General features: G+C 38.9%; 1 protein-coding gene across 2 annotated transcripts; it reads left to right on the plus strand.

Annotated features, from left to right (window-relative positions):
• Positions 1-46,852: 46,852 nt before the first annotated feature.
• Vom2r37 (vomeronasal 2 receptor, 37) lies at positions 46,853-106,334 on the plus strand. Of its 2 annotated transcripts, XM_087591988.1 has the most exons (6): positions 46,853-46,965; positions 56,056-56,347; positions 56,677-57,483; positions 59,168-59,395; positions 60,745-60,868; positions 105,050-106,334. In XM_087591988.1, exons 1-6 carry the CDS (start codon positions 46,868-46,870, stop codon positions 105,985-105,987), a joined length of 2,487 nt encoding a protein of 828 aa, XP_087448114.1. In that variant the 5' UTR covers positions 46,853-46,867; the 3' UTR covers positions 105,988-106,334.
• Positions 106,335-121,896: the final 15,562 nt, after the last annotated feature.

A 121,896-nucleotide genomic window follows, 5' to 3' on the forward strand; every position in this document is an offset into this window, starting at 1 on the left:
GAATTTCCTCTGATCTGTAGTTATGTCTCCCTTTTTCATTTCTGATTTTGTTAATTTGGACACACTCTCTGTGTCCTCTCGTTTGTCTGGCTAAGGGTTTATCTATCTTGTTGATTTTCTCAAAGAACCAACTTTTGGTTCTGTTGATTCTTTCTATGGTCCTTTTTGTTTTTACTTGGTTGATTTCATCTCTGAATTTGATTATTTTCTGCCTTTACTCCTCCTGGGTGTATTAGCTTCTTTTTTTTCTAGAGCTTTTAGGTGTGCTGTCAAGCTGCTGACATATGCTCTTTCCTGTTTCTTTCTGCAGGCACTCAGAGCTATGAGTTTTCCTCTTAGCACAGCTTTCATTGTGTCCCATAAGTTTGGGTATGTTGTACCTTCATTTTCATTAAATTCTAAAAAGTCTTTAATTTCTTTCTTTATTTCTTCCTTGACCAGGTTATCCTTAAGTAAAGCATTGTTCAACTTCCATGTATATATGTGCGTTCTTCCCTTATTGTTATTGAAGACCAGTTTTAGGCCGTGGTGGTCCGATAGCACGCATGGGATTATTTCTATCTTTCTGTACCTGTTGAGTCCTATTTTTTGACCAATTATATGGTCAATTTTGGAGAAAGTACCATGAGGAGCTGAGAAGAAGGTATATCCTTTTGCTTTAGGATCGAATGTTCTATAAATATCTGTTAAGTCCATTTGGTTCATGACTTCTCTTAGTCTGTCTACGTCTTTGTTTAATTTCTGTTTCCATGATCTGTCCATTGATGAGAGTGGGGTGTTGAAATCTCCCACTATTATTGTGTGAGATGCAATGTGTGTTTTGACCTTTAGTAAGGTTTCTTTTACGTATGTAGGTGCCCTTGTATTTGGGGCATAGATATTTAGGATTGAGAGTTCATCTTGGTGGATTTTTCCTTTGATGAATATGAAGTGTCCTTCCTTATCTTTTTTGCTGACTTTTAGTTGACAGTTGATTTTATTTGATATTAGAATGACTACTCCAGCTTGCTTCTTCTGTCCATTTGCTTGAAAAGTTGTTTTCCAGCCTTTCACTCTGAGGTAGTGTCTTTCTTTGTTTCTGAGGTATGTTTCCTGTAGGCAGCAGAACGCAGGGTCCTCGTTGCATATCCAGTTTGTTAATCTATATCTTTTCATTGGGGAGTTGAGGCCATTGATATTGAGAGATATTAAGGAATAGTGATTATTGCTTCCTGTTATATTAATATTAGGATATGAGGTTATGTTTGTGTGCTTTTCTTCTCTTTGTTTTGTTGCCAAGACGATTAGTTTCTTGCTTCTTCTAGGTTATAGCTTTCTGCTTATGTTGGGCTTTACCATTTATTATCCTTTGTAGTGCTGGATTTGTAGAAAGACATTGTGTAAATTTGGTTTTGTCATGGAATATCTTGGTTTCTCCATCTATGTTAATTGAGAGTTTTGCAGGATACAGTAATCTGGGCTGGCATTTGTGTTCTCTTAGACATCTGTCCAGGATCTTCTGGCTTTCATAGTCTCTGGCGAAATGTCTGGTGTGATTCTTATAGGTCTGCCTTTATATGTTACTTGACCTTTTTCCCTTACTGCTCTTAATATTCTTTCTTTATTTTGTGCATTTGGTGTTTTGACTATTATGTGATGGGAGAAGTTTCTTTTCTGGTCTAATGTATTTGGAGTTCTGTATGCTTCTTGTATGCTTATGGGTATCTCTTTATTTAGGTTAGGGAAGTTTTCTTCTATGATTTTGTTGAAGATATTTATGGGTCCTTTGAGCTGGGAGTCTTCACTCTCTTCTATACCTATTATCCTTAGGTTTGATCTTCTCATTGAGTCCTGGATTTCCTGTATGTTTTGGACCAGTAGCTTTTTCCATTTTATATTATCTTTGACAGTTGAGTCAATGATTTCTATGGAATCTTCTGCTCCTGAGATTCTCTCTTCTATTTCTTGTATTCTGTTGGTGAAGCTTGTATCTACAGCTCCTTGTCTCTTCTTTTGGTTTTCTATATCCAGGGTTGTTTCCATGTGTTCTTTCTTGATTGCTTCTATTTCCATTTTTAATTCCTTCCACTGTTTGATTGTGTTTTCCTGGAATTCTTTCAGGGATTTTTGTGATTCCTCTCTGTAGGCTTCTACTTGTTTATTTATGTTTTCCTGTGTTTCTCTAAGGGAGTTCTTCACGTCTTTCTTTAAGTCCTCCAGCATCATGATCAAATATGATTTTGAACCTAGATCTTGCTTTTGTGGTGTGTTTGGATATTCCGTGTTTTCTTTGGTGGGAGAATTGGGCTCCAATGATGCCATGTAGTCTTTGTTTCTTTGCTTGGGTTCCTGTGCTTGCCTCTCACCATCAGATTATCTCTAGTGTTACTTTGTTCTGCTATTTCTGACAGTGGCTAGACTGTCCTATAAGCCTGTGTGTCAGGAGTGCTGTAGACCTGTTTTCCTGTTTTCTTTCAGCCAGTTATGGGAACAGAGTGTTCTGCTTTCGGGCGTGTAGTTTTTCCTCTCTACAGGTCTTCAGCTGTTCCTGTGGGCCTGTGTCTTGAGTTCACCAGGCAGGTGGCTTGGAGCTGGAAGGTTTGTCTTACCTGTGGTCCCAAGGCTCACGTTTGCTTGTGGGGTGTTGCTTATGAGCTCTCCGCTGGGGCAGCAACCAGGAAGATCTGCCATCCTTGTGCCTCTTATGATTGTTTTATTCCCCCATCTGGTGAGATTAAAGCTTCCCTGTTTTGGCCTTCCTTCTTGTTTAGCTTTTTTGGTTCTGTAGAGTGTACCTGTATTTTGTGGCTAATATCTACTTATAAGTGAGTGGATACCATGCATGTCCTTTTGGGACTTGGTTATTTCACTCAGGACAATATTCTCAAGTTCCATCCATTTGCCTCTAAAATTCAAGATGTCTTGCTTTTTAATACTTGAATAGTATCCTATTGCAAAGATATACCTCGTTTTCTTTATCCATTCTTCAGCTGAGGGACATTTAGGTTGTTTCCAGCTTTTGGCTATTAGGAATAAAGTTGCTATGAACATAGTTGTGCAAATGTTCTTGTGGAATGTTGGAGCATCCTTTTGGTATATGCCCAGGAGTGGTATAACTGGGTCTAGAGGTAGGACTCTTCCCAGTTTTCTGAGAAATGGTCAAATTGATTTCCAAAGTAGTTGTACAACTTTGCACTCCCACCACCAATGAAGAATGTTCATTCTCCTTATCCCACACCCTCTCCAGAATGTGCTATCTCTTGAATTTTTGATCTGAGCTGTTCTGATGGATGTAAGATGGAATCTCAAAGTTATTTTGATTTCTATTTCCCTGATGACTAAGGCTTTTTAATATTTCTTTAAGTGCTTCTCTTCTATTTGAGATTCCTCTGTTGAGAATTCTCTGTTTAGCTCTGCACCCATATTTTTTATATTTATATTTAATCTTATTATTTTTTGCAGTCCAGTCATTATCCATCTCCTGGTCTGCCCTATTCCTCATCCTATTCTTCTTTCTCCATGTCTCCAGGAGATGGTACCCACCACCCCACCACACCTCTCAAGGCCTCTGCACTCTCGGGGATCAAGTGTGTTGGGAGTTAGGCATTCTTCTCTCGCTGAGGCCAGACCATGCAGCCCTCTGCTGTATATGTGTTGGGGACCTCAGACCAGCTGGTTGGAAGCTCGGTGTCTGATAGTTCTCAGGGGTCCAGGCTAGTTGAGACTTCTGGTCTTCCTATGGGGGCATCCTCCTCAACTTCTTCCAGCCTTTCCCTAATTCAATCACAGGGGTGCCCGACTTGAGTCCATAGGTTGGGTGTAAGTATCTGCTTCTGTCTTAGTTATCTGCTTTGTAGTATCTCAGAGGTCAGGTATGCTAGGCTCCTGTCTGTAAGCATACCATAGCATCAAGAACAGTGTCAGGTCTTAGAGCCCCTCTTTGAGATGGATGCCAAGTTGGGCTGGTCACTGGTCCTCCTTTCCCTCAGTCTCTTCTTTATTTTTGTGCGTGTAGTTCTTTTAGATAGGAACAATTCTCAGTCAGAGGTTTTGTTTGTTTGGTTGGTTGGTTGTTTGGTTGTTTTTTTGTTTTTGTTTTTGTTTTTGTTTTTATGTGAGATGGCAACGCCATTCTTCCACTTGATACCCTGTCTGGAGGTGACCATTTTTACTACAATAATCTTGCCAATCCATGAGCATGGGAGGTCTTTCCATCTTCAGAGATCTTTGATTTCTTCAGAGACTTGAGGTTCTTGTTGTACAGATCATTCACTTGCTTGGGTAGTCTCAGACCAATATATTTTATATTACTTGTGACTATTGTGAACAGTATCATTTCCCTAATTTCTTTTGCATCCTGTTTATCCTTTGAGTAGAGGAAGGATACTGATTTGTTTGAGTTAATTTTATATTCAGCCACTTTGCTGAAAGTGATTATCAGCTGAAGAAGTTCTCTGATGGATTTTTTGGGGTCACTTAAGTATACTATCATATCATCTGCAAATAGTGATATTTTGACTTCTTCCTTTCCAATTTGTGTCCCTTTGACCTCGTTTTGTTGTCTAATTACTCTGACTAGAACTTCAAGTACTATATTTAATAGGGAAACAGAGAGAGAGAGAGAGAGAGAGAGAGAGAGAGAGAGAGAGAGAGAGAAGCCTTGTCTATGCCTAATTTCTATGCTTAATTTTAGTGGGATTGCTCCAAGTTTCTCTCCATTAAGTTTGATGTTGGGTACTAGTTACTGTGTTTAGGTATGGGTCTTAAATTCCTGTTCTTTCCAAGACTTTTAACATGCTTTTAATGGGTGTTGAATTTGTCAAATGCTTTTTCAGCATCTAATGAGATGATCACGTGGGTTTTTTCATCTTTATTAACTTGGGTATTTCTTTTTTTTTTTTTTTTCCTGAGCTGGGGACTGAACCCAGGGCCTTGCGCGCTCACTAGGCAAGCGCTCTACCGCTGAGCTAAATCCCCAACCCCAACTTGGGTATTTCTTATTTACATTTTTTTAATCTTTATTAACTTGAGTAGTTCTTATTCACATTTTGATTGTTATTCCCTTTCCTGGTTTCCGGGCCAACATCCACCTCCCCTCATATATGGGTGTTCCCCTCCCCATCCTTCCCCAATTACCGCCCTCCTCCAAAAAATCACTTTCACTGGGGGTTCAGTCTTGGCAGGACCAAGGGCTTCCCCTTCCATTGGTGCTCTTACTAGGCTATTCATTGCTACCTATGAGGTTGGAGCCCAGGGTCAGTCCATGTATAGTCTTTGGGTAGTGGCTTAGTCACTGGAAGCTCTGGTTGGTTGGCATTGTTGTACATATGGGGTCTCGAGCCCCTTCAAGCTCTTTCAGTCCTTTCTCTGATTCCTTCAATGGGGGTCCCATTCTCAGTTCAATGGTTTAATGATGGCATTCGCCTATGTATTTGCTGTATTCTAGCTGTGTCTCTCAGGAGAGATCTACATCCAGTTCCTGTCAGCCTGCACTTCTTTGCTTCATCCATCTTATCTAGTTTTGTGGCTGTATATGTATGGGCCACATGTGTGTCAGGCTCTGAATGGGTGTTCCTTCAGTCTCTGTTCTAAACTTTGCCTCCCTATCCCCTCCGAAGGGTATTCTTGTTCCCCTTTTAAAGAAGGAGTGAGGCATCCACACTTTGGTCATCCTTCTTGAGTTTTATGTGTTCTGTGCATCTAGGGTAATTAGAGCATTTGGGCTAATAGCCACTTATCAATGAGTGCATACCATGTGTCTTTTTCTGTAATTGGGTTACCTCACTCAGGATGATATTTTCCAGTTCCATCCATTTGCCTTTGAATTTCAAAAAGTCATTGTTTTTGATAGCTGAGTAATATTCCATTGTGTAGATGTACCACATTTTCTGTATCCATTCCTCTGTTGAAGGGCATCCGGGTTCTTTCCAGCTTCTGGATATTATAAATAAGGCTGCTATGAACATAGAGGAGCATGTGTCTTTGTTATATGTTGGGGCATCTTTTGGGTATATGCCCAAGAGAGGTATAGCTGGTTCCTCAGGTAGTTCAATGTCCATTTTTCTGAGGAACCTCCAGACTGATTTCCAGAATGGTTGTACCAGTCTGCAATCACACCAACAATGGAGGAGTGTTCCTCTTTCTCCACATCGTTGCCAGCATTTGCTGTGACCTGCGGTTTGATCTTCTCACTGGAGTGAGGTGAAATCTCAGGGTTGTTTTGATTTGCATTTCCCTTATGACTAAAGATGTCGAACATTTCTTTAGGTGTTCCTCAGCCATTCGGCATTTCTCAGCTGTGAATTCTTTGTTTAGCTCTGAACCCCATCTTTTAATAGGGTTATTTGTCTCCCTGCAGTCTAACTTCCTGAGTTCTTTGTATATTTTGGATATATGCCCTCTATCAGTTGTAGGACTGGTAAAGATCTTTTCCCAATCTGTTGGTTGCCATTTTGTCCTAACAACAGTGTCCTTTGCCTTACAGAAGCTTTGCAGTTTTATGAGATCCCATTTGTTGATTCTTGATCTTAGAGCATAAGCCATTGGTGTTTTCTTCAGGAAATTTTTTCCAGTGCCCATGTGTTCAAGATGCTTCCCTACTTTTTCTTCTATTAGTTTGAGTGTGTCTGGTTTGATGTGGAGGTCCTTGATCCACTTGGACTTAAGCTTTGTACAGAGTGGTAAGCATGGTTCGATCTGCATTCTTCTACGTGCTGACCTCCAGTTGAACCAGCACCATTTGCTGAAAATGCTATCTTTTTTCCTTTGGATGGTTTTGGCCCCTTTTTCAAAAATCAAGTGCCCATAGGTGTGTGGATTCATTTCTGGGTCTTCAATTCTTTTCCACTGGTCTATCTGTCTGTCTCTGTACCAATACCATGCAGTTTTTTTATCACTATTGCTCTGTAATACTGCTTGAGTTCAGGGATAGTGATTCCCCCAGAAGTCCTTTTATTGTTGAGGATAGTTTTAGCTTTCCTGGGCATTTTGTTATTCCAGATGAATTTTCTTTTCTTTTCTTTTCTTTTTTTTTTACATCCTAGCAAGCTTGCAGGCCTGATTTAAAGCACATTAGGGAATTCTGGGGTAAGTGACCTCTATGTTAATCTGTTGGGTCCATCTTTATGGGGTGTAGGGGCTGGAAACTTGCTGGGGATATCTGGAAACTTACTGAGGAAGTAGCTGAGGAAGTTTGGAAACTGCTGCTGATGCTTTGTCCTGCAGATGAATTTTCAAATTGTTCTGTCTAACTCTTTGAAGAACTGGATTGGTATTTTGATGGGGTTGCATTGAATCTGTAGATTGCTTTTGGTGAAGTGGCCATTTTTAATATATTAATCCTGCAAACGTGGTTTTTTTAATTTGAGTTTTTTATATAGAGTATTACATTGATGGCTATCTGTATATTGAACCATCCCTGCATCCTTGGGATGAAGCCTACTTGATCATGGTGAATGATTGTTTTGATGTGGTCTTGCATTCAATTGGGAAGAATTTTATTGAGTATTTTTGCATCAATGTTCATACGGGAAATTGGTATGAAATTCTTTTTCTTTGTTGGGTCTTTCTCTGGTTTTGGTATCAGCGTAACTGTGGTTTCACAGAATGAATTGGGTAGTGTTCCTTCTCCTTCTATTTTGTGGGCTAGTTTGAAGAGTATTGAAATTAGGTCTTTTTTGAAGGTCTTACAGAATTCTGCCCTAAAACTATCTCTCCTGTTTTTGTCTGGGAAATGTTTAATGACCACTTCTATATCTTCAGAATTAGGGTATAGACTGTTTAGATGGTCTATCTGATCCTGATTTTTTTTAAAACGACCTATTTATTTAATATGAGTACACTGTAGATGTCTTCAGACACACCAGAAGAGGGCATCATATCTCATTAAAATGGTTGTGAACCATCATGTGGTTGCTGAGATTTGAACTCAGGACCTCTGGAAGAGCAGTCAGTGCTCTTAACCCCTGAGCCATCTCTCCAATCCTATCTGATCCTGATTTAATGTTGGTACCAATATTTTTTTAGAAAGTTATCTATTTCATCCAGATCTTCCAGGTTTTTTTTTTTTTTTGAGTATAGGCTTTTGTAGTAAGATCTGATGATTTTTTTAATTTCCTCAGTTTCTGTTGTTATGTCTCTCTTTTTATTTCTGCTTTTGTTAATTTAGATACTGTCTGTACCCTTTGGTTAGTCTGGCTAAGGGTTTATCTAATTTGTTGATTTTCTCAAAGAACCAGCTCCTGTTTTTGTTGATTCTTTGTATAGTCCTTTTTGTTTATATTTTTTTTCCAGCCCTAACTTTGGTTATTTCCTGCTGTCTATTCCTCTTAGGTGTATTTGCTTCTTTTTGTTCTGGAGCTTTCAAATGTGCTGTTAAGTTGCTACTTTCTTTATGGAAGCACTCAGAGCTATGAATATTCCTCTAAGCAGTGCTTTCTTTGTGTCCTATCAGTTTGGGAATGTTGTATCTTCATTTTCATTAAATTCTAAAAAGTCCTCAGTTTCTTTTTTTTTTTAATTTTTCCCTGACTCAATTATCATTGAAAAAAAATCATTGTTCAGCTTCCATGTGTATGTGGGCTTTCTCTTGTTTTTGTTGTTGTTGAAGTGTTAGTCCATGGTGATCTCATAAGATTCATGGAATTATTTCAATCCTCTTGCATCTATTGAGGTTTTCTTTGTGACTGATTATTTGTTCAATTTAAAAGAAATTAGCATGAAATGGTGAGAAGGAGGTGTATTGCTTTGTTTTAGAATGAAATGTTCTATAGATATCTGTTAAATCCATTTGATTCATATCGCCTGTAATTTCACTGTGTCTCTGCTTAGTTTCTGTTTCCACAATATGTCCATTGCTAAGAGTGGGGGATTGAAGTCTTCCACTACTATTGCATGAGGTTCAATGTGGGCTTTGAGATTTAGCAGTTTCTTTTACAAACATGGGTGCCCTAGCATTTGGGTCTTATATGTTTAGAATTAAGAGTTTGTCTTGGTAGATTTTTTCCTTTGATGAATATGAAATTCCCTTCTTCATCTTTTAAAATAACTTTTGTTTGAAAGTCAATTTTATTTGATATGAAGATGTCTGTTCCAGCTTGTTTCTTGTGACCTATTGCTTGAAAAAATTTTCAACCTTTTATTCTGAGGTAGTGTCTCTCTTTGTTGCTGAGGTATGTTTCCTGTATGCAGCAAAATGCTGGATCCTGTTTATGTATTCAGTTCATTAGTCTATGTCTTTTCATTAGGTAATTGAGTCCATTGATTTGAAGAGATGTTAAGTGCTGGTGATTGTTGCTTCCTGTTATTTTTTTCTTAGAAGTGAAATCAAGTTTGTGTGGTTATCTTCTTTTGGTTTTGTCAAAAGAAGATTAATTTCTTGCTTGTTCTTGAGAGTAGTTATCCTCCTTGTGTTGGACTTTTTCATCAATTATCCTTTGTAGTGCTGGATTTGTGGAAAGATACCAAAAAAAAAAAAAAAAAAGAAGAGCAAAAACAATTCTTAACAATAAAAGAATGGCTGGGGGAATGTCATACCTGACTTAATCGTTACTACAGAGCAATAGTGATAAAACTGCATGGTATTGGTACAGAGACAGACAGGTTGATCAATGGAATAGAATTGAAGACCTGGAAATAAAACCACATACTTACACACACTTGATCTTTGACAAAGAAGCAAAAAAAAATATACAATGGAAAAAAGAAAGCATCTTCAATAAACAATGCTGTTCTAACTATATGCCTGCATGTAGAAAATTGAAAATAGACCCATAATTGTCACCATGCACAAAGCTCAAGTGCAAGTGGATCAAGAACCTCAACATGTAGCCAGATACACTGAATGTAATAGAAGAGAAAATGAGGAAGAGTCTTGAACTTATTGGCACACAGGAAAATTTCATAAACAGAACTTCAGTGGCTCAGGCTCTAAAATCAAGAATTGATGAATGGGAAATCATGAAACTGGAAAGTTTCTGTAAGGCAAAGGACATACTCAATAAGACAAATCGGCATCCTGCAGATTGGGAAAAAAAATCTTCACTAACCAGATAGAGGGCTAATATTCAAAATATATAAAGAACTCAAGAAGCTAACCACCAAAAAACCAAGCAACCCAATAAAAAATGAGATATAGAAGTAAACCAAGAATTCTCAGCTGAGGAATATTGAATGGCTGAGAAGCACCTAAAGAAATTTTCAAAGTCCTTAGTAATCAGAGAAATGCAAATCAAAATGATCCTGAGAATCCACCTTATACCAGTCAGAATGACTAAGACCAAAACCTCAGGTGACAACACATGTTGGCAAGGATATGGAGAAAGAGCAACACTTCTCCATTGCTGGTGGGATTGCAAACTGGTACAACCACTCTGGAAATTAATGCAGAGGTTCCTCAGAAAATTGCAAATACACCTACCTAAAGACACAGAAATACCACTCTTCGGAATACACCCAAAAGATTCCCCACCAGGCCACAGGGGCACATGTACCACTATGTTCATAGCAGCTTTATTTATAATTGCCAAAAGCTGGAACAACCCAGATGTCCCATAAGGGAGAATGGATACAGAAAATGTGGTTCATTTATACAATGGAATACTACTCATCTATTAAGAACAAGGACATCCTGAGTTTTGCAGACAAATAGATGGAATTAGAAAATACCATCCTGACTGAGGTAACTCAAACCTACAAGGACATGCACAGTTTGTACTCATCAATATGTGGAATTAGCCAAAAATAACAGAGTACAGAATGCCCAAGATACAGTCCACAGAACTCAAAAAGTTCAACGAGCTGGAGGAACCAAGTGAGGACCTCAGTCTTACTTGGGAGGGAGTAGAAAGCAACCACAATGGGAGAGGAAGGGACAGGGGCTGGAGGAGAGGGATAGGAGGAGAGGGGAACAAAATCAGGTATTGGATGGGGGAAAAGGATTGAAGTCCTGAGGGCCAGCTGAAAGAATGAAAAAAGGGACTTCGGGAGTAATGAGGTTTGGAGGCTCCTCTAGAATGTACCAGAGACCTGAGAAGTGAGAGACTCTCAGAACTCAAAGTGTGTGTGGGGGGTACAGATAAAATGCCCTACAGTGCGGAGAGGGAACTTACTGAACTCACCTCCAGCAGAAAGACAGGGCATCAAGTGAGGAATGGAGTTGCTATCCCACAGTCAAAGCTCAGACCCATAATTCTTTCTGTCTAAAAGAAATGTAGGGATGGAAATGGAGAAGAACCTGAAGAAAAGAAGATCCAGCAACAAGCCCAAAGTGGGATCCAGCTCAAGGGGAGACCAGAAAACCTGATACCATTATTGATGTTGTGGGGCATTCACACAAAGGGATCTATCATGAGTGCCCTCCAAAAGACCCAATAAGCAGCTGAAAAAGTCAGATGCTGATATGTGCACTCAACCAATGAACAGAATCTGGTGAGCCCACTGGTTGAATTAGGGAAAAGGTGGAGGAAACTGAGGAGGAGGGCAACCTTGTAGGAGGACCAGCAGTCTCAATTAACCTGGACCCCTGAGATTTCTCAGACACTGGATCACTAACTCGGCAGCAGACACCAGCTGAGATGAGGCCTCAGAGACATTAGAGGACTCCAGGGTCTGGGTTCAGTCAGAGAAGATGCACCTAACCCTCAAGAGACTGGAGCCACCAGGAAGTTCAGTGGTCTGGTAGGGTGGGTGGGTGGGTGGGTACATCCTTATGGAGATGGGGGTTTGTGTGTGCAAGAGGACATATTGGATGTGGAACAGTCAGGGGTGAACTGGGAATGGAATAAAATCTGGAGTAAATAAATAAACAAACAAATATTTTTAAAAAATTGTTTTTGTCATGGAACATTTTGGTTTCACCGTCTATGGTAATTGAGAGTTTTGCTGGATATAGAAGCCTGGGCTGACATTTGTGTTATTTTAGAGTCTGTATGATATCTTTCCAGAATCTTCTGACTTTTTCAGTCTCTTTTGAGAAGTCTGCAGTAATTCTGATAGGTCTAGCTTTATATGTTACTTGACATTTTTTCCTTACTGCTTTTAATATTCGATCTTTATTTTGGGTATCTGGTGTTTTCATTATTATGTGACAGGAGGAATTTCTTTTCTGATCCAATCTATTTGGAGCTCTGTAGGCTTCTTGTATGTTTATGGGCATCTCTTTCTTTAGTTTAGGAGAGTTTTCTTCTATAATTTTGTTGCAGATGTTTTCTGGCCCTTTGAATTGGGAATCTTTGCTCTCTTCAATGCTTGTTATCCTTAGACTTGGTCTTCTCATTGTGTCCTGGGTGTATTAGGTTACGAGCTTTTTGCATTTTGCATTTTCTTTCACTGTTGTGTCAATGTTATCTATGGTATAGTCTATGCTTGAAATTCTCTCTTCTTTTATTCTGTTGGTGATGTTTGCACCTATTACTCCTGATCTCTTTTCTAGGATTTTTACTTAAAGGGTTGTCTCCTTTTGTGCTTTTTTTTTTAATATTTCATATGTTATTCCCATTCCTGTTTTCCCGTTCATACCCCCCCCCCATTACACCACCCTTCCTTTATTCTATAAGGCTGTTTACCCTCCCAAACCACCCCTCTTTCTGGCCTCCCAACACTGACATTTCCCTACAACTGGGGGGTTCCAGCCTTGGCAGGTACAAGGGACTCTCCTATTGGTGCCTAACAAAGCCATCCACTGCTACATATGCAGCTGGAGTCATGGGTCTGTCCCATGACATGTCTTTGGGTAGTAGTTTAATCCCTGGGAACTCTGGTTGGTTGGTATTGTTGTTCTTATGGGGTTGCAAGCCCCTTTGATGCCTTCAAATCTTTCTCAAACACCTCCAAAGGGTACCCCATTCTCAGTTCAATGGTTTGCTGCCTCTGTATTTGTCTCGCTCTGGCTGAGCCTCTCAGTAGACAGTTAAATCAGACTCCTGTCACCATGCACTTCTTGACTTCATCAATATTTTCTGGTTTGGTGGTTATATATATATGGACTGAAACCCCAGGTGGGGCAGGCTCTGAATGGCCATTCCTTCAGTCTCTACTCCAAACTTTGTCTCCTTATATCTTCCTATAAATATTTTTGTTCCCCCTTTTAAGAAGGACTGAAGCATCCACAGTTTGGTCATCCTTCTTCTTGAACTTTATGTGGTTGGTCTGTAGATTATAATTTGAGTAATTCAAGCTTATGGCTAATATACACTTATCACTGAGTGCAGACCATGTGTGTTTTTCTGTAATTGGGTTACATCACTCAGGATGACATTTTCTAGTTCTATCCATTGCCTTTGAATTTCATGAAATCATTGTTCTTGAGTAGCACTCTATTTTGTAGATGTACCACATTTTCTGTATCCATTCCTCTGTTGAAGAGCATCTGGGTTCTTTCCAAGTACTACATATTATTAAAAAAGGCTGCTATGGACATAGTGGAGCATGTGTTGTAGTTGGAGCATCTTTTGGGTATATGCCCAGGAGTGGAATAGCTTAGTCCTAAGTTAGTAAAATGTCCAATTTTCTGAGGAACCTCCAGACTGATTTACAGAGTGGCTTACCAGATTGCCATTGCATAAAAAATGGAGTACTGTTCCTCTTTCTCCACATCCTCAACAGAATCTGTTTGCACCTGAGTTTTTTATCTTAGCCATTCTGATTGGTGTGAGGTGCAATCTTAGGGTTGATTTGACTTGCTTTTCCCTGCAGAATAAGGATGTTGAACATTTCTTTAGGTATTTCTCAGCAATTCAATATTCCTAGGCTGAGAATTTTTGGTTTAAATCTGTACACTATTTTTTAAATTTTTTTATCTTTATTAACTTGGGTATTTTTATTTTTTAATCTTTATTAGTTTGAGTATTTCTTATTTACATTTCAATTGTTATTCCCCTTCCGATTTTCCAGGCCAACATCCCCCTAACACCTCAACTCCTCTTCTATATGGGCTTCCCCTTCCCATACTCCTCCCAGTTCCAGCCTCCCCCCAACAATCACGATCACTGGGGGTTCAGTCTTGGCAGGGCCAAGGGCTTACCCTTCCACTGGTGCTCTTACTAGGCTATTCATTACTACCTATGAGGTTGGAGCCCAGGATGAGTCCATGTATAGTCTTTGGGTAGTGGCTTAGTCCCTGGAAGCTCTGGTTGGTTGGCATTGTTGTTCATATGAGGTCTCAAGCCCCTTCAAGCTCTTTCAGTCCTTTCTAAGATTCCTTCAATTGAGGACCAGTTCTCAGTTCAGTGGTTTGCTGCTGGCATTCACCTATGTATTTGCTGTATTCTGTCTGTGTCTCTCAGGTGAGATTTATATCCGGTTCCTGTCCGCTGGAACTCCTTTGCTTCATCCATCTTATCTAGTTTGGTGGCTGTATATGTATGGGCCACATGTGTGTCAGGCTCTGAATGGGTGTTCCTTCTGTCACTGTACTAAACATTGCCTCCCTATTCCCTCCCAAGGGTATTCTTGTTCCCCTTTTAAAGAAGGAGTGAAGCATTCACATTTTGGTCATCCCTCTTGAGTTTCATGTGTTCTGTGCATCTAGGGCAACTCAAGAATTTGGGCTTATATCCACTTATCAATGAGTGCATACCATATGTGTTTTCTGTGATTGGGTTACCTCACTCAGGATGATATTTTCCAGTTCCATCCATTTGCCTATGAATTTCATAAAGTCATTGTTTTTGATAGCTGAGTAATATTCCTTGTGTAGATGTACCACATTTTGTATCCATGCCTCTGTTGAAGGGCATCTGGGTTTTTTTCCAGCTTCTGGTTATTATAAAAAAAGGCTGCTATGAACATAGAGGAGCATGTGTGTTTGTTATATGTTAGGGCATCTTTTGGGTATATGCCCAAGAAAGGCATAGCTGGTTCCTCAGGTAGTTCAATGTCCATTTTTCTGAGGAACCTCCAGACTGATTTCCAGAATGGTTGTACCAGTCTGCAATCACACCAACAATGGAGGAGTGTTCCTCTTTCTCCACATCCTCGCCAGCATTTGCTGTCACCTGAGTTTTTGATCTTAGCCATTCTCACTGGTGTGAGGTGAAATCTCAGGTTTGTTTTGATTTGCATTTCCCTTATGACTAAAGATGTTGAACATTTCTTTAGGTGTTTCCATTCAGCATTCCTCAGCTGTGAATTCTTTGTTTAGCTCTGAACCCCATCTTTTTTTTCTTTACTCTTGACAAAACCTTTATTCAGAACACCTGAATACCTGTGCAAAGGCATTCAGTAACAAGTCATTACTCAAAGGTTATGATTTTTTTTTTTACATTTGATTTTACTTTACTTCTTTTTTTAAAATAACTTGAGTACTTCTTATTTGCATTTCGAGTGTTATTCCCTTTCCCGGTTTACGGGCCAACATCCCCCTAACCCCTCCCCCTCCCCCTTCTTTATGGGTGTTCCCCTCCCCATCCTCCCCCCATTGCCGCCCTCCCCCCAACAATCACGTTCACTGGGGTGAACCCCATCTTTTAATAGGGTTATTTGTCTCCTTGCAGTCTAACTTCCTGAGTTCTTTGTATATTTTGGATATAAGCCCTCTATCAATTGTAGGGTTGGTAAAGATCTTTTCCCAATCTGTTGATTGTCATTTTGTCCTAACGACAGTGTCCTTTGCATTACAGAAGCTTTGCAGTTTTATGAGATCCCATTTGTCAATTCTTGATCTTAGAGCATAAGCCATTGGTATTTTGTTCAGGAAATTTTCTCCAGTGCCCATGTGTTCCAGATTCTTCCCCACTTTTTCTTCTATTAGTTTGAGTGTATCTGGTTTGATGTGAAGGTCCTTAATCCACTTGGACTTAAGCTTTGTACAGAGTGATACGCATGGATCGATCTGCATTCTTCTACATGCTGATCTCCAGTTGAACCAGCACCATTTGCTGAAAATGCTATCTTTTTTCCATTGGATGGTTTTGGTTCCTTTGTCAAAAATCAAGTGACAGTAGGTGTGTGGGTTCATTTCTGGGTCTTCAATTCTATTCCACTGGGCTATCTGTCTGTCTCTGTACCAATAGCATGCAGTTTTTATCACTATTGCTCTGTAATACTGCTTGAGTTCAGGGATAGTGATTCAGCCAGAAGTCCTTTTATTGTTGAGGATAGTTTTAGCTATCCTGAGTTTTTTTTGTTATTCCAGATGAATTTTCAAATTGTTCTGTCTAACTCTCTGAAGAATTGGATTGGTATTTTGATGGGGATTGCATTGAATCTGTAGATCGCTTTTGGTAAAATGGGCATTTTTACTATATTAATCCTGCCAATCCATGAGCATGGGAAATCTTTCCATCTTTTGAGGTCGTCTTCATTTCTTTCTTCAGAGGCTTGAAGTTCTTGTCATACAGACCTTTCACTTGCTTGGTTAAAGTCACACCATGGTATTTTATATTATTTGGGTCTATTATGAAGGGTGTTTTTTCCCTAATTTCTTTCTCGGATTGTTTCTCTTTTGTGTAGAGGAAGGCTACTGATTTATTTGAGTTAATTTTATACCCAGCCACTTTGCTGAAGTTGTCTATCAGCTTTAGTAGTTCTCTGGTGGAACTTTTGGGATCACTTAAATATACTATCATATCATCTGCAAATAGTGATATTTTGACTTCTTCTTTTCCGATCTGTATCCCCTTGACCTCCTTTTGTTGTCTTTTTGCTCTGGCTAGAACTTCAAGAACTATATTGAATAATTAGGGAGAGAGTGGGCACCCTTGTCTAGTCCCTGATTTTAGTGGGATTGCATCAAGTTTCTCTCCATTTAGTTTAATGTTAGCTACTGGTTTGCTGTATGTGGCTTTTACTGTGTTTAGGTATGGGCCTTGGATTCCTATTCTTTCCAGGACTTTTATCATGAAGGGGTGTTGAATTTTGTCAAATGCTTTTTCAGCATCTAATGAGATGATCATGTGGTTTTTTGCTTTCAGTGTGTTTATGTAATGGATAATGTTGATGGTTTTCTGTATATTGAACCATTTCTGCCTGCCTGGGATGAAGCGTACTTCATGTGCTCTTGGATTTGGTTTGCCAGAATTTTATTGAGTATTTTTGCGTCAATATTCATAAGGCAAATTGGTCTGAAGTTCTCTTTCTTTGTTGGGTCTTTGTGTGGTTTAGGTATAAGAGTAATTCTGGCTTCATAGATGGAATTTGGTAGCACTCTGTCTGTTTCAATTTTGTGGATTAGTTTGGGTAGTATTGGTATGAGGTCTTCTATGAAGTCTGATAGAATTCTGCACTGAACCCATTTGCACCTGGGTTCTTTTTTGTTGAGAGACCTTTAATGACAGCTTCTATTTCTTTATGAGTTATGGGTTGTTTAATTGGTTTATCTGTTCCTGATTTAACTTAGGTACCTGGTATCTGTCTAGGAAATTGTCCATTTCCTGCAGATTTTCAAGTTTTGTTGAATATAGTAGGATCTGATGATTTTTTATAATTACCTCTGATTCTGGAATTATGTCTCCCTTTTCATTTCTGATTTTGTTAATTTGTGCACACACTCTTTGTCCTCTCATTAGTGTGACTAAGGGCTTATATATCTTGTTGATTTTCTAAAAGAACCCACTTTTGGTTCTGTTGATTCTGTGTATGGATCTTATTCTTTCTACTTGGTTGATTTCAGCTCTGAGTTTTATTATTTCCTGCCTTCTACTCCTCCTGGTTGTATTTGTTTCTTTTTGTTCTAGAGCTTTTAGGTGTGCTGTCAAGTTGCTGATATATGTTCTCTCCTGTTTCTTTCTGAAGGCACTCAGAGTTATGAGTTTTCCTCTTAGCATAGCTTTCATTGTGTCCCATAAGTTTGGGTATGTTGTATCTTCATTTTTATTAAATTCTAAGAAGTCTTTAATTTATTTTTTTATTTCTTCCTTGACCAGCTTATCATTGAGTAGAACATTGTCCAACTTCCATGAATATGTGGCTGGTCTTCCCTTATTGTTATTGAAGACCAGCTTTAGCCTGTGGTGGTCTGATAGGACACATGAGATTATTTCTATATTTCTGTATCTGTTGAGGCCTGTTTTATGACCAATTACATGGTCAATTTTGGAGAAAGTACCATGAGGTGGTGAGAAGAAGGTATATCCTTTTTTTTTTTGATAGAATGTTCTATAAATATCTGTTAAGTCCATGGGGTTCATGATTTCTCTTAGTCTGTCTATGTCTCTGTTTAATTTATGTTTCCATGATCTGTCCATTGATGAGAGAGGGGTGTTGAAATCTCCTACTATTATTGTGTGAGGTGCAATGTGTGTTTTGAGGTTTAGTAAGGTTTCTTTTATGTATGTAGATGCCCTCGTATTTGGAGCATAGATATTTAGGATTGAGAGTTCATCTTGGTGGATTTTTCCTTTGATGAATATGATTCCTCTTCCTCATCTTTTTTGATGACTTTCAGTTGTAAATGATTTTATTAGATATTAGAATGGCTACTTCAGCTTGCTTCTTCAGACCATTTGCTTTGAAAGTTATTTTCTAGCCTTTCACTCTGAGTTAGTGTCTGTCTTTGTCTCCCAGCTGTGTTTCCTGTAGGTAGCAGAATGTAGGGTCCTCAGTGCATATCCAGTTGGTTAATCTATGTCTTTTTATTGGAGAGTTGAGACCATTAATGTTGAGAGGTATTAAGGAATAGTGATTATTGCTTCCTGTTATATTATTTGGATGTGAGATTATGTTTGTGTGCTTTTCTTCCCTTTATTTTATTGCCCAGATGATTAGTTTCTTGCTTTTTCTAGGGTGTAGCTTGCCTCCTTAAGTTGGGCTTTACCATTTATTATCCTTTGTATCACTGGATTTGTAGAAGACATTGTGTAAATTTGGTTTTGTCATGGAATATCTTGGTTTCTCCATCTATGTTAATTGAGAGTTTTGCAGGATACAGTAACCTGGGCTGGCATTTGTGTTCTCTTAGGGTCTGTATGACATCTGTCCAGGATCTTCTGGCTTTCATCATCTCTGGTGAGATATCTGGTATGATTCTGATAGATCTGCCTTTCTATGTTACTTGACCTTTTCCCCTTACTGCTTTTAATATTCTTTCTTTATTTTGTGCACTTGGTGTTTTGACTAATATGTGACGGAAGGATTATCTTTTCTGGTACAATCTATTTGGAGTTCTGTAGGCTTCTTGTATGTCTATGGGCATCTCTTTCTTTAGGTTAGGGAAGTTTTCTTCTGTGATTTTGTTGGAGATATTTACTGGTCCTTTACCTGGGAGTCTTCACTCTCCTCTACACCTATTATCCTTAGGTTTTATCTTCTCATTGAGTCCTGGATTTCCTGTATGTTTTGGAACATTAGTTTTTTCCATTTTCCATTATCTTTGATAGTTGTGTCGATGATATCTATGGAATCTTCTGTTCCTGAGATTCTGTCTTCTATCTCCTTCATTCTGTTGGTGATGCTTGTATCTATGGCTCCATGTCTCTTCCTTTGTTTTTCTTTTCTTTTTTTTTTATTAACTTGAGTATTTCTTTTTTCTTCTTTTTTATTATTAACTTGAGTATTTCTTATATACATTTCGAGTGTTATTCCCTTTCCCGGTTTCCGGGCAAACATCCCCCTCCCCCCTCCCATTCCTTATGGTTGTTCCCCTCCCAACCCTCCCCCCATTGCCACCCTCCCCCCAACAGTCTAGTTCAATGGGGGTTCAGTCTTAGCAGGACCCAGGTCTTCCCCTTCCACTGGTGCTCTTACTAGGATATTCATTGCTACCTATGAGGTCAGAGTCCAGGGTCAGTCCATGTATAGTCTTTAGGTAGTGGCTTAGTCCCTGGAAGCTCTGGTTGCTTGGCATTGTTGTACATATGGGGTCTCGAGCCCCTTCAAGCTCTTATAGTTCTTTCTCTGATTCCTTCAACGGGGGTCCTATAATCAGTTCAGTGGTTTGCTGCTGGCATTTGCCCCTGTATTTGCTGTATTCTGGCTGTGTCTCTCAGGAGCGATCTACATCCGGCTCCTGTCGGTCTGCACTTCTTTGGTTCATCCATCTTGTCTAATTGGGTGGCTGTATATGTATGGGCCACATGTGGGGCAGGCTCTGAATGGGTGTTCCTTCAGTCTCTGTTTTAATCTTTGCCTCTCTCTTCCCTGTCAAGGGTATTCTTGTTCCCCTTTTAAAGAAGGAGTGAAGAATTCACAATTTGATCATCTGTCTTGAGTTCATTTGTTCTATGCATTTAGGGTAATTCAAGCATTTGGGCTAATAGCCACTTATCAATGAGTGCATACCATGTATGTCTTTCTGTGATTGGGTTAGCTCACTCAGGATGATATTTTCCAGTTCCAACCATTTGCCCACGAATTTCATAAAGTCATTGTTTTTGATAGCTGAGTAATATTCCATTGTGCTGATGTACCACATTTTCTGTATCCATTCCTCTGTTGAAGTGCATCTGGGTTCTTTCCAGCTTCTGGCTATTATAAATAAGGCTGCGATGAACATAGTGGAGCACATGTCCTTTTTATATGTTGGGGCATCTTTTGGGTATATGCCCAAGAGAGGTATAGCTGGATCCTCAGGCAGTTCAATGTCCAATTTTCTGAGGAACCTCCAGACTGATTTCCAGAATGGTTTTACCAGTCTGCAACCCCACAAACAATGGAGGAGTGTTCCTCTTTCTCCACATCCTCGCCAGCATTTGCTGTCACCTGAGTTTTTGATCTTAGCCATTCTCACTGGTGTGAGGTGAAATCTCAGGTTTGTTTTGATTTGCATTTCCCTTATGACTAAAGATGTTGAACATTTCTTTAGGTGTTTCTCAGCCATTCGGCATTCCTCAGCTGTGAATTGTTTGTTTAGCTCTGAAACCCATTTTTCAATAGGGTTATTTGTCTCCCTGCGGTCTAACTTCTTGAGTTCTTTGTATATTTTGGATATAAGGCCTCTATCTGTTGTAGGATTGGTAAAGATCTTTTCTCAATCTGTTCATTACGGTTTTGTCCTAACCACAGTGTCCTTTGCCTTACAGAAGCTTTGCAGTTTTATGAGATCCCATTTGTCGTTTCTTGATTTTAGAGCATAAGCCATTGGTGTTTTGTTCAGGAAATTTTTTCCAGTGCCCATGTGTTCCAGATGCTTCCCTAGTTTTTCTTCTATTAGTTTGAGTGTGTCTGGTTTGATGTGGAGGTCCTTGATCCACTTGGACTTAAGCTTTGTACAGGGTGATAAGCATGGATCGATCTGCATTCTTCTACATGTTGACCTCCAGTTGAACCAGCACCATTTGCTGAAAATGCTATCTTTTTCCATTGGATGGTTTTCGCTCCTTTGTCAAAAATCAAGTGCCCATAGGTGTGTGGGTTCATTTCTGGGTCTTCAATTCTGTTCCATTGGTCTATCTGTCTGTCTCTGTACCAATAGCATGCAGTTTTTATCACTATTGCTCTGTAATACTGCTTGAGTTCAGGGATAGTGATTCCCTCTGAAGTCCTTTTATTGTTAAGGAGTTTTAGCTATCCTGGGTTTTTTGTTATTCCAGATGAATTTGCAAATTGTTCTGTCTAACTCTTTGAAGAATTGGATTGGTATTTTGATGGGGATTGCATTGAATCTGTAGATGGCTTTTGGTAAAATGGGCATTTTTACTATATTAATCCTGCCAATCCATGAGCATGGGAGATCTTTCCATCTTCTGAGGACTTCTTCAATTTCTTTCTTCAGAATCTTGAAGTTCTTATTGTACGAATCTTTTACTTGCTTGGTTGAAGTCACACCGAGGTACTTTATATTATTTGGGTCTATTATGAAGGGTGTTTTTTCCCTAATTTCGTTCTCGGATTGTTTCTCTTTTGTGTAGAGGAAGGCTACTGATTTATTTGAGTTAATTTTATACCCAGCCACTTTGCTGAAGTTGTCTATCAGCTTTAGTAGTTCTCTGGTGGAACTTTTGGGATCACTTAAATATACTATCATATCATCTGCAAATAGTGATATTTTGACTTCTTCTTTTCTGATCTGTATCCCCTTGACCTCCTTTTGTTGTCTTTTTGCTCTGGCTAGAACTTCAAGAACTATATTGAATAAGTAGGGAGAGAGTGGGCAGCCTTGTCTACTCCCTGATTTTAGTGGGATTGCGTCAAGTTTCTCTCCATTTAGTTTAATGTTAGCAACTGGTTTGCTCTATATGGCTTTTACTATGTTTAGGTATGGGCCTTTAATTCCTATTCTTTCCAGGATTCTTATCATGAAGGGGTATTGAATTTTGTCAAATGCTTTCCCAGCATCTAATGAAATGATCATGTGGTTTTGTTCTTTCAGTTTGTTTATATAATGGATCACGCTGACGGTTTTCCATATATTAAACCATCCCTGCATGCCTGGGATGAAGCCTACTTGATCATGGTGGATGATTGTTTTGATGTGCTCTTGGATTCAGTTTGCCAGAATTTTATTGAGTATTTTTGCGTCGATATTCATAAGGGAAATTGGTCTGAAGTTCTCTTTCTTTGTTGGGTCTTTGTGTGGTTTAGGTATAAGAGTAATTGTGTCTTCATAGAAGGAATTCTGTAGTGCTCCATCTGTTTCAATTTTGTGGAATAGTTTGGATAATATTGGTACGAGGTCTTCTTTTTTTTTTTTATTAACTTGAGTATTTCTTATATACATTTCGAGTGTTATTCCCTTTCCTGGTTTCCGGGCAAACATCCCCCTCCCCCCTCCCCTTCCTTATGGGTGTTCCCCTCCCAACCCTCCCCCCATTGCCTCCCTCCCCCCATAGACTAGTTCACTGGGGGTTCAGTCTTAGCAGGACCCAGGGCTTCCCCTTCCACTGGTGCTCTTACTAGGATATTCATGGCTACCTATGGGGTCAGAGTCCAGGGTCAGTCCATGTATAGTCTTTAGGTAGTGGCTTAGTCCCTGGAAGCTCTGGTTGCTTGGCATTGTTGTACTTTTGGGGTCTCGAGCCCCTTCAAGCTCTTATAGTTCTTTCTCTGATTCCTTCAATAGGGGACCTATTCTCAGTTCAGTGGTTTGCTGCTGGCATTCGCCTCCGTATTTGCTGTATTCTGGCTGTGTCTCTCAGGAGCGATCTACATCCGGCTCCTGTCGGTCTGCACTTCTTTGCTTCATCCATCTTGTCTAATAGGGTGGCTGTATATGTATGGGCCAAATGTGGGGCAGGCTCTGAATGGGTGTTCCTTCAGTCTCTGTTTTAATCTTTGCCTCTCCCTTCCCTGCCAAGGGTATTCTTTTTCCTCATTTAAAGAAGGAGTGAAGCATTCACATTTTGATCATCCGTCTTGAGTTTCGTTTGTTCTAGGGATCTAGGGTAATTCAAGCATTTGGGCTAATAGCCACTTATCAATGAGTGCATACCATGTATGTCTTTCTGTGAGTGGGTTAGCTCACTCAGGATGATATTTTCCAGTTCCAACCATTTGCCTACGAATTTCATAAACTCGTTGTTTTTGATAGCTGAGTAATATTCCATTGTGTAGATGTACCACATTTTCTGTATCCATTTTTCTGTTGAAGGGCATCTGGGTTCTTTCCATTTTCTGGCTATTATAAATAAGGCTGCGATGAACATAGTGGAGCACGTGTCTCTTTTATATGTTGAGGCATCTTTTGGGTATATGCCCAAGAGAGGTATAGCTGGATCCTCAGGCAGTTCAATGTCCAATTTTCTGAGGAACCTCCAGACTGATTTCCAGAATGCTTTTACCAGTCTGCAATCCCACCAACAATGGAGGAGTGTTCCTCTTTCTCCACATCCTCGCCAGCATCTGCTGTCACCTGAGTTTTTGATCTTAGCCAATCGCACTGGTGTGAGGTACAAGGTTCTATGAAGGTCTGATAGAATTCTGCACTAAACCCACCTGGACCTCGGCTCTTTTTTGTTGGGAGACCTTTAATGACTGCTTCTATTTCCTTAGGAGTTATGCGGTTGTTTAACTGGTTTATCTGTTCCTGATTTAACTTCAGTACCTGGTATCTGTCTAGGAAATTGTCCATTTCCTGCAGATTTTCATGTTTTGTTGAATATAGGCTTTTATAGTAAGATCTGATGATTTTTTGAATTTCCTCTGAATCTGTAGTTATGTCTCCCTTTTCATTTTTGATTTTTTTAATTTGGATACACTCTCTGTGTCCTCTCGTTAGTCTGGCTAAGGGTTTATCTATCTTGTTGATTTTCTCAAAGAACCAACTTTTGGTTATGTTGATTCTTTCTATGGTCCTTTTTGTTTCTACTTGGTTGATTTCAGCTCTGAGTTTGATTATTTCCTGCCTTCTACTCCTCCTGGGTGTATTTGCTTCTTTTTGTTCTATAGCTTTTAGGTGTGCTGTCAAGCTGCGGACATATGCTCTTTCCTGTTTCTTTCTGCAGGCACTCAGCGCTATGAGTTTTCCTCTTAGCACAGCTTTCATTGTGTCCCATAAGTTTGGGTATGTTGTACCTTCATTTTCATTAAATTCTAAAAAGTCTTTAATTTCTTTCTTTATTTCTTCCTTGACCAGGTTATCATTGAGTAGAGCATTGTTCAATTTCCACGTATATGTGGGCATTCTTCCCTTATTGTTATTGAAGACCAGTTTTAGGCCGTGGTGGTCCGATAGCACGCATGGGATTATTTCTATCTTTTTGTACCTGATGAGGCCCATTTTTTGACCAATTATATGGTCAATTTTGGAGAAAGTACCATGAGGAGCTGAGAAGAAGGTATATCCTTTTGCTGTAGGGTAGAATATTCTATAAATGTCTGTTAAGTCCATTTGGTTCATGACTTCTCTTAGTCTGTCTATTTCTCTGTTTAATTTCTGTTTCCATGATCTGTCCATTGATGAGAGTGGGGTGTTGAAGTCTCCTACTATTATTGTGTGAGGTGCAATGTGTGTTTTGAGCTTTAGTAAGGTTTTATTTTATGTATGTAGGTGCTCTTGTATTTGGTGCATAGACATTTAGGATTGAGAGTTCATCTTAGTGGATTTTTCCTTTGATGAATATGAAGTGTCCTTCCTTATCTTCTTTGCTGACTTTTAGTTGAAAATTGATTTTATTTGATATTAGAATGGCTACTCCAGCTTGCTTCTTCTGACCATTTGCTTGGAAAGTTGTTTTCCAGCCTTTCACTCTGAGGTAGTGTCTGTCTTTGTCTCTGAGGTGTGTTTCCTGTAGGCAGCAGAATGCAGGGTCCTCGTTGCGAATCCAGTTTGTTAATCTATGTCTTTTTATTGGGGAGTTGAGGCCATTGATGTTGAGAGATATTAAGGAATAGTGATTATTGCTTCCTGTTATATTCATATTTGGATGTGAGGTTATGTTTGTGTGCTTTTCTTCTCTTTGTTTTGTTGCCAAGATGATTAGTTTCTTGTTTCTTCTAGGGTATAGCTTGCCTCCTTATGTTGGGTTTTACCATTTATTATCATTTGTAGTGCTGGATTTGTAGAAAGATATTGTGTAAATTTGTTTTTGTCATGGAATATCTTGGTTTCTCCATCTATGTTAATTGAGAGTTTTGCAGGATATAGTAACCCAGGCTGGCATTTGTGTTCTCTTAGGGTCTGTATGACATCTGTCCAGGATCTTCTGGCTTTCATAGTTTCTGATGAAAATCTGGTGTAATTCTGATAGGTCTGCCTTCATATGTTACTTGACCTTTTTCCCTTACTGCTTTTAATATTCTTTCTTTATTTTGTGTGTTTGGTGTTTTGACTATTATGTGACGGGAGGTGTTTCTTTTCTGGTCCAATCTATTTGGAGTTCTGTAGAATTCTTGTATGCCTATGGGTATCTCTTTTTTTAGGTTAGGGAAGTTTTCTTCTATGATTTTGTTGAAGATATTTACTGGTCCTTTGAGCTGGGAGTCTTCACTCTCTTCTGTACCTATTATCCTTAAGTTTGATCTTCTCATTGAGTCCTGGATTTCCTGTATGTTTTGGACCAGTAGCTTTTTCTGCTTTACATTATCTTTGACAGTTGAGTCAATGATTTCTATGGAATCTTCTGCTCCTGAGATTCTCTCTTCTGTCTCTTGTATTCTGTTGGTGAAGCTCGTATCTACAGCTCCTTGTCTCTTTTTTTGGTTTTCTATATCCAGGGTTGTTTCCATGTGTTCTTTCTTGATTGCTTCTATTTCCATTTTTAATTCCTTCTACTGTTTGATTGTGTTTTCCTGGAATTCTTTCAGGGATTTTTGTGACTCCTCTCTATGGGCTTCTACTTGTTTATTTATGATTTCCTGGAATTCTTTCAGGGATTTTTGCGATTCCTCTCGGTAGGCTTCTACTTGTTCTCTAAGGGAGTTCTTCACATCTTTCTTGAAGTCCTCCAGCATCATGATCAAATATGATATTGAAACTAGATCTTGCTTTTCTGGTGTGTTTGGATATTCTGTGTTTGCTTTGGTGGGAGAATTGGGGTCCGATGATGCCATGTAGTCTTTGTTTCTTTGCTTGGGTTCCTGTGCTTGCCTCTCCCCATCAGATTATCTCTAGTGTTACTTTGTTCTGCTATTTCTGACAGTGGCTAGACTGTCCTATAAGCCTGTGTGTCAGGAGTTTTGTAGACCTGTTTTCCTGTTTTCTTTCAGCCAGTTATGGGAACAGAGTGTTCTGCTTTCAGGCGTGTAGTTTTTCCTATCTACAGGTCTTCAGCTGTTCCTGTGGGCCTGTGTCTGGTGTTCACCAGGCAGGTCACTTGCAGCAGAGAAGTTGGTCTTACCTGTCGTCCCGAGGCTCAAGTTTGCTCGTGGGGTGCTGCCTACGAGCTCTCAGTGGTGGCAGCAACCAGGAATATCTGTGTCGCCGTTTCTGGGAGCCTCCGTGCACCAGGGTTCCAGATGGCGTTTGGTGTTTTCCTCTGGCGTCAGAGATGTGTGCAGAGTGCAGTCTCTTCTGGTTTCCCCTGCGTGTCTGCCTCTCTGTAGGTTTAGCTCTCCCTCCCACGGGATTTGGGTGCAGAGAACTGTTTATCTGGTCTGTCCCTTCTGGTTCCGGCGGTGTCTCAGGTGCAGGGGTCCTGTCGCTCCTGGGCCCTCCCCCATGGGAACCGAGAGGCCGTATACAGGTTCCTCTTGGGCCAGGGATGTGGGCAGGGGTGGGCAGTGTTGGTGGTCTCTTTTGCTCTGCAGCCGCAGGAGTGCCCACCTAACCAGGTGTTGAGGTCTCTCTCCCATGGTGTCTGGGAGCAGAGAGCTGCTGCGGGCCGGGATCCTTGGGTTTGGGACTCCTGGTAAACACAGGAAGTGCCCGGTCCTAGAGGAATTTTGCCTCTGTGTGTCCTGAGTTCACCAGGCAGGTCTCTTGCAGCAGAAAAGTTGGTCTTACCTGTGGTCCCGAGGCTCAAGTTTGCTCATGGGGTGCTGCCTATGAGCTCTCAGCGGTGGCAGCAACCAGGAAGATCTGTGCTGCCGTTTCCCCTTTGTTTTTCTATATCCAGGGTTGTCTCCCTTTTTGCTTTCTTTATTGCTTACATTTCCATTTTTAATCCTTCACCTGTTTGTGTTTTCCAGTAATTCTTTCAGGGATCTTTGTGATTCCTCTCTATAGGTTTCTACTTGTTTATTTATGTTTTCCTGCATTTCTCTAAGGGAGTTCTTCATGTCTTTCTTGAATTCCTCCATCATCTTGGTCAAATGTGATTTTAAATCTAGATCTTGCTTTTCTGGTGTGTTTTGATATATATTGTTTGTTTTGGTGGGAGAATTGGGCTCCGATGATGCCATGTATTCTTGGTTTCTGTTGCTTGGATTCCTGCACTTGCCTCTTGCCATCAGGTTGTCTCTGGTGTTACTTTGTTCTGCTATTTCTGACAGTGGCTAGACCGTCCTATAGGTCTGTGCGTCAGGAGTGCTGTAGACCTGTTTTCCTGATTTGTTTCAGCCAGTTATGGGATCAGAGTGTTCTACTTTTAGGCGTGTACTCTTTCCTGTCTACTGGTCTCCATCTGTTCCTGTGGGCCTGTGTCCTGAGTCCACCAGGCAGGTCGCTTGAAGCAGAAAATTTGGTCTTACCTGTCTTCCCATAGTTCAAGTTGCTCATGGGGGGCTGATTTTGAGCTCTCCGTGAGGGGGGCAACCAGGACTGCCTGCACCACCTTTTCCTGAGGCCCCCGTGCACCAGGGTCCCATATGGCGTTAGGTGTTTTCCTCTGGAGTCAGAAATGTGTCTCTTCTGGCTTCCCAGGCGTGTCTACCCCTCTGAAGGTTTAGCTGTCCCTGTCATGGTATTTGTGTGCAGAGAAATGTTTCAAATTTTTTTATTAAATCAATTTCTGTTTCTACAGTTCAAATGTTATTCCCCTTCCTGGTTTCCTGTCTAGAAGCCCCAATTCCCTCCCATCCCTCTCCCCAATACAAGTATTCCTACTATACATCCACCTTATTGCCCCCCCCCATGTATTCCCTTGCACTGGGGGTCCAATCTTTGCTGGACCAAGGGCTTCCCCTTCCACTGGTGCTGCAACAGGTCTATATTCTGCTACATATGCAGTTGGAGCCCTGGGTCAGTCCATGTATAATCTTTTTGTAGTGGTTTAGTCCCAGGAAGCTATGGTTGGTTGGCATTGTTGTTTTTATGGTGTTACAAGCTCCTTCAACTCTTTCAATTCTTCTTCTGATTCCCCCCAAGGGAGTCCTATTCTCATTTGGTGGTTTGATGCTAGAATTGACCTCTGTATTGGACATGATCTGGATGTGTCTCTCAGGAGAGATATATGTGCAGTCCCTTTCAGCATGCATTTTCTAGCTTCATCAATCTTATCTAGTTTTGTTGGCTCTCTATATATGGGCCACATGTGGGTCAGGCTCTTAACGGCCATTCCATGAGTAGCTGCTCTAAACTTTGCTTCCATATCCTCTCCTGTGGATATTATTCCCCCATTTAAGAAGGAATTTGAGCATCCGCATTTTGGTCATCCTTCTTCTTGAGCTTCCTGTGATCTATGGATTGCATCTTGGGTAATTCGAACTTTTTGTCTAATATCCACCTATCAATGAGTGCTTACCAAGTGTGTTTTTCTGTGGTTGTATAACCTCACTCAGGATGATATTTTCTAGTTTATTCCATTTGCCTTTGAATTTCATGAAGTCATTGTTTCTGATAGCTGAGTAGCACTCCATTGTGTAGATGTACCACATTTTTTTTAATCCATTCCTCTGTTGTAGGGAATCTGGGTTCCTTCCAGCTTCAGGCTGTTATATAAATAAGGCTGCTATGAATATAGTTGAGCATGTGTCTTTGTTGTATGTTGGAGCATCTTTTAGGTATATGCCCAAGAGAGGTATAGCTGGATCCTCAGGTAGTGGAATGTCCAATTTTCTGAGGAGCCTCCAGACCTATTTCCAGAGTGGTTGTACAAGTTTGCAATCCCACCAACAATGGAGGAGTGTTCCTCTTTCTCCACATGCTCACCAGCATCTGCTGTCACCTGAGTTTTTTAACTTAGCCATTCTGACTGGTGTGACGTTTAATTTCTGTCTCCACGATCTGTCCATTGATGAGAGTGAGGTGTTCAAATCTCCTACTTTTATTGTGTGAGATGCAATGTGTGCTTTGAACTTTAGTAAGGTTAGTTTTATGAATGTAGGTGTCCTTGCATTTGTAGCATAGATACTTTGAATTGAGATTTCATCTTCGTGGATTTTTCCTTTGATGAATGTGAACTGTACTTCCATCTTTTTAATGACTTTTGGTTGAAAGTCAATTCTATTTGATATTAGAATGGCAACTCCAGCTGGCTTCTCTGGGCCATTTGCTTGGAAAGTTGTTTTCCAGCTATTTACTCAGAGGATGTGTCTGTCTTTGTCTCTGAGGTGTGTTTTCTGAATGCAGCACAATGCTCTGTTCTGTTTACATTTCCAGTCTGTTAGTCTATGACTTTTTATCAGGGAATTGAGTCCGTTGACATTGAGAGATATTAAAGAAACTTGATTGTCACTTCCTGTTATTTTCATTGTTAAAAGTGGAATTATGTTTGTGTGTCTCTTGTTTGGATTCTTCACAAGGAAATTATATGCTTGCTTTCATCCTAGTATAGTTTCTCTCCTTGTGTTGGAGTTTTCCATCTATTATCCTTCATAGGGCTGGATTTGTAGAAAGATATTGTGTAAATTTGGTTTTGTTATGGAATATCTTGATATCTTGGTTCTTCCATCTACATTAATTGATAGAATACAGTGACTTGGGCTGGCATTTCTGTTCTCTTAGGGTCTGTGTGACATCTGTCCAGGATCTTCTGGCTTTCATAGTCTCTGGTAAGAAGTCTGGTGTAATTCTTGTTCTGCCTTCATATGTCACTTGGCCTTTTTACCTTACTGCTTTTAATATTCTTTTGTTGTTGTTGTTTTGTGCATTTGGTGTTTTGACTATTATGTGATGGGAGGAATTTCTCTTCTGGTCCAATCTGTTTATGGGCATCTCTTTCTTTAGGTTAGGGAAGTTTTCTATTTTGTTGAATATATTTACTGGCCCATTAAGTTGGGAGTCTTTACTGTCTTCTGTACCTATTATCCTTACGTTTGATCTTCTTATTGTGTCCTGGATTTCCTGGATGTTTTGGGCTAGGAGCTTTTTGTGTTTTACATTATCTTTGACAGTTGTGTCAATGTTTTCTATGGTATCTTCAGCCCCTGATATTCTGTCTTCTATCTCTTGTATTCTGTTGGTGATGTTGTATCTATGACTCCTTGTTTCCTCCTTAGGTTTTCTATGTTGAGGGTTATCTCCCTTTGTGCTTTCAATATTGTTACTATTTCCATTTTCAAATGAATGGTTTTGTTCAATTCCTTCACCAGTTTGTTTGTGTTTTCCTGTAATTCTTTCTGGGACTTTTTTGTTTCCTCTCTAAGGTCTTGTACTTGTTTATTTGTGTTTTCCTGCATTTCTTTAAGGGATTTCTTTATATCCTTCTTAAAGTCCTCCATCATTATTGGAAAATGTGATATTAAATCTAAATCTTGCTTTTCCAGTGTGTTTGGATATCCAATATTTTCCTTGCTCGGAGAACTGGGCTCTGATGATTCCAAGTGGTCTTGGTTTCTGTTGCTTAGGTTCTTGTGCTTGCCTCTAGCCACTGGGTTGTCTCTTTTCTGGTGTTTGCTTGTCTTGCTGTTTCTCAGAATGACTTGACCGTCCTGTAGGCCTCTGTGTCAGCACTTCTGTAGAATAGTTTTTCTGTTTTCTTTAAGCCATTTTTGAGAAAAGGTGCTCTGATTTCAGGTATGTAGGTGCTCCTGGACTTTTGGTGCAGCTGTAGGTGCAGGCAGGAGTCAAAGGGTCCTGCCCCTGATTTCTCCTAGGGCCTTGCACCCAGGGTGCACAGTTGACACTGGGTGATTCCCTCTTGGGTCTGGAATGTGAGCATAGGGTAGTCTCCTCTGACTTCTCAGGAGTTTCTACAGTTCTGAGTGTCCTGCTCTCTCCCCTAAGTGATTTGTGTGCAGGGAACTGCTTGGCTGGTTTAGTTCAGTCCTGGGCACAGACCAGAACCGTGGGTACTGCCTGACTGTTCCTTTATTCCTGTGTCCAGAGGCACTGTGCAGTTTCCCCTTGGACCATGGATGTGGACAGAGGTGTGCAGAGGTGGCATTCTGTTCTGCAGTCTCAAGATATCTGCACTCCTGGGTGGTCAGCTCACTTCCCCAGGGCATAATCTGTCATTCTTACAAGATGTTCTGTAGCAATAGAGTTGTAAAACTTGTGGGAATGGCCAACAAGTGACTTGTCTAAATTGAGACCTACATCATGAAAGGGAGCTCATGTCTCACACTGCCTAGATAACTATGAACCAGAGGCAGAACAGCCCAGAGATCCTAGGTTGAACTAGATGTGTCTGGCAAAAAATACCAGTGACAGATATTCTGCTATACTCATAGATATGTGCTGAGATCAATTGCCATCAAAGAATCATCAAACAGCAATTGATGGTAGAAGAGACAGAGACCCACAGCTGTAAGGTGGATCTACAGAAGAAGGGGAAGAAGGATTGTAGGAGTCAAAGCTATCATGTTCTTAACAAGAACATGTCCCACAGACTCAACTAACCAGGACTTAAAGGTCATCACTTAGACTGAAGTAAAACATTCAAATCCTGTACAGATCTTTTGAGTTAGATCCTCTAGATTGTAGTTGTTAGAATGGAATTCTTGTGGGATTCCCTGTGGATGGTGTCTCTACTTCTGTTGATTTTATCTTTAGACCCTGTTTTTCCTACTGCATTACTTCATCCAGCTTTGATCTGAACATTTCTGCCTGGCCTTATAATAACTTGTTCAGTGGGTAACCCTAGAAGGCCTGCTAATTGTTTTTAAAGGGAATTGGAAAAAGAGTGGATTTAGGAGAGAGTGCAAGCAGTTGGAGGGACAGAAAACTGTGGTTGGAATGTAGTGTACAAGATCAGAAAAAAGTTTTTGAACCTTTTTTATTTTACATTTGAGAACTGTCTAGTTTTATGTCCCACTTTAAAACTATGATTTTGGTTTCCTCATGTTTGTATATTCCCAGTCTCTTCTATGTTCTAAGTATAAACCTCCTGTCTGATATGTAGCTGGTAGATTTTTCGCTTCCTTTATGCTACTTCATCACCTAAAGGATAGCTGCGAAAGATATTTAGTTTTAAGAGTTCCCACTTAGTGATGGTCCTCATATTGGTGCTTGTGCTCTTTTGGTCCTGTTGAGAAACTTCCTCCTTGCCAATTCAATGATATACCTACTTTTTTCTTCTATTAGTTTTAGGATATCATGATTATGTTGCAGTCCTTTTATATACAACTGGAGTTAAATTTTGAACAAGGTGAGGGACAGAGATCTAGCTTCTTATTTATGTGGAGCTATGCAATTTAGCAAGCACTATTAAACATGCTGTGCTGCAGACCACCCAGGGGAGTGTGTCAGCAGAGGGACCAAGGCTTGAATTTCAGATAGAGAATGGATTCAGCATGACAGACAGACACAAACTCGAGGTGTGTGCTGCTGCAAAAATCTTTACTTCTTGGCATATATTTAAGCAGTAAGAACAGGTACAGCATAATTGGCAATCATCTAGCTCTTATTCATTTCCCCACCAAATGTCCCTTGCAGAGAGGAAAGCTAAGCATACAGTCTAGGGAACAGTTTTCAACTGCAAACAATAGTTTAAAAAACTGCAGTTATACTGCCAAACTTGTGGGCACCAGGTATGTATTCATCATTTATCTTTGTCATAATAAAGTTTAAACTCTACATTTACACCCCCTCAGAATAGTAAGGAAACTTTTGTAACCATAGCTAACTCTTGATAAGTTTATTCAACTTGTTGGAACTTGTCTATGATCTTTCTAAAAGAATCATTACTATTTTGAATCATGCTAAACAAAACTTTTCCAAAGGGGGGGGAGGCTTTTCTGGAACAGTCATGTTGTTAGTAACTTTAATTAATTTCTCTCCTATGTATTGGGAGCAAATGGGTACAGAAGTTGGATTCATCACAGCTGTTGTGTTTATCAGGATCATGATGGTGTGAGACATTTCCATCTCTGAACTTTCAGTTCCTAAGACATCTAAAGGTACATGACTATCTTCCCACACTGCTATATTCTTAAAATCAGATATTGTTGACAGGCTTAAAATTGCTAAGATCACCAAGACTAAAACACAGAAGGCACCTCCACCACAAGCATAGACCCTAGTCATCATCTTTTTGTAGGGAGACTGCCAGGGACCTCCAGGAGGCCAAGCCATTCTAGGCACATGGCTCTGTTCTGGATAGAAACAAAGCACAAGAGCTTCGTGTCACACAGACTCTACTGGAGTGGGTGTGGCAATGCTGCCTTTTCTCTAAAATGTCACATCATTTTTCAAAGATTATATTGCTGTAGAAGTGTGATTTTGTGTGTGGGTCTTCAGTTCTACTCCATTTCTCAGTGAACCTATATATATATATATATATATATATATATATATATATATATATTTTGCTTACTCAAGTTACTTTTATTAAATCATTGCACAAAATTAATAGGGGATGGGAAAGTTTCCAACTATCAAAGTTATCTTGTCCTTGCTGCCTGAAAGGGGAGACAACCCACACAAATCTCAGTCCCCTCTGACCATGGTTAGCCATAATCAAAAGTAAGAACTCCACGTTTGGCAAGAGTGTCTTACGACCAAGGTTTGTGCAGCTGCAAGCTTTCATGTAGTACTAAATTCAGACTTTGCAGGGAGCCATTTCTTCAAGGTTCAAATAGTCTCAAAGCAAATCCACAGTCTCTACTGATTAACCCAAATACATTGAGGGCTTTGCCAACACATTTCACTTACAGCCAGACACACAGGCTTCACTTTACACATCAGTGCATCATCCCCCTTCTGTTTTAAGCAGAATTTGTTAGGGATAACAATTATGTTGGAGATTATGAAGTTGTACAGTAAACGTGGCCTTTTGTCTATCTAGTAGTCTAACAGTTTTATGAAAACAGATCAGCACACTTTTCAAAGCCAATAAAGTAATCACAACAAGGAGAATTATAAAAATCACAAGATCAAGAAACTTATCAAAATGATTCATGGTATCAAATGAAGCTACAACATCTGCAAGACACTCTATAACATCCATACCTGTTACATCAGACAGCTGCTTTGAAAATGATTTTATAATGTTTTGCTACAAACCATAAGTTATTTGAGAAGAATTGGGATGACACAACAAATACATTGTAACTTTTTTCCAGTCATATTTGTTGTCATTGAGTCTTAAAGAAATAATATAATAAAAAGTAATATCCAATCACATTTCAATGTCATTTGTCCTCTGAATAGTTCTAACTGATCTTCAATGAGTGTTACATCTTGTTTCAATTCAACTATTTCATTAACATTTTCCTATCTTATTTTGTTGAGTGCAAAGTTCTTGAGAATGCATATGCCAGTCTTTACAAACTCAGCAGTTTGAACTTCATTGTGAAGAACAACTCCAGCTGTGGTAGCATTAGCAGTTAATGCAATGATTTCCAGAAGCACAGCAGCAACAATTATCAGATCTACCATCCATCCACTTCTTAATATTCTCCTCATAAGCTTCTGCATTAACATCATCACAGGTGAGTCTTTCAATGGTCTTGACAATCTCACTGGTTTCCAGACTTCTGGTGCTCTTCTAACAATACATAAACTTTCAGAAGTACCATCTAAAGACATACTAGTGTTGACACAGGAATGGAGAGTACAGTGTATACAAGCGATGCTATAATTATTTGGGTGCAATTTCACAGGCCCTTTTGGCAACAGATAAAGTAACAACACACAAGCCATAAACATGTGACTTTGATCTAAATTAAAGGACAAATAAAGTTGATCCGTATATTAAAGTTCAACTTTCCAGTCCATACTTCAAGTGGGTGAAAAGCACTTACCAATCTCCACAAATTAGTCTGAATAGAATCACCAAATTGTTATAGAGGGCCTGGCAGTCCAATGCCATGCCACACAATAGAGTCTCTTAAAGCAGAGGCAACTACCATAGTTTTATTTGAATTGGACCATTGCTATTTCAATCCTGAGTGAGAATATAATCCTTGATGGAAACCATAAGAAGTCATAATCAACGACTTCTCCTTGGTAGATATAAATAAGCTCCCAAGGATTTTTATCCATACATTACTGCCAATGTATCCAATCAGATTCCTTGTGAGTAATCCAAAATTGCAAGATGGTAAATTTATGGGATTTGTAGCATTAATTTTTTTTGTCCCTCCAAATGCACAAAGTATAAGAAATTTTCTATAAGAATTCTGGGTAGTACTATGACTAATTCTAGAAAGAAATTTGAGAAGTTATACTTAAACAATGAATTCCATCACCCCTACTAATAGGAATTCCTTTTATTCCCATAATACAACATAATTCACAATTTTCTTATCTTCCTCTGCAGGTTGAACAGGTCCACAATGGTCACAAGGACCAGGTAGAAAATTCATTAACCACTGCAGGAATATCCATGTCTCCTCAATTTATTTCTTTGTTGACTGGAGGATTAGGAATACAGGCCTAATATATAGGATGTGTCATAATTACCTATACAATTACCAAGGACAGCATGGCCAAAAACAAGGCTGTAGTGTTCAGAGGCTTCCCATAGAGCCAAGCCATTGTTCTTCATCAGACAATTTCATAGGGCTGTCCCATGTATGAGGATCAGCTGTCTGCTTCAAAATCTTTGTTCATTGTTTAGTATTGTTTTATTTTTTTGTTTTCGTAGTCCTACATACGTGGACATCAATGAATCACCCATTATTGATAATTACAAAAGTCACACCAACATGGCAGCTAGTCAGGCTACTTTTTTTAAAAAAAATAGCTTTAAGAGGTTTTATTTTTTTCACCTTTATTAACTTGGGTATTTTATATTTCCATTTCAATTATTATTCCCCTTTCCAATTTCCAGGCCAACATCCCCGTACACATGCCCCTCCCCTTCCCTATGGGTCTTCCCCTCCCCATCCTCCACCCATTACCGCCCTTCCCCCAACAATCACTTTCACTGGGGGTTCACTCTTGGCAGGACCAAGGGCTTCCCCTTCCACTGGTGCTCTTACAAGGCTATTCATTGCTACCTATGAGGTTGGAGCCCAGGGTCAGTCCATGTATTATCTTTGGGTAGTGGCTTAGTCCCTGGAAGCTCTGGTTGGTTGGCATTGTTGTTCCTATGGGGTCTCAAGCCCTTTCAAGCTCTTTCAGTCCTTCCTCTGATTCCTTCAGTGGGGGTCCTGTTCTAAGTTCAGTGGTTTATTGATGGCATTCGCCTATGTATTTGCTGTATTCTGGCTGTGTCTCTCAGGAGAGAACGACATCCAGCTCCTGTCGGCCTGCACTTCTTTGCTTCATCCATCTTATCTAGTTTGGTGGCTGTATATGTATGGGCCACACGTGGGGCAGGTTCTGAATGGGTGTTCCTTCGGCCTCTGTTCTAAACTTTGCCTCTCTATACTCTCTAAAGGGTATTCTTGTTCCCCTTTTAAAGAAGGAGTGAAGCATTCACATTTTGGTCATCCTTCTTGAGTTTCATGTGTTCTGTGCATCTAGGGTAATTCGAGCATTTGGGCTAATATCCATTTATCAATGAGTGCATACCATGTTTGTTTTTCTGTAATTGGGTTCCCGCACTCAGGATAATACTTTCCAGCTCCCTCCATTTGCCTATGAATTTCATAAAGTCGTTGTTTTTGATAGCTGAGTAGTACTCCATTTTGTACATGTACCACATTTTCTGTATCCATTCCTCTGTTGAAGGGCAACTGCGCTCTTTCCAGCTTCTAGTTATTATAAATAAGACTGCTATGAACATAGAGGAGCATGTGTCTTTGTTACATGTTCGGGCATCTTTTGGGTATATGCCCAAGAGAGGTATAGCTGAGTCCTCAGGTAGTTCAATGTCCAATTTTCTGAGGAGCCTCCAGATTGATTTCCAGAATGGTTGTACCAGTCTGCAATCCCACCAACAATGGAGGACTCTTCCTCTTTCTCCACATCCTTGCCAGCATTTCCTGTCACATGAGTTTTTGATCGTAGCGATTCTCACTGGTGTAAGGCAAAATCTCAGGGTTGTTTTGATTTGCATTTCCCTTATGAGTACAGATGTTGAATATTTCTTCAGGTGTTTCTCAGCCATTCGGCATTCCTCAGCTGTGAATTCTTTGTTTAGCTCTGAACCCCATCTTTTAATAGGGTTATTTGTCTCCATGCAGTCTAATTTCTTGAGTTCTTTGTATATTTTGGATATAAGCTCTCTATCAGTTGTAGGATTGGTAAAGATCTTTTCCCAATCTGTTGGCTGTCATTTTGTCCTAACAACAGTGTCCTGTGCCTTACAGAAACTTTGCAGTTTTATGAGATCCCATTTGTCCATTCTTGATCTTAGAGCATTAGCCATTGGTATTTTGTTCAGGAAATTTTCTCCAGTGCCCATGTGTTCGAGATTCTTCCTCACTTTTTCTTCTATTAGTTTGAGTGTATCTGGTTTGATGTGGAGGTCCTTAATCCGCTTGGATTTAAGATTTGTACTGGATGACAAGCATGGATCGATCAGCATTCTTCTACATGCTGACCTCCAGTTGAACCAGCACCATTTGCTGAAAATGCTGTCTTTTTTTCCATTTGATGGTTTTGGCTCCTTTGTCAAAAATCAAGTGATCATACGTGTGTGGGTTCATTTCTGGGCCTTCACTTCTATTCCGCTGGTCTATCTGTCTGTCTCTGTACAAATACCATACAGTTTTTTTTATCACTATTGCTCTGTAATACTGCTTGAGTTCAGAAATACAGATTCCCCTGGAAGTCCTTTTATTGTAGATGATAGTTTTAGCTATCCTGGGTTTTTTATTGTTCCAGATGAATTTGCAAATTGTTCTGTCTAAGTTCGTGAAGAATTGGATTGGTATTTTGATGGGGATTGCATTGAATCGGTAGATACCTTTTGGTAAAATGTTATTTTTACTATATTAATCCTGCCAATCCGTGAGCATGGGAGATCTTTCCACCTTCTGAGATCTTCTTCAATTTCTTTCTTCAGAGGCTTGAAGTTCTTATGGTACAGATCTTTTACTTGCTTGGTTAAAGTCACACCGAGGTATTTTACATTATTTGGGTCTATTATGAAGGGTGTCGTTTCCCTAATTTCTTTCTCGGCTTGTTTCTCTTTTGTGTAGAGGAAAGCTACTGATTTATTTGAGTTAATATTATACCTAGCCAAAGGTGCTGAAGGTGTTTATCAGGTTTAGTAGTTCTCTGGTGGAACTTTTGGGATCACTTAAATGTACTATCATATCATCTGCAAACAGTGATATTTTTACTCCTTTTCCAATCTGTATCCCTTTGATCTCCTTTTGTTGTCTGATTGCTCTGGCTAGAATTTCAAGAAGTATATTGAATACGTAGGGAGAGAGTGGCCAGCTTTGTCTATTCCCTGATTTTAGTGGGATTGCTTCAAGTTTCTCTCCATTTAGTTTAATGTTAGCAACTGGTTTGCTGTATATGGCTTTTACTATGTTCAGGTATGGGCCTTGAATTCCTATTCTTTCCAGGACTTTTACCATGAAGGGGTGTTGAATTTTGTCAAATGCTTTCTCAGCATCTAATGAAATGGTCATGTGGTTTTTATCTTTCAGTTTGTTTATATAGTTGATTACATTGATAGTTTTCCCTATATTAAACCATCTCTGCATGCCTGGTATGAAGCCTACTTGATCATGGTGGATGACTGTTTTCATGTGCTCTTAGATTCGGTTTGGCAGAATTTTATTGAGTATTTTTGCATCGATATTCATATGGGAAATTGGTCTGAAGTTCTCTTTCTGTGTTGGATCTTTGTGTGGTTTAAGTATAAGAGTAATTGTGGCTTCATAGAAAAAATTCGGTAGCACTCTGTTTCAATATTGTGGAATGGTTTGGATAGTATTGGTATTAGGTCTTCTATGAAATTCTGATAGAATTCTGCACTGAACCCATCTGGACCTGGGTGCTCTTTGGTTGAGAGACCTTTAATGACTGCTTCTATTTCTTTAGGAGTTATGGGGTTCTTTAAATGATTTATCTGTTCCTGATTTAACTTTGGTACCTGGTTATCTGTCTAGATAATTGTCCATTTCCTGCAGATTTTCAAGTTTTGTTGAATATAGGTTTTTGTCGTAGTATCTGATGATTTTTTGAATTTCCTCTGATCCTGTATTTATGTCTCCCTTTTCATTTCTGATTTTGTTAATTTGTGCACACTCTCTGTGTCCTCTCGTTAGTCTGGCTAAGGGTTTATATATCTTGTTGATTTTCTTAAAGAACCAACTTTTGGCTCCGTTGCTTCTTTGTATAGTCTTTTTTGTTTCTACTTGGTTGATTTCAGCTCTGAGTTTGATTATTTCCTGCCTTCTACTCTTCCTGGGTATATTTGCTTCCTTTTGTTTTACAGCTTTTAGTTGTGCTGTCAAGTTGTTGATATATGCTCTCTCCTTTTTCTTTCTGCAGGCACTCGGAGCTTTGAGTTTTCCTCTTAGCACAGCTTTCATTTTGTCCCATAACTTTGGGTATGTTGTACCTTCATTTTTATTAAATTCTAAGGAGTCTTTAATGTATTTCTTTATTTCTTCTTTGACCAGGTTACCACTGAATAGAGCATTGTTCAGTTTTCATGTATATGTAGGCATTCTTCCCTTATTGTTGTTGAATATCAGCTTTAGCCCATGATGGTCTGATAGGACACATGGGATTATTTCTATCTTTCTTTATCCATTGAGGCCTGTTTTATGACCAATTATACGGTCAATTTTGGAGAAAGTACCATGAGGTGGTGAGAAGAAGGTATATCCTTTTGTTTTAGAATAGAATGTTCTACAAATATCTGTTAAATCCATTTTATTCATGACTTCTCTTAGTCTCTCTATGTCTCTGTTTAAGTTTGGTTTCCATGATCTGTCCATTGATGAGAGTGGGGTACTGAAATCTTCTACTATTATTGTGTGAGGTGCAATGTGTGCTTTGAGCTTTAGTAAGGTTTTTTTTTATGTATATAGTTGCCCTTGTGTTTGGAGTATAGATATTTAGGATTGAGAGTTTATTTTGGTAGAGTTTTCCTTTGATCAATATGACGTGTCCTTCCTTATCTTTTTTGATGACTTTTGGTTGAAAATCGATTGTGTTTGATATTAGAATGGCTACTCCAGCTTGCATCTTCAGACTATTTGCTTGGAAAATTGTTTTCCAGCCTTTCGCTCTGAGGTAGTGTCAGTCTTTGTCTCTGAGGTGTGTTTCCTGTAGTCAGAAGAATGCAGGGTCCTCATTGCGTATCCAGTTTGTTAATCTATGCATTTTTATTGGGGAGTTGAGTCCATTGATGTTGACAGATATTAAGGAATAGTTATTGTTGCTTCATGTTATATTCGTATTTGTATATGAGATTATGTTTGTGTGCTTTTCTTCTCTTTGTTTTGTTGCCAAGTCGATTAGTTTCTTGCTTTTTCTAGGGTGTAGCTTGCCTCCTTATGTTGGGCTTTACCATTTATTATCCTTTGTAGGACTGGATTTGTAGAAAGATATTGTGTAAATTTGGTTTTTCATGGAATATCTTGGTTTCTCCATCTACATTAATTGAGAATTTTGCTGGATACATTAACCTGGGCTGGCATTTGTGTTCTTCTAGGGGCTGTATGACATCTGTCCAGGATCTTCTGGCTTTCCTAGTGTCTGGTGCGAAGTCTGGTGTGATTTTGATATGTCTGCCTTTATATGTTACTTGACCTTTTTCCCTTACTGCTTTTAATATTCTTTCTTTGTTTTGTGCTTTTGGTGTTTTGACTATTATGTGACAGGAGGAGTTTCTTTTCTGGTCCAATCTTTGTGGAGTTCGGTAGGCTTCTTGAATGTTTATGGGCATCTCTTTCTTTAGGTTGGGGAAGTTTTCTTCTATGATTTTGTTGAAGATATTTACTGGTCCTTTCAGCTGCAAGTCTTCACTCTCTCCTATACCTATTATCCTTAGGTTTGATCTTCTCATTGAGTCCTGGATTTCCTGTATGTTTTGGACCAGTACCTTTTTCCATTTCACATTATCTTTAACAGTTGTGTCAATGATTTCTATGGAATCTTCTGCTTCTGAGATTCTCTCTTCTATCTCTTGTATTCTCTTGGTGATGCTTGTATCTACAGCTCCTTGTCTCTTCCTTCGTTTTTCTATATCCAGGGTTGTCTCCCTTTGTGCTTTCTTTATTGCTTCTATTTCCATTTTTAATTCCTTCAACTGTTTGATTGTGTTTTTCTGGAATTCTTTCAGGGATTTTTGTGATTCCTCTCTATAGGCTTCTACTTGTTTATGTTTTCCTGCGTTTCTCTAAGGGAGTTCTTTATGTCTTTCTTGAAGTTCTCCATCATCATGGTCAAATGTGATTTTAAATCTGGATCTTGCTTTTCTGGTGTGTTTGGATATATATTTTTTGTTTTGGTGGGAGAATTGGGCTCCGATGATGCCATGTAATCTTGGTTTCTGTTGCTTGCCTCTCACCATCAGGTTGTGTCTGGTGTTACCTTGTTCTGCTATTTCTGACAGTGGCTAGACTGTCTTATAGGTCTGTGTGTCAGGAGTGCTGTAGACCTGTTTTCCTCTTTTCTTTCAGTCATTTATGGGAACAGAGTGTTTTGCTTTTAAGCGTGTAGTCTTTCCTGTGTACTGGTCTTCAGCCGTACCTGTGGGTGTGTGTCCTGAGTCCATCAGGCAGATCGGTTCTAGCAGAAAAGTTGATCTTACTTGTGTTCCTGAGGCTGAAGTTGTTCCTGGGGGTCTGTTTTTGAGCTTTCCTTGAGGGCAGCAACCAGGGGGATCTGCACTGCCTTTTTCAGGGCCCCCGCACACCGGGGTCCCAGATGGTGTAAGTTGTTTTCCTCTGGAGTCAGAAATGTGGGCAGAGTGTAGTCTCTTCTGGCTTCCCAGTCGTGTCTGCCCCTCTGAAGGTTAACTCTCCCTCCCACAGGATTTGGGTGCAGGGAACTATTGACCGGGTCCCTTCAGGTCCAGGTGGTGTATGGACCACAGGAGCCCTGCTGCTTGAGAGCCCCTATCTCCCAGTTCCCAGGGGCCCTATACAGTTTCCTCTTGGGCCAGGGATGTGCACAGGGGTATGCAGTATTGGTGGTCTTTCCTAGTCTGCAGTCTCAGGAGTGCCTACCTCTCTGGGTGGTGAGCTCTCTCTCCCATGGGGTTTGAGCAGTGAGCCTATTTTTAAGATAGTGCCATACTGTTCTTAACATTATACCGCTTCAATTTAAAATAGAACATGAAACAGAGATGTCTCTAGCTATATATTTCTTAGAGTTTTTAAAATTTGTGTTTTATTTATTTTCATTTCAAATGTTATCCCCCTTCCTGGTTTCCCCTCTGCAAATCCCCTGAACCATCCCCCCTCCACCCTGCTAATACGAGGTTGCTCTGTCATTCAACACACATTTTCATCTCATGCCCTAAGCATTCCCCTATATTGGGGAATCAAGTCTTCACAGGACCAATTTCCTGCCATCCCATTAATCCCAGATAATGTTACCTAAGCAGCTGGAGCTGTAGGTCCTTCCATGTGTATTCTTTGGTTGGCAGTTTAGTCCCTAGGAGTTCTTGGGTTCTAGTTTGCTGATATTGTTGTTCATTCTATGGGGTTGCAATTTCCTTCAGCTTCTTGAGTCTTTTATCATATTCCTCCATTGGGTTTCTCATGTTTAGTCTGATGGTTTGTTGTGAGCATCCATATCTGTATGGTTAGGCTCTGGCAGAGCCTCTCAGGAGACAGCCATGCCAGGCTCTTGTCAGCAAGTGCTTCTTGGCATCAGCAACAGCGTGTGGGTTTAGTATCTGCAAATGGAATGGATCCCTCGGTGGGGTAGTGTCTGGAATGGCCTTTCCTTCAGTCTCTGCTCCACTCTTTGTGATGGCAAAGATTTTTTGTTCTGGGTCTTTGTTTGTTTATATGTGTACTTCAAGACTACTTTATTTTCAGTTTCTCTGATGACTTGAATATTTTGTGAGATTGCATTGAATATATAACTTGCTTTTGGTAGGATAGACATTTTTACAAGATTATTCCTGCCAATTCAGAAGCATTACATTCTTTCCAACTTCTGGTTTCTTTTTCAGTGTTTTAAAATTTTTCCTCCTTTCTGTTAAGTATACATGTCTTATGTCTTTTAACTCTGGCATTCCTAAGATTAGTTATACCTTTACTGTAGATATTTTTTCCATCTTTGCCAATGTTTTCTTCTCTTTCTCTGATCATAATACTGAAATTTCATCTATTCTTGATATCCCCAAACTCTCTCATGCTCCATTCATATACAGTTTTAAGTTTCTCAATGCCTACTATTTTGTGATCCAGTTCATCCTTACTTGGAATTCTATCCTTAACTTTCTGTTTGCAACATCATTTTTGTTAGAGTGGTATTACACAGAGGCTTGTATTTGTTTATTATATTTTTCCTTTCCAGAATAATTTTAATTTGAGTTTTCTTGTAAAATCCAAATTCTATTTTTTATAATTTTGGCTGCGACCCTAGCCTTTAATAGCTGAGTCACCTCTTCAGCCCCAAACTATTTTCACATCAGAGTTTGACTTCCCTATTTAATCATCCTTGACTTGGAGTTCTTAAAGTACTTTGACTATATTTACAGTCACTTTTTAATTTTTTTGTAATTTCTTCTAATTATTCCCTTTAGGGTGTCTTTTCTATGGAATTTATAATTTTTGGATGTGAATTGTTACTTTGGTTTTTCATGCATTAAAAATTTATCATTTTTAGTTAACACATAATGACATTTCTGTATTGAAATTTACACATGTTGAGTTAGGGGTTTTTTGTGGAGGAGGTGGCAATTTTTTTCTAAATCACCTTTGATCTTTCATCAGAAGTGTTTACATTGTTCAGAATGGGGCAATTCAAAGCAGTCATGGGAAGATTTTTATTTTTATTTTGTGTTCATTGGCATAATGCCCTATGTATGTTTGTGTATTACATACATACCTGTTGACTGCAGAAGACCAGAAGTAGGCTTGGCTCCCCTAGAACTGGAGATACCAATAGTTGTGAGCTATAATTTTAGTGCTGTGAAAAGATCTCAAATCTTCCAAAAGAATAGCTAGTAGCTTTAAATGCTGATTCATATCTTCATCTATAATGTCCGGGCCTTGATTTACTGTGACTGGTATGTGAGAATACAGCCTAAATTCAGGTCTTCTTTTTTATGGCATAAGCCCAATTCTTTCAATAGTTAGAAAAAACAATCTTCAGAAACTTTCTTCTGGCATTGGCAAGTAGTTCTGGGTATAAAATGTGGATAGGGCAACTAAAGAATGCTAGTAAGGCATCTTGCATATATCTTTGTCTTGTATGGCATCTGCAAATCCTCTAGGTGTGACAGTTGGAGTATCAACAAGATGTGTCATTGTATGAGGTTTTAAATGAGATATAGAGTAATACAGGTTTAGAGAAAGTATAGATTTGAATTTTTAAATTTACTCTCATAACTCAGAAATTGATAGGTATGAAGGTAAGTGCAGTGTCAACATACTCTGTTCTTGCTAGAGATGAGGACATGAGAATCAGGGCTACACAGTTGTACCTTCCAAGTCAGAACATGACCCCATCCTTCACAGGCAATCTCATCAGCTTACTAATTAATTTTTCTTTAATGTTTGTCCTTAAGTATTTATGACAAACTAGTTTTTCTTTTCTTGGATTATAATGTCTATGTGAGTAAAGAAGAGATTACATTCACATAATCATTCACTTCAGACATTGTAACAATGATTTTTGTCACAACATGCCAAGAAAAAAAAAGACTTTATAGCTGCCCAGTACTGTTACCGAGACAACTCTTCAATCCCCTGGGTTTACGTCTTATGGTTACCCTCCATCAAAGAATCTTGTTGAAGAATTCATCAGTGTACTTCCTATTCCACAGATTTAGTTCTCTGCTTCAAAAGGAGTAGCATATTTGAATTGAGTGGCACATAGGCTTGCTCTATTACCCATGATTGTACTAAACAATGACATACTGAGCAGAAGGTTTCCCCGTGCCTGTTCATGGCCTTCAGTCTTAGAATAGACAGGTTCTGTCCACTATGTTCTCATTGAGTATTGTTAAGCTAAAGCAAAACGACAGTCCCAACAAACTACAGTGTATCTGGTTAACATTTCTTATGGTAATGCTTTTTATTTTTGTTTCATTTGGGATTTTGTTCATTCTATTCTCCCATTCTTTTGTGGGTGAATAAGCTTATTGAAGTGTGGGGGTGTTCATATTTTCATTACAATATCACAATAGATAGTACATTCACTGTCCTATACTGCTGGTGGCTAGAAATAGAACCCTGCCTTAGACTGCTTCCCCCAGTATCTTAGGTGAAAGAACACACAATATGTCCTTAAATTTAAATGACTTTAAATTGTCATACATTTTACATAAATAAGAAACACCCAATATTTTCAGAGCATGGTAAGCAGTAGGTGAGCATACTGCTTTAGATGCAGATATGGATCACAATGACACCTTTACTCAAAGATTAACCTTGGATTAAGGAAAAGTTTATGCTAGAGAAGTTCAAATCTCAGAATGTAAACATGAGACTTGATTTTTTTCACTGAAATTAAGTAGATAATTTGAAAGTGAGAAATCCAGCAAGAATACTGGCTTTTCCAAAGTGAGAAATAAACTGGTTGTGGAGACACCATATTTTTCTTCAGATAAAAATATATCATAGAAGAAAATTCTGAGACAAGAGTTAGTAAGGAGGACAAGTAATTTCTAAAAGTTTTCTTTGGTTTGTAAAATCATGGCCCATTGACATGTCCTGTGCATGACTAGCATGGACATCTTCAGGACTTCTTCTAATTCATCTACCACTGCAACCTCTGATGTAGCATAATTTCATCAGCCAAAATTGTTCTACTAAAAATTTCAAAGTTGGCTAAAACAGCCCAGTCAGGAATTTGATCCTTTAGCTCTTTCTGTCTTCTTTTCTGAAACCATGGTGCCTCTAGCTAGAATAGAAGATCCAAAACATATTTTTCAACTTGTTTTTTTATGAGGACACACGGCCTCAGATGCAGAGCCTAAGGGAGGAAAGACTTATATAACTCTCATTGGCAATGAAGTAAGTGTCCTTGAGAACTTGTGACTAATGCCACAGCTGTACTCATTAACATTCAGAAGCACAAAATGTTCACAAACACATGAACAAAATATATAGCTATCTGTGCATCACTGGATATGTATCCATCAGTCTTATGACTGGGCAGATATATATATATATATATATACATACATATATATATACACATATATATATATTAATAGGATGTTCTGGATTTTTACCTTTGGGCTCCTGTATATTCCCAATTTTTTTGTGTGCCCTTACTGACAATGAATGCTATGTAACAAGCAAGGATTATTTTTACCATGAAGGAGATATGACAATTGGTGCATTTTTCCCTCTTCATATTTTGTACACAGGTAACAAAGTTCCTCATAAATATGTGCCAAACAATTTCCAAGATGTTCATATACAGTAAGTAGAATTATTCATTTTAAGAGTTCAGAATTTTTATGACAGTGCTTATATAGATTAAAACTTCCTTTAGTTTTTCCACAATCCTTTTACATTCTCAAATTTTTAAGTATATTTTCTGGTGTATATTTTCCTCTTTAATAGGAAAAGTGATCATTTTGATGTTTTTCATTTTATATTCCCTGTGATTATTCAATATCCATGATCCTTTCTTTGCCATGCTTGTAACACCACATAATTTGAATATTCTCAGCATTATGATTTTAGAGTATGGATGATTTAATCTAAGTATGACCTTGAACTTACGGGTTTTCTAGAAGTCTTGATGAGCTCTTGAGTGAAGAGAGGATGTAACTGAGTGAAGAGATTCCTGAGTGACTAGAATGTTGCCAGAGTGACAAGTACTGTCTATGTTACATCTAGCTAATTTCAGAAGAGGACTGTCACCATTAAAATTTGGGAATCTTTACCACTCTACACATATTGTCTATACCATTTTCATTTCATTGTTTTAGGGGTTTTTGTTTGTTTTGTTTTGTTTTTGTTTCTTTTTTGGTCTTAAACTTTTTTTCACAGAAAGATTTTAAATGCCTATTTGCTTGCCATATATGTTTCTAGTGTTTTCCTCCTTTATGTATGTGTGGTCACAAAAATACTCTATCTGCAAGGATGACCACTTAACGGTGGTTTTAGGCTTTTCTGAAATTTGCAATATTAAGAAATAGTATCAGAAAGGTCTGATTTTTTAGGAAAATAATAAAATAAATTAAGTTTTTCTCTTTATAGAGGAGATAAAGGGTGTTTATCCAATGGATTTATCGAAAATTTTAATGGATCCATGTAAAAAGATGATGAAGTAGTGCAATAGATCTTTTAGGCACCAAAACTAGATAAGATTGATGAAGGTAAGAAGTGTATGCTGAAAGGGGCCAGATATAGGTCTCTCCTGAGAGACACAACAAGAGTATGTCAAATAGAGAGGTGAATGCTAGCAGCAAACCACTGAACTGAGAACAGGACCCCTTTTGGGGGAATTAGAGGAAAAATTGAAAGAGCCAAAGGTGCTTTCAACCTCATAAGAACAACAATGCCAACCAACCAGAGCTTCCAGGGACTAAACCGCTACTGAAAGACTATACATGGTCTGACCCAGGGCTCCAACTGCATATGTAACAGAGAATAGCCTTGTTGGGGCACCAGTGGAAGGGGAAGCCCTTGTTCCTGCCAAGGTTGGACCGCAGTGCAGGGGAATGTCAGGGTGGTGGTGGTAAGAGGGGATGGGGGGAACACCCTTATGAGGGAGGGGAAGGGGATAGGGGGCTATGGACAGGAAAGAGGGAAGGAAAGGGAATAACATTTGAAATGTAAATAAAGAAATATATCCAATAAAATTAATAATAAATTGTCACAGAATATAGGTTTTTGAGAAAAGAAAATAACATCATTGATGATTGTTTTAAGTACTTCAAATCTAGGAAGTTTCTGCATACTCAGTAATGTGTGAGTTACAGGACACAGTACTTACAGTAAGAGACTGTTTACAGTATGTAGACATCATCATCACATTGGTTCACTCTGAGCATTAGGAATGTGTATTTCATTCTGAAGAAAAGAAGCAGTCAACTAGTAAAGGTATGAATCAGAAACCATTGGTATACAATTTCACAGGGCAAAAAAACATAGTTATAATTATCAATGTTTTATTTGATATATTCTTTACTTTTTCCTCAGCACATAATTTCTGGGTGTTTACAATAAAAAGTAAAGCTATGAGAAAATCAGTAGGAAGAAAATATATAGAGAAAAGGAAGAAAGAAAGAAAGAAAGAAAGAAATTAAGAAAGGAAGGATGAAAGAAAGAATACTTATGAAGGTGAACTTTGCTCAGTGTGACATTACTGTGTAACTGTTAAATCTTTGGTGGGGTGTAAAGCTAAAAATCAAAGAAAGTAGAAGAAATATGTTCAAAAGTAAAAAATCATGAGATATTTGGGGTCTTGATACATTTAGTATGAAACTAACATAGCAAAGATGGTCACAGAGCAAAAATTGTATATCTATAAACAATAATTCCTATCTTAAGGAAGAAATTCATGGTCGACACAATTGCTTAAGGATCACATGTTAAATAACTTCACAAATATGTGTTATACTCCTAGCAGCTGGAGGACACTGGATTCTGGGTGGAGTTCCTTCTATTTCATTATAATTAAGGTCTCTTCTTCCTCTCCTTTTCCTCTGTTCTCTTCTTTCAGCAGCCCAGGCACCATTGTATATGTGTATGTGGTATTTTGTACATAATGTAACAACAGGCCCATATGTGGAAAGAGTATACTGTCAGGTATAGGAGCCATAAGTAGCTGGCTTTTCCATGATGAGTAAACGGATCATATCCTATAAAAATATTCATTTTTAGAGCCAAATTTTATATATTCAAAAATAAAATCAAAGTAGTTCATTACTTGAAAAGAATATTTTCACTACAAAATATTAACAATCTTGCCTTATACAGTTCCCAGACATATTTTTCCGTATATGCTTATATTTGTATTATAATTTCTCTAGTAAAAGAATAGAAAAATGGAGCTCCTACAAGTTTTCTAGGATATTTCTCTAGTACCTAAAAGTGATCTGAAATTGCTTTGTCCGTTTTATCCTTCTGTATATTAGCAGTGAAAATAGTTCCACCATTAAATATATCTTTATCCTGTACACATTTCTCCACTCTTGCCTGTGGCCTTACAATTGAGGCCTCTATGACCAAGAATTGCAGCCTCATTGTCTTTTCTTCATACGCAGTTGGAATGGCCATTGAATATCCTTTAAATCCATTCATGGAGGTCTCTCATGTATTGGGACTATATTCATTTATTTGAGAAGTACAACTGTGGTGTGTGCTTTACTGTATTCAATGATATTTTGGATTCTATAGTTTATCTCTAACTGGCATTTGGGTTGTGTTTGCTAGCTCCCCTTTTTTCTGGACAATTAGTAAAGTAGCTATGATAAACAAAGGTAATTTCCAGCAGAGCTGGAACCACAAACAGAGGCAACCCTTCAAGCCCATCACCCTCTCTGATGTAAGAGACATTGTCATGGTTTGCTTAGGTGAGTACTTATAGCAGTCATTGTCAGCACTGTGGATGTTTTTCTACCATTTACCTCAAACTATCACTTGCAGAAATAGATATAGATAACAGAAATAGATGAAGAAAATATCTAGACTTTTGTAGTTAATTTTCTTTTAAATTAACAGATTAAAAAATCATTTAATTGTATGATGTTTCAACTTTATCTCCTCTAATTGAATAAGTAAACAATTCATGGAGTAGTCTCTAATTTGTAGTATAAGTTGTATGATGTAGTATACATTTAGAAATAATACAAGAAATTTCTCAGAATTCTGACCTTTTCTGCAGATTTGTCTGTATGTTCTGTTATGATCTTTATTCTAATAAGAATCTTATAAATAACCACTTATTAAGATTATTTTTGACTATTCATTACCTTATACTTTTATTAAACTATTATTACCAATTTCTTAACATTTTCATATTGTCTGAAACATTTGTAGACATTTTTATCTTATTCCTTGGTGTGATTAGTTTTATGTTAACTAGACACAAACTAGAATCACTGGAGAGGAGGAACACTCAATTGAGTAATTGTCTCAATAACATCAGGCTATCTATATGCAGACTTGTAGGGTATTTTCTTAATACTTCCTTGTGTGAGAGGACCCAGTCCATTGTGGGTGGGGTGCCACCTTGGCAAATGTGGCCCCGGGTTCCAAAAGAAAGGAGACTGAGCCAGCCATAGTGAGCAAAACAATAAACAGCATTACTCTGTGGCCAGTGGATCAGCACCCATGTACAGGGGTCTGCCTTACTTGATTACCTGTCCTGACTTGTTCCAATAATGAACAGCAATGATGAAGTATAAGCTAAATATTCTGCAAAGATTTGTATCAACTTGAAACATGCTAAAGTCACCTGAGAAGGGGAGGGAGAATAAGTTAAGAAAATGTCTCTATTAAATTGGCTTGTAGGAAAACTTGTAATAGTATTACTCAGCCCATTGTGGGTGAAGCCATTCTGAGGCTGGTAATCATGAATTCTCTAAGGAAGCAGTCTGAGAATTACATTATGAACAAGCCAGTTAGTAGAACCACTCTGGCCTCTGTATCATCTCCTGCCTCCACTCTTTGGCCCTGTTTGATATTCTGTCCTGATGTCTTTCAGTGATGGATTATGGTGTGTAGGTAATCACCTAACAAAGCTTTCCTCCTTACCTTGTTATTGGTCATGGTGTTTCACCACAGCAAGAGTAATCATAATAAAGTTACCAAAATAATCCTTTCCTCCTTAGTTTGCTTTTGGTCATGGTCTTTCATCCAGTAAAAAATAACTAACTAAAATACTTTGTTTCACATTAAAAAACTTAGTATGGGGTGGTTGGGCGGGATGGGAGAAAGTTTCATATGGTATTACATTGCTCTTCTTGTTTTTATTATTTTTTATTTTGAAACAGAGTTTCTCTAACTCATATAGCCCTAGTAGTCCTAAAACTTAGGCAAAGTCCTGTTTTCTTCTGCTTACTGCATGCTGTGACTGAAGAAATGCACTCCAATTCCCAGTGAAACATTTTTATTTCTCTCTCTCTCTCTCTCTCATATATATATATGTATATATATATATATATATATATATATATATATAATTTGTTTGCTTCTTTCTTCATTCTTTCCTTCCTTGAAACATACATTTTTCATTTAGCCCTGGATGTCCCAAAACTGTGTACACCATGCTGACCTCAAAATCAGACATCTACCTGCTTTTGCCTCTTGGGTACCAAACAGTGTGTACCATCAAACACAGGTTCTATGTTTTATTTTTTTAAATATCAGTGTGCTTGTTTTTTTAATTTTCCTGTTTGTTTTTTAAACAAACACACACACACACACACACACACACAAGAAAGAGAGAGACAAAGACAGAGAGACAGAGAGCATGGATCTGGATGGGTAGTAATCTGGGTAGGAAAAAGAAAAAAATGAGAAAAAATAAAAATAAATCTGGTCATTTTAAGAAAATAAAGATATTTCACATGCTTGTGAACATGTAAGGACTTTAAATATATTAACATGAACGTTTAAGCAATCTATAGAATGCATATTTTGAACTGATTGTATCAAAAAATAATAACATAACAAGCAAAATTTTGTTAAATTTTGAAAAAGGTTTGTTACCATATATGAATTATAAATGTTCATGACATACTATGCTTTCTCAAAATTTGAATCTAAAATAAAGTGATGAAATCTTGGAGACAATTCCCTACCTCCTTATCATTGCTTTATGTTGGGAAGCTTGGATCCCCTATATTGTTTGATCATTAAATATATAGTGCTGATTGCACTCAATATTGTGTTTGTAAGCTTTCCTTACGTGTATGAAATTGTCAAGATGATACCTGTCATATTTATGTAGGTATGTTTTAAATCTATTTTGTCTATTGACAAAAACTATATTCATTTTTTTCTCACAATTCTAACCAAATGCCCTCCATTAGACACATATTTTCAATTTTATTTTTGCCTTGAAAGATATTTATTAATTCTTTACTAATTTCATACAAAACATTTTGAGCATATTCACCCACACCACCCCATCTTCTCATATTTCTCTTTGACCCTTATCCTCTTACAAAAATAACTTTTTTCCAGTCAAGTGCAGTTTGTATTCTATTTTGTACTCTAGTGTGTACTATTGTCACTGGAACCTTCCTTTGAGTGTGGTTGACCTCCTAAGGGTCACAACAGTGAAGAAATAAACTATCTCTCATCTAGTAACTATCAAATCTCAATAGTATTTTGGATCAGGGTGAAATTTCATGCCTACCTCCTCCATGTTGTTATTGTATCTTATTTGAGCATACATAGTCTTGTACATGATTTCATAATCATGCTGAGTTCAAATGTGCAAGTCTTGTGGGCAGAAAATATTGTTTCCTTGATGTTATCCACAGCCTCTGGTCGTTACAATCTTCCTATTTCTTTTTGCCATGATTGCTCATCCTTGTTGGTAGAGGTGTGATATCTAACACACATTTATAGATTAGCACTGCATAGTCTATTATCTGTATCATGATGAGGCATTGGTTTATGTATTATTTCTCATTTGCTGTAAAAAAGAATCTATGAGGAGGGCTGATGGATGTACTAATTCATGGGTACAGCAATAAGTCATTAGTGGTTGATTTTGTATTTTAACATAATAAGACTATTAAGTTATCCTCATGTGTCTATGACTTACTTACAGTCTTGCACTTTTATAGTACCATGCATGTTTTCTATACTATAGAGTGAACTTATATTGAGTCAGACAAAGGTTGGTCCACATGTAGCATGTGTGCCCATCTTAGTACAAGATGGCATAACTGATAAACCCAATCATTACTGTATCCCTCACAGTTCACAACTTAGTGATAATGATGATTATTTCATTTTCTTTGGTAAGTATGAATAGCATCTCCAGCACTTTGAAATCTAGCCTGGAGAAATATAGAATCTAGGTGACTAACAGCGTGATTTCTCCAGAGTGATTCAGGTATGTAGTGTCCTCAGTCATAAAGTCTTTCCATCAAGTTCTGCAGGATCCAATCTTGTGTCTTCCTGATAGATATTCTAGATAAAGAGTAGGAAGATGTATGATATTTGACTTTCTAAATGTGATTCAGAATGGCTATTTTAATTGTATGGAAGTTCACTGAGATGTGGATATGGTGTAGTTAATTTTGGTTCCTAGTGTATTTGATTTGAGAATTCCTTTTAAATTGTTATTCTTTAACCCGTTTTAGAGTCCAGTCTTCATCCCCCTCCCAGTCTGCCCCCTGAACACTCCCCATCCAATACCTCCTCTGCCTGTCTCCAACTACCACATCACCCCTATGAGACCACCTGTCTCCCTGGGACCTCAAGTCTCACCAGGATTAGGTTCATCTTCTCTCACTGAGGCCAGACCAGGAAGTTCTCTGCTGTATATGTGACAGGGGCTTCATATCAGCTGGTATATGCTGTCTATTCAGGGGTTCAGTGTATGAGAGATCTCAGGGGTCCAGGTCAGTTGAGAATGCTTGTCTTCCCATGGACCAACCCTATCCTCAGCTTCTTCCACAATACATTTTTACTTAAAATATTTTCATAGCTTCTTTTTGTACTCCTATTTTCATCTTTGTAGTCTCTCAGGTCCTTATTTGGTTGCCATGATTTTATCCTGATAAATACAAATGCATCCTTACATATTTGTTTTAAATTATGACATACATGAAGTCTATACTTTTCTTCTGTGCTATGTTACAAGAAAAAATCAACTTGGTTTAAAGGAAACACACCTTGGACATTAAATTTATAAATTTCAGCAGCTTCACAAAAAAAGGAGTATGGAGGAAGGAGGAAGAAAGGCAGCATTCTTTGTGTCATCATGCAAATCAGATATGTGGCAGATGAGCAGCTACATGAATGGAAAAAAAAGAAGTTTTAGAAAGGAGTACTGCAGTACAAAGGATCAAAAATACAAACATTACTTGCAGCAAAACTGAAAAACACAAAAACAAAAATTAATACGTGTGTGTGTGTGTGTCTAAAATACCAGAATTCAGCAGAACAATTCTGCATCTAAAGATGTCTTGTTCCTTTTATTTTCAAGTATGTTTAGTGTAGAATTATTCTTCTTCCCTATGCGTCTTTCCAAAATACAAAACATAATGTGGCTTTTTTATAAAAGCCCTGAAAATGTCTTATTATGAAATATTTTATGTGCAACTGAAGAACAATTTGCTAAATCTAATCTTAAGGAAACTGTTTAGTGAACAAAATTCTTTTGCACTAAAATGCAGTGCTATTTCTTTGTGTATGTTTCTTTGGCATCATTAAAGGTCTAATTTTTTTCTCTTACCATATTATTATTAGACAAATCAACAGTTGCCTAGCAAGGTAAAATGCTCTAGGTGCAAGTTTGAGGAACTTAGCTCAGACCTTCCAAACAATATGAGTATACTCTTCTATTCTAATGATCATATGGAGGGTAAAATAGGGAGAGGTAACTCTCTACAAGTCATCTGGCTAGAGGGCAGGACTTATGTGTTGAAAACAAGGAAGGAACTGTGAAGTCAATTGGCAGGGAACTATTTCTTCACTGCAGTACAGAGAAAGGAGAGGCAGAAAGCCTTCATGATTTCAAGGTCAGATTTGTTTACAAAGTGTGTTCCATCCCAGCTAAGGCTACATGTTCAGAATCTCTACCAGTCAATCAATTAGTTAGTCAGTCAATCAATAATTAAACAAATGATTAAGAGGCTCCCTGTGAAATCATGTGAACAGCCTAGACTGACCCTGGTTGTCCTTCTCAGCCGCAAACTCATAGTTCATGAAACTGATGAACCTACACCTACACAAAACCTCACAGCATAAATAAGTGCTATATAAAACTGATGAACACACACAAAGGTGAAATAAATTTGGGTGAGGTTTCACAGAAATTAATCCCATTAACTGAGAGGCAGAGCCAAGAAGATCTTCATTAGTACAGGATCCACCTGTTCTATATAGTGCATGCCAGACCACCCTATTAAAAAGTCATAGAAATGACACCTGTGGCAATATATTATTTGAATTAATTTTTTGCTAACTTTTAAGGTGGATATTGTCACAGAAAAGTGGGTGACTGGATCAAGATACATTGTCCTTTCATAATTGTAGAGACTGAAAGGCCAAGTTCCAAACAAAAGTTTGGCTGTTTTTCAAAACCTAATTCCTTATTCACAGAGTTTTTTTTTAATTTTTCCACACATGAAAGATTAACAAAGCAATATAATGATAAACTAGTGTCCCAGACAGCATAATTAATGAGTATAGGACATTACTAATCTCATCTATTTAAAATGGTCATTCTCATTCCAGTTATTCATGAGAAGATATTAAAATAATGAGTTCATAGAAACATTTATATTTATATTATAAAACCACTGCACAAAAGAGCAAGGTTGTATGGTCTATGGCTTCCTCCTGTATAATTTTTTGAAATCTATGCAGGTATAAGTTTAAGAACTACCAGTTTGTTCTGGCCCTGATGTTTGCCATTGAGGAGGTAAACAGAAACCCTCATCTTCTACCCAATACAACTATTGGATATGATATCTATAATATTCCATATACTGAAAAGAATATTCTTTATAGTGCCCTTCTTTGGCATACAGGGATAATCAATCCCCTTCCTAACTGTGACTGTGGACACAAGAGAAAGTCACCTGCTGTACTCACAGGACCATCATGGTCAGCATCTGCCCATATTGGAACACTGCTACAACTCTACAAAATACCTCAGGTGAGGAATGGGATGTGAGAACTAGGAGACAATCTCCCTTGTTGACATTATAGGTATCTGAAAATGTAAAATAGGGGGACTGGAGTTAATCAACTATCAAAGAAAAGTATGAAGATACTTAATAGATCCACAATTCCATTACTTAAAATAGAATGAACGGAGAAGTGGGTGAGACAAGCTAGGTTATTGGAACTGAAGGTCTAACACCAATTCATGTTAAAAAATGTATTGAGTTTATAAGATAAGTCCATCTTCATCTTGACTCTATCCATCTGTTGATTTTGATCTGAGGTTGTGTCGCATAGCAATGTATTTTATTATCTCTTCAGCTCACTTTTGGGCCTTTTGATTCTACCTTGAATGATCAGGGGACATCTAATTCCCTCTATCAGATGGCTCCCAAAGACACATCTCTATCACTTGCCATAGTCCTTTTGATGCTTCATTTCAGCTGGTCCTGGGTTGGTCTGATGCTCCCAGATGACCACAGAGGTACTCAGTTTCTATCAGACTTGAGAGAAAATATGGAGAGCAATGGCATCTGCATAGCATTTTCGAAAATGATCCCTGGCACATGGAATGCATTCTCCAATGCATTATGGAAAAGTATGGAGAAAATTGAGGAATCATCAGCAAATGTGATAGTTATTTACGGGGACATCATTTCTGTAGAAGGATTAATTCGGCACATTGCACAACTGTTAGTTACATGGAAAGTTTGGGTCTTGAACTCTTCATGGGATGTTGATAACCATTCTGATTATTTTATGGTAGAGTCATTTCATGGGAGTCTTGTTTTTTCATACCACCATGAAGAGATGATTGAGTTCATGAATTTTATTCAAACAGTTAATCCCTACAAATACCCAGAGGATGATTATCTTCCTAAGTTTTGGTTTTTGTTTTTCAAGTGCTCGTTTTCTAAGTTTGACTGTCAACTTTTGGAGAACTGCCAACTCAATGCTTCTTTGGAATTACTACCCAGACACATTTTTGACCCAACTATGAGTGAAGAAGGCTACAATATATACAATGCTGTGTATGCTGTGGCCTATAGTCTCCATGAGCTAAGTCTTCAACAAATACAAATACAACCATATATCAATGAAAAAGGAATGGTATTCTCCCCCTGGCAGGTAATATTTCTTCCTAGGTTTTATAATATCAGCAATGTGGCAATTTTAATATTTCTTAAGGCATTATAATTTGGCATTCTATGTGCTAGACTATGTTGTCAATAACAAGGGATGTATTGTTTCTACATCTGGAGTTAAATGCTAAATTCTGAGTAAGTGTTTTTTTTAATAAATTGGCAGTAACAGGAAAAATCTTAAGCTAATATTAAATTCATATAACATGTTACCTCACATTTTTCTTCATAATATTTTCAATGTAAAAAGTTGAGATTTCTCCTCTATATTTCTCAGAGAAGAGGTTAGTGTAGATCTTTAAGGGTTAAAATGCTCCTCAGCACTTCCACGGGTTATAAAGTTAAGGACCACTTTAAAGTGTACTTCAGACTTTCAGGCCTTCTTTTTTTCAGGACAGAAGCTTCAAATATATTCCAAAAGTGAATAGGTGAGGTTAGCTTATCAAGGAGATATGAATTAGCTCAATTCATGTACATTGGTGTCTTTGTATCTTAGCTATATTTAGTTCAATGATTTATCTAGTACAGAATGAGACTTCTGAAATTTAATGCATTTCAATTCAAGCATCTTTCATTTACTCAGGATCTTTGATGGCTCCTTTAAAAATTCTTCTTGGGCTGGAGAGATGGCTCAGCGGTTAAGAGCACCCGACTGCTCTTCCAGAGGTCATGAGTTCAATTCCCAGCAACCACATGGTGGCTCACAACCATCTGTAAAGAGATCTGATGCCCTCTTCTGGTGTATCTGAAGACAGCTACAGTGTACTTATATATAATAAATAAATCTTCAAAAAAAAATAAAAATTCTTCTTATCATGTGGGCTTAAATGTATTGATGGTCAGGGGGCAACCATGAAAGTTATTTGTGTTTCTCAAGGGGAGATAATATGTCAGTGAGAAAGGAGTGACCCAGGTATGGTTTTCAGGGAAATCACAAAGCTTTGTCTAACTAGCAGTCCGGTTGGGTCTTCATTTATACAGGTTCCACAGAAGAAAGATGGCCTAATGATGTAGAGTCAGTTACCAGTTCTCCTGGCTGAGTGGAGTTTGCCAAATATTTTTTTTTTGGTTCTTTTTTCCGGAGCTGGGGACCGAACCCAGGGCCTTGCGCTTCCTAGGCAAGCGCTCTACCGCTGAGCCAGATCCCCAGCCCCGCCAAATATTTTTAAGTTTAACCTGTTCCAACTATTATGCTTGGGTTTGTTTAGGGGTAGATATGCAAGAAAATCCCTGGAGTCATGGCTTCATTTATAAATGTCTAGATTTCTGCTTATTTATACCTGTCACAATCTCCAGGACATAAGGAAGATTTAAAAATAGGGCCACATAAGAGAATTTCCTTAAAGGGCAGAAGGACTAGTAAGTTTATGACTTTCCTAAACATTCAGACATAATTTTCTCTGAAAAAAAAAACATAAAATGAATCATAATGCAGAAAGTTTCCAAGAATGCTAGAGGCAGAGACCAACACATAAAAGAGAAATGGCATGAAAATGATCCAAGCATTTGGCTTACCTTTGTTGAAATTGTGACATACAACTGTCCTAGCTTCAACGACTTTCACCATTTCGGTTGGACATGACGGTGTCAACTGAGATTTCTTTTATTTCTTTAAAAATGTTTTAGTATCTCATATGATTTTTAACCTATTTTTTTTGCATTTCTTTTAGCTTCTCCCTTTCTTAAGGACCACAATAAATAAAAGTCATGTGAAAGGACACACAGTAATGGATGGAGGAAGAAACTTAGATACAAAGTATGACATTCTTAATTTTTGGAATTTTCCAAGTGGTCTTGGATTAAAGGTGAAAGTAGGAACCTATTCTCTAAGTTCTTACAAGGATGTACAGTTCTCTTTATGTGAAGGGATGATACAGTGGCCTACAAGGTTTACAAAGGTGAGTTGTGACTTCTCTCACTTCTCTGACCTTTCATAAAACTAAAGTAATTCTCAGGATGTAATGATCATTAGACTTTTACTCAATACTAATAAATATTGAACTATCCCTAAGGATCTGCACATAAAAACAGATACCATAGACTATTTTCTCATCAATGCTTCTGCTCAATGGCTATATTTGTTTTCAAGTTTGTTAGCCCATACATGTCTTAAAAAGAATGCCTATTAGATACTGCCTCAGAACACTGATAGATTCATTTGGTCACCTAGATGAAGAAATTTCAGTTAGGTAAGGTTACATATTATTTTCCCAGCCTCTGAAAAGGCATAATATTATGACAAATGTGTGTGTGTATGTTTGTGTGTGGGGGCATGCATTCCTGTGTGTGTGTGTGTGTGTGTGTGTGTGTGTGTGTGTGTGTGTATTAATTGACTTCATGTAAATCATCAAAAAAAGTAACTAAGGCAAGTACAGGTTTTTTGGTTTTTTTTTTTTTGATTGTTTGTTTTTTTTTGTTTTTTTTTTTTTTGCTGACTTTTCAAGTACTCATTATATTGTAGAAAAAATGTTTTAAAAGCCAAACAAGGTGATGACAACATGTTCATAGATCAGAATTACAGCAAATTTAGACATGAAAGAATGTGGTTCCACACTTCTATCACCTTTTCATTCTGTTTGTGACCGTAGCCAGTGAAATACTGACCACCATTTAGAGGTGGTTCTTATCTCAGTAAGTGCCTGTATAAAACTATGCATGGAGATGCATAAGATTTGCTTCCATGATGAATCCAAGACCTATAAAGTTGTTAGTCAATGTTATCAACCACTTTCAATATAAAAGATCCCCCTAGCAGCCAGTAAGCATGAATACAAGTTAAATCTGAATGCATATCATGGCTTTCTTGAACACTACTTTAATCACCAATACTTATCAACATCTTCAGGAATTGGACCAAGGATTAAACATATGGGCTGTGTAACTGCAAATCAGATAAAATTAGCAATACCAAAACCCATTAGCAGCTAAACCCCTCAATTGTAAGGTGAAGCATTTGAAAATTAACTGGGGCTGGAGAGATGGCTCAGTGGTTAAGAGCACTAACTGCTCTTCCAGAGGTCCTGAGTTCAATTCCCCAGCAACCACATGGTGGCTCACAACCATCTGTAACAGGATCCCATGCCCTCTTCTGGTGTGTGTCTGAAGACAGCTGCAGTGTACTCATACAAATAAAATAATCTTTAAAAAAAAAGGAAAATTAACTGCTCAATTATACTCATAAATTCTCTATTTACTCAAAATTTTCAAAGAATCCCAGTCATTTGCTAATAGATTTTATTTCTATCAGATTCCTCAGTCTGTATGCAGTGAGAGTTGTAGGCCTGGACTCAGGAAAGCTGCCCAGGAAGGCAAGGCTGTCTGCTGCTTTGATTGTACTCCTTGTGCAGAAAATGAGATTTCCAATGAGACAGGTAAATACTGGCTTACAGAGAAGTTTCCAGCTTGTCTGCAGGAGTCTGCTATACCTAAGCAAATGGGAAAAGACTGGAGATAAGAAGAGAGTATCTCATATTCCCTTGTTAGAAATTTAAGCATTGCTACTAGTTTTATTTCCTTTTGAAATCACACTCTCCAGATATTGAAATCATCCTTGACTTACATTGCTGATCCACTGCACATATTTATCCCTGAATACTCACCTTGCCCGCACATTAATGGCCTTTTTCATTTCACCATGGACACAGTGTTTTTAGCACAATTTCTTTATATTTTCAAACAGTACACAGTCACATGTAGGATTCCCTTAAAACTTGGATTCCCCACAACATCATAATCATTATTTCCAGTACAGGAATTTATTGTTGTTGTTGCTGCTGTTGTTGTACACAGTAGGAAACTAAGCAGTTAGGTTTGATTTCTCCAGTAGATATATTTATTCTCATCCTATTTTCATTCCCTTTGGCTCAGTACTTCCACAAATTCTACTATATCATGGAAATCTGTGGGACTGCCTAGTCCTTTCCTCTTTTTGTAACCAGTATAACATGTATCTCTATTATAATCTATTTAACAACTAACATAAAGATATAAGCAAATAAATATAATATTTATCTTTCTAGGATTGCCTTACTCAGTTTAATCTTTTCTTTTTTTTTATTATTATTAACTTGCGTATTTCTTATAGAGATTTCGAGTGTTATTCCCTTTCCCGGTATCCGGGCAAACATCCCCCTTCCCCCTCCTCTTCCTTATGGGTGTTCCCCTCACAACCCTCCCCCCCATTGCCGCCCTCCCCCCCACAATCTAGTTCACTGGGGGTTCAGTCTTAGCAGGACCCAGGGCCTCCCCTTCCAATGGTGCTCTTACTAGGATATTCATTGCTACCTATGAGGTCAGAGTCCAGGGTCAGGCCATGTATAGTCTTTAGGTAGTGGCTTAGTCCCTGGAAGCTCTGGTTGCTTGGCATTGTTGTACATATGGGGTCTCGAGCCCCTTCAAGCTCTTCCGGTTCTTTCTCTGATTCCTTCAACGGGGGTCCTATTCTCAGTTCAGTGGTTTGCTGCTGGCATTCGCCTCTGTATTTGCTGTATTCTGGCTGTGTCTCTCAGGAGCGATCTACACCCGGCTCCTGTCGGTCTGCACTTCTTTGCTTCATCCATCTTGTCTAATTGGGTGGCTGTATATGTATGGGCCACATGTGGGGCAGGCTCTGAATGGGTGTTCCTTCAGTCTCTGTTTTAATCTTTGCCTCTCTCTTACCTGCCAAGGGTATTCTTGTTCCCCTTTTAAAGAAGGAGTGAAGCATTCACATTTTGATCATCCGTCTTGAGTTTCATTTGTTCTAGGGATCTAGGGTAATTCAAGCATATGGGCTAATAGCCACTTATCAATGAGTGCATACCATGTATGTCTTTCTGTGATTGGGTTAGCTCATTCAGGATGATATTTTCCAGTTCCAACCATTTGCCTACGAATTTCATAAACTCGTTTTTGATAGCTGAGTAATATTCCATTGTGTAGATGTACCACATGTTCTGTATCCATGTTGAAGAACATCTGGGTTCTTTCCAGTTTCTGGATATTATAAATAAGGCTGCGATGAACATAGTGGAGCACGTGTCTCTTTTATATGTTGAGGCATCTTTTGGTATATGCCCAAGAGAGGTATAGCTGGATCCTCAGGCAATTCAATGTCCAATTTTCTGAGGAACCTCCAGACTGATTTCCAGAATGGTTTTACCAGTCTGCAATCCCACCAACAATTAAGGAGTGTTCCTCTTTCTCCACATCCTCGCCAGCATCTGCTGTCACCTGAGTTTTGGTTCTTAGCCATTCTCACTGGTGTGAGGTGAAATCTCAGGGTTGTTTTGATTTGCATTTCCCTTATGACTAAAGATGTTGAACATTTCTTTAGGTGTTTCTCAGTCATTCTGCATTCCTCAGCTGTGAATTCTTTGTTTAGCTCTGAACCCCATTTTTAATAGGGTTATTTGTCTCCCTGCGGTCTAACTTCATGAGTTCTTTGTATATTTTGGATATAAGGCCTCTATCTGTTGTAGGATTGGTAAAGATCTTTTCCCAATCTGTTGGTTGCCGTTTTGTCCTAACCACAGTGTCCTTTGCCTTACAGAAGCTTTGCAGTTTTATGAGATCTCATTTGTCGATTCTTGATCTTAGAGCGTAAGCCATTGGTGTTTTGTTCAGGAAATTTTTTCCAGTGCCCATGTGTTCCAGATGCTTCCCTAGTTTTTCTTCTATTAGTTTGAGTGTGTCTCGTTTGATGTGGAGGTCTTTGATCCACTTGGACTTAAGCTTTGTACAGGGTGATAAGCATGGATCGATCTGCATTCTTCTACATGTTGACTTCCTGTTGAACCAGCACCATTTGCTGAAAATGCTATCTTTTTTCCATTGGATGGTTTTGGCTCCTTTGTCAAAAATCAAGTGACCATAGGTGTGTGGGTTCATTTCTGGGTCTTCAATTCTATTCCATTGGTCTATCTGTCTGTCTCTGTACCAATACCAGGCAGTTTTTTTATCACTATTGCTCTGTAATATTGCTTGAGTTCAGGGATAGTGATTCCCTCTGAAGTCCTTTTATTGTTGAGGATAGCTTTAGCTATCCTGGGTTTTTTGTTATTCCAGATGAATTTGCAAATTGTTCTGTCTAACTCTTTGAAGAATTGGATTGGTATTTTGATGGGGATTGCATTGAATCTGTAGATTGCTTTTGGTAAAGTGGGCATTTTTACTACATTAATCCTGCCAGTCCATGAGCATGGGAGATCTTTCCATCTTCTGAGGTCTTCTTCAATTTCTTTCCTCAGTGTCTTGAAGTTCTTATTGTACAGATCTTTTACTTGCTTGGTTAAAGTCACACCGAGGTACTTTATATTATTTGGGTCTATTATGAAGGGTTTTGTTTCCCTAATTTCTTTCTTGGATTGTTTCTCTTTTGTATTGAGGAAGGCAACTGATTTATTTGAGTTAATTTTATAACCAGCCACATTGCTGAAGTTGTTTATCAGCTTTAGTAGTTCTCTGGTGGAACTTTTGAGATCACTTAAATATACTATCATATCATCTGCAAATAGTGATATTTTGACCTCTTCTTTTCCGATCTGTATCCCCTTGATCTCCTTTTGTTGTCTGATTGCTCTGGGTAGAACTTCAAGAAATATATTGAATAAGTAGGGAGAGAGTGCGCAGCCTTGTCTAGTCCCTGATTTTAGTGGGATTGCTTCAAGTTTCTCTCCATTTAGTTTAATGTTAGCAACTGGTTTGCTGTATATGGCTTTTACTATGTTTAGGTATGGGCCTTGAATTCCTATTCTTTCCAGGACTTTTATCATGAAGGGGTGTTGAATTTTGCCAAATGCTTTCTCAGCATCTAATGAAATGATCATGTGGTTTTGTTCTTTCAGTTTGTTTATATAATGGATCACATTAATGGTTTTCCGTATATTAAACCATCCGTGCGGCCTCAACAGGTACAGAAAGATAGAAATAATCCCATGCGTGCTATCGGACCACCACGGCCTAAAACTGGTCTTCAATAACAATAAGGGAAGAATGCCCACATATACGTGGAAATTGAACAATGCTCTACTCAATGATAACCTGGTCAAGGAAGAAATAAAGAAAGAAATTAAAAATTTTTTAGAATTTAATGAAAATGAAGATACAACATACTCAAACTTATGGGACACAATGAAAGCTGTGCTAAGAGGAAAACTCATAGCACTGAGTGCCTGCAGAAAGAAACAGGAAAGACCATATGTCAGCAGCTTGACAGCACACCTAAAAGCTCTAGAACAAAAAGAAGCAAATACACCCAGGAGGAGTAGAAGGCAGGAAATAATCAAACTCAGAGCTGAAATCAACCAAGTAGAAACAAAAAGGACCATAGAAAGAATCAAAAGAACCAAAAGTTGGTTCTTTGAGAAAATCAACAAGATAGATAAACCCTTAGCCAGACTAACGAGAGGACACAGAGAGTGCGTCCAAATTAACAAAATCAGAAATGAAAAGGGAGACATAACTACAGATTCGGAGGAAATTCAAAAAATCATCAGATCTTACTATAAAAACCTATATTCAACAAAATTTGAAAATCTTCAGGAAATGGACAATTTCCTAGACAGATACCCAGTATCGAAGTTAAATCAGGAACAGATAAACCAGTTAAACAACCCCATAACTCCTAAGGAAATAGAAGCAGTCATTAAAGGTCTCCCAACCAAAAAGAGCCCAGGTCCAGACGGGTTTAGTGCAGAATTCTATCAAACCTTCATAGAAGACCTCATACCAATATTATCCAAACTATTCCACAAAATTGAAACAGATGGAGCCCTACCGAATTCCTTCTACGAAGCCACAATTACTCTTATACCTAAACCACACAAAGACACAACAAAGAAAGAGAACTTCAGACCAATTTCCCTTATGAATATCGACGCAAAAATACTCAATAAAATTCTGGCAAACCGAATTCAAGAGCACATCAAAACAATCATCCACCATGATCAAGTAGGCTTCATCCCAGGCATGCAGGGATGGTTTAATATACGGAAAACCATCAACGTGATCCATTATATAAACAAACTGAAAGAACAGAACCACATGATCATTTCATTAGATGCTGAGAAAGCATTTGACAAAATTCAACACCCCTTCATGATAAAAGTCCTGGAAAGAATAGGAATTCAAGGCCCATACCTAAACATAGTAAAAGCCATATACAGCAAACCAGTTGCTAACATTAAACGAAATGGAGAGAAACTTGAAGCAATCCCACTAAAATCAGGGACTAGACAAGGCTGCCCACTCTCTCCCTACTTATTCAATATAGTTCTTGAAGTTCTAGCCAGAGCAATCAGACAACAAAAGGAGATCAAAGGGATACAGATCGGAAAAGAAGAGGTCAAAATATCACTATTTGCAGATGACATGATAGTATATTTAAGTGATCCCAAAAGTTCCACCAGAGAACTACTAAAGCTGATAAACAACTTCAGCAAAGTGGCTGGGTATAAAATTAACTCAAATAAATCAGTTGCCTTCCTCTATACAAAAGAGAAACAAGCCGAGAAAGAAATTAGGGAAATGACACCCTTCATAATAGACCCAAATAATATAAAGTACCTCGGTGTGACTTTAACCAAGCAAGTAAAAGATCTGTACAATAAGAACTTCAAGACACTGAGGAAAGAAATTGAAGAAGACCTCAGAAGATGGAAAGATCTCCCATGCTCATGGATTGGCAGGATTAATATAGTAAAAATGGCCATTTTACCAAAAGCAATCTACAGATTCAATGCAATCCCCATCAAAATACCAATCCAATTCTTCAAAGAGTTAGACAGAACAATTTGCAAATTCATCTGGAATAACAAAAAACCCAGGATAGCTAAAGCTATCCTCAACAATAAAAGGACTTCAGGGGGAATCACTATCCCTGAACTCAAGCAGTATTACAGAGCAATAGTGATAAAAACTGCCTGGTATTGGTACAGAGACAGACAGATAGACCAATGGAATAGAATTGAAGACCCAGAAATGAACCCACACACCTATGGTCACTTGATTTTTGACAAAGGAGCCAAAACCATCCAATGGAAAAAAGATAGCATTTTCAGCAAATGGTGCTGGTTCAACTGGAGGGCAACATGTAGAAAAATGCAGATCGATCCATGCTTATCACCCTGTACAAAGCTTAAGTCCAAGTGGATCAAGGACCTCCACATCAAACCAGACACACTCAAACTAATAGAAGAAAAACTAGGGAAGCATCTGGAACACATGGGCACTGGAAAAAATTTCCTGAACAAAACACCAATGGCTTATGCTCTAAGATCAAGAATCGACAAATGGGATCTCATAAAACTGCAAAGCTTCTGTAAGGCAAAGGACACTGTGGTTAGGACAAAACGGCAACCAACAGATTGGGAAAAGATCTTTACCAATCCTACAACAGATAGAGGCCTTATATCCAAAATATACAAAGAACTCAAGAAGTTAGACCGCAGGGAAACAAATAACCCTATTAAAAAATGGGGTTCAGAGCTAAACAAAGAATTCACAGCTGAGGAATGCCGAATGGCTGAGAAACACCTAAAGAAATGTTCAACATCTTTAGTCATAAGGGAAATGCAAATCAAAACAACCCTGAGATTTCACCTCACACCAGTGCGATTGGCTAAGATCAAAAACTCAGGTGACAGCAGATGCTGGCGAGGATGTGGAGAAAGAGGAACACTCCTCCATTGTTGGTGGGGTTGCAGACTGCTAAAACCATTCTGGAAATCAGTCTGGAGGTTCCTCAGAAAACTAGACATTGAACTGCCTGAGGATCCAGCTATACCTCTCTTGGGCATATACCCAAAAGATGCCTCAACATATAAAAGAGACACGTGCTCCACTATGTTCATCGCTTCCTTATTTATAATAGCCAGAAAATGGAAAGAACCCAGATGCCCTTCAACAGAGGAATGGATACAGAAAATGTGGTACATCTACACAATGGAATATTACGCAGCTATCAAAAACGAGTTTATGAAATTCGTAGGCAAATGGTTGGAACTGGAAAATATCATCCTGAGTGAGCTAACCCAATCACAGAAAGACATACATGGTATGCACTCATTGATAAGTGGCTATTAGCCCAAATGCTTGAATTACCCTAGATCCCTAGAACAAATGAAACTCAAGACGGATGATCAAAATGTGAATGCTTCACTCCTTCTTTAAATGAGGAAAAAGAATACCCTTGGCAGGGAAGGGAGAGGCAAAGATTAAAACAGAGACTGAAGGAACACCCATTCAGAGCCTGTCCCACATTTGGCCCATACATATACAGCCACCCAATTGGACTAGATGGATGAAGCAAAGAAGTGCAGACCAACAGGAGCCGGATGTAGATCGCTCCTGAGAGACACAGCCAGAATACAGCAAATACAGAGGCGAATGCCAGCAGCAAACCACTGAACTGAGAATAGGTCCCCTATTGAAGGAATCAGAGAAAGAACTGGAAGAGCTTGAAGGGGCTCGAGACCCCAAAAGTACAACAATGCCAAGCAACCAGAGCTTCCAGGGACTAAGCCACTACCTAAAGACTATACATGGACTGACCCTGGACTCTGACCCCATAGGTAGCAATGAATATCCTAGTAAGAGCACCAGTGGAAGGGGAAGCCCTGGGTCCTACTAAGACTGAACCCCCAGTGAACTAGTCTATGGGGGGAGGGCGGCAATGGTGGGAGGGTTGGGAGGGGAACACCCATAAGGAAGGGGAGGGGGGAGGGGGATGTTTGCCCGGAAACCGGGAAAGGGAATAACACTCGAAATGTATATAAGAAATACTCAAGTTAATAAAAAAAAAAAAAAAGAAATACTCAAGTTAATAAAAAAAAAAAAAAGAAATACTCAAGTTAATAAAAAAAAAAAAAAAAAAAAAAAAAAAAAAAAAACATCCGTGCCTGCCTGGGATGAAGCCTACTTGATCATGGTGGATGATTGTTTTGATGTGCTCTTGAATTCGGTTTGCCAGAATTTTATTGAGTATTTTTGCGTCGATATTCATAAGGGAAATTGGTCTGAAGTTCTCTTTCTTTGTTGTGTCTTTGTGTAGTTTAGGTATAAGAGTAATTGTGGCTTCGTAGAAGGTATTCGGTAGTGATCCATCTGTTTCAATTTTGTGGAATAGTTTGGATAATATTGGTATGAGGTCTTCTATGAAGGTCTGATAAAATTCTGCACTAAACCCATCTGGACCTGGGCTCTTTTTGGTTGGGAGACCTTTAATGACTGCTTCTATTTCCTTAGGAGTTATGGGGTTGTTTAACTGGTTTATCTGTTCCTGATTTAACTTCGGTACCTGGTATCTGTCTAGGAAATTGTCCATTTCCTGAAGATTTTCAAGTTTTGTTGAATATAGGTTTTTATAGTAAGATCTGAAGATTTTTTGAATTTCCTCCGAATCTGTAGTTATGTCTCCCTTTTCATTTCTGATTTTGTTAATGTGGATGCACTCTCTGTGTGCTCTCGTTAGTCTGGCTAAGGGTTTATCTATCTTGTTGATTTTCTCAAAGAACCAACTTTTGGTTCTTTTGATTCTTTCTATGGTCCTTTTTGTTTCTACTTGGTTGATTTCAGCTCTGAGTTTGATTATTTCCTGCCTTCTACTCCTCCTGGGTGTATTTGCTTCTTTTTGTTCTAGAGCTTTTAGGTGTGCTGTCAAGCTGCTGACATATGCTCTTTCCTGTTTCTTTCTGCAGGCACTCAGTGCTATGAGTTTTCCTCTTAGCACAGCTTTCATTGTGTCCCATAAGTTTGGGTATGTTGTACCTTCATTTTCATTAAATTCTAAAAAGTTTTTAATTTCTTTCTTTATTTCTTCCTTGACCAGGTTATCATTGAGTAGACCATTGTTCAATTTCCACGTATATGTGGGCATTCTTCCCTTATTGTTATTGAAGACCAGTTTTGGGCCGTGGTGGTCCAATAGCACGCATGGGATTATTTCTATCTTTCTGTACCTGTTGAGGCCCGTTTTTTGACCAATTATATGGTCAATTTTGGAGAAAGTACCATGAGGAGCTGAGAAGAAGTTATATCCTTTTGCTTTAGGATAGAATGTTCTATAAATATCCGTTAAGTCCATTTGGCTCATGACTTCTCTTAGTCTGTCTACATCTCTGTTTAATTTCTGTTTCCATGATCTGTCCATTGATGAGAGTGGGGTGTTGAAATCTCCCACTATTATTGTGTGAGGTGCAATGTGTGTTTTGAGCTTTAGTAAGGTTTCTTTTACGTATGTAGGTGCCCTTGTATTTGGGGCATAGATATTTAGGATTGAGAGTTCATCTTGGTGGATTTTTCCTTTGATGAATATGAAGTGTCCTTCCTTATCTTTTTTGATGACTTTTAGTTGAAAATTGATTTTATTTCATATTAGAATGGCTACTCCAGCTTGCTTCTTCTGACCATTTGCTTGGAAAGTTGTTTTCCAGCCTTTCACTCTGAAGTAGTGTCTGTCTTTTCTCTGAGGTGTGTTTCCTGTAGGCAGCAGAATGCAGGGTCCTCGTTGCATATCCAGTTTGTTAATCTATTTCTTTTTATTGGGGAATTGAGGCCATTGATGTTGAGAGATATTAAGGAATAGTGATTAATGCTTCCCGTTATATTCATATTTGGATGTGAGGTTATGTTTGTGTGCTTTCATTCTCTTTGTTTTGTTGCCAAGACGATTAGTTTCTTGCTTCTTCTAGGGTATAGCTTTCCTCCTTATGTTGGGCTTTACCATTTATTATCCTTTGTAGTGCTGGATTTGTAGAAAGATATTGTGTAAATTTGGCTTTGTCATGGAATATCTTGGTTTCTCCATCTATGTTAATTGAGAGTTTTGCAGGATACAGTAACCTGGGCTGGCATTTGTGTTCTCTTAGGGTCTGTATGACATCAGTCCAGGATCTGCTGGCCTTCATAGTTTGTTTGGAGAAGTCTGGTGTGATTCTGATAGGTCTGCCTTTATATGTTACTTGACCTTTTTCCCTTACTGCTTTTAATATTCTTTCTTTATTTTGTGCATTTGGTGTTTTGACTATTATGTGACGGGAGGTGTTTCTTCTCTGGTCCAATCTATTTGGAGTTCTGTAGGCTTCTTGTATGCCTATGGGTATCTCCTTTTTTAGGTTAGGGAAGTTTTCTTCTATGATTTTGTTGAAGATATTTACTGGTCCTTTACCTGGGAGTCTTCACTCTCTTCTATACCTACTATCCTTAGGTTTGATCTTCTCATTGAGTCCTGGATTTCCTGTATGTTTTGGACCATTACTTTTTCCGCTTTACATTATCTTTGACAGTTGAGTCAATGATTTCTATGGAATCTTCTGCTCCTGAGATTCTCTCTTCCATCTCTTGTATTCTGTTGGTGAAGCTTGTATCTACAGCTCCTTGTCTCTTCTTTGGGTTTTCTATATCCAGGGTTGTTTCCATATGTTCTTTCTTGATTGCTTCTATTTCCACTTTTAATTCCTCCAACTGTTTGATTGTGTTTTCCTGGAATTCTTTCAGGGATTTTTGTGTCTCCTCTCTATGGGCTTCTACTTGTTTATTTATGTTTTCCTGTAATTCTTTCAGGGATTTTTGCGATTCCTTTCTGTAGGCATACTTGTTTATTAATCTTTTCCTGTGTTTCTCTAAGGGAGTTCTTCACGTCTTTCTTGAAGTCCTCCAGCATCCTGATCAAATATGTTTTTGAAACTAGATCTTGCTTTTCTGGTGTGTTTGGATATTCCATGTTTGTTTTGGTGGGAGAATTGGGCTCCAATGATGCCATGTAATCTTGGTTTCTGTTGCTTGGGTTCCTGCGCTTGCCTCTCGCCATCAGATTATCTCTAGTGTTACTTTTTTCTGCTATTTCTGACAGTGGCTAGACTATCCTATAAGCCTGTGTGTCAGGAGTACTGTAGACCTGTTTTCCTGTTTTCTTTCAGCCAGTTATGGGGACAGAGTGTTCTGCTTTCGGGCGTGTAGTTTTTCCTCTCTACAGGTCTTCAGCTGTTCCTGTGGGCCTGTGTCTTGAGTTCACCAGGCAGGTCACTTGCAGCAGAAAAATTGGTCTTACCTGTGGTCCCGAGGCTCAAGTTCGCTCGCGGGGTGCTGCCCTCGAGCTCTCTGTGGTGGCATCAACCAGGAAGATCTGCGCCGCCCTTTCCGGGAGCTTCAGTGCATCAGGGTTCCAGATGGCCTTTGATGTTTTCCTCTGGCGTCCGAGATGTATGTGCAGAGAGCAGTCTCTTCTGGTTTCCCAGGCTTGTCTGCCTCTCTGAAGGTTTAGCTCTCCCTCCCACGGGATTTGGGTGCAGAGAACTGTTTATCCGGTCTGTTTCCTTCAGGTTCCGGCGGTGTCTCAGGCAGGGGTCCTGCCGCTCCTGGTCCCTCCCCCACGGGAGCCCAGAGGCCTTATACAGTTTCCTCTTGGGCCAGGGATGTGGGCAGGGGTGGGCAGTGTTGATGGTCTCTTCCACTCTGCAGCCTCAGGAGTGCCCACCTGACCAGGTGGTGAGGTCTCTCTCCCATGGGTTCTGGGAGCAGAGAGCTGCTGCAGGCCGGGATCCGCGGGTGTGGGACTTCCGGTAAACACAGAACGTGCCCGGTCCTAGAGGAATTCTGCCTCCGTGTGTCCCGAGCTCACCAGGCAGCTTTCTTGCAGCAGAAAAGTTGGTCTTACATGTGGTCCCGAGGTTCAAGTTCGCTCGCGGGGTGCTACCCACGGGCTCTCTGCGGTGGCAGCAACCAGGAAGATCTGCGCAGCCCCTTCTGGGAGCTTCAGTGCACCAGGGTTCCAGATGGCCTTTGGTTTTTTCCCTTGGCATCCGAGATTGTGTGCAGAAAGCAGTCTCTTCTTGTTTCCCAGGCTTGTCTGCCTCTCTGAAGGTTTAGCTCTCCCTCCCACAGGATTTGGGTGCAGAGAACTGTTTATCCGGTCTGTTTCCTTCAGGTTCCGGCGGTGTGTCAGGCAGGGGTCCTGCCGCTCCTGCCCCCCCCCCTTTCTTTTTTTAAAGACAGGTTTTTTTGTTTGTCCCTGGCTGTCCTGGAACTAACTCCATAGGCCAGGTTGGCCTCCTGCCTCTGCCTCCAGAGGGCTGGGATAAAAGGCTTGTGCCACCACTCCAGGGCTCAGTTTAATCTTTTCTATTCCCTTATGCTTGTCTGGAAATTTCATGATATCATTTTTAACATATAAGTATTAATACTGTGTTATGTAAATGTATCATATGTTCTATGTTCATTCTTCTATTGGAGAACATCTAGTTTGTTTCCAGTTTCTGTTTTTGTAAGTAGAGCAGCAACAAACATGGTTAATCAAATGTTCTGGTGATAGGATAAAGCATACTTTGGGTATATTCCAAAGAGCAATAAGTTTGGATTTTGAGGTAGACTGACTCCCATCTTTCTGCAGAAATGGCATACTGTTTCCATATTTGCTGTACAAGTTTGCTCTTCCATCAACAATGGAAAAGTGTTCCCCTTGCTCCACATCCTTGCCAGCATGAGTTGCCACTTGTATGGTTGTTCTTAGGCATTCTGATAGGCATAAGATAGAATATCAATGTAGTTTTGATTTATAGAATATACTTCTGATTTTTCATCCCTAAATTCCTTTCAATTCTTCCCATTTCCAACCTATACAAATTCATTCCCTTTCTTTTTCTTTCCCACTAGAATACAAAAGACATCTAACTCATAATGATAAAATAAAATTTAATAATAAGCAAAGCAGAATATGATGAAACAAGTTAACTAACTAAACAAATACCCAAAGAATAATTTCAAGAATCATATGCAGACATTCACACACACACACACACACACACACACACACATGCACACACACATGCATGCACCCACATACACACTCACATGCAAAGGCAAATACAAACACACATTTTTCATAATTGGACATCCCATGAAAACAAAATCAGAAACTGTAACATATGCATTAAGACCTGTTAGTTAAAAATAAATTCTCAAGACAAACCATTGTGAGACAATAAATTCTTTCGTTATCCCACTGAATTAATTTTGTATTGGTCATCAGGTAATGGATCTGGTCTATAAGTTTTATTTGCTTACCCAGTTGAAATCCATTGAAAAAATAAAATTTTCAGTGCCACCAATTTTTATTTCATGATAAGTTCTTTGGTATCAATGGGACTTGTGTATAGTTCCCATGTCTGCACCAGGACCTTATCTGACTTATACATATAACAGCTTTGCATGCTGTGAGACTCTCTGGGATTTCATACCTTACAAATCCTGATGTGTAGAGAAGGCTTTCTTTTATCAGTGTCTTCCCTCATCACTGTTTCTTACAATCTTTCTGAATACTTCCCTGTTGTTTTCCCTAAGCCCTGAAGCCAGAGGTCTTTATATAGGTCCCCATTTTAGAACTGAATGTTCCAAAGTATGTCTTTCTCTGATCATTGTCCAGCCATGTGCATCTATCATTTTTATCTAGCATAGGAGGATGCTTTTCTGATAAAAGCTGAGAAGAGTACTGATCTATGTCCACTGAAGAAAGGTATTATAAATGGATCACATCATTTTGTTTCTTTTGTAGAACAGTAGTATTTTGTTTTTTTCCTGAGTATATTGCCTATCTCATCTAAGGTGTTTGGTTTCCAAGGCAATATCAGCCATGGGCTTTATGTTATGAAGTGGGCCTCTATTTGAATCAGGTAGTGGGTTGTTATTTCAACCAATTTTGAGCCACTACTGTAGCAGTGTATTGTGCTGGCAGCTCACCTTCATAGATTGCAGTGTTTGAAGTTGTGTTATGTTTTCTTTTTCCCTCTGGTAGTATGAAGAGTACCTCTAAATACTGTGAAAACTAGTCAATAGTGGGTAAGGCTCTAGGTAGGTGCGAGTTTGATTTCTCTATGCAAAATTACTTATGAGTTGCTGTCTTCAGCTACTGTGCAGAGTAACCAATAGCCTTGAACAGGGCTGGGTTCTTTGGGTCCTCATAGTGCCTCTTTGGCCAAAAATTTTGTGCAGTCTATTTGACAATACAGCTCTCATTTACTGGCTAGAGATGTCCATTTGGATTTTGGCTTTACCATTATTTGGTGGTTCCAATTAAAGTTTCCAAGACATATGTATATATTTTAACTTCATCTGTATAGGTTTTCAAATACAACCCCTCAAATTATCCCTAGATTTAGCTTTTCATTCCCATAGTCACATCTGTATTCACATCTTCTCTCTATTTCTCATTTGATATTCCTATTCCAGTCTTACATGCCATTCATCCATAACTATGTATTTTATTTCTGCTTACTATGGTGATTCTTCACTCTTCCAGGCTATTACATTGTACCTAACATCAATGACTATATTGAGTGTAGCCTGCTGATTTAGTACTTTACAGATAAAAGCCTCATATAAATGATTGACTACATATTTTTCTTTTTGTATTCGGTTATCTCACTCAGGATAATCCTTTGTAGCATCAGTAGTTTACTTCATGAATTTCACAGCATATTTAAGATCCAAGATTCCCTCTCACTGTCCTGTTTCATTTGGGTCAAAACAGTCAACTCAAGATCATGTGATCAGTCTGCAATACAAAGATGTTCAGAAACCTCTTGTGTGATGTACATAATCTCCACTTGGAAAATATGTGTAAAACAAATTCATGACATCACCCATTATGAAGAAACACATTTTCTATAAATATTTTCATATATTATGTTAATTCTATAGTGTGTCACTTCTGAAATTTCTATAATGATTATCTCCCATACAGGTAAAGATTTTTAAACCCTAAAGTATGTGATATAACCATTAACTCATCAATAACAACATATCAATGACATATAAACAGTTTTAACAGATGTTTGCTACTTTTATATTAATTGCTGTAGAATCATGTCTTGTGACAACTAGGAAATGGCAATGATGCCATGTAAACTGCATTATTGAATGTTAGTTGAATGATAAACTAGGAATGTCTGTATGTGCTTGAGCTAGTGAAACTAACTGAAGTAAAAGTTCTTCGCCAGGATGTTCACAATAGAAAATGTTTGTATCAAAATGAATTCAGGGAAAATAAATCTTGGAAAAAGAAAGTACAACCAGGTAATTAGATGACAAGAATTAAGGCAGCATATGGATTAGAAACAAAAAAAAAGGTGAATCAAGCATGTATAACATTTAAGTCCTTAATCAGATTGTATATTTAGACAGTGAAAATAATTATAAAAAAGTATTTCTTTGAAAAAATTCTATTTTTCTTCCCATAATTTACAATTTTGAAAATCCTCTATTGAGAATTCTCTGTTTAGTTCTGTATCCCACTTTTTAATTGACTTATTTCACTTATTTGCATCTAATTTCTTGAGTTCTTTGCAATATCTTTGGATATTAGACCTCTGTCAAATGTACAATTGGTGAAGATCTTTTCCTATTCTCCAGGCTGCAGTTTTATCTTATTGATGGCGTCCTTACTCTAGCAAAAAGCTTAGATTTCAGGAGGCCAAATTTATTAACTGTTGATCTTAGTGCCTGTGCTATTGGTATTCTGTTTAGGAAGTGTCTCATGTGCCAATGAATTCAAGGCAGTTCCTCATTTTATCTCCTATTGTATTTAGTGTGTCAGGTTTTATGATGAGGTCTTTGAACTATTTGGACTTGAATTATTTGCAGGAATTTGCACTCTTCTACCTAAAGACATCCAGTTAGACAAGGACCATTTGTTGAAGATGCTTCCCTTTTTCCATTGTATAGTTTTGGCTTCTTTGTCAAACATCAAGTGCCCATAGATGTGAAGGTGTACTTTTGAGTGTTTGATTCTATTCCATTGATCATGTGTCTGCTTTTAAGCCAATGCCATGCAGTTTTTATTACCATTACTTTGTAGTATAGCTTGAAATCAGGGATGAGATACTTCTAGAAGTTCTTTTCTTATACAGTATTGTTTTGAATAACCCTGGGTTTTTTTTCTTTTTCTTCACATGAAGTTGAGAGCTGCTCTTTCAAGGAAAGTAAAGAATTGTTATCGAATTTTGGTGGGTATTGCATTGAATCTATAGTTTGCTTTTAGCAAAATGTGCATTTACTAAGTTAATCCTCCTGATCCATGAACAGGGGAGATTTTCATCTTTTGATATCTTCCTCAATTTCTTTCTTTATCAGAAGTCTAAAGTTCTTGTTATACAGGTGTTTCACTTGCTTGTCTATAGTTACAGCAAGATATTTTACATTATTTGTGGTTACTGTAAAGGGTGTAGTTTCACTAATATTTTCTTAGCCTAGGTACTATTTGTTTAAAGAAGGCCGCTGAATTTTTTGAATTAATTTTGTTTAACCACTTTTGTAAAGGTGTTTTTCAGCTGTAGGTTTTCTCTGGCAGAATTATTGGGGTCATGTATGTATTTCATCATATCACACGTGAATAGTAATACTATAACTTCCCCCATTCTAATTTGTATCCCATTCATCTTCTTTAGTTGTCTTATTGCTCTAGGTATAAATGTGAGTACTATATTGATTAAATAGGGAGAGAGAGAGTGCAGCCCTCTCTTGTATCTGATTTTAATTGTATATCATTAAGTTTCTCTCCATTAATTTAATCTTGGCTATCAGATTGCTGTATATTGTGCTTATTATCTTCAGCAATGCACCTTGTGTCTTGGATTTCTCCAAGAGTTGTAACATAAAGGGGTGTTGGATGTTGTCAAAGATTTGTTCAGTATCTAGTGAGACCATGTGACTTTTTTCGTTTCTGTTCGTTTATATGGTAGAATACCTTGACAGTTTTTGTATATTGAAGTTTCCCTGCATCTTTGTGATGAATCCTACTTGATGATGACGATGGTTGGAGCTTTTGATGCCATTTTGTATTCAGTTTGTGAACATTTTAATGAGTGTTTTGGTATCAATGTACATTGGACAAATTGGTCTGAAGTTCTTAGTTGAGTGTGATTTAGATATTAGGGTGGCTGTGGCCTCATAGAATGAGTGTGGCAAAGTTTCTTCTGTTTCTATTTAATGGAATAGTTTGAGGATTATTAGTATTAGCTCTTCTTTGAAAGTTTGGTAGAATCCTGTGCTAAAACCATCTGGTCGTGGGCTTTTTTGGTTGCTATATTTTAATCAAAGCTCCTATTTTCTTAGAGGTTATAGGAATGTCTAAATAATTTACCTGATCTTGATCTAGCTTTGATCATGGTATCTATCTAGAAAATCATCCGTTTTGTGCAGAGTTTCAGATTTTGTGCAGTGAAGGCTTTTGGAGTAGGACTTAATGATTCTTTGAATTTCTTCAGTGTCTACTGAAGCTAGTCTCAGCTTGGAGAGCAGTTCCTGAGAAAGGGGGTATATAAGAGTGGCAGAAAGTATGATTTGAAGTCAAATCGTGAGTTCCAAGCTGATAGATAGCCTATCTTCTGCTCGACATGGTTCCCTAGGGAGTTTCCTGTAGATAGCTCTCAGGTGTGTAGTTTGCTCCTGACAGGGCTCTCTCTCTCTCTCTCTCTCTCTCTCTCTCTCTCTCTCTCTCTCTCTCCTGCTTTCTGTTTGTCTGTTTGAGACAGCTCTCTCTTGCTATAAAAGAATTCTAACTGCTCTCTGGATAGCTTGTGGATTTTCTGACCAATGTCAGAAAAGCTTCTATAAAAAATTCATGGATATTTAAATCAAGTTAGACATCCTGTTAGAAAAGAGAAACAAGCCAAGAAAGAAATTAGGGAAACGACACCCTAAATAATAGACCCAAATAATATAAACTACCTCGGTGTGACTTTAGCCAAGCAAGTAAAATATTTGTACAATAAGAACTTCAAGACTCTGAAGAAAGAAATTGAAGAAGTCCTCAGAAGATGGAAAGATCTCCCATGCTCATGTATTGGCAGGATTAATATAGTAAAAATGGCCATTTTACCAAAAGCGATCTACAGATTCAATGCAATCCCCATCAAAATACCAATCCAATTCTTCAAAGAGTTAGACAGAACAATTTGCAAATTCATCTGGAATAACAAAAAACCCAGGATAGCTAAAGCTATCCTCAACAATAAAAGGACTTTAGGGGGAATCACTATCCCTGAACTCAAGCAGTATTACAGAGCAATAGTGATAAAAACTGCATGGTATTGGTACAGAGACAGACAGATAGACCAATGGAATAGAATTGAAGACCCAGAAATGAACCCACACACCTATGGTCACTTGATTTTTGACAAAGGAGCCAAAACCATCCAATGGAAAAAAGATAGCATTTTCAGCAAATGGTGCTGGTTCAACTGGAGGTCAACATGTAGAAGAATGCAGATCGATCCATGCTTATCACCCTGTACAAAGCTTAAGTTCAAGTGGATCAAGGACCTCCACATCAAACCAGACACACTCAAACTAATAGAAGAAAAACTAGGGAAGCATCTGGAACACATGGGCACTGGAAAAAATTTCCTGAACAAAACACCAATGGCTTATGCTCTAAGATCAAGAATCGACAAATGGGATCTCATAAAACTGCAAAGCTTCTGTAAGGCAAAGGACACTGTGGTTAGGACAAAACGGCAACCAACAGATTGGGAAAAGATCTTTACCAATCCTACAACAGATAGAGGCCTTATATCCAAAATATACAAAGAACTCAAGAAGTTAGACCGCAGGGAGACAAATAACCCTATTAAAAATGGGGTTCAGAGCTAAACAAAGAATTCACAGCTGAGGAATGCCGAGTGGCTGAGAAACACCTAAAGAAATGTTCAACATCTTTAGTCATAAGGGAAATGCAAATCAAAACAACCCTGAGATTTCACCTCACACCAGTGAGAATGGCTAAGATCAAAAACTCAGGTGACAGCAGATGCTGGCGAGAATGTGGAGAAAGAGGAACACTCCTCCATTGTTGGTGGGATTGCAGACTGGTACAACCATTCTGGAAATCAGTCTGGAGGTTCCTCAGAAAATTGGACATTGAACTGGCTGAGGATCCAGCTATACCTCTCTTGGGCATATACCCAAAAGATGCCCCAACATATAAAAAAGACACGTGCTCCACTATGTTCATAGCAGCCTTATTTATAATAGCCAGAAGCTGGAAAGAACCCAGATGCCCTTCAACAGAGGAATGGATACAGAAAATGTGGTACATCTACACAATGGAATATTACTCAGCTATCAAAAACAATGACTTTATGAAATTCGTAGGCAAATGGTTGGAACTGGAAAATATCATCCTGAGTGAGGTAACCCAATCACAGAAAAACACACATGGTATGCACTCATTGATAAGTGGCTATTAGCCCAAATGCTTGAATTACCCTAGATCCCTAGAACAAATGAAACTCAAGACGGATGATCAAAATGTGAATGCTTCACTCCTTCTTTAAAAGGGGAACAAGAATACCCTTGGCAGGGAATAGAGAGGCAAAGATTAAAACAGACACAGAAGGAACACCCATTCAGAGCCTGCCCCACATGTGGCCCATGCATATACAGCCATCCAATTAGACAAGATGGATGAAGCAAAGAAGTGCAGGCCGACAGGAGCCGGATGTAGATCTCTCCCAAGAGACACAGCCAGAATACAGCAAACACAGAGGCGTATGCCAGCAGCAAACCACTGAATTGAGAATAGGAACCTGGTTGAAGGAATCAGAGAAAGAACTGGAAGAGCTTGAAGGGGCTCGAGACCCCATATGTACAACAATGCCAAGCAACCAGAGCTTCCAGGGACTAAGCCATTACCTAAAGACTATACATGGACTGACCCTGGACTCTGACCTCATAGGTAGCAATGAATATCCTAGTAAGAGCACCAGTGGAAGGGGAAGCCCTGGGTCCTGCTGAGACTGAACCCCCAGTGAACTAGATTTGGGGGGGAGGGCGGCAAGGGAGGGAGGATGGGGAGGGGAACACCCATAGAGAAGGGGAAGGGGGAGGGTATGTTTGCCTGGAAACCGGGAAAGGGAATAACACTCGAAATGTATATAAGAAATACTCAAGTTAATAAAATAAAAAAAAGAAAGAAATCCTGTTAGAAAAATCCTAAAAGAAATTCTTAGATTTTCTGATTAAAACCAGAAACCAAGAAAACATTCTAATATATCCACATTTGCTCTTGAGAAAACCTCTTACAAACAGCTAGAAAATATTTTTAAAAAACACTATGTTTTCTCTCTAAGTAAATCTTGGGATTTCCAGCCAAGTTCTGAAATCCTATTAGGAAAAAATTCTAAGAGAGCTATGAAAAATTCTAACAGAGCTATGAAAAATTCTAAAAGAGCTTTGTTCATTCTCCATGCTTTTTTCATCTAAAATCAGAAGTCCTGTTTGAAAAAAATCTTGAAAAGCTGTGTTCACACTCCAAAGATCTCCAGACAGCTTAGCTCTCCCTAGAAATAAATTCTACAGAAGAATCACATGCAGACAAAAAGGCTACTCTTTTATTTACAAATCACTTCAATCATTTTTTCTAGGTTTCCTTTTCAACATCCCACATATTAGCACTCCAAAAACTTAGCCCAGTGACTCGGGAAAAGGACAAGTTCATTTTTTAACATTGCAAAGGAATTCAGAGACCTGCCTGACCTTGTAAACTAAGCTAGGTGGAAACTTGCCCTAGGATCACAACTCCCTGAATTTCTTTATCTCCTTTCTTAGTATCTTTTTGACAACCTGGCTCACAGTGTCGTTGCATCTGCTTTTCTACATCTGTGAGGCTCCTCATATAATTCATATTGCATCCTTATATTTTGCCTAGTTGAGAAATCATATATTTTTGAACTAATGTTTTCAGAGTTCTTTTCCACAGCCTGATGGTCACAGCATTCTACCACTTTGCTGAGAATTATACATGTCCTTGACTCCTAGCCTTGTACTGTTTGTGTTTATCATGGAATCATTAACCTTGGCAGTGAGGACATTTCTTCAAAGGAGGAGCAAGAAAATATGGACATTATTATACAAACAAGACTTACAACCACAATAAACATCAAAACTCATATACAGTCTGTGTTCTAGGGGTGGGAACCATGTCATTGAATCCCTTACATGGCCTAGCACGACTTGACAAGTGTCTTTTGTTAGGTCTCCCTTTTCATTTTTGATTTTGTTAATTTGGATACTTTCCTTTGCCTTTTAGTTAGTTTGGATAAGAGTTTGCCTATTATGTTCATTTTCTCAAAGAACCAGTTCTTGGTTCCATTGAGTCTTTGTATCATCCATTTTTATGTTTCTAATTGGGTCATTTCAGCCCCAAGTTTGTTAATTTTAGGACATATATTCCTCTTAGGTGTGTTTGCTGATATTTTAGAGCATTCAGGTGTACTTTTTAATTGCTAGTATGAGAACTCCCCAATTTGTTTACAAAGGCACTCAGTGCTATGAACTTTCCTTTCAGCACTTATCATTGAGTATAGAGTTGTTCACATTCCATTATTATGTGGCCTTTCTGTAGCTTCTGTTGGTCTTATAGTTCCAGCTTTAATCCGTGATGGACTGATAAAATACAAGGAGTTATTTCCATTGTCTTGATTCTATTTTGGCTTGATTTGTCACCACCTACATGGTAAATTTTGAAGAAGGTTCTATGAGATGCTAAGAAAACTGTATTTTATTTTATGTTTGGGTGAAAGATTCTGTAAATACATTTTAGAACCACTATATTCACCACCTCACATAATTTCATTATTCTCTGTTTAGTTTCTCTCTGGAGGAACTGTCTTCTGGTGAGAGTGGAGTGTTGGTGTTTCCCACTATTAATGTTTGAGTTTTGAGGTATAGTTTAAGCTTTAGTAACATTTCTTTTATAAATGTTGGTGCCCTGGAGTTTGGGGCAGATATGTTCAGAATTGAGCTGCCATTTTAGTGCATTTTTCTTTTGATGAGTATGAACTGTGCATGCACTGTCACTTTTGTTTAATTTTTATTGAAAGGCTGTTTTATTAGACATTATTAACAACTACTCAACATTGCTTCTTTGGTCTATTTCTTCAGAAACATGTTTTCAACCCTTTACTGTGAATTAATAAATATCTTTGTAGCTAAGGTATGTTTCTGGTATGTAACAGAGTAATGGATCCTGTGTTCTCATCCATTCTGCTAGCCTGCAATTTTTACTGGGGACTTGAGTCCATTGTTGTTGAGATATGTTGATGACCAATGATCATTGATTCCTATTATTTTGATGTTCCTGTTACTAATGTGTGTGGACACGTGTGTGCATGTGTATGTGTGTGTGTGTGTGTGTGTGTGTGCGCGCGCGCTAGGGTTAGGGTTACGGTTATGGTTAGTGTGTGTGTGTGTGTGTGCACGCTAGGGTTAGGGTTACGGTTATGGTTAGTGTGTATGTGTGTGTGTGTGTGTGTGTGTGTGTGTGTGTGTGTGTGTGTGTGTACGTATTCATGTGTGCTACACTGTCAATTGGTATGTTGAAATCTATCGACATAGATCTGTGGGGACCTGGCACAGCTAGAGCAGTCAAAGAATTGTAATCTTCCAAGAGGTGAGGGAAGTCAGATTAAGGCAACCTCTACTTTATTACAGGGCACTTGCTACCTAGAACAGCAAGACCCTGATATGCTCTGGGGCATACTGGTGTTAGCAAGCAGGGTGGCTGCTACTTGAGCAGGGAGAGGAAGCTCGACTATCACAATTGTTCACAAGGTACAAAGCAGTGAGATGCTGTTGCAGGTTGTGTTGTGTAGGGGTTACTGGGTTAGCAACAAGATCAGGACTAATGGGCAGGAAGTTACTGTAGTGGGCATGAGCAGCTTCCAGTGGCAAAAGCTTCAAGAGGGAACTCTCTTTCCCCTGAAGTGTTACTATTAGATAGGAGTTTTGGATTGGTTTTTATTTGTTTGTTTGTTTGTCTTTGACAGAGAAAGAGCAGGGAAAAGGTAACATCCTGAGAGTTGTTTGAGGCTGTCTCATGCTTGGGTTGGTAAGAGGCAGACGTGTTTATAATAGTTTGTTTCAGTGTTTGTTGTGTTTTAGGGAAAAAGCCGTTTTTGCCAAAGAGTTTATCAAAACACTGTGGGATATCATGTCAGTTTGACTTGTTGACGTAGTGTCTTTCATTGAAAAAAATCAGACTGGACAGGGAAAAATGACAAATATATATATATATATATATATATATTTCATTTTGGCATATGTTTAAGTTGGCAATATGGCTCTATAGGAGAGATTTTTGACTAAGGTGTACAGTTGTCATCTCTTTTATTGTCTGAATTTTTAAAAGACTGATGTTGAATAGTTACCAGTTGGGTAGCTTAGTTTAATTAGGCTTAGTATTAATGAGGAATTTGGAGGGTTTGGGGATTTTTGTCCTGTATCAGGGTTTGAGTTGTATGAGAAGTGTGGTTTGTTTGTGTAAGGGAGTCACAGAAATTATAAAGTTGTTGTATGGTAGATAGTTGGGGATAGGGAACTATGTAGTTTGGCAGTTTTTTATTAAAGCATTTAGTAGATCTTTGGCTTTTTATGGCTCAGGGAGGGGTAAGGAGAGATTCCTCTCTCTGTGATTGGTTAGGGCAAGATAGAGTGAGGGGAGAGGGCAGTGGAAGTTTAGTTGCTTTTGAATGGAGTTGTTTTTTGAGGGATACGTGGTCAGGGCTGGGATTTAATTTTTCTTTTCAGTTGGGTGAGAAGTGTGAGATCTTAAATAGGGTAGAATAGTCTTTAGGACCTTGATCTTTGGGCGCACCTGACTGAAGGTGGTCAGGGGCTCTGCTGCTATAAATGTGCCCTATTTTAGAAGATCTAATGTATTGTTGATTTGTAGATAAGAATGACAAAAAAATCACAGGAGGATTATTTTTCTTCTCAGGTAACTGTGTTTCAGAGGAGAAAAGTTATTTGTGTCTCTGAGTCAGGGCTGTAAATAAGTATAGCACTGTCTGAAAGAATTTTTCCCAAAATAAGAAGGATTAGTATTGGCTATTTTTATTTTGTGGGCTTTTCATAGGGCATATATCTCCCTAACCTGGGGGGTATGTTTTTATTTGATGACAAGTTATCCATGGCAGAAAAGAGGAAAATGTCTTGCCAATGGAGTGATCCCTTGGTCTATTGGCTTTTGGGGATTTTACAGAGATTAAAACACTAAGCCTTTCTATTGATTTAAGAACTGGCAGCTACCCTGTGTCTTTTAAGTGGTTCTTGCGTTACCAGGGTTTTTGTCAGATAGAGAATCTTTGTCACTATCTGTTATGGGCTGTTGGGCTTTATACAGGAGCTAGAGGTTGGAACTATAATTTAAAATTGGAAGGCTCACCTATGATCCTGATCTTGAGGCTGGGAGATACAAGTTTCTGGCCAAGATCTTGGTATGGGGATCTTGAGGCATAGTGGCTATGAATCCAAGGAGAGTAAGGCAAGGATATCTCTGAGTTCAAGATCACCTGGGACAAAGCAAGTCCCATATCCAGGCATGGTGACACACACCTTTAATCTGGGCCATACCTTCTGCTGGAGACCTACATGAGGACATCAGAAGAAGGAAAATTCTCTTTTTTGACTGCTTGCCTTGTGAAACTGAGCAACTGCTAGATACTTGGACTTCCATTCACAGGTGCTGCTGACCATTGTTGGGGAGTTGGACTACAGACTCTAAGTCATAAACAAATTCTCTTACTTTGTAGAGACTACCCATAAGTACTGTGACTCTAGGGAAGCATGACTAATATACTCTGGCCAGAAGATTTTAATTGTTCTTTTAGAATTTGTAAATCTATGTGATGAGACTGTGTCTCTACATTTGGGGTGGAAGAGAAGCACTCACCTTCCCATGGTATTGCTTTTAGTGTGTCTGCCATTCTTGCGCCATGTGGTGGCCAGTTGTCTGTCTATTCCAGGTCTATATATACTATCTGTGGGGGATCTGCCTGGCTAGAGTGTTCAAAAAATTATACTCCTTGACAGGGAGAAGGGTCAGATAAAGATAGCCAGTGCTCCCTTCTGAAGCTATTGCTATTCTAGGGCAGCAAGAGCCTACTACACAGCAGAATGTCTGTCATAAACAGGACCATTGCTGATTGTGTACCTCTGCTGCTCTGACTGATACCACTGCTCGAAGGTCAGAACTTAGAACAAGAACTCTCTTCCCCAGGGAGTGTTATAACTCTTATATGACAAAACCTCTCAGATGATCCTTGATAGAATAGAATAATTCTCACACTGTTATTTTACTGGATAGGGTCTTACATACATTATTGGGATGGCTTGGGTTCTGACAACAGATGCTGTCTATAATCTTCATGTTGAGGGGCTTGCAGCACTGCCATGTGTGGCTGATTGTCAAGATCCTCTCCATAGCGTGCTGTGGTCACATGACAAAGGGCACAGTAAGGAACAGGTGAAATACCTACTGGTAAGAAATTCCAGCGCTTCTGAACCCACTCAGTCTTATCAAGTTTTCTCAGTCCACTGCCCCACACTTCCCTTATTTTGTTTTTACTGCTGTGGAACTACTTATTACCTGTGTTTACTTGTGTGTATTTCACCACCTTGGATTGGAGTTTCCATTTTAGTATATACTGTAGGGCTGGTATTGGGGATAGATATTTTTAAATATGCTCTTTTTTTGGAATATCTTATTTTCTCCATTTGTGGTGACTGAGAGATCTGCTGGGTATTATATTCTAGGTTGGCATCTGTGACTTCTTACCAGCTGTAAGACATCCTCTGTTTATGCCCTTCTAATGTTTAGAGTCTCTGTTGGAGTTGAGAAGTCAGATGTAATTTTGATAGGCCTCTTTACATCACTTGGAATTTTTCCTTTATAGCTTTTACTATACTTTTTTCTGTAGATATTGTGTTTCAATTATTTTCTGGTGGAAGGGTTTGATGTAGAGGTCATTATCCACTTGGACTTAAGCTTTGTACTTGGTAATAAGAATGGAGCAATTCGCATTCTTCTACATGCTGACCTCCAGTTGAACCAGCACCATTTGTTGAAAATGCTATCTTCCTTCCACTGGATGATTTGAGCTCCCTTTTGAAAGATCAAGTGACTATAGGTGTGTGGATTCATTTCTTGGTCTTCAATTCTGTCCCACTGATCTATCTTCCTGTCTCTGTATCAATACCATACAGTTTTTATGACTATTGTTCTGTAATACTGCTTGAAGTCAGGGATGGTGATTCCCCCAGAAGTTCTTTTATTGTTGAGTATAGTTTTAGTTATCCTAATTTTTTTGTTATTCCAAATGAATTTGCAAATACCTCTTTCTATCTCCATAAAGAATTGAGTAGGAATTTTGATGGAGAGTGCATTCAATCTGCAGTTAGCTTTTGGCAAAAGGGCCATTTTTACTATATTAATCCTGCTAATCCATGAGCATGGGAGATCTTTCCATCTTCTGAGTTCTTTGTCAATTTCTTTCTTCACAGACTTGAATTACTTGTCATACAGATCTTTCACTTGCTTGGTTAAAGTCACACCAAGATATATTATATTATTTGGGACTATTGTGCAGTGTGTCATTTCCTAATTTCGTTCTCAGCTTGTTTATCCGTTGAGTAGAGGAAGGCTATTGATTTGTTTGAGTTAATTTTATACCCTGACAATTTACTGAATATGTTTATCAGGTTAAATAGTTCTCTGGTGGAACTTTTGGGGTCACTTAAGTGCACTATCATATCATCTGCAAATAGTGCTAATTTGACTTCTTCCCTTCCAATTTCTATCTATTTGACCTCCTTGTATTGTCTGATTGCTCTGGCTGGGACTTTGATTACTATATTGAGTAAGTAGGGAGAGAGGGGTAGCCTTGTCTAGTCCCTGCTTTTAGTTGGATAGCTTCAAGTTTCAGTCCATTTAGTTTGATGTTAGCTACTGGTTTGTTGTACATTGCTTTTATTACGTTTAGATAAGGGCCTTGAATTCCTGATCTTTCCTGGACTTTTGTCATGAAGAGGTGTTGAATTTTGTCAAATGCTTTCTCAGCATCTAATGAAATGATCTTGTGGTTTTTATCTTTTAGTTTGTTTATGTAGTGGATTAGTTGATGGATTTTCATATATTGAACCATCCCTGCATCCCTAGGATGAAGCCTACTTGATCATGATGAAGGATTGCTTTGATGTGTTCTTGGATTCAGTTTGAAAGAATTTTATTGAGTATTTTTGTATCAATATTCATAAGGGAAATTGGTTTGAAGTTCTCTTTCTTTGTTGGGTCTTTGTATAGTTTTGGTATAAGAGTAATTGTGGCTTCATAGAAGGAATTTAGTACTGTTTCATCTGTTTCTATTTTGTGTAATATTTTGGACAGTATTGGTATGAGGTCTTCTATGAAGGTCTGATAGTTCTGCACTCAACCCATCTGGTCCTGGGCTCTTTTTGGTTGGGAGACTTTTAATAACTGCTTCTATTTCTTTAAGAGTTATGGGGTTGTTTCAATGGTTTATTTGTTCCTGATTTAACTTTGGTACCTGGTATCTGTGTAGAAAATTGTCCATTTCCTCCAGTTTTACATTTTTGTTGAATATAAGCTTTTGTAGTAGGATCTGATGATTTTTTTTAATGTCCTCACATTCTGTTGTTATGTCTCCCTTTTCATTTCTGATTTTTTTAAAATTTGGATACACTCTCTGTGACCTCTGGTTAGTGTGGCTAAGGGTTTATCTATCTTGTTGGTTTTCTCAAACAACCAGATCCTGATTTAATTGATTCTTTGTATACTTCTTTTTGTTTCTACATGGTTGATTTCAGCCATGAGTTTGATTATTTCCAGCCTTCTATTCCTCTTGGGTTTATTTATTTCTTTTTGTTCTAGAGCTTTTAGGTGTGTTGTCAAGCTGCTGACATATACTCTCTCCTGTTTCTTTTTGCAGGCACTCGGAGCTATGTGTTTTCCTCATAGCACCACTTTCTCTGTGTCCCATAGGTTTGTTTGTGTGTGAGTGTGTGTGTGTGTGTGTGTGTGTGTGTGTGTATTTTATCTTCATTTTCATTAAATTCTAAGAAGTCTCTTTCTTTATCTCTTCCTTGACCAAGTTGTCATTGCTCAACTTCCATGTATATGTGGGCTTTCTGTCATCATTGCTGTTATTGAAGACCAGTCTTAGTCTGTGGTGATCTGATAGGATGCATGGTATTATTTCTATCTTCCTGTATCTGTTGAGGCCTGTTTTGTGACTGATTATATTGTCAATTTTGGAGAAGGTACTGTGAGGTGCCGAGAAGGTGTATCCTTTTGTTTTAGGATGGAATGTTCTATAAATATCTGTTAAATCCATTTGATTCATAAATTCTGTTAGTTTCTCTATGTCTCTGTTTAATTTATGTTTCCATGATATCTCCACTGATGAGAATGGGATGTTGAAATCTCCTACTATTATTGTGTAAGGTGCAATGTATGCTTTCAGCTTTAGTAAGGTTACTTTTATGAATGTGGGTGCCCTTACATTTGAAGCATAGATATTTAGGATTGAGAGTTCATCTTGGTGGATATTTCCTTTGATGAATATTAAGTGTCCTTCCTTATCTTTTTTTAATGACTTTTGATTGAAAGTCAATTTTTTGGGGCCTTTTGCTTGGAAAGTTGTTTTCCATCCATTTATTCTGAGGTAGTGTGTGTCTTTGTTTTTGAGGTGTGTTTTCTGAATGCAGCAAAATGCTCAATCCTCTTTATGTATCCAGTTTGTTAGTATGTGTTTTTTCATTGGGGAATTTAGTCTAATGATTTCAAGAGATATTAAGGAATAGTGAATGTTGCTTCTTGTTATTTTCATTGTGTGTTGGGGAATTATGTTTGTGTGTCTCTGTTTTGGTTTCATTGCAAGGAGATTATATTCTTGCTTTCTGTACAGTGTAGTTTTGCCCCTTGTGTTGGAGTTTTCCATTCATTATCCTTTATAGGGCTTGATTTGTGAAAAGATAATGTGTAAATTTGGTTTTGTCATGGAATATCTTGGTTTCTCCATCTATATTTATTGAGAGTTTTGCTGGATACAGTAGCTTGTGCTGGCATTTCTGTACTCTTAGGGTCTGTATGACATCTGTCCAGGATCTTCTGGTTTTCATAGTCTCTGGTAAGAAGTCTGGTGTAATTCTTATAGGTCTGCCTTTATATCTAACTTGACCTTTTTCCCTTACTGCTTTTAATATTCTTTCTTTATTTTGTGCATTTGTTCTTTTAACTAATATGTGAAGGTAGGAATTTCTCTTCTGGTCCAATCAATTTGGAGTTCTGTAGGCTTCTTGTATGTTTATGGGCATCTCTTTCTTTAAATTAGTGAAGTTTTCTTCTATAATTTAGTTGAATATATTTACTGGCCCATTAAGTTGGGAGTCTTCACTCTCTTCTCTACCTATTATCCTTAGATTTGATCTTTTCATTGTGTCCTGAATTTCCTGGAAATTTTGGGCTAGGAAATTTTTCTGTTTCATATTATTTTTGACTGTTGTGTCAATGTTTTCTATGGTATCTTCTGCCCCTGAGATTCTCTCTTCTACCTCTAGTGTTCTGTTGGTGATTATTGAATCGACGACTCCTTGTCTATTCTTTAGGTTTTCTAGCTCCAATGTTGTCTCCCTTTCTGCTTTCTGTGTTGTTATATTTCCATTTTTAAATCCTGAATGGTTTTACTCAATTCCTTCACCTGTTTGGTTGTGTTTTCCTGTAGTTCTTTCAGGGAATTTTTGTGTTTCCTCTTTAAAGGCTTGTACTTGTTTGCTTGTGTTTTCCTGCATTTCTTTAAGGAGTTCTTTGTGTCCTTCTTAAAGTCCTCCATCATTATCATAAAATGTGACTTTAAATCTAAATCTTGCTTTTCTGTTGTGTTTGGATATCCAGTGTTTTCTTTGATGGGAGAATTGGGCTTTTTTAAATTTTATTTTATTTTTATTTATGTTTTTTTTATTAACTTGAGAATTTCTTATATACATTTCGAATGTTATTCCCTTTCCCGGTTTCCAGGCAAACATCCTCCTCCCCCCTCCCCTTCCTTATGGGTGTCCCCCTCCCAACCCTCCCCCCATTGCCACCCTCCCCCCGTTGCCACCCTCCCCCCAACAGTCTAGTTCACTGGGGGTTCAGTCTTAGCAGGACCCGGGGCTTCCCCTTCCACTGGTGCTCTTACTAGGATATTCATTGCTACCTATGAGGCAGAGTCCAGGGTCTGTCAATGTAAAGTCTTTAGGTAGTGGCTTAGTCCCTGGAAGTTCTGGTTGCTTGGCATTGTTGTACATATGGGGTCTCGAGCCCCTTCAAGCTTTTCCAGTTCTTTCTCTGATTCCTTCGACGAGGGTCCTATTCTCAGTTCAGTGGTTTGCTGTTGGCATTCGCCTCTGTATTTGCTGTATTCTGGCTGTGTCTCTCAGGAGAGATCTACGTCCGGATCCTGTCGGTCTGTACTTCTTTGCTTCTTACATCTTGTCTAATTGGGTGGCTGTATATGTACGGGCCATATGTGGGGCAGGGTCTGAATGGGTGTTCCTTCAGTCTCTGTTTTAATCTTTGCCTCTCTCTTCCCTGCCAGGGGTATTCTTGTTCCCCTTTTAAAGAAGGAGTGAAGCATTCACATTTTGATCATCCGTCTTGAGTTTCGTTTGTTCTAGGGATCTAGGGTAATTCAAGCATTTGGGCTAATAGCCACTTATCAATGAGTGCATACCATGTATGTCTTTCTGTGATTGGGTTAGCTCACTCAGGATGATATTTTCCAGTTCCAACCATTTGCCTACGAATTTCATAAACTCGTTGTTTTTGATAGCTGAGTAATATTCCACTGTGTAGATGTACCACATTTTCTGTATCCATTCCTCTGTTGAAGGGCATCTGGGTTCTTTCCAGCTTCTGGGTATTATAAATAAGGCTGCGATGAACATAGTGGAGCACGTGTACATTTTATATGTTGGGGCATCTTTGGGTATATGCCCAAGAGAGGTATAGCTGGATCCTCAGGCAGTTCAATGTCCAATTTTCTGAGGAACCACCAGACTGATTTCCAGAATGGTTGTACCAGTCTGCAACGCCACCAACAATGGAGGAGTGTTCCTCTTTCTCTGCATCCTCTCCAGCATTTGCTGTCACCTGAGTTTTTGATCTTAGCCATTCTCACTGGTGTGAGGTGAAATCTCAGGGTTGTTTTGATTTGCATTTCCCTTATGACTAAAGATGTTGAACATTTCTTTAGCTGTTTCTCAGCCATTCGGCATTCCTCAGCTGTGAATTCTTTGTTAGGCTCTGAACCCCATTTTTTAATAGGGTTATTTGTCTCCCTGCGGTCTAACTTCTTGAGTTCTTTGTATATTTTGGATATAAGCCCTCTATCTGTTGTAGGATTGGTAAAGATCTTTTCCCAATCTGTTGGTTGCCGTTTTGTCCTAACCAGTGTCCTTTGCCTTACAGAAGCTTTGCAGTTTTATGAGATCCCATTTGTCGATTCTTGATCTTAGAGCATAAGCCATTGGTGTTTTGTTCAGGAAATTTTTTCCAGTGCCCATGTGTTCCAGATGCTTCCCTAGTTTTTCTTCTATTAGTTTGAGTGTGTCTGGTTTGATGTGGAGGTCCTTGATCCACTTGGACTTAAGCTTTGTACAGGGTGATAAGCATGGATCGATCTGCATTCTTCTACATGTTGACCTCCAGTTGAACCAGCACCATTTGCTGAAAATGCTATCTTTTTCCATTGGATGGTTTTCGCTCCTTTGTCAAAAATCAAGTGCCCATAGGTGTGTGGGTTCATTTCTGGGTCTTCAATTCTATTCCATTGGTCTATCTGTCTGTCTCTGTACCAATACCATGCAGTTTTTATCACTATTGCTCTGTAATACTGCTTGAGTCCAGGGATAGTGATTTCCCCTGAAGTCCTTTTATTGCTCAGGATAGTTTTAGCTATCCTGGGTTTTTTGTTATTCCAGATGAATTTGCAAATTGTTCTGTCTAACTCTTTGAAGAACTGGATTGGTATTTTGAAGGGGATTGCATTGAATCTGTAGATCGCTTTTGGTAAAATGGCCATTTTTACTATATTAATCCTGCCAATCCATGAGCATGGGAGATCTTTCCATCTTCTGAGGACTTCTTCCATTTCTTTCTTCAGAGTCTTGAAGTTCTTATTGTATGAAACTTATACTTGCTTGGTTAAAGTCACACCGAGGTACTTTATATTATTTGGGTCTATTATGAAAGGTGTCGTTTCCCTAATTTCTTTCTCGGCTTGTTTCTCTTTTGTGTAGAGGAAGGCTACTAATTTATTTGAGTTAATTTTATACCCAGTCACTTTGCTGAAGTTGTTTATCAGCTTTAGTAGTTCTCTGGTGGAACTTTTGGGATCACTTAAATGTACTCTCATATCATCTGCAAATAGTGATATTTTGACTTCTTCTTTTCCGATCTGTATCCCCTTGACCTCCTTTTGTTGTCTGATTTCTCTGGCTAGAACTTCAAGAACAATATTGAATAAGTAGGGAGAGAGTGGGCAGCCTTGTCTACTCCCTGATTTTAGTGGGATTGCTTCAAGTTTCTTTCCATTTAGTTTAATGTTAGCAATTGGTTTGCTGTATATGGCTTTTACTATGTTTAGGTATGGGCCTTGAATTCCTATTCTTTCCAGACTTTTATCATGACGGGGTGTTGAATTTTGTCAAATGCTTTCTCAGCATCTAATGAGATGATCATGTGGTTTTGTTCTTTCAGTTTGTTTATATAATGGATCATGTTGATGGTTTTCCGTATATTAAACCATCCCTGCATGCCTGGGATGAAGCCTACTTGATCATGGTGGATGATTGTTTTGATATGCTCTTGGATTCGGTTTGCCAGAATTTTATTGAGTATTTTTGCGTCGATATTCATAAGGGAAATTGGTCTGAAGTTCTCTTTCTTTGTTGGGTCTTTGTGTCATTTCGGTATAAGAGTAATTGTGGCTTCATAGAAGGTATTCGGTAGTGATCCATCTGTTTCAATTTTGTGGAATAGTTTGGATAATATTGGTACGAGGTCTTCTATGAAGGTCTGATAGAATTCTGCACTAAACCCGTCTTGACCTGGGCTCTTTTTGGTTGGGAGACCTTTAATGACTGCTTCTATTTCCTTAGGAGTTATGGGGTTGTTTAACTGGTTTATCTGTTCCTGATTTAACTTCTGTACCTGGTATCTGTCTAGGAAATTGTCCATTTCCTGCAGATTTTCAAGTTTTGTTGAATATAGGCTTTTATAGTAAGATCTGATGATTTTTTGAATTTCCTCTGAATCTGTAGTTATGTCTCCTTTTTCATTTCTGATTTTGTTAATTTGGACACACTCTCTGTGTCTTCTTGTTAGTCTGGCTAAGGGTTTATCTATCTTGTTGATTTTCTCAAAGAACCAACTTTTGGTTCTGTTGATTCTTTCTATGGTCCTTTTTATTTCTACTTGGTTGATTTCAGCTCTGAGTTTGATTATTTCCTGCCTTCTACTCCTCCTGGGTGTATTTGCTTCTTTTTGTTCTAGAGCTTTTAGGTGTGCTGTCAAGCTGCTGACATATGCTCTTTCCTGTTTCTTTCTGCAGGCACTCAGCGCTATGAGTTTTCCTCTTAGCACAGCTTTCATTGTGTTCCATAAGTTTGGGTATGTTGTACCTTCATTTTCATTAAATTCTAAAAAGTCTTTAATTTCTTTCGTTATTTCTTCCTTGACCAGGTTATCATTGAGTAGAGCATTGTTCAATTTCCACGTATATGTGGGCATTCTTCCCTTATTGTTATTGAAGACCAGTTTTAGGCCGTGGTGGTCTGATAGCACGCATGGGATTATTTCTATCTTTCTGTACCTGTTGAGGCCCGTTTTGACCATATAATTGGTCAATTTTGGAGAAAGTACCATGAGGAGCTGAGAAGAAGTTATATCCTTTTGCTTTAGGATAGAATGTTCTATAAATATCTGTTAAGTCCCTTTGGCTTATGACTTCTCTTAGTCTGTCTACGTCTCTGTTTAATTTCTGTTTCCATGATCTGTCCATTGATGAGATTTGGGTGTTGAAATCTCCTACTATTATTGTGTGAGGTGTAATGTGTGTTTTGAGCTTTAGTAAGGTTTCTTTTACGTATGTAGGTGCCCTTGTATTTGGGGCATAGATATTTAGGATTGAGATTTCATCCTGGTGGATTTTTCCTTTGATGAATATGAAGTGTCCTTCCTTATCTTTTTTGATGAATTTTAGTTGAAAATTAATTTTATTTGATATTAGAATGGCTACTCCAGCTTACTTCTTCCGACCATTTGCTTGGAGGGTTTTTTTCCAGAGTGAAAACTCTGAGGTAGTGTCTGTCTTTGTCTCTGAGGTGTGTTTCCTGTAGGCAGCAGAATGCAGGGTCCTCGTTGCATATCCAGTTTGTTAATCTATGTCTTCTTGTTGGGGAGTTGAGGCCATTGATGTTGAGAGATATTAAGGAATAGTGATTATTGCTTCCTGTTATATTCATATTTGGATGTGAGGTTATGTTTGTGTGCTTTTCTTCTCTTTGTTTTGTTGCCAAGACGATTACTTTCTTGCTTCTTCTAGGATATAGCTTGCCTCCTTATGTTGGGCTTTACCATTTATTATCCTTTGTAGTGCTGGATTTGTAGAAAGATATTGTGTAAATTTGGTTTTGTCATAGAATATCTTGGTTTCTCCATCTATGTTAATTGAGAGTTTTGCAGGATACAGTAACCTGGGCTGGCATTTGTGTTCTCTTAGGGTCTGTATGACATCAGTCCAGGATCTTCTGGCCTTCATAGTTTCTGGCGAAAAGTCTGGTGTGATTCTGATAGGTCTGCCTTTATATGTTACTTGATCTTTTCCCCTTACTGCTTTTAATATTCTTTCTTTATTTTGTGCGTTTGGTGTTTTGACTATTATGTGACGGGAGGTGTTTCTTTTCTGGTCCAATCTGTTTGTACTTCTGTAGGCTTCTTGTATGCCTATGGGTATCTTTTTTTAGGTTAGGGAAGTTTTCTTCTATGATTTTTTGAAGATATTTACTGGTCCTTTGAGCTGGGAGTCTTCACTCTCTTCTATACCTTTTATCCTTAGGTTTGATCTTCTCATTGAGTCCTGGATTTCCTGTATGTTTTGGACCAGTAGCTTTTTCTGCTTTACATTATCTTTGACAGTTGAGTCAATGATTTCTATGGAATCTTCTGCTCCTGAGATTCTCTCTTCCATCTCTTGTATTCTGTTGGTGAAGCTCGTATCTACAGCTCCTTGTCTCTTCTTTTGGTTTTCTATATCCAGGGTTGTTTCCTTGTGTTCTTTCTTGATTGCTTCTATTTCCATTTTTAATTCCTTCAACTGTTTGATTGTGTTTTCCTGGAATTCTTTCAGGGATTTTTGTGTCTCCTCTCTATGGGATTCTACTTGTTTATTTATGATTTCCTGGAATTCTTTTAGGGATTTTTGTGACTCTTCTCTATGGGCTTCTACTTTTTTATTTATGATTTCCTGGAATTCTTTCAGGAATTTTTGCGATTCCTCTCTGTAGGCTTCTACTTGTTCTCTAAGGGAGTTCTTCACATGTTTCTTGAAGAAACTAGATCTTGCTTTTCTGGTTTGTTTGGATATTCCATGTTTGTTTTGATGGTAGAATTGGGCTCCGATGGTGCCATGTAGTCTTGGTTTCTGTTGCTTGGGTTCCTGTGCTTGCCTCTCGCCATCAGATTATCTCTAGTGTTACTTTTTTCTGCTATTTCTGACAGTGGCTAGACTGTCCTGTAAGCCTGTGTGTCAGGAGTACTGTAGACCTGTTTTCCTGTTTTCTTTCAGCCAGTTATGGGGACAGAGTGTTCTGCTTTCGGGCGTGTAGTTTTTCCTCTCTACAGGTCTTCAGCTGTTCCTGTGGGCCTGTGTCTTGAGTTCACCAGGCAGGTCACTTGCAGCAGAAAAGTTGGTCTTACCTGTGGTCCCGAGGCTCAAGTTCGCTCGCGGGGTGCTGCCCTCGAGCTCTCTGTGGTGGCATCAACCAGGAAGATCTGCGCCGCTGTTTCCGGAAGCTTCAGTGCACCAGGGTTCCAGATGGCGTTTGGTGTTTTCCTCTGGCGTCCGATATGTGTGCAGAGTGCAGTCTCTTCTGGTTTCCCAGGCATGTCTGCCTCTCTGAAGGTTTAGCTCTCCCTCCCATGGGATTTGGGTGCAGAGAACTGTTTATCCGGTCTGTCCTTTCAGGTTCTGGCGGTGTCTCAGGTGCAGGGGTCCTGCCGCTCCTGGGCCCTTCCCCACGGGAACCGAGAATTGGGCTTTTATAATGTCAAGTAGCCTAGGTTTCTGTTGAACAGATTCCTGCACTTGCCTCTAGCCATTCATTGGGTTGACTCTGGTGTTTTCTTGTCTGAGAGTGACTTCAACCCTTGTAGGCCTGTGATCCAGCACTCCTGTAGAACTGATTTCCTCTTTTCTTTCAGCATTTTCTGAGAACAGGTGCACTGATTTCAGGTGTGTAGGCAAACCTGGTGACTGTCTTCCAGCTCTAGGCATTGGTAGGAATCAGAAAGGTCCTGATCCTGATTGCTCCTAGGTCCTTGCACCCAGGGGGCACAGTTGGTACTAGGTGATTCTCTCTTGTTTTCGAAATGTGTGCAGAGGGTAGTCTCCTCTGGCTTCTCAGGAGTGTCCAAACTTCTGAGGGCCCAGCTCTCTCCCCCACGTGATTTGGGTTCAGGGAGCTGTTTGGCCAGTTCAGATCAGTCCAGGGCAGAGATCAGAAGAGCAGGAACCTGAGTCTCACTGTTCCTATATACCTGGGTCCAGAGGCACTATGCAGTTTCCCCTTGGACCAGGGATGTGGGCAGAGTTGGGCAGAGTGGCAGGCTGGCCTGCAGTCTCAGGATGTCTGCCTAAGACTTTTTTGTTTCTGATTTTTTTAACTTTCAAAAGTCTTTATCTTTAGCTAATATAGATAAGGATTTGTTGATCTTACTGATTTTTTTCGCAAGGAACCAACTCATTACTTTATTGATTCTTTGTATTTATTTGTTTCTTTTTATTTTATTGATTTGAACCCTAAATTTTCTATTTTGAATTATTTATTTTATTTTTTATATCCCATATGTTGATCCCCCTTTCCGTCCTCCCTCCCAGAGTTCTTCACCCCATCCTTCTTCTCTTTTACGTCTCAGAGGTTTCCCTATAGGGGGAGGGGTATTATCCTTCCCTGGGACAGGATTTTGCACATCCTCTCTTACTGGGGCCAGACAAAAATGCCATGTGTTACATATGTGCTGGGGGACTCCAACTAGCCACTTTATTCTCTTTGTTTGGTGCTTTAGACTCTGGGATCTTCCAAGGTTCTGGGTTAATTGACACTTTTGGTCTTCCTATGGGGTTGCCATTACATTCAGGTCTTTCAATTCTTCTCCTACCTCTTCTGTAGGGGTCCCTAACCTCACTCCATTGCTTGCCTGAAGTATCTGCTTCTGTCTCAGTCAGTTGCTGGTAGAAACTCTCAGAAGGCAGCCCCATTAACTCTCCTGTCTCCAAGCAAAACTTGGCATTAGTAATAGTGTCAGGGTTTGCTGTCTGTCCATGGAATTGATCCCAAGTTTGACCAGTACTAGATAACATTTATTCAGTCTCTGCTCCATTTTGGGACAAAAATTTTAGATGAAAATTGGTGACTCCATCCCTCCATTACGAGCCCTCCCTATCTATCTACTAAAGGTGGTCACTTTAGATTCTAATGCCCACAGTAGGTCATGTCAGCTAAGGTCACCCCCATTGATTCCTGTGAGCCTCTCAAATCGCAGGTCACTGGGACTTTGTAGAGGTTCTCCCCAACCATGCTCTGTCTCCAGCATTTGCATATTTGCATTCATTCTCCTGGGCTCCTCTCTTGTTCCCACTCCCAATACCTGAGCAACTGTTGTTGTAAAATTTTATTAAAATGTTTTTCTTTTGCCCCCACTAGATCCAGCACCACAGCACCTAAAAATATCTGCTAGATATCTTGCCAGAAACACACATCCCAACTCCGTGGCAGATTAGTGTCCCAGCCACCACATACTCTTAAACTTAATTCACCACAAGAAAGAACACACAACACAATAACCTTTGATCCAATTGATATGATATAATTGCCCACCTGAACATACAATGCCCTTTACACAACCATCCTTTAAGAATATTCATAACAACCTGTTATTCCACAGAGTGGAATCTTAATGTTAGCCTCCATGTTCTCTCCACAGCTACTCTGAGCCTTCTCCAGTCTCCTGTCAGTTCCAGACTCCTCCTTCTCCCTCAAATTTTCTCTCACCCATCCTTCTTTATTATCCAATGACAGGCCTTATTCAATCCTGTGCCCACTCTCACCTGTATAACATCCTACATGTTCCCTTTTCTACTCCCTCTCTGATCTCCAATCCAGGTCCCTTCCTCCCTTTGTCTCCTGTGATTATTTCATTTCCCCTTTTAAATGCTATTGAAGCATCCTCACTTGGACCTTCCTTGCTAAACTGCTTATGGTAAGTGGGTTGTATCATGCATGTTCTGTACATTTTGGATAATATTAACTTATCAGTGAGTGCATACCATGCATATCCTCACTCAAAATAACATTTCCTACTTCCATGCATTTGCCTACAAAATTCATGACGGTTGCTTCAGGTTTCTGGCTACCCTCAATAAGGCTTCTATGATTTCTGCAGATTTAATCCTTATGGGTACGATTACCTCTTTTGTTCTAGACTTTTCAGGTATACCGTTGAGTTCTTTATATAAGACTTGCTTATTTTTTTAATGTAGGCACCAAGAGCTGTGGACATTCTCTGTATACTATTTTTATTGTGTTCCTATATTTAGTACCTCTGTATCCATAAACAGATCATTGATATTAAGATATATCAATGACCAATAACTATCAATTTCTTTTATTGCACCGTTGTGGCTGCTGGTGGTGGTAGTAGTGGTGGTAGCAGTGGTGACATTGTGTGTTTTGCTTCTATTAATTTTGCAGTGAGAGTATTCTGTTTCCTAGGATTTTCAATGTAGTTAACCTCAATAAATTAGAGTATTTCCACTCACATTTTCTATGGCTAGATTTGTTAATAGATATTGTTTAAATTTGACTTCTTTTATTTTTTGGATCTATGTTGATTGAGCAGGGAAATTATTAGCAAATAAATATTTTGTATATATTTGTTGGTTGCTTTGTACTGAAAGAAATGCTTTGAGGTAGGATTAAATTATCAACTCTGATTATATTTGAGAGAAACAGATCAAAACATGCACCTAATCTCTAGCAAAAACAGCATAATTTTTCAACTTTTACCATTAAATTATTATTTCAAAATGTTTAGACATACTGTATGTTGCGTTTTCTGTGTTTCCCCTTCTGCATACTGTGGTTTATTCTTTAATATCTTTTAATCTGAATATAATAGCCTATGTTTAAGATTTTGGATGCTATCTTGTCAAAATAAGTGTTACTGTTTTTCAATTTTGATTCCCTTACCCAATTTTCTTATTTAAAGAGAAAATTAAACTTTAAAAAATTTAGCTGGCTAGAATCATCTGGGCTGGAATCATACAGAGGGCATCTCTCCAAGCCCTTCTAGACTTAGAGTAACTAAAGAGGTGTCAGTTGAAATTTTTATGTCTTCTTTATATGCTGCTTCATATCATCCACTTGTTGTTTTCAATATCCTTTCTTTGTCGTATGTGTTTTACGTTTTTATTAACATGTGGCATGGGAATCTTTTCTGGTGCTCAGTATGCTTCTTGAACATTTATAGGTTTATTCTTTATCTCAAGAAAAAATTGATATTTTTTGTTGAAAGCATAGGATTTAAAATGGGTTTCTTCTCTTTCTTCTATATCTATTATTTTTAGATTTGGTTTTCTCAAAGTATTCCAGATTTACTGTTTCTTTGTTTAAGGTGATTTTTGGATTTAACATTTTCTCTGACTGATAGATTTATTTTTTTCTAAAACATCCCTAATTTTCTCATTTTGTGTCTTCTTTTCTGATTTTATTTATTTCAATGTTTTTTGGCTTTCTTTAAGAGATTTATTCCTTTCCTTCAAGTTTTGTGTGTTTTCCTGGATATCTTGTGGGATTTATTTACATTATCATTGAGGACATCCATCACTTTTACATAATCTGTGTTGCAGCCTTTTATTTGTGCTTCAAGCATGCAGAATATTCTGAATCAGATGTGATAGGACAGCTCTGTTCTATTGTATACATGTTACTTTGGCTGTTATTGATTGTGTTGTTATGCCATCACTTAGGTGTCTAGGATTGGGATAATTATATGTCTCAGAACTGATTTTTGAATATTTGTCTTTGTATTTGGGTGTATTGTTACATGATTTATGTTACCTCTCTCGATATTTCAATAGTGTAATGGCTGTGTTTCACTTGCCTGCTCAGCAGTTGTATTCACAGAGAAGGCCTGCTGTTGTTAGAATGAGTAAGGGGAGAGAAATGTAAGAAGGTTCTTGTGATCTGTTGATGGGTTCCAAAAGGATATAAAAATATTCTGCTACAGACATGGAAATTAAACTGAGGGGATTGAATTTCACAGGAAGTAGAAGTGCTTGTAGGTCTGCCTTAGCCTCCATTTTTGCTCTGGGCTGAGTGACTCTTAGAATAGCAGAGGGTTTATATTGAAATTGGTATATGAGACAAAGCAACCAGTGGGGGAGGAAGGCAGAGGTCAAGATATGTGGAATCCAAGGAGATGGGAGCTCAGGGGAACAGAAAGCTGGGGAAATTGTTCTGCTGAAGTGCTTTGAATGATTTGGGAGGATTTGGTCTAGGAAAACACAGAAAGAAGTGTGGGCAGCTTACTTGGTTCTCTAGAGAATAAGTCTGGCCTGCAGATTACCAGTGGTTATCTGTTGGAGTTTGAAGCTTGGAACATCAATTAGTGGGCGAGGTAAAATAGAAGGGGATGATTTGTGGTATCCACAGAAGAAGTGGGAAGAAGGGAAGCTGAAGATAATTTTCTGTTGCATCACTAAAATGACATTAAGTAATAAGGTCTGGGGGAATAGAGAAATAAGAAGCTCTGCAAGTAATCTACCTCATTTTCTGTTGGGCATATCCTCCGTCTTTTTTCTTTTGATCAATGTCATTCTTTTACAATTTCCTACATGTATTCAATACATCTGAGCTATACTTCCTCCTACTAGCACGTGTCAATTCTTTCTATCCTTTATCATCCCTTTACCAGTTCATGATTTTTTTTCATATTGTGATATTACCTATTTGGTTTAATCATTGTCATCTTCATGACTCTTTGCTTTAGAATGTACTTGGGGATACAGGAGCAGTCAGCTGCAGCAGCCCTGTGGTCCAGATCTGCGCCCAGTTCTGAACTGAGCTAGTCAAACAGCTCCCTGCAGCCAAATTCTGTGGGGGGAGAGCTAGACCCTCAGAGGTGCTGACACTACTGAGAACCCAGAGGAGACTACTTTCTGCTCACATTCCCAACTCAAGAGGAAAACCCCTAGTGCCATTTGTGTTGCCTGTGCACAGGGACCTAGGAGCAGTAGGGGCAGGACCCTTCTAGTTGCTGCCTTCACAGAGCACCGAAAGTCAGCTATCAGAGCGACTACAAGCCTGAGAGCAGATGTAAGGTCAACTTTTCTGCTCCAAGTGACCTTCCCGGTGGACTCAGGACCCACAAAGATAGAAGTCCTCTGGGACTGGGCACTTCCAGTTTCTGGCTGTGGCCCAAACTTCTCTGATCCCGGCCCACAACCCCGTGCTCCCAAATCCCATGGTAGAGAGAGCTGATCACCCAAAAGTGCGGGCAATCCTGAGACTGCAGGGCAGGACAGACTGCCACTACTGCCCACCTTTGCCCACATCCCTGGCCCAAGAAGGAACTGCATAGTGCCTCTAAACACAGGAAAATAGGTGCAATCAGTTGCAGGAGCCCCTCAGTCCAGATCTGCACCTGGATCTGAACCGAACCTGTCAAACAGCTCCCTGCACTGAAATTCCATGGGGTGTGGGGAGCTAGACCCTCAGAGGTGCAGGCACCCTTGAGAACCCAGAGGAGACTACTCTCCACTCACATTCCTGACTCAAGAGGAAAATGCCTAGTGCCATCTGTGCCCCCTGTGCACAGGGACCTAGAAGCAGTAGGGGCAGGGCCGTTCTGGTTGCTGTCCTCACAGAAAGCTGAAAGCCAGCCGTCAGGAGCGAATGCACGCCTGAGAGCAGAATACTATGTTCCAAAACTGGCTGAAAGAAAACAGGAATACAGGTCTACAGAAGTGCTGTAACACATGCCCACAGGAAGGTCAACCCACCATTAGAAACAGTAAGAATGGCTAACACCAGAGACAAACTGATGGCAAGAGGCAACTGCAGGAACCCAAGCAACAGAAACCAAGACTACTTGACATCATCAGAGGCCAGTTCTTCCACCACAGCATACACTGGATATCCAAACACACCGGAAAAGCAAGACCTAGATTTAAAATCACATTTTATTATGATGATGGAGGACTTTAAGAAGGTCATAAATAACTACCTTAAGGAATTACAGGACAACACAAGTAAACAAGTAGAAGCCCTTAAAGAGTAAATCCCTTAAAGAACTACTAGAATGTACTTGGAAACCCAGTGTAGTTAGCAACTGTTAAAAGTGAAATAATTAACTTCTTTTCTTGACTGTTTTTGCAGGGGATAGTTTAGCATGGAAGGGTAAGATAATTTCCTCATTTTATTACAACCCATACTTATGCAGAAACAACAAAAATACTTATCCTTAATCATTTAGAGTTCCATAAAACAATGAATATATTGCCTGGAAGGAGGCAGCTTTCAGCCCTCATCTTATAATCATTATAATGTTATTTCCACTATGTCTTAGAATGCATAGTTATGAAGTGCTTGTGTATGGATAGGTATCACTTACTTCATGATCTTCCACAGTCATATCTGTTGGACTTTGTCACAGATCACGGTTAAGATAACCTTCTTGGGGGCTGGAGAGATGGATCAGTGGTTGAGAGAACTAACTGCTCTTCCAGAGGTCCTGAGTTCAATTCCCAGCAACCACATTGTGGTTCACAACCATCTGTAATGTGACCCAATGTTCTCTTCATGTGTGTCAGAAGACAGCTACAGTATACCACTCATATACATAAAATAAATAATTCTTCAATAAAAAGATAGGTTTCTTGGGATATGAATGACAATGTCACTTTATAATGTATGTAAAACCAAATATTTAGATGGGTTTTGGACTATAAGTAGATTAAGTTCAAGGACAGCATTGAGTTCATCCTTATGTGATACGAAATCCAACCACCATGAATTTCCATGTGAGCTCATAGTACCTTTGACATGAAATACTCCTTTGATAAATCCCTTATGTCCACACTTAAGCTATATGGAATGCCCACAGATATTTTCGGTATTCACAGAATAAGAGAACTTCAGTCATGGATACAAAGTCCTGCACAATTTTATTTTAATGAATATATTTCCAACCATACATAAGGCATATTAATGTGAAAATACACATGATAACAATTTACAATTCAAGATATCATTGATGAAAGGTGGTAGAATAAGTAAATCCTGATTTTCAAATAAAGTGTCATCCTTACATAAGTTAGTTAATGACACAGACATCATGTTTCTTAAGTAAGTCAAAGATAGACAATACAAAAGCAACAGCAAAATGCTCATAGTAGAAGCAAAGGGAGAAGTTGTGAATGTGTAAAAAGCTTGAGAAAATATGGGTAGATTTCCATGATCATTAAAGTAAAAAATAAAACCCAAGATATCAAAGTGGAAATTACGTTCTTCTGAAAATAACCTTGATAAATGTTAGCTCAAAAGTATAAAGCAGAGAAAATCCCTTGATAAGGTTGATAGTGTTCAGAAATATGCAAAGGATAAATGTAATGGAAATATGGCCTCATAAACTGAGGTACATGTTTTTATTTCAAGGTAAAACTCACAAATAGTTAGGAACAGAATATTGAAAAACTATTTTTTTTTTGGTTCTTTTTTTCGGAGCTGGGGACCGAACCCAGGGCCTTGCGCTTCCTAGGTAAGCACTCTACCACTGAGCTAAATCCCCAGCCCCCAAAAAACTATTTTTTAATGCCTAGTAATAGTTCTTTACCTCTGTGTTAACAAATAATGCCATAGCTAAATGTTACAACATTATACTAGTGAAGGAATTAAGCTCCAAGTATACAATGGCATTTTTAGTTTGAAATCATTCAGAGTATTTACCAAATTGAGATTCCCAAGAGATTTTATGAAGATAAGTAAATATGGGTCCAAAATCGGAGAACACCATTTAGGAAATGAATCTCAAACACTAATGCCAGTATTGTACAAAATATAAGTCCAGAATTAGACATGTTTCATAAGGTGACGTCAGAACCAAATTGCAATTATACAATATTGCTCTGAAATGTTAGGACTCATAAAATAGATGCAACAGAGTCACAAACTGCAGGAAAGCATTCAAAGAGAGAGCAAAGGCAGTGGGCTGTTTGATTTTTGTCAGCATAGGCAAAGAGCACAGTATAGATTTGAAATAATGTACAGAATCCTTAAAAATGCCTTTCTGAAACAATAAAAAGAGGTGAATCAGGAAGCACTTCAATCAGTTGGGGATAATTAATATATTAGTGGGTATGTGAAGACCTGAAGATTAATTCACAGTCACTTTCATTTGTAAACAGATATGGATCAGTGTGTGAAGTGCCCAGAAAGTCACTATGCCAACGCAGAAAAGAACCACTGCCTCCGGAAATCTGTGAGCTTTTTGGCCTATGAAGAGCCACTGGGGATGGCACTCACCATCACAGCACTGGGCTTCTCTGTACTCACAGCTGTGGTTCTTGTTGTCTTTGTGAAGCACAGAGACACACCCATTGTCAAGGCTAACAACCGGTCTCTCAGCTATATCCTGCTATTGACACTCTTCATCTGTTTCCTCAGTTCCTTGCTCTTCATTGGACAGCCCAGCACAGCCACTTGCATCTTGCAGCAGACAGCATTTGGAATTTTGTTTACTGTGGCTCTCTCCACAGTGTTGGCCAAAGCCATTACTGTGGTTATTGCATTCAAGGCCACTGTTCCAGCTAGAATGGTGAGGTGGTTAATGGTATCAAGAGCCCCTAATTTCATCATTCCCTTCTGCACACTGATCCAAATTATTATCTGTGGAATCTGGTTAGTTACCTCTCCACCCTTCATTGATCAAGATATTCATGCCGAGCGTGGTCACATCATCATTGTGTGCAACATGGGTTCAACAGTTGCCTTCCACACTGTCCTGGGGTACCTCTGCTCCTTAGCACTTGGGAGCTACACCATGGCCTTCTTGTCCAGGAATCTGCCTGACACATTCAATGAAGCCAAGTTCCTGTCATTCAGCATGCAGGTATTCTTCTGTGTTTGGATCACGTTCCTCCCTGTCTATCACAGCACAAAAGGAAAGGTCATGGTGGCTATGGAAGTATTCTCCATCTTGGCTTCCAGTATAGCACTCCTTGGATTGATTTTTGCACCCAAGTGCTACATTATTTTGTTAAGGACAGAAAAAAACTCCTGTCCTGGTATCAGGCACAAAAAACATTCAAAAAGCAATATCCATTTAAATTTAGTTAAAAATTAAAATTTATCTATGATAGTGGTTTAGTCTAGTGCCACAGCATTGTAAATACCTTATTTAGATATAACAGGATATGATTATGTACACTTGTAGTTCTTTATCTAATTCTATTAAACTCTCTTTGTACTGAAACCATTCATTTTATATTATGTTTTAGGTTCTTTGGATAATTTTTGGAACACAGTTTTAATATGTGCCCCTTTTGGCCTACTGTCCCTTAACTATACTAGTGTGGCATAAACTAATGGATACAAAGTGTGTTCCTCCTCATACAAAGTGCTGCTGTAGAAAATGTCTCACCATGTCAGCTTTATTGCATTCATTTTGCCCTTTCAAAAAATATTTATGTGACTGATGTTTTTTGACTCCAGACTATTCTATTATATTCTGTATACTCTGTAACTGGACCACTATTACAGCAAAGTGTCTCTCAATATTCAATTTGACAGGTTCTTATTTCCAGTGAACTGAAAAAAAAACATGTTTTTTAATTATAGTAGAAGTTCCTTCTATTTTAATGTACTGTAAGTCAGGAAAAATGAAGCTTCTTACTGTGCATACCTCCAAGAGATGCCTGAATTGTAACTAGCATCTGTTTATAAACTTAGAGCTCAGGAACAGGATGTGAGTGACTAAGCAGGCATTTCATAATCTGTTATGAGCATACCACATTGTAGAGAGGCATTCAGGTTCAGCTTAGATTAACAAGAGCATTGTGAAAGATGGAGTTAGCAAAATACTACAGCAGAGGTAATATGGAGGTTATATACTTCATTGAGAAAAGTAAAACTCTTTCTTCTTTTTCAATTGGTTATTTCATTTATTTACATTTCAAATGTTGTCTCCACTCCCTGGTTTGCCCTTCACAAAGCCCCTATCTCATACAACCCTTCCCCAAGCTTCTATGAGGTTGCTCCTCGACCTACCCACCCACTCTTGCCTAAAGGCAATAGGCCCCCTTCACTACAGCATTGAGCTTCCACAGGACCAAGGGTCTCCCCTCCTTTTGATGCCACATCAGGCAGAACTCTGCTACATATGCACCTAGAGTCATGGGTCCCTCCATTTGTACTCTTTGGCTGGTGTTTTCTCCCACGGTGCTCTGAGGGGGTCTCGTTGTTAATGTTCTTCTTCCTACGGAGTTGCAAACCACTTTAGCTTTTTCAGTTTTTTCTTCTAACTTTTCTTTCTTTTTTTTTTTTTTGGTTCTTTTTTTTTTTTTCGGAGCTGGGGACCGAACCCAGGGCCTTGCGCTTCCTAGGTAAGCGCTCTACCACTGAGCTAAATCCCCAGCCCCTCTTCTAACTTTTCCTTTTTGGTACCCATGCTCAGTCTAATGATTGGCTGTGAGCATCTGTATCTGTACTGGTCATGCTCTGCCAGAGCCTCTCAGGGGTAATTGTACCAGGTTCCTGTCAACAAGATCTTCTTGGCATCAGCAATAGTATCTGGGTTCGGTGTCTGCAGATGGGATAGACAGTGTGATAGGGTGGTTTCTGGATGGCCTCTCTTTCCACCTCTGCTCCACTCCTTGTCCTTGCATTTACTTTAGATAGGAGCAATTCTAGGTTACTATTTTAAGTTGTGTGGGTGGCTGCACCCCTAACCCGGAGCAGTGCCTAACAAATAGATATGGTGTCTACAGGTTCTATGTCAAGTTTGTTGGGTATTTTGGTTACTGTTGTCACTGTTGGGGCCTGTGAATTTTTGCTTCCCTAGCACTGGAATTTTCTAGTGGCTACCCCCAGTTCCTCATCCCATACCACTACACACGTCCAAACAATTTTATGACCCTCTGTACTTCTCCCTCAGTCTCCTCCTACACCTGATCCCATCCCCATTTTCCCCTCTTCCTCTTCCTTCCCTCCCAGGTTCTGCCCCCCTACATCCCATGATTATTTTGTTTCCCCTTGTATGTACGACTATATCATTCACACTTTTTTCTTCTTTCATCTTGAGCTTCATATGGTATATGAGTTGTATCATGGGTATTTCAAGATTTGGGGCTAATATCTACTTATCAGTGAATACATACCATGTGTGCTGTTTTGTGATTGGGTTATCTCACTCAAGATGATAATTTCTAGTTCCATCCTCTTGCGAGAAAACCTCATGATACCCTCATTCTTTTATTTTCAATTGGATTTTTTTACTTTACATTTCTAATGTTATTCCCTTTCCCAGTTTCTCATTCCCCTCCTTTTCTTCTATAAGGGTGTTCCCCTCTCCATCCATCCTCCATACACAACCCCATCGACATTTCCCTAAACTGGGGAACTAACCTTGGCAGGACAAATGGCTTCTTCCATTGGTGCCCAACAAGGCCTTCCTCTGTTACATATGAAGTTGGAGACCTGGATCAGTCCATTTATAGTCTTCGGGTAGTGGTGTAATTTCTGGGAGCCCTTCTTGGTTGGCGTGGTTGTTCTTATGGGCTCACAAGCACCTTCAGCTCTTTCAGTACTTTCTCTAATTCCTCCAACAGGGGTCCTGTTCTGAGTTCAGTGATTTGCTGCTAACATTTGGCTCTCTATTTGACATGCTCTGGCTGTGCTTCTCAGGAGATATCTATATCCAGTTCCTGTCAGCATCCACTTCTTAGCTTCATCCATCTTATCTAGTTTTGGTGGAGATATATATACACACACACACACACACACACACACACACACACACACACACACACACACACATATGGACCACATATGGGGCAGGCTCTGAATGGCCGTTCTTTCAGTTGTTTTTCTAAACTTTGCTTCCATATCCACTACTGTGTATATTTTGTCCCCTTTCAAGTAGTAGTAGGAGCAGCTGCATTTTGGTCATCCTTTTATTGAGCTTCCTGTGGTCTGTGGATTACATCTTGTGTAGTTCCAGCTTTCAGGCTAATATCCACTAATCAATGAGTGCATACCAAGTGTGCTTTTCTGTGATTGGGTTACCTCATTCTGGATGTTATTTTCTAATTTATTCATTTGGCTATGAATTTCATGAACTCATTGTTTTTGACAGCTGTGTAGTACTCCATTGTATAGATGTACCACAGTTTTTGAGTCCATTCCTTTGTTGAAGGGCATCTGGGTTCTTACTAGTTTCTGGCTATTATAAATAGGGCTGCTATGAACATAGTGGAGTGTGTGTCCTTGTTTTACGTTGGAGCATCTTTTGGTTATATGCCCAGGAATGGTATAACTTGGTCCTCAGGTAGTAAAATGTCCAATTTTCTGAGGAACCTCCAGACTGATTTCCAGAGTGCTTGTACCAGTTTGCAATCCCACAAACAATGGAGGAGTGTGCTTCTTTCTCCACGTCCTTGCCAGCATCTGCTGTCATCTGAGTTTTTGATCTTAGCCATTCTAACTGGTGTGAGGTGGAATCTCAAGGTTGTTTTGATTTTCATTTCCCAAATGGCTAAGGATGTTGAACATTTCTTTAGGTGCCTTTTGGCCATTTGATATTCCTCAGCTGAGAATGTTTTCTAGCTCTGTACCCCATATTTTAATAGGGTTATTTGTCTCTCTGAAATCTAACTTCTTTTTTTTTTCTTTTCTTTTTTTTTTCGGAGCTGGGGACCGAACCCAGGGCCTTGTGCTTGCTAGGCAAGCCCTCTAACACTGAGCTAAATCCCCAACCCCTGGAATCTAACTTCTTAAGTTCTTTGTATATTGGAAATTAGCACTCTATCAGTGGTAGGATTGGTAAAGACCTTTTCCCAATCTGTTGGTTGTCATTTTGTCCTAATGACAGTGTCTTTTGCTTTACAGAAGCTTTGCATTTTTATGAGGTCCCATTTGTCTATTTTTGATCTTACAGCATAAGCCATTGGTGTTTTGTTCAGGAAGTTTTGCCCACTGCACATGTGTTTGAGACTCTTCACCACTTTTTCTTCTATTAGTTTTAGTGTTTCTGATTTGATGCAGAGATCCTTGGTTCACTTGGACTTAAGCTTTGTACATGGTGATAAGAATGGATCTATTTGCATTTTTCTAAATTCTGACTTAAATGGTGAACCAGCACAATTTGTTGAAAATGCTATCTTTCTTACATTGAATGGTTTTCGCTAGTTTGTCAAAGATCAAGGGACCATAGGTGTGTGGGTTCATTTCTTGGTCTTGTTGAGTAGAGTTTTCACTATCCTAGATTTTTTGTTATTCCAAATGAATTTGCAAACTCCTCTTTCTTTTTTTTATTGAATATATATATTTTTTTATTAACTTGAGTATTTCTTATATACATTTCGAGTGTTATTCCCTTTCCCGGTTTCCGGGCAAACATCCCCCTCCCCCCTCCCCTTCCTTATGGGTGTTCCCCTCCCAACCCTCCTCCCATTGCCGCCCTACCCCCACCAGTCTAGTTCACTGGGGGTTCAGTCTTAGCAGGACCCAGGGCTTCCCCTTCCACTGGTGCTCTTACTAGGATATTCATTGCTACCTATGAGGTCAGAGTCCAGGGTCAGTCCATGTATAGTCTTTAGGTAGTGGCTTAGTCCCTGGAAGCTCTGGTTGCTTGGCATTGTTGTACAGATGGGGTCTCGAGCCCCTTCAAGCTCTTCCAGTTCTTTCTCTGATTCCTTCAACGGGGGTCCTATTCTCAGTTCAGTGGTTTGCTGCTGGCGTTCGCCTCTGTATTTGCTGTATTCTGGCTGTGCCTCTCAGGAGCGATCAACATCCGGCTGCTGTCGGTCTGCACTTCTTTGCTTCATCCATCTTGTCTAATTGGGTGGCTGTATATGTATGGGCCACATGTGGGGCAGGCTCTGAATGGGTGTTACTTCAGTCTCTGTTTTAATCTTTGCCTCTCTCTTCCCGGCCAAGGGTATTCTTGTTCCCCTTTTAAAGAAGGAGTGAAGCACTCACATTTTGATCATCCGTCTTGAGTTTCATTTGTTCTAGGCATTTAGGGTAATTCAAGAATTTGGGCTAATAGCCACTTATCAATGAGTGCATGCCATGTATGTCTTTCTGTGATTGGGTTAGCTCACTCAGGATGATGTTTTCCAGTTCCAACCATTTGCCTACGAATTTCATAAAGTCGTTGTTTTTGATAGCTGAGGAATATTCCATTGTGTAGATGTACCACATTTTCTGTATCCATTCCTCTGTTGAAGGGCATCTGGGTTCTTTCCAGCTTCTGGCTATTATAAATAAGGCTGCAATGAACATAGTGGAGCACGTGTCTTTTTTATATGTTGGGGCATCTTTTGGGTGTATGCCCAAGAGAGGTATAGCTGGATCCTCAGCCAGTTCAATGTCCAATTTTCTGAGGATCCTCCAGACTGATTTCCAGAATGGTTGTACCAGTCTGCAATCCCACCAACAATGGAGGAGTGTTCCTCTTTCTCCACATCCTCGCCAGCATCTGCTGTCACCTGAGTTTTTGATCTTAGCCATTCTCACTGGTGTGAGGTGAAATCTCAGGGTTGTTTTGATTTGCATTTCCCTTATGACTAAATATGTTGAACATTTCTTTAGGTGTTTCTCAGCCATTCGGCATTCCTCAGCTGTGAATTCTTTGTTTAGCTCTGAACCCCATTTTTTAATACGGTTATTTGTCTCCCTGCGGTCTAACTTCTTGAGTTCTTTGTATATTTTGGATATAAGGCCTCTATCTGTTGTAGGATTGGTAAAGATCTTTTCCCAATCTGTTGGTTGCCGTTTTGTCCTAACCAGTGTCCTTTGCCTTACAGAAGCTTTGCAGTTTTATGAGATCCCATTTGTTGATTCTTGATCTTAGAGCGTAAGCCATTGGTGTTTTGTTTAGGAAACTTTTTCCAGCGCCCATGTGTTCCAGATGCTTCCCTAGTTTTTCTTCTATTAGTTTGAGTGTGTCTGGTTTGATGTGGAGGTCCTTGATCCACTTGGACTTAAGCTTTGTACAGGGTGATAAGCATGGATCGATTTGCATTCTTCTACATGTTGACCTCCAGTTGAACCAGCACCATTTGCTGAAAATGCTATCTTTTTTCCATAGGATGATTTTGGCTCCTTTGTCAAAAATCAAGTGCCCATAGGTGTGTGGGTTCATTTCTGGGTCTTCAATTCTATTCCATTGGTCTATCTGTCTGTCTCTGTACCAATACCATGCAGTTTTTATCACTATTGCTCTGTAATACTGCTTGAGTTCAGGGATCGTGATTCCCCCTGAATTCCTTTTATTGTTGAGGATAGCTTTAGCTATCCTGGGTTTTTTGTTATTCCAGATGAATTTGCAAATTGTTCTGTCTAACTCTTTGAAGAATTGGATTGGTATTTTGATGGGGATTGCATTGAATCTGTAGATCGCTTTTGGTAAAATGGCCATTTTTACTATATTAATCCTGCCAATCCATGAGCATGGGAGATCTTTCCATCTTCTGAGGTCTTCTTCAATTTCCTTCTTCAGTGTCTTGAAGTTCTTATTGTACACATCTTTTACTTGCTTTGTTAAAGTCACACCGAGGTACTTTATATTATTTGGGTCTATTATGAAGGGTGTCGTTTCCCTAATTTCTTTCTCGGCTTGTTTCTCTTTTGTATAGAGGAAGGCAACTGATTTATTTGAGTTAATTTTATACCCAGCCACTTTGCTGAAGTTGTTTATCAGCTTTAGTAGTTCTCTGGTGGAACTTTTGGGATCACTTAAATATACTACCATATCATCTGCAAATAGTGATATTTTGACTTCTTCTTTTCCGATCTGTATCCCCTTGACCTCCTTTTGTTGTCTGATTGCTCTGGCTAGAACTTCAAGAACTATATTGAATAAGTAGGGAGAGAGTGGGCAGCCTTGTCTAGTCCCTGATTTTAGTGGGATTGCTTCAAGTTTCTCTCCATTTAGTTTAATGTTAGCAACTGGTTTGCTGTATATGGCTTTTACTATGTTCAGGTATGGGCCTTGAATTCCTATTCTTTCCAGGACTTTTACCATGAAGGGGTGTTGAATTTTGTCAAATGCTTTCTCAGCATCTAATGAAATGATGATGTGGTTTTGTTCTTTCAGTTTGTTTATATAATGGATCACGTTGATGGTTTTCCGTATATTAAACCATCCCTGCATGCCTGGGATGAAGCCTACTTGGTCATGGTGGATGATTGTTTTGATGTGCTCTTGGATTCGGTTTGCCAGAATTTTGTTGAGTATTTTTGTGTCGATATTCATAAGGGAAATTGGTCTGAAGTTCTCTTTCTTTGTTGTGTCTTTGTGTGGTTTAGGTATAAGAGTAATTGTGGCTTCGTAGAATGTATTCGGTAGTGATCCATCTGTTTCAATTTTGTGGAATAGTTTGGATAATATTGGTATGAGGTCTTCTATGAAGGTTTGATAGAATTCTGCAATAAACCCTTCTGGACCTGGGCTCTTTTTGGTTGGGAGACCTTTAATGACTGCTTCTATTTCCTTAGGAGTTATGGGGTTGTTTAACTGGTTTATCTGTTCCTGATTTAACTTTGGTACCTGGTATCTGTCTAGGAAATTGTCCATTTCCTGAAGATTTTCAAGTTTTGTTGAATATAGGTTTCTATAGTAAGATCTGATGATTTTTTGAATTTCCTGTGAATCTGTTGTTATGTCTCCCTTTTCATTTCTGATTTTGTTAATTTGGACGCACTCTCTGTGTCCTCTCGTTAGTCTGGCTAAGAGTTTATCTATCTTGTTGATTTTCTCAAAGAACCAACTTTTGGTTCTGTTGATTCTTTCTATGGTCCTTTTTGTTTCTACTTGGTTGATTTCAGCTCTGAGTTTGATTATTTCCTGCCTTCTACTCCTCCTGGGTGTATTTGCTTCTTTTTGTTCTAGAGCTTTTAGGTGTGCTGTCAAGCTGCTGACATATGCTCTTTCCTGTTTCTTTCTGCAGGCACTCAGTGCTATGAGTTTTCCTCTTAGCACAGCTTTCATTGTGTCCCATAAGTTTGGGTATGTTGTACCTTCATTTTCATTAAATTCTAAAAAGTTTTTAATTTCTTTCTTTATTTCTTCCTTGACCAGGTTATCATTGAGTAGAGCATTGTTCAATTTCCAAGTATATGTGGGCATTCTTCCTTGATTGTTATTGAAGACCAGTTTTAGGCCGTGGTGGTCTGATAGCACACATGGGATTATTTCTATCTTTCTGTACCTGTTGAGGCCCGTTTTTTTGACCAATTATATGGTCAATTTTGGAGAAAGTACCATGAGGAGCTGAGAAGAAGATATATCCTTTTGCTTTAGGATAGAACGTTCTATAAATATCCGTTAAGTCCATTTGGCTCATGACTTCTCTTAGTCTGTCTACATCTCTGTTTAATTTCTCTTTCCATGATCTGTCCATTGATGAGAGTGGGGAGTTGAAATCTCCCACTATTATTGTGAGAGGTGCAATGTGTGTTTTTTGCTTTAGTAAGGTTTCTTTTACATATGTAGGTGCCCTTGTATTTGGGGCATAGATATTTAGGATTGAGAGTTCATCTTGGTGGATTTTTCCTTTGATGAATATGAAGTGTCCTTCCTTATCTTTTTTGATGACTTTTAATTGAAAATTGATTTTATTTGATATTAGAATGGCTACTCCAGCTTGCTTCTTCTGACCGTTTGCTTGGAAAATTGTTTTCCAGCCTTTCACTCTGAGGTAATGTCTTTCTTTGTCTCTGAGGTGTGTTTCCTGTAGGCAGTAGAATGCAGGGTCCTCGTTGCGTATCCAGTTTGTTAATCTATGTCCTTTTATTGGGGAGTTGAGGCCATTGATGTTGAGAGATATTAAGGAATAGTGATTATTGCCTCCCGTTATATTCATATTTGGATGTGAGGTTATGTTTGTGTGCTTTTATTCTCTTTGTTTTGTTGCCAAGACGATTAGTTTCTTGCTTCTTCTAGGGTATAGCTTGCCTCCTTATGTTGGGCTTTACCATTTATTATCCTTTGTAGTGCTGGATTTGTAGAAAGATATTGTGTAAATTTGGTTTTGTCATGGAATATCTTGGTTTCTCCATCTATGTTAATTGAGAGTTTTGCAGGATACAGTAACCTGGGCTGGCATTTGTGTTCTCTTAGGGTCTGTATGACATCAGTCCAGGATCTTCTGGCCTTCATAGTTTCTGGCGAAACGTCTGGTGTGATTCTGATAGGTCTGCCTTTATATGTTACTTTACCTTTTTCCCTTACTGCTTTTAATATTCTTTCTTCATTTTGTGCGTTTGGTGTTTTGACAATTATGTGACAGGAGGTGTTTCTTTTCTGGTCCAATCTATTTGGAGTTCTGTAGGCTTCTTGTATGCCTATGGGTATCTCTTTTTTTAGGTTAGGGAAGTTTTCTTCTATGATTTTGTTGAAGATATTTACTGGTCCTTTGAGCTGGGACTCTTCACACTCTTCTATACCTATTATTCTTAGGTTTGATCTTCTCATTGAGTCCTGGATTTCCTGTATTTTTTGGACCAGTAGCTTTTTCTGCTTTACATTATCTTTGACAGTTGAGTCAATGATTGCTATGGAATCTTCTGCTCCTGAGATTCTCTCTTCCATCTCTTGTATTCTGTTGGTGAAGCTTGTATCTACAGCTCCTTGTCTCTTCTTTTGTTTTTCTATATCCAGGGTTGTTTCCATGTGTTCTTTCTTGATTGCTTCTATTTCCATTTTTAATTCCTTCTACTGTTTGATTGTGTTTTCCTGCAATTCTTTCAGGGATTTTTGCAATTCTTTCAGGGATTTTTGCAATTCCTCTCTGTAGGCTTCTACTTGTTTATTAATGTTTTCCTGTGTTTCCCTAAGGGAGTTCTTCACGTCTTTCTTGAAGTCCTCCAGCATCATGATCAAATATGATTTTGAAACTAGATCTTGCTTTTCTGGTGTGTTTGGATATTCCATGTTTGTTTTGGTGGGAGAATTGGGCTCCGATGATGCCATGTAGTCTTGGTTTCTGTTGCTTGGGTTCCTGCGCTTGCCTCTCGCCATCAGATTATCTCTAGTGTTACTTTGTTCTGCTATTTCTGACAGTGGCTAGACTGTCCTATAAGCCTGTGTGTCAGGCGTGCTGTAGACCTGTTTTCCTCTCTTTCAGTCAGTTATGGGGACAGAGTGTTCTGCTTTTGGGCGTGTAGTTTTTCCTCTCTTCAGGTCTTCAGCTGTTCCTTTGGGCCTGTGTCTTGAGTTCACCAGGTAGCTTTCTTGCAGCAGAAAAGTTGGTCTTACCTGTGGTCCCGAGGCTCAAGTTCGCTCGTGGTGTGCTGCCCACGGGCTCTCTGCAGCGGCAGCAACCAGGAAGATATGTGCCGCCCCTTCCAGGAGCTTCAGTACACCGGGGTTCCAGATGGCCTTTGGTGTTTTCCTCTGGCGTCCGAGATGTGTGTGCAGAGAGCAGTCTCTTCTGGTTTCCCAGGCTTGTCTGCCTCTCTGAAGGTTTAGCTCTCCCTCCCACGGGATTTGAGTGCAGAGAACTGTTTATCTGGTCTGTTTCCTTCAGGTTACGGAGGTGTCTCAGGCAGGGGTCCTGCCGATCCTGGGCCCTCCCCCACGGGAGCCCAGAGGCCTTATACAGTTTCCTCTTGGGCCAGGGATGTGGGCAGGGGTGGGCAGTGTTGGTGGTCTCTTCTGCTCTGCAGCCTCAGGAGTGCCCACCTGACCAGTCGGTGAGGTCTCTTTCCCACGGGGTCTGGGATCAGAGAGCTGCTGCACGCTGGGATCCACGGGTGTGGGACTTCCGGTAAACACAGGACGTGCCCGGTCCTAGAGGAATTCTGCCTCTGTGTGTCCCGATTTCACCAGGCAGCTTTCTTGCAGCAGACAAGTTAGTCTTACCTGTGGTCCCGAAGCTCAAGTTTGCTCGCTGGGTGCTGCCCACGGGCTCTCTGCGGCGGCAGCAACCAGGAAGACCCAAACTCCTCTTTCTATTTCTATAAAGAATAGAGTAGGAATTTTGATGGGGATTGCATTGCATCTGTAGATTGATTTTGCCTATCTTTACTATATTATTTCTGCCAATCCATGAGCATGGAAGATCTTTCCATCTTCTGAGACCTTCCTCAATTTTTTTCGTCAGAGACTTGACCTACCAATCTTTCACTTTCTTGTTTACAGACATATCAAGATATATTATATTATTTGTGACTATTATTAATGGTGTCATTTCCCTAATTTCTTTCTCAGCCTGTTTATCCTTTGAGTAGAGGAAGGCTACTGATTTGTTTGAGTTAATTTTATACCCCAACACTTTGCTGAAATTGTTTTTCAGGTTAAGTAGTTGTCTGGTGGAACTTTTGGTGTAACTTAACTATACTATCATATCATCTGCAAATAATGATATTTTGATTTCTTCCCTTCCAATTTCTATCCCTTTGATGTCCTTTTGTTTTCTGGTTGCTCTGGCCAGGACCTCGAGTACTATATTGAATAAGAAGGGAGAGAGTGGGTAGCCTTGTCTATTCCCTGATTTTTTATTAGATAGATTTCTTTACCTACATTTCAAATGTTATCCCTTTTCCCATTTTCCTGTCCATAAGCACCAATCCCCTCCCTCATATGGGTATTCCCCCCATAGATCTGCCTTACTCCCCCCACCGCCTCCATATTCCCATGCATTGTAGGTCAAACCTTGGCAGGACCAAGGGCTTCCCCTTCCACTGGTTTCCCAGTAAGGCTATTATCTGCTACATATGAAGTTCGAGTCCGGGATAAGTCCATGTATAGTCTTTTGATAGTGGTTTAGTCCCTGGAAGATCTGGATGGTTGGCATTGTTGTTCTTAAAGGGTTACAATTTCCTTCAACCCTTTCAGTCCTTCCTCTAATTCCACCCAAGGGGGTCCTGTTCTCATTTCAGTGGTTTGCTGCTAGCTTTGATTTCTGTATTGGACATGCTCTGGATGCATCTCTCAGGAGAGATTTATATCCAGTCCCTTTCAGCATGCATTTTTTAGCTTCATCAATCTTACCTAGTTTTGGTGACTGTAAATATAGGGGCCACATGTGGGGGAGGCTCTGAATGGCTGTTCCTTCAGTCACTGCTCTAAACTTTGCTTCCATATCTCCTCCTATGGATATTTCCCCCCTCTTAAGGAGTGGGAGCATCCACAATTTGGTCATCCTTCTTGAGCTTCCTGCAATCTGTGGATTGCATTTGGGTAGTTCCAGCTTTAAGTTAAAATCCATTTATCATAGAGTGCATGCCAAGTGTGTTTTTCTGTGATTGGGTTAACTCACTCAGGATGATATTTTCTAGTTCATTCCATTTGCCTATGAATTTTATGAAGTCATTGCTTTGATAGCTGCGAAGTACTCCATTGTACATTTTTTTAAAATCCATTCCTCTGTAAAAGGGCATCTGGGTTTTTTACAGCTTCTCACTATTATAAATAGGGCTACTATGAACATAGTGGAGCATGTGTCTTGTTTAATGTTGGAGCAACATTTGTCTGTATGCCCAGGATTGGTATAACTGGGTCCTCAGGTAGTAGAATGTCCAATTTTCTGAGGAACCTCCAGACTGATTTCCAGAGTGTTTGTACCAGTTTGCAATCCTACCAGCAATGGAGGAGTGTTCCCCTTTCTCTACATCTTCACCAGCATCTTCTGTCATTTGTGGTATTTTTTCCTAGCCATTCTGACTGGTGTGAGGTGGAATCTCAGGGTTGTTCTGATTTGAATTTCCCTACTTACTAAGGATGTTGAAGATTTCTTTAGGTGCTTGCTGTCTATTCAATAATACTCAGCTGATAATGTTTTGTTTAGCTCTGTACCCATTTTTAATAGGGTTATTTTGCTCTCTGTAGTCTGACTTTTTGAGTTCTTTGTATATTTTGGATATTAGCCTTCTATCACATGTAGGAATGGTAAAGATCTTTTCCCAATCATTTGATTGTGGTTTTGTACTAATGACAGTGTTTTTTGCCTTACAAAAAATTTGCATTTTTATGAGGTCCAATTTGTCGATTCTTGATCTTAGAGCATGAGCAATTGGTGTTTCATTCAGGAAATTTTCCCCAGTGTCCATGTGTTTGAGACTCTTCTCCACTTTTTCTTCTATTAGTTTGAGTGTATCTGGTTTTATGTGGAGGTCCTTGATCCACTTGGACTTAAGCTTTGTACATGGTTATAAGAATGGTTCGATTTGCATACTTCTGCATGCTGCCCTCCAGTTGAACCAGCACCATTTGCTGAAAATGCTATCTTTTTTCCATAGGATGGTTTTGGCTCATTTGTCAAAGATCAATTGACCATAGGTGTGTGGGTTCATTTCTGGGTCTTCAGTTCTGTTCCACTGATCTATCTGCCTGTCATGTACCAATACCATACAGTTTTTATGACTATTGTTCTGTAATACTGCTTGAAGTCAGGGAGGGAGACTCCCCTAGAAGTTCTTTTATTGTTGAGTACAGTTTTCAGTATCCTGGGTTTTTTGTTATTCCAAATGAATTTGCAAATTCCTCTTTTGATCTGTGTAAAGAATTGAGTAGGAATTTTGATGGAAATTGCATTGAGTCTGTAGATTGCTTTTGGCAAAATGGCCATCTTTACTATATTAATCCTGCCAATCCATGAACATGCAAGATCTTTTTATCTCCTGAGATCTTCCTCAATTTCATTTTTAAGAAACTTGAAGTTCTAGTCACACAGATCTTTCACTTGCTTAGTTAAAGTCACATGAAGATATATTATTTTGGGACTATTGTGAAGGGTGTCATTTCATTAATTTCTTAGCCTATTTATCTTTAAGTAGAGAAAGGATATTGATTTGTTTGAGTTAATTTTGTACGCTGACACTTTGCTGAAGTTGTGTATCAGTTTACATAGGTCTCTGGTGGAACTTTTGGGGTCACTTAAGTATATTATCATATCATCTGCAACTAGTGATATTTTGATTTCTTCCCTTCCAATTTGTATCCCTTTGACCTCCTTTTGCTGTCTGACTGCTCTGTCTAGGAATTTGAGTACTATATTGAATAAGTAGGGAGACAATGGGCAGCCTTGTCTAGTTCCTGATTTTAGTGGGATTGCTTAAATTTTCTCACCATTTAGTTTGATGTTAGCAACTGGTTTGCTGTACATTGATTTCACTATGTTTAGATATGTGCCTTGAATTCTTGATCTTTTCAGGACTTATATCATGAAGGGGTGTTGAATTTTGTCAAATGCTTTCTCAGCATCTAATGAAATGACCATGTGGTTCCTATCTTTGAATTTATTTATATGACGGATTACATAGATGGATTTTCATATACTAAACCACCCCTACATCCCTGGGAGGAACCCTCCTTGATCATGATGGATGATCATTTTGATATGGTCTTGGATTTGCTTTGCAAGAATTCTATTGAGTATTTTTGCATCAATATTCATAAGGGATATCAGTCTGATATTCTCTTTTTTTGTTGGGTAAATCTGGTCTTCAATAACAATAAGGGAAGAACGCCCACATATACATGAAAGTTGAGCAATCCTCTACTCAATGATAACCTGGTCAAGGAAGAAATAAAGAAAGGAATTAAAGAATTCTTAGAATTTAATGAAAATGAATGTACAACCTACCCAAACTTATGGGACACAATGAAAATTGTGCTAAGAGGAAAATTCATAGCACTGAATGCCTGAAAAAAGAAACAGGAGAAAGCATATAATAGTAGCTTGACAGCAAACTTAAAAGCTCTAGAACCAAAAGAAGGAAACACACCCAGGAGGAGTAGAAGGCAGGAAATAATCAATCTCAGAGCTGAAATCAACCAAGTAGAAACAAAAAGGACTATACAAAGAATCAACAGAACCAAAAGCTGGTTCTTAGTCAAAGTAAACAAACTAGATAAACCCTTAGCCAGACTAACCAGAGGAAACAAAGAGTATGTCCAAATTACCAAAATCAGAAATGAAAAGGCAGAGGAAATTCAAAAAATCATCAGATCCTAATACAAAAGCCTATATTCAACAAAATTTGAAAATCTGCAGGAAATGGACAATTTCCTAGACAGATACCAGGTACCGAAGTTAAATCAGGAACAGATAAGCCATTTAAACAACCCCATAACTCCTAAAGAAATAGAAGCAGCCATTAAAAGTCTCCCAACCAAAGAGAGCCCAGGTCCAGATGGATTCAGAGCAGAATTCTATCAGACCTTCATAGAAGACCTCATACCAATAGTATCCAAACTATTCAACAAAATTGAAACAGATGGAGTGCTACCGAATTCCTTCTATGAAGCCACAATTACCCTTATACCTAAACCATACAAAGACACAACAAAGAAAGAGTACTTCAGACCAATTTCTCTTATGAATATCGACGCAAAAATACTCAATAAAATTCTTGCAAACTGAATCCCAGAGGACATCAAAACGATCATCCTTCATGATCAAGTAGGCTTCCTCCCAGGCATACAGGGATGGTTTAATATGCAGAAAATCATCAAAATACTCCACTATATAAACAAATTGAAAGAAAAAAACCACTGACTATTATATTAGATGCTGAGAAAGCATTTGACAAAATTCAACACCCCTTCATGATAAAAGTACTTGAAAGAATGGGAATTCAAGGCCCATACCTAAGCATAGTAAAAGCCATACACAGCAAACCAGTAGCAAATATTGAACTAAAAGGAGAGAAACTTGAAGCAATCTCACTAAAATCAGGGAATAGATAAGTCTGCCCACTCTCTGCATACTTATTCAATATAGTTCTAGCCAGATCAATCAGACAACAAAAGGAGATCAATGGGATACAGATTGGAAAAGAAGTCAAAATATCAATATTTGCAGATGATATGATAGTATATTTAAGTGATTACAAAAGTTCCACCAGAGAACTACTAAACACCCTTGGCAAAGTGGCTGGGTATAAAATTAACTCAAATAAATCAGTAGCCTTCCTCTACAGAAAAGAGAAACCAGCAGAGAAAGAAATTAGGGAAGCAACACTCTTCATGACAGTCGTAAATAATAGAAAATACCTCAGTGTGACTTTAATCAAGCAAGTGAAA

Source organism: Rattus norvegicus, chromosome 1 (assembly GCF_021556685.1).
Source record: "Rattus norvegicus strain SHRSP/BbbUtx chromosome 1, alternate assembly SHRSP_T2T, whole genome shotgun sequence".
Classification (NCBI taxonomy): Eukaryota; Metazoa; Chordata; class Mammalia; order Rodentia; family Muridae; genus Rattus; species Rattus norvegicus.

Excerpts from the sequence above, each read along its gene's own strand:
- Vom2r37 (XM_087591988.1), top strand. The coding sequence starts at position 46,868 with ATGACAATTGGTGCATTTTTCCCTCTTCATATTTTGTACACAGGTAAC. Across the intron at positions 46,966-56,055 it reads TTCCAAGATGTTCATATACA|GTATAAGTTTAAGAACTACC; the intron begins GTAAGTAGAATT and ends AAATCTATGCAG. Across the intron at positions 57,484-59,167 it reads TGGTATTCTCCCCCTGGCAG|CTTCTCCCTTTCTTAAGGAC; the intron begins GTAATATTTCTT and ends CATTTCTTTTAG.